This window comes from Diadema setosum, chromosome 16, assembly GCF_964275005.1.
Source record: "Diadema setosum chromosome 16, eeDiaSeto1, whole genome shotgun sequence".
Taxonomy (NCBI): Eukaryota; Metazoa; Echinodermata; class Echinoidea; order Diadematoida; family Diadematidae; genus Diadema; species Diadema setosum.
In genome coordinates, this window is record NC_092700.1 from 16,136,942 (window position 1) to 16,258,435 (window position 121,494).

At 38.6% G+C, this 121,494-nt stretch overlaps 5 protein-coding genes across 5 annotated transcripts; 2 read left to right on the forward strand and 3 right to left on the reverse strand.

Moving 5' to 3' along the window:
• Positions 1–5,254: 5,254 nt before the first annotated feature.
• Positions 5,255–6,196, reverse strand: LOC140239623 (galanin receptor 2a-like). The gene has a single exon (XM_072319454.1). The coding sequence runs from the start codon at positions 6,194–6,196 to the stop codon at positions 5,255–5,257; it is 942 nt and encodes a 313-aa protein (XP_072175555.1).
• Positions 6,197–21,009: 14,813 nt separating this feature from the next.
• Positions 21,010–69,438, reverse strand: LOC140239624 (uncharacterized). Its single transcript, XM_072319455.1, has 4 exons — positions 69,372–69,438; positions 23,144–25,677; positions 21,593–21,765; positions 21,010–21,205 (listed from the first exon to the last, which is right to left on the reverse strand). The coding sequence occupies exons 1-4, from the start codon at positions 69,436–69,438 to the stop codon at positions 21,010–21,012; spliced, it is 2,970 nt and encodes a 989-aa protein (XP_072175556.1).
• Positions 69,439–87,672: 18,234 nt separating this feature from the next.
• LOC140239998 (polyadenylate-binding protein 4-like) lies at positions 87,673–98,841 on the forward strand. Its single transcript, XM_072319806.1, has 12 exons — positions 87,673–88,228; positions 89,656–89,849; positions 90,715–90,833; positions 91,029–91,263; positions 91,652–91,768; positions 92,420–92,536; positions 93,116–93,325; positions 94,046–94,196; positions 94,794–94,943; positions 95,794–95,918; positions 96,370–96,600; positions 97,072–98,841. The coding sequence occupies exons 1-12, from the start codon at positions 88,036–88,038 to the stop codon at positions 97,144–97,146; spliced, it is 1,917 nt and encodes a 638-aa protein (XP_072175907.1). The 5' UTR covers positions 87,673–88,035; the 3' UTR covers positions 97,147–98,841.
• A 2,344-nt stretch (positions 98,842–101,185) lies between these two features.
• On the reverse strand, positions 101,186–109,272 carry LOC140239486 (33 kDa inner dynein arm light chain, axonemal). Its single transcript, XM_072319321.1, has 6 exons — positions 109,075–109,272; positions 107,091–107,239; positions 105,854–106,023; positions 105,163–105,341; positions 104,331–104,495; positions 101,186–103,135 (listed from the first exon to the last, which is right to left on the reverse strand). The coding sequence occupies exons 1-6, from the start codon at positions 109,153–109,155 to the stop codon at positions 103,097–103,099; spliced, it is 783 nt and encodes a 260-aa protein (XP_072175422.1). The 5' UTR covers positions 109,156–109,272; the 3' UTR covers positions 101,186–103,096.
• A 32-nt stretch (positions 109,273–109,304) lies between these two features.
• LOC140239487 (ER membrane protein complex subunit 2-like) lies at positions 109,305–118,971 on the forward strand. Its single transcript, XM_072319322.1, has 10 exons — positions 109,305–109,350; positions 111,123–111,236; positions 112,711–112,861; positions 113,346–113,403; positions 114,124–114,209; positions 114,925–114,984; positions 115,905–115,986; positions 116,993–117,103; positions 117,661–117,765; positions 118,603–118,971. The coding sequence occupies exons 1-10, from the start codon at positions 109,326–109,328 to the stop codon at positions 118,684–118,686; spliced, it is 876 nt and encodes a 291-aa protein (XP_072175423.1). The 5' UTR covers positions 109,305–109,325; the 3' UTR covers positions 118,687–118,971.
• The last annotated feature ends 2,523 nt before the right edge of the window (positions 118,972–121,494 follow it).

Consider the following 121,494-nt stretch of genomic DNA (forward strand, 5'->3'; position numbering starts at 1 on the left):
TTCAGGGTATCGGATCATGGTAACTTATGTTTTTCTCCTGCGTCTTATCGCTGAATATACCAACAGAAGAGCCAGCTGTAGCTTTGAAGAGATCTTTGATTGCCATTCGGAACTCACGATTTCGAATTGTGTAAATCACCGGGTTTACACATGAATTACAGAATGCAAGCACTATCAGGCAATTATCTAAGGTGCTGTAGAAAAAAGAAGTTGGGAGCACGTTCAGGTTGTAAGCCAGAAACGTCGTTTGCGCTGGAGCCCAGGAAACGATGAAAACTACTACCACAATGAAAAGCATCTGAAGAACTCGTTTCTTAGCAACGTGATGCCTTGATGAGAGCTTCGATGAATTTGTGGTCTTGTCCTCTGCTAGACGAAGACGACCCTGTCGATGGAGCACGATGGCTGTCATTGCCTGCGTTATCAACATCATTACAGTCGGTACGAGGAATTCTAAAGAGAAGATGATGAGTCCTTTAGCAGCCTGGATCGGGTGAGAAGGATATACTTGTGCACATTCCCAATTCTTCACCACAGATGTGGAAAATGTCAATACGTTGAGCAGCAGAGCAAAGAACCAAACTCCGGCGATTGCATACCTGACTCGGACCCGCGTGATCAAATGCTTAGATTGAAAGGGGTAAGCAATAGCCAGATAACGCTCAAGTGGTATCAGTGTCAGAGTGTATATGGAGGCGTCAATCGAGATCCATTTGAACGTAGTAGAGTAAACTGTTTTGCAGAAGAGTTCTCCCAACCAGGATTGAGGCACATGCAGGCAGTGTGGCAAGGGAATCATAAACATCGAGGTCGAGAAATCAGCAATGGCCAAGGCACCGATCAGGGTATCGGTAGGACGACACTTGTGTTGTCTTCCAAACACAACTAGAATGACGATTAGGTTTCCGACGACCCCAAGCGTTGCCGTGGTCAGCTGGAAAATGGTAACCCACGTCCATGGCATGAACATGCACAACCATGATGTCTTCCACAACTTTTCGTTTTTTGCTCTACCTTGGGTGTCCGAAGAGTTGTACGAGTGTGAAGGATGACCAGGAGCTGCCTTTGTATCGTTTCCCGGCCAGATTAACATCTCCATGTTGCTACATGGGTAATACTCACAGGGCTTGTCGATCAATTGAATTTGTGTGTATGTGTCGTTCAACTCGACTCTGCCTAACGTTTCAGTCCCTCTTTCATTCGACGCGGACTGATAATTCACTGTTGAAAATGTTACATGAGGAAATGACGTCGGCAAACTTTGCTCACTTTGCACAAAGGAGATGGCTGATAAGATCAGGTAGATCCATGACGAAATTCTTCTTGTATACATCGTGTCGTCTGAAAAGAGTAAAAATAATTGCTTTTATCCCCCTGATAAGCTTTTTTTCTATGGTTTTATTATCCCAAAATGATTTTAATGGCGAAAAATATCAATAAATTTGGTGCATTACCATTGGATGAAGTGAATTTTCAATGCTCTTAATTCCTAAATACAAAATGCATTGTGTACCCGTATGTGTGGGTTTTAATAGTTGTTGTTGGGTTTAGGTGTTTGTTTTTTTTTCTAAACATTTGCTACTTCTGGTGCCGTCTCCGAAAACAGCCACTCAATTAAAACCAGCAGCACAAAAATGACTTACATGTAATGTATAAAATGACAGAATTATGGTAAAAAAGAACAAAAATGTGCGAATTGCAGCTTGTTAGCAGTAGTGCGAAGGTCATCGCAACATTTTGAAGGGCTTATTTTTTAACTTGGTGCGAGACCAGCATCAGCATCGATTCTTTATGACAGTCTATACGTTTGATATGAAAATAATATTAAGCTAAACTTTACACTCACCGTGAGTGCATTCGTTAGTTTGAAAACGTGATGGTGATCCACGTATCGCTGGACTGGCAATGGTCGTCAGCTGTTCTGGAACAACATACGTGTGGGTATAATGTCAAGATTTTTATACCTCAAGTGACTCGGCAGATCGGGAATTGCGCACGCGCAGATAGAAACCAGTAAATGCAAAGTGATGCATCTAATGGCATGAAAGGAGTTATCCTTTGCATTTTTCCTTCATATTATCCAAGCAAACGCACAAATATTGTACAAGCAAATACTAACATTACAGTCATCCACACACAAATTACTTCAGGAGAAATAAAATTGCACGTATTGCGTATTGAATTATTTCTTTTTTAAATGGTGTACAGATGGAAACTTGGAAACTCGTAGTCGGCATGTCTTCAGATTGATACCTTAGAATTCCTCTATTCAAGAATAAGCCTTTGTTTCCTGGATGAACGTGAAATGAGAAGTTAATGTTTCATTTGTTAGATTGATGGTAATAAATCAATGTCAGGAAAAATCATCATTTCAACAGTGCTTAACGCTTGTGGTGATTTTAATCATCTCACAACTCAAACGAGACCTACTTAGGCTGATTTACCGTCTTTTATTCCTCTTTTAACGATCGATATTGTTAAACACGAAAAGTTTATTTCATGTTTCACTTTGTGAGATTTTCAAAGCAAGTGAATGCAGGTATGAAAATTATCTCTTTCCCTTTCTAATGTATCGTGTAATTTTGCGCATGATTAGTTATCGACTCTTTTTAAGGTGTCTGGCAGTGCATTCATCCTGAAAAGAGTTAAACAAAACAGTGGTTGAGTTGTTTGGATTTTTCTATTAAGGGACCCTGCGAACCCTGCGGTTTACCACCGCCATTAGATCAGTACATATTCCTATACAACGAATAGTCTTGCCGTGTGACACTTAAAGGGGATGGCTACTAACTGATCGGTGGGAATCAGTGGGAATGCTGGGGGATGATTGTTCCAATCCTTGTGGGCTTCATTTAAGAGTACATCTATTGTTGTGAGAAAATAGGCTTCGGATTGTTCTCATATTCAAGTAATGTGCAGTTCAATGTTTCCAGGTTAGCATGCCTGTACAGTGTCGGGGCGATCGTTAACGGCCCAGATTTCGAAACTGTGACACTGTACAGGCATGCTAACCTGGAAAACTTGAACTGCACATTACTTGAATATGAGACCAATCTGAAGCAAATAATTTTCACACAACAATAGATAGATAATGTACTCTTAAATGAATCTCACAAGGATTGGAACTATCATCCCTCAGCATTCCCTCTGATTCCCACTGATCAGTTACTAGCCATCCCCTTTAAAGTGGAAATTCACCCCAAAAATAATAAACTTCAAAAGAAAGAGAAAAATGTACCCTACAGAACGATACAAAAAATGACCAAAATCGGATAAGAAATAAGGAACATCTGACATTTTAAAATTTCACATTTTTTCGGAAAACGTTCCTTGACCAGTCGTTATGAATATTCAAATGAGCTAGTTAATGATGTCATACCCTCACATTTTTTCATGTATGTTACATGTGAAATTCGGAAAAATTATTTTTAGCTATTGAAAGTAAAAGCATGTTCTCATACCATTAACATTTAATTTTTTTTTTCTTTTTTGGAGGTTTTAAGGCAAGCTTTATATTTATACAGCGGAAATATGAAAATTTTGTCATTTTTTAATTTGAAATGTGTAAGAAATTGCGAGAGCATGACATCGTCAACTTGCTCATTTGAATATTCATAAGGACTGAATCAAGAAATATCTGAAAAAATGTAAAATTTCAAAATGTCTTATCTTCCTTATTTCTTATCCGATTTTTGTCATTTTTTATCGTTCTGTAGGAAATATGTTTCTCTTTCTTTTGAAGTTTATTTATTTTTTGTTGTGGATTTCCTCTTTAACTGCAGCAACTGACAGCATTGAATGAGATGAAACATGGATAGAAAATACTCAAAGTATCGGTACCCAAAAAATGGTCTTACAGCCACCATCGACCAGGAAAGTGCGGTTAAGCATTGTTTAACTTTCATTTAGTGACTAATTTCATAATCACATTCTGATTATGTGCTGATAAAGGTCACTGATAGCAAAACTTCTCTTTAAACTGGTTCGTTACAGAGGTATTTTACGAAGTGGATAAATGTTTACTCCTGTATGAAATGAACAAGTAAATGTTTTAAACCAAATGGACAAAGCCTTTCATGCAATACTTACATGTTTTCTTCACTGCTGTTTTCAACCTCACTTCTCATTAAAATATCAACCCTATTTTGAAAGTCTGTGGTTGAGAGATCACTGAAGACCATTGCTAACTGTGAACTGCTTATACACATAAGTCTTTGTCTCAAAGATCATTTTTACAAAATCTGGTAGCAGAAAACCAAGCCAAGCTTGGAAACCAAACACATTAAAGAGCCATATAGACAAATAATGAAAGGATGAATTCTTCCATTCGTAAATCTGTACATACACATTTAATGTTTCAATTTCGCTAAGAGATACTTACACTCAATTACAAAAAGCACTATCAAACATAGTTACTTTCCCCCAACTCTGGCAAAACATATTCAATCATTTGCTGATACGAAAAAAATAACAACTAAGATATAAACACGATGTTGACACAGAAATATGTAGACGTATGACTGGAGAACCTACGTGAGTGGGAAATTGTATCAAATGTCACATATTTGTTCCTTAACATCCGCGTCTTAGTTTTAAGAAGTCCAAAATCTTATATACGAATTTTGCTTCTTTATGTGATTTGTTACTGTCACAAATCTTATAATGATTTTTGAATTTGCTAGTATCTCGCCCATCAGCAGGGGCAGGGCTTTTAATATAAAAGATATCTTAAAACTGTTATTCTATATCGCCATCTATTGTACTTCTAAACTATGTTGGATACTATATCGTAATTATTATGTATGAGTTATAAGTATTTAAATGGAAATCCAATTGTTATCAAGGAGACAGTTTGATATATTGTATGTTTATAATAATAATATAGACAAAAATATGAAATAAATTGAAATTGAAATATGTGAACACTGTATAACTAAACCAACAAACGTAGCCTTAATTCTAGCTATTCTGTTAAATCTTATTAACAGAGATACAGTTGAAAACGTCAAGACTTGAGTTGGCAGCGTATTAGACAGTGTTCCCATCGTGAATTTGGTTTGTGAAAAAAAAAATACATTCGTTGGGAAATTCATGAAAATTTGAAATGAATCGGCGTTGTAATCAGTCCATTTCTAACTTGATAAAAATGGATAAATATATGCTTTCAGAGTGTTACAAAATGCTATTGTTGACAAAATAATCAAATTTGAATAGAAGAATTTAAAAAGAAAACGTATAAGGACGTTGATAGGCATTACACAACGTCCTTCTCTGAGGACACTTCAAATTTGCCCTGTATTCTTTCGCTAAATATAGAGGTTTTCCCAGTCGCTGACGACATCATAAAGAGATCTTTCACGGCTGTACGAAATGCAGGGTTTCTGACTGCATAAATGATCGGATTAGCGCATGAATTGCAGAAAGCAAGGACAGTGATGAAGTTGTACAGTGGACTGTAGAGATACGTTGTTGGGATCACACCAAGATTGTAGGCCAGGTAGGCGGTTTGGGACGATGACCAGCATACGATGAAAACGGCTACCACCACGAACAGCATCTTCAAGACACGTTTCTTTGCAACGAGATGCTTGGCTGACGGATTTGAGTGTTCCTCCTGGCGACTGCCTTCCCTCAGGTACAGGCGGGACTGGCGATGGAGAACCAAAGCTGTTTGCGCCTGACTTATTAACATAATGAGAGCGGGGAACAGAAACATGACTAAATACAGCATACACCCAACAAGGAGCTGTGTTCCGCGGGAAGAGAATATTTCTACGCATTTGAAATTCTCGACGCGACTGACGACGAGCAAAAATAAGTTTGCTATGAAAGTCGAAATCCAGATGGTGACGATTACTATGGTCACTCTCTTTCTTGTGACAAGTCGCTTGAAGCGAAGTGGGTAGGCGATGGCAAGGTATCGTTCAAGAGGTATCACTGTCAGGGTGAGTATGGACGCATCAATCGAGATCCATAAACACAGAGATGTTGACACCACCTTACAGTAGATCGTTCCCAGCAATGTTTGAGGAACCCTGAGAGGCACCGGCAGCGGGAGCATGAAGACTGACGTCAGGAAATCTGCAGCGGCCAGTGCTCCGATCAGGACATCGGTCGATCTGCTGTTCCTCCGCCTGGCGTGCAGGACGAGCACCACCATGAGATTTCCCACGATTCCAAGCAAAGCCGCAAACATTTTTAAAATGGTCACCCAGCTCCAGACGATAGGCTGCCATAACCAAGTCACCTGTGTTGATTGGTCGCTTTCGGACAGAACTGACGAACTTTCAGAGACGCTGAAAATCGAAAGACTGTCTTCTGCCTCAAGAATTGACGAATCACTCGTTATCAAAAAATCCCTTGTAATGACATTGTATTTGTCGAAAGCTTCGGTATCGTCTCTCTTTTCTGAAAGAGTAAATGATAACTCTGACATCCCCTCAGATTCGATATATTCACAGCTGACGTATCCATAAAGTGTGACGAATAGCAAATAAACGTAGACACGATGAATTTCCATGGCTGTCCTTTAGAATGAGGAGGTTAACAAAGTCAAATTTAATGATTGTAACATAAATACAAATATATGAATAGATATATTGTGCAATGGGTACAAATCATAAAACCTTTAAGCAGTGTTGTTGTTTTATCAGTTTGAGGTTGGGTTCCCTGATCAAAGTCAGGGAAATGATGAAGAGAATGTAGGTCTATAAATTGTCATTCAGAATACATCCGAAATATCTTAAAGCTCATTGATTATCCAATTGAAATTTTGTTTGCATATTGGGCTAGAGGGGAATAATGCAGATCACGTTACGTGCGACAGCTACAATTCATTATTGTTATCATTATCATTTGTCCATTTATCAATTTATTTTCTAGGGGGATGTACATCGTTGCATATGAATATTCTAAGTTAGCATAATCAAGTAGACTGAAGACTTTAATTTTTCTTGCTTATACTCCTGTCATGATAATATCACAATTTTATGCAACCCTAAGCAAAGCAAGCATAAATGACAAAAATGCAAACCATAAATAAAACTGATGAAAACAATACTCACCTCACTGAAGCGTTACAAGTGATGATGAAAGATTCGTAGACCGCGCAGAAATCACCTTAAACGACCTGATATGCACATGTATGCAAAATTTTGTAAGTAGTGGGATGCATGAAAATTGGTCGTCCTTTATATTTGTAGTTTTGAGGATTGATCGACGCATGCGCGTTGTCATGGGGATGAAGGTTTCCAGGCGTTGAGCCAGATAGTATATGGTTTAGTGAGCTTATAGATGCATCGCCAGTTACAGCAAATGATCTGCTTGCCCTTATTCGTAATTCATCTATACTGCGCTATTGATTATATGATTTTTTTTTTTTTTGGAAAATCATGACAATTCAGTACTCATTTCATTTCTTTGTGAGTAACCTTCCGTGCGTTTCAATTATGAATTGCATAACACAACTGCCAAAGTTGCAACCACTGAAATAAATGGATAAATTTTATTACAAAATTACCATATTATTTCATGATTTAAACCATTGATATCACTGATTTCAATGTCATTGAAGAATCAGTGATGCACATTATGTTTTGTTTCATCCATTATATTTACATTTGAAATAGAATTGAAGGCAATGGATGTAGAAGCAGTTTACATCGGGAATAGGGTTGATTTAATATGTATATATATATACACGATATTGTTAAGATAATGATATTCCTTTTATACCTAGGGCCATAAATCCTCATCAATGTGGTGGTGTGGGTATTGGGTATTCTATTAATCAACGAAATACTAAGAAATAGGAACAAAATGTCCAGATTCGAAGTTTATTTTATTCAAATCGGTTTTGAAATGGTTTAGATATCCAAAAACAAATTAAAACAAAGCAATCCTAATAAATGTTGGGTCCCACCTTTTATTAGGATTGCTTTGTTTTGGACATCTAATCCATTTCAAAACCAATTATTGTTAAATAAACTTTGAATTCCTTTTCCAATTCTCTACGCTTCATGTTATGTTGTCGCATATTTTATCATGGCATATTGTATGTTTTGGGTTGTTTTTGTTAGGGTGGGTTTTTTTTTCTTTTCTTTTTTTTTTGGGGGGGGGTCCTGCTATATTGTTATGGGATCCTAGTCTTGATCAGTCTCTAACTTATTCTCCCTTTATCTGAAACAAAGATATTTTTTCCTGTAATTCTTCACAACGGATTGTTGAACCAAATAATAAAAATTAAAAATATATAGTGTTAGAGAGGAGAAGGTTGTGGACAATGAAACTAAAGTTTCTGATTTTCATGACTGCCTTGTGAGCTGATGTTTATTCTCGAATTTAATTTCGCCAAGTCTCCTTTCGTTGTTGTTGCTTTTGCTTTGTTAGCCCAAGAAGACTGAATAATCAGAAAATCTCACCTGTTAGGAATAATCACCTTCTGCAAACAATTAAACTCGTACTCAAGATAAGAAAGTTATGACATTATTACTTTACACAAGCTTTCACAAATTAGAAATATTAGTCACAGTGAAAGAATACAAATTAAATGTGATTGTTATTGATATCATTTGTGAAACATAATGATAATATTTGTATTTCACCCTGTTGTACTGTATCGTGTACCTCGTTTTCAGATATTTATCCAGTTTATGTAAATTTGTTTTACATATCGCGTAATTGATGATTTCGTTTCCATTTGAAAAATGACACAAACCCAACTAGACAGTTGGAATGGTCGTACAGCTCCCAGCTGCCAAAACGCGCTTTCGCTTACAACCAAATCTTTGCGAAGTATCTTCTCTCGGCATGATTTTAAAAAGAAGTTTTATTCCGTGCATAAGTGTTCTCATCTTTTTACAGATCCACAATTATCACTCTGTAGCGGATGAGTTACAGTTTCAGGGTTGTTGGCTTTTTTCAAAGCTGATTTGTGGCCTATTTTATTATACTTTTGTGTACAGAAAGTGCAGGAGAAATTGAGGACCTCTCTACATAAGATCATAACTGATGCTACTGTTTTTGTATAGAAGTATGCTGTACCTCAAAGTTCCTTAACTTTCTTTTTATATTTAGAGTCATTCTAATAGCAATCAATGTAAGTATTCTGAACATTGGTGTAGCTTTTCTAATCATAATACTTTTGATGAAGGCAACGATTATGTCTGTAGTTGTATTGATTTTAAATTGTTGAATTAGAAGTGGTTGGTTACCGAAAGGTAGTACTTTGCAAACAAAAGTTGAACAAGACCAAGAAGGGCTGCGGCTCATTCAAAACAGTACAACCCATCGTAATTTGTTGGGCACCAACTATGCCAATTTCTAATCGAACAAAAACGATAACAATTGTGAGATACACTTAGACACGTGAAGTGAATCCGGAAGGGGAAGAAATAACTTTTCAATCTACAAAATACCTTGTAAATCTTTCAGATAGGTAGAAAGTAAGGGCAGCACAAATTGAAAAAAAAAATAATGGTTGACTAATGTGGAAACACTCATTCTGCGGTTTATTGTTTATCTATTTCAACCCATTTCAACATGCTGCATAACATATTAGATGATATGATAGCATAACAAGATCATCAAGTGAATGGTGCTTCACATAAAGGTCCTGTGCAATCCAAGCTAAAAAATTACATACTGATAGTATGAATATAACATCATATTTCATAAATATGATTTTATATACCACCATCACTTTCGTCTTCATTACACATTTTTTCTCATCATCACCCTGTTGTCATCACAATCTTAATTCACTTTATTTCTATTAGCATATATGTACTAGAATATAAAACATGATGCATTTAGATGTTCAGTACTATTTCCCCATTCTGGTCAATAAAATATGTATATTATGTAGGTAGGTTTCCTTTGCTGCCACGTGTTCAAGCATTTGCAGTCCTTCTTCTGCATGATTGCTCAGGTAATTATTTGGAAATTTAGAAATATGATATATATTTTGTTAATGGAATGAATTAACTAATTTATTTTCCTTCTCCGAATCATGTACTATCTTGTAATCTGTATACTGGTATTATATGTGATATTACTGAAAAAAAAAAACTTGATTTATGTACGAAATTATGTTGGAAGAAAAATAAATCAACAAATCAATGACATCTTTTTGTGTGTGTAAGTGTGTGTAAAAGGTATTGTATAGTATTGGTTGAGATGATGATTCAGGATTTAAGCTTTGTGCGAGACACTTAGAAACCACTCTATGAAATGTTAAAAGGTATACAACTCTAGGAGCATTTCAAAGTTTATCTGATAAAAATTGGTTTTGAAATGGCTGAAACATCCAAAAACAAAGAAAAACAAAGCGATCGAAATAATGCGTGCATGTGTCCCTCTTTTTATTGGTATCGCTTTGTTTTGAGATCTCAGCCTATTTCAAAATCTAATTTTTACCAATGAAATTTGAATTCCTCTTAGAATTATATGTTTTTTCATATTTCGTAGCAAGTTTCTCATCGTGCCAAAAAGCTGGAAACCTTAAGTCCCATCAAAACCGAAAATATATACTAGCTCTTTAAAATAAAAAAAAAAATAAAACAGCTGTATTTAGAATAGTTATCGAAATATATGGATGTATAACATAAAAAGTTATTCCAATTCAAAACTTGAAAACTCTTCCAGCAAGAACTCAAGTTTACATACTCTTGATAACATAAAGCAAAGGCATAAAGTGATGCATGCCAAAACAAAGGTATATAAGACATTTATACGAAAAATTCAAGAGGAAATAAGTAATACCTGATAGAAATGAGATTTTAAAAAAGAGCGTCTATATTTGAAAAAAAAAAAAAACAACGATTACCTGTTTTCTCGCATGAAAGGGGATTTCCCCATATGTCCTTACCGGAGATCAAATTTCTTTGGTCTTTGTTTGGTCTTTTAAGCTAACATTTCGTTCATCGTGCTGGGTTATGTTGTAATTGTAAGAGTGAGAAAACTCAAACATATTAATGAAGATTGAGAAATTCAATAGTAGTTATTGGAATAGTTGTAGCTTATAATGCAGAACTCTCATGCGGTAAAAGCATAAGAATGTATGAGGTTTGCATCTCTACCGGTCCGGCATCTCGCGTCACCTCTCTCTCTCTCTCTCTCTCCGCCTCTATCTGTCTCTGTCTCTCTCTTTCTCTCTCCCTCTTTGTCAGTATATAGGACCATCTCTTCTTATCTACCTTTCAGTCTCTCTCTCTCCCTCTCTCTCTATTTCTGTGTCTACATGTCTCTCCCTCTCTCCCGCTGTTAACTCTCAGTGTGTATACTTGAGCGGCGTGTTCTCCTCTCTGTGCTTTGATGTATTCGCGCATGTGCGAGAGAGAGAGAGGGAGAAAGACAGAGACCAATGACAGAGAGTATTGCAGTAAGTGTGTGCGTGTATGTGCGCACGCGCATGTTTGGTTTTTGTTTGGCAAAGTTTGCCTGGTGATTTTGCAACTTCACCGGGAAACATTTCAAATAAATATACTTATCTGAACATTACTCGGAATCCGTGTGCAAATATGCGCTAACAAAAATAAAAAATAGAAAAGAAAAGAAAAGGCACAAACATATATTCCATTAGTCTACTAATTGTTGGGGGGGAGAGGACTCCAGATAAAATGACTGAAACGCCAATTGTGGCGAGAGGAAGAGTATATGATATTCGCAAGCTGTCTTTTAACAAGTGCTCAAGGATTCCATTCAAAGTGGGATGACAAAAGACCAATCAATATCGTAGGTACATCAACGTCTGTACGCCGCCGTGGCTCTACTTCACTTCAAAGGAGAGCGATGAAACCGCATCAATAATCTAAAAGCCCCGGAAAAATGTCTTTGCCAAGTATTTTTTCCCTCTTCTCCTTTTTCTTTTCTTCTGTAGTATGATGACCTTACGGGATCCATTGAATGTATGGAATCCATATTTTCCTTTGGACTAATATCTTACAAAGTACTATGCATCTATTCATGCATTCCTGTACATGCCTACGTTTATTCGATTTAACAATACCTGTCGCCTCCGGCGATCAATGCATTTGCCATTAGACTTGGAAACTTCTTTTTTTTTATAATATAAGATAAAGTTCCCGATATCTATTGCATTCTTCAAAAAGATTTACCTGCGCAACAAAACAACAAGTATTTGAAATATCTGAAGGGCATACGTACAAATACATCTGACCAATGCCAGGTTGCAACCATTATTTTGCTACTTGAACTTGTAGGTTTCGTGTTTGGACAAATCCTCGCTAAAGAAGTATTACAGCTTGCAACCTTGAATCCTTGTGATTTTGACGTGTATTCAAGGATATATATATGTATATATATATATATATATATATATATATATATATATATATACACATATTACATATAATACTTAATATTATCATATTAAAACCTGTTAGCAGAGGTTGTTCGGGTAGCTGAAAAAGATTACCTTTATGAACTGGTGGGCAGCCATTAGCCATATTGATTGATGAAGTAGATGTACACATATATACAGATGTCTATTCGTGTGTATGCATATTGTATTCTTATACGGATGCGGATAAATGTTAATTTATAATTCTTCTACAAACTGAACGTACAAACTGAACGTACAAACTGAACGTACAAACTGAACGTACACGACAAGCATGGATATAAAAGACACAGTCATTATTACGTACACACAGGTCATCTCCACACAAACTCTTCACACTTTTGCATAACGCACTGCTGCACTATTTTCTTTCTTTTTCTCCATTCAGTGAGTGGTAAATCAAATATCCCCTTGATTTTTCGTACTGTAAAGACAGCTGTTTCTGAGTTCATTATCCTATTCAAGATTTTGCTTATTATGATGGTCTCCTGTATTTCTGTTACATTTAGAGTTGCTGAATTTGTCTTTTGAACGGCAGGTACATGTGTTTCTTAAATTTTGCATGTGGATAAAATAACACCCTCTTGTTTTCATATTGTATTGTCATGGAATAATGTCGTACAATTGAATTAATAACTAACCTATTGTTTGGGTGGTTTTTCTTTTTTACTGTTAGATTCATAGCATATGGCATTCAAAAACTTTGTTGAATTGTATTTGGATTATTATTTTTGGAGTATTATTTATGTATGAAAAAGAAGTGCAGAAATAAATAGATCAATTAACAGTTTCTGAAATAAAGCAGTAATGAATAATTTGAAACAAAGAAAAACTGGTAATTAAGGAATTTAGCAATTTTCGTCTTTGTTCTAGCTGGTACTGAAATGGCGTAAGTGACAGCTAGACACAGTTAAATAATCACCATTGAATGCAAATGTTTTGGCCTCCACAAGTAGGGATTTAAATTCTCTTTGAGAGAATTTTAGGTTACAGCATAAAGCAGGTATACCTGTGATGTATTGTTAGTTTTCTTGCTCTACTCATTGCGATAAAACTTATCTGCCATGTTATGTGCAGCCAAAGTTTAAGTACGGTAGAAAAGGTGTTACTTATAGTAACACCATTGCTTGCTAATTTCGCCAATCAGCGCATAGCCTTTAAATACGCGAATAAAAAGACTATTCTAATCACAGTCTCAACAGCAGTTGACCGTTGGAAGCAGAGCATATATTTGGGGTTATGCATTTCGTTTAATTCATTGACAAGGAATGATTCAATATGATGGAATAAAACACACAAACTTAAATTCAAAGAATTCAATCTGTTTACATGCTGAATCAGGTGATGTTGAAAATTATGACAGGAAAATCAATAATGACAATATCAGCCATTTGCTATCCTTTTCAGGATTGTGAATGTTGCGGAGCTGCGGTAACCTGAGCTGCGAAAATTCCATGACCCGACAATTTAATCTGCGCTCAATCGCTTGCATGGGTTATACAGAGATTTCTGCTTCTTCGCATCTGTGGTTGTTCATTTAAAAGGATGTAAGTTCCTCTTGTCGAACACAATTTGGCTTCTCTTAACTCTTATAAAGGCAACGTCTCTGTTTGCTTCAATCTCTTCTTGATAGGAAAGAAGATCAAAAGGTATTTAGACTCATATAATATCATTGCTGCAAAATATTTAACGATTGCTGAATTAAAAGACGATGTGATGTGAACCAAGTAAGCTTCAGATAATATCAACGATCCTCGATCAATTTCGTAGCAGTAGCAGTATAATGACCACCGCTGATGGTAGGTTTTCTCTCTCAGTCACCGACGATCGTCTTTTGAGTAATGCCGCTGACAAAATATACCATTCACTCTCGCTTCTAACGGAGAGCTGTCCGCCTTTACCGTGGCCGCTTACCCTATGTCTGTGATACAGGCACGTCGACTAGCTCACCTGCATTTTTGGTTTTGGTTTTGGTTTTGGTTTTGGTTTTGGTCTTGGTTTTGGTTTTGGTTTTCTCTTACTCTTTTTTGTTTGTTTGTTTTTTCTTGCATTTCATATTTCCCATAGAATTTCACATAGAAATCATTTTCGGTTGGTTTAAGTTGATAGTCAATTAGTCATGTTTTCAAAAAGTCGTATATCAACTCTACAGTATTTATGTAGACCAAAAAACAAACAAAAAATTATGTTCATGGCAATTTATTCAGAAATTCATTTCACATAATGTGTGCAGACTTACAGCGTTGGTAAGTGTAATGGTAATGCTCTTGTATTGATTTGATTTGATTTGATTTGATTTGATTTGATTTGATTTGATTTGATTTGATTTGATTTGATATGACTTGATTTCTTTTTCTTACAGAATATAACAGAAAGTCGTTTGAATTAAATTATTGAGTAATATTTGAAGAGTGAAAACACATGGAAACAGGTAAATGAACAACACTGATTTTCTTCATAGTACAAAATGAATAAATACGGGCAGGTGTCATTTACGTATTCAGAGAACAAAAAAGATTTCATGTATCTGGTGTTCAAAAAACAAATTGAGCAAATCTTATTAAAATAGAAGTGCAGGAGACCAATATCATAAGTAGAATCTTGCCAAGATTATGGTCTCAGAAATACGCATTTTACAATGATACATGTCATAGATAGTCCAGTCACCACCCACCGAGCAGATGCCGAATGGGGAAACAAAGGCGAAATGGTGCATAGTGCAAACGTGTTATCATTCAAGTTAGCGCATACACTGATGAAATCCAATATCAACTTTCCTTCTCTATTTCTCTATCTTTTTTCTCCGTCTTATTCCTTAAATATCTATTGATTGTTGAATTGTCTAACTATATATTCATTTATCTACCTATTCTTGCACCTATCTATCAATATGTTATCTATTTATATACCTATTCGATTGTCTATGTATCTCATCGCATTGGTCACCTATCTGTTCATTTATCTTTTCATCTATCTATATACCCAGCTATCTATCAATCTACCAAGCCATCTATCTATCTATTTACGTACTTATATATATACTAGTATATATATATATATATATATATATATATATATATATATATATATGAATATTTGCATTCACACCATTATAAGGAAAAGTTGTTACATATTTTGTTTTTCTGTTTGAACAATTACACTCGTCCAGATATGCGTAGTATTGTGTACCTATAGCATGTGAACATCCTTCAAAAGCCATACTTAAGATTTTAGTAGTAAGATCGTTGAATAGAGTAGGCCCTGTATACCACATCCACATAGAGGAATGGATTTTTATGTACGTCGTAAGATTACCTAACTGTTTGTGCATAATTCTCTTACTGTACATCGATACAGCTTATTCCATGTGCGCATGTGTAATTAAGATAGTTGGGGCGTGGCAGCCCACTGCGTCTTCCATACATTTTGCCCATACACAACACTGGTCACGCATGCGTACAAGTTGGATTAACATTGGAGATCAGAATGAATAATATTTGCACCAAGTAGTCACATCACCATTTTATGAATGCATGTGTGTGTGTCTGTCTGTCTGTGTGTCTGTGTCTGTGTGCAGGTGTTTTTATGTGATTTGTTGAATGCGATATTGTACTCAATGGCTTCGACCAAGGAGGTTCCTCTTGCTTTGACTTTGGATATGATCGCCTTGCAAAGTGTACTGAAAGCTTTGCTCGAAAATCCGCATAGGCGGTCTGTTGTTATCGATAGAGCCTTCTGAGACGACGTAAAGGGAGGGAGACAGTGCTCTCAGCTTGACGTCTGCGTGATTTAGTGCACAAAGACGGGAAAGCAACCAAGTATAGCAAAAGGAGAATGACACCCAAATATATATGTGCATTGAGTGAATGCAGAATTTCTGATAGAACCTATCAATGAAGTTTGAGAAAAATCGGACATTTCTTTGGCAAGCTAAGAATTTTCAAAGTTTCGTTTCAAAGTTGCTATTTCGTCATGCCACAATAGGGCAATGATGTAAAGAAGGTATCAATAGCATCTCACAAGTTCTACGCGTTATTTTCAGATACTAACAAAATTAATATCGAGGATAATTTTATTCTTCCTACATTCTGAAAGATGTAAGAGAAGTGCTCATTTATCATGCTATAAAATGCATGTAGAATGATTTTCTTAACACTGATTTGTTATACACTGTTATAACACTGATGTGTTATATCATTATCATTTTTGTTTGCATATAATCAATCCATATAAATATATCAATATACATGGATTCCATTCTCCTTTAACATTCGGCATAGTTGTATAAAGCTATTCAAGTTCCGGCAGAATTCATGTTGGGGGGGGGGGACTATTTAATATATCAAGTTGCGAGGCCATCCTCACATAAGATGCAGTCTTCAATGTCTTCTTGTGTAGTGGCCTGCGTATTCCACGGATGACCGACATGAAGGTAATGTTTTATAACACAGCTGCAGCTTTAGTACAAAAAACAAACAAAAAACAAACAAACAAACAAAACATGACTTCAGTAGACATTAACAAGAAAAAAAAAGTGATTGACATTTTCTAGTTTATTTCCAATATGAAGAAATATGATGAAATACTCAAGTGGACATTTGAACGTCTGAAGAATCCTCGTCAGGTTTCTTTGAAACGCAGCTGGCGTTTGCTGGTTTTCACAAAAGAGAACTTCGCTATGGCAGAAGGCTCGGAATGACTCATTCTTGATATGCATTAGTTGCCATGCAACAGCACAAGATTGGCAAGTGTACTTATTAACCTCACTTACGATGAGTCTTTGCATCACTATGGGAAATCTGAAAGGGTTTTTTTTTTCCTCAAAAGCAAGTGAGTATGTGCATCGCCGATAGGTGGCGCTATACATGTTGTCGAAAGAGTGAAGAATGCGTTGTGAATCTAAAACCGCAGTCATCACTTTACAGCAAGGTAAAACGCCTACATTCCATAGGACATGTTTTCTCTCCCTCCTACCCTTTCTTTATTTCTTTCTTTCTTTCTTTCTTTCTTTCTTTCTTTCTTTCTTTCTTTCTTTCTTTCTTCTTCTTTCTCTCCCTCCCCCTCTCCCTCTCTCTCCTAATAGTATCGCGCTATCATATCTTCTTCTTTTTTTTCAGCGTTAAAATTAGTACTAGGGTAACCTTTATTTTACAAACGAATGTTGCATCGTGCAGTCCTAATGTTGGTGTTCAGCTTTTGACTGTTATCTCATCATTAAGTTGTACTGATGTGCAGAGAAAGTACCGAGGAGAAAGAGAAAGTGCCGAAAGTACAGCCCATAAGACGCCTTCCAATCATGGCATGGTGGTGAATAAAATACCACTATGATACGAGAGATTATTGCCATATGGAGATGTAATTTGCTCTATTTCTACGACATGATATATAGCACCAGCACGTGTAAATGACTTGTGTGATGGGGTGAATGAATATCTTCGTCTGTCTAAAGTTGTTCAAAAGTTGTAAGGTAATGTGCACATGGGATAACTAGGTGCATGTTATATAAAAACAGTAAATATCATAGAAAACCGTATGATACTACACCGTACTTACACGACACTCATCATACACATTCTTGTACAAGTAAGCTTTTGTCAGTGTGAAGTTTAATATCATCCTTTGGTAATCAGCTTCATCGTTGTACATCAGTTGTTCTATACAAGCATTAGTCACGAGATTCCATTTTGACTAATCACAGAACAGTATTTATGTAGACCATTTGGTGTTAAGCCTACATGTATGTCAGCATTTGAGCTTCTCGAGTGACGTCATAATGCTGTTCGAATCTGACCTTCCAACTAGACTGAGATTACAGACGATTCAATAAATATTTAACAATTCTCAATTATATTACAACATTCTACAATGAAAAAGTACATCAACATATCATATTTACAGCAGTAAACGCTTTACCTTTCCATGCTTCCTGCTTAAAAACTATAAGATGCTTGGTCCTAAATGTTGGCATTGTTGCTGATCCTGTATCAAACCGAAGTGGCGAAATAACAAATTAAAGCTCTCGCTAAAGGCTTTAACAAAAATAAGTCTGTAAGTATCAGGGTTTACCCTTTACAATTTCCCTGTATTAGGTAGAAGTGTAATCATAAAATTAATAATTGCTGTGACGGCTTAGCAGTATATTATGTGAGAGTCAAGTTTGATTTTTGTTAGTTAAAAATTGAGAGTGAAAGCATGATTCTTACAAGTTTTGTTACTTGGTTGTGGTTGCTGTTGTTTGTGTGTGTGTGTGTGTGTGTGTGTGTGTGTGTGTGTGTGTGTGTGTTTTTTGGGGGGGAGGGGTTGTTCTTACTTATTTTAACATTATCATGCAGGAAGAGTGTACTTGACTAGATGGCAAATGAATTGGCATTGACATACGCATATTTACCCTTTTTCCCGGCAGGATATGGCAGCACCATTATGAGTTAAGACAACGTTACGACCAACAGCAATGTCTATAGGGATCGGACTACAACTTGAAATCAAGCATTATTTCTAATACAAACTGCAGCTAAGTAGGCGAACCAAAATCTTGTTTTCCACAATTATCATGTGCTACTTGTCCTTGGTTTAGATTGAAAATGAAACAGCCGCATATGTATCAAACAATCATCTGTATTGAAAATTAAACGACAGAATATGATGTGGCTCTAAACGCATTTAGACGAACATATATAAATCAAACTGTCTTCAGAGAGCAGCATTAAGGAACAATAATCCTCAATGATAGGCTAAACGATCAAAATTCCACTGCAACATAAAAAACGATATTCTGTAAAATTATGTTGTTTACTGTCATTGACGTTTTCATATTTTCCACAAAGTCATCGTTGCAGTCGCAAATTTGCGACAGATTCTTTCCCTATTGATGATTTCAATAGTAGTGAATACAAAGCGTATCAAACATACAGAATCTCAGATTGCTTTCTATGTTAATCTATAGCGATGGTAGCCTTCATTCTTGACATAACTGTCACATACACACATGCACACACAGACACAAGCACACATTGAGGCCTTCATTAACACACATAAACGTTTCAGCAGTGCTTGAGTGAGCCTAGAGCCGTGGTACAGATGTGGCTGCTGCTGTGTGGTATACCGAGGACAAAATAATGTATCACTTCCATTCAAGTCTCATCTGACAATGCCTGAGATTTATCAAAGAATTCCAACAACCGCCCCAAGAGAAAAAGTATATAAAAAAGGAGAAAAATAAGATTCGTATTCACTAACAACTTACATACGAAAGTTATACCTATGCAAGTGTATATCATTTAAAACAGAATTTACAGGTCTGATTTCATAGTCCAAATACTTAAATATCTTTCAAAGCTCTATTTATTAAGTTCTGATAATGATATACTCAGTAATCTGCACAATAATGTTTGTTCCTGTATAGGTATAATATCAGTACAAAAACCTACCTCTCGGAATTTCTGATCCAAATGATTATCGTGCAATATGAAAGTAACTTTTTGATTGTATGGAAACGTTATAATTATTGTCGTATTTATTTATCCAGAAAATTAATAGAGAACAAAGAAGTCCTGACAGTGACGTCACTTTCATGGACATGCATTGTCAGTATCTAGGAGCAAGCCAATATGATATACTCCAAATCAAGGTTCAGAGGTTTCTCAGTAACTGTTTCGAAACGATAGATTTTTCCTGCCGTACATGATCCCTAGAAGCCCTCTCTGACGTATTATAAACGCTTTACATGGCACTTACACAGAGAAATTACAGCATTCTGTTCTCATCCTTCAATTATGGTCTGTCTGGTCTGTCTGATCACGGTCTGAGCAGGGACGTGAGACGAAACTCCCTGGTCTGAGTAGCCAACTTTACGAACACGTTTAAATATTATGCATACAATCAGAGTAAGGGTTGTTCCTGACAACAACAACAACAAAGCTTTGTCGCATCGTGTCCAACGTCACAACTAATGGTGCAAACTTCATCCAAAGTATGTAACGCAGGCCTACTTGTATTCAGTGAAAACAGGTGAACTGACCTTTCGCTGGGTACCCTAGAAAATGTGCATAAATTAGTATTCATTAGTACACAAGCTTTATCATGACAATCAATCTGCACATTGCGCGACGTATTATGCATGCCTTCCTTCCTCCTTCATCTAGGTATCTAGCCCTTCTACATTTTTCGTTCGCAACATCGTAATTGTTATGAATGTAAAGGAAATATGGGACCAATAACATATTCGTTAAAGACACTCAAACTTCACTCACATTTCACAAACGTGCTAAATAGTCCGTCTTGATGATGTGCATCTGCAGAAAATCTTTTAAAATAATATCTTGCCGACTCAAACTCATTCATGACATTCGACGAACTCTAAATCAAAGCAATATGGCGATGATCCGACTCAATCGGATTTCTGCCGGTTTCGCATTGTCTCCGCGATTTCGGTCTGCAAATAGAAACTAAAATCTGACGTACTGATAGATGAAGTCTGCAAGTCCTCGTGAGAGAATTTTGCTGTTGACTTAATAACAACTGACGACCGCTGGCAAGTGCTGTGTGATGTTTTATTATTGCACGTATAGTCTTGAGCATCCTATTTTTTCAGGAGATGCGTTCATGGTACCATGCGAACAATCCGTTTTTATTCGTGGATTGGACATCACTCAAAGAGGTGTGATCGATAACCTCTTGTCCGGTGTATCGGCGTTGCCTTCGATCGTTTCGTCGTGACCTTTGCCCTCTTCGAGTGCCTCTTCCGCCTCGCATATATCTCCGCTCATGTCATCTCGGATGCATCTTTGTCCGCTTGAGTTGTTATTCATGGTTTTCAGTGTGATCTTAGAGCATCGCTCGCGACACCTGCGGGAGACAGTGAAAGACAAGGATTACGCTGTCGTATTCACCTGTAACCTACTTACAATAACATGGTTTACGAAAGGTTATATTTTCCCGCAGAAACGCTTATAAATCAAAACATGCTTTGAGAATACTTGTATAACCTGTGCGAGTTCAAGACATTTGGTTTACGCCTATTTTATCACCAACTGTAAAATATCAAGAGCATTGGCCAGTATTCCCTGCTTATTCGATTCGTATTTGGATTCCGTTTTGCTGAAAGTAAAGTTGCTCCTTGTGAAAGTGTGAGAGGTAATAAGAGCAATGGCCTCTTCTAATTACGTCGTTCATAAATTTTCATTTTTTTCTTCTACAAGTCAATTCGAGTTTCTCTTAACAAATCATTATTACCTGAAAACTTTTGATCTCCACAGCTTACACGTCCCTCGATTGCAGGTGAAAGCGGTCAGGATATAGACTCCCTGCAAGCTGTTTAAGAGGATGAAGACGTACCACAGCGCTGTGATGGCCGCCCATGCAGCAATGTAAGCAAACAACCAGGTAAAGCCTAGCAGTAGAGCGATCTGTGGAAAAGAATAGTAAGGACCGATTAAAACACGAACGACGTGTTAGTGTTCCATTGTCCTGTAAAGTTCCTATTAAACTCTATTTTGCAATTAGGCCACAGGACTCTGGCGAAGATGATAAAGAAAGGAGTGAAAAAGCCTTTACTAAGACATATGTTACGAAGCGTGTTAATCAAATCTAAACTCCTCAGAAAAGTCCTGCAATTCCAATTTGATGTATCACGTTTCTCTTAAAACTACATCATTTCATTCAAATGTGACATCATAAGAAAGCCTGATTAATTTTCTTTAAAACGACAACTCGCTTGTTTACATTATGCATTCCTGGAATGCACAGTACGACTGAGTATGAGGAAAGGTCAAATGTGAAATGTTGCAAAATAGAGCAAACGTGTTATGTCAAACAGTAGAATACCCATTTGCTTTGTCGTTTCAGGGAAGGAATGTGCTTGAAAAGAATACATTGTGAGATTATCATTAGATTCCAGGCCTCATCCATGAATCAAAAACTGCAGTAGTATCTGCAGATTAGAATTAAACATAAAGGTTGAACAACAGTCATCAAAAGTTTAGAAAATGGGAGTTTTTGTAAGTGCTCTCATTTCAGCATTGCTTATTCCAGTGGCCTTTTTTCATCAAAACTGTACATCATCAATAGCAGAATTGTTGCGACTTTTCACTTTTGATCTGTCGCCATACTGAGCTGTTTTGCACATTTCAAGAACACCCAGTCATAGCAAGTGAGGTGTCATTTTAAAGATAATTAATCAGGCTTTCTTATGATGTCATATTTAATGAAGATAATGCCGGGATAAGAGAAATATGATACATCAAACTTTAATTGCAGAATTTATTTTGAGGGGTTTATTAAAAGACTTGAAGAGAAAATTGCAACAATATAATCATAATTGTGGTCTGTGCTAATTTGGTAATTGTTCCTTTTGGGTAGACGTTCGTCAGCTACCTGGAGAGATACATTCGATCGGCTTCGTTAATGGTCTAGCGCCACCTACGATGAAGCCTTGGATCGTGCAATCCACCCATATTACTTTCCTCCCTTCCCCAACAATGCAGATGAGTGATGTACAGTTTCATAAGCAAAATAACATTCGAAAATCATTGCTGTCGCTATAAAATTTTAACAAGCTGTCTCTGCGTTCGGCAGCTTTAAATGTCACTTGCGTAAAAGCCATCGTAGGCAGAATATTGCCCGCTGAGTAAAAACCCGTGTCAAAGAATGTAAGCACCATACATGACCAAACGCATATTGCGTATAAACAGCAGACTTTGTGTAAAAAAAGACAAGAATCTTATCATTATTTCAGTTGACACCAAGAACACACACACACACACACACACACTCACTTATTGTTACCTTAAAAGACACCATGGTGTCTCTCCTGTTTTTCCTCCTTCTTCGCATGTCTCCCTCCAGCCCGCTGTCTGGCGCCCTCCGCGATAGAAAGCCGCTCACGATGTTCGTGAACATGGCGACATTGACCAGCAGTGTCGCTCCAACAGGGACACCGAACGCCAGCAGGTTTGCCAGACCGCCTGTGATCCAGCAACTTGTGTGAGTACCGTACTGGAAGTTGGCATTGCTTGCGAAGTCGACTATGACGCTGACGGCGACAACCACGAGAGGCGCTCCCCAGCCGTAGGCGCTGTAAAGGAGAAATGTTTTGGAGATGAAGGGGGGCTTCCTCATGGAGCTCGCTCGCGAGCCGAGACTCTTGGAGAGATGGAAAGCCAGGACGTTGGTCCAGGAGAAGGCACACAACCAGGAGTAATGGAGAATGATGGCGATCACCGTGCATGCGATATCGTTGTGCGTCTCGCCGACACCGAAGAGGAACAGTCCTTGACCGGTGAAGAGGGCTACGATGAGAGACATGACGGTCTTCCCAGGAAGGTTTCGCATAGAGGGGAAGACGAGGTACGTGACGAACGTGATCAACATGGCGATCAGAGACAGCCCGAGGCCAAAGCAACTCACGAGGATCTCGGCCGAGGAGAAGCTGAAGATTGGGATGCTGGCCTGGGAGACCGAGGCCGAGACATTGCCGAGGACGCCGTGACAGACTAGAACAGTCCCGTTAGCTGTGATCTCGTACTGATTGGCCTGAATGACGATTTCCGTAGGGAGATACTTCAGCTGATCCTTGCCGTTGGTCATTGGAAGGACCATGAAGTCACTGTAAGGCGCGGCATCCACAGCACAGGGCACGTGGTCCAGGGCTAATCGGTTGCACGCCATGACCCGTTGGTCAGACTCCAACTGATTGCCACTGATGGCAAACTTCGTAACGTAAATCAAATTCTGCAAGATTTTTGCCTGGTAGTTCACGTTGAGATTTGTCGTCACCATTGTCTGGTTTCCATTCGAATCGACAGAGCGACTGGAATTCATTGTGACGTCACGACATTTTCCAGCCCCTATGGCATCATGCTGCAGCGACATACATCCTTGTTGAAAATCTATGAACTTTGTATCGCAGGGCATACTTTGCGACTCTAAATGCGATGCAAAGACGTCTACGAGACTGGAGAGGGACGCACGTACGCTGGGATGACTACTGTTCTGTGTAGTGATCGAGAAGTTTGCTATTCTGTTCACACTGTCCATGATACACGTCCCGGTGAGTTCGCTCAGCCTGAGTAAGATGTTACTGTTTCCAGAGTCTACCACACAAGAGAGCCACCAATCAATCATATCCGAGCATTCGCTCGGTGTAAAGCCAAACTTGTTAACAATTTGGGCTTCAATACGCACATTTTTCTCCTCTTTCTGTGGCCCACACGACACCGGTATCGTTGAGGGTATCTTGATGCAATCTCCAAAAGGCGTTAAATAGCCTTTGGCGCAGTTGATAACACGACACTTCTCAAGAAAGATGTCAAAGATTTGATCTTGGCTTGAGCAAGGCGGAAACCCTACCGATCGTTCGCCTTCATGGTTGATGACGTAATAATGTCCTTTCGCAAAATCCGCAACTATACGCAGGGAGTAGAACCTTATGTCAGAGGGTAAATAGCTCACCGTGTTGCACCTGACTTGCACTCCCGGGTTACACTGCGCACAATACTTGTTCCTGTAGTAGATTCCGTTGGTGACAATGACCGACTGGTAACTATCGCACCACGTTCGAATTCGGTGATCAGGGAATGAGCTCGGGCAATCGGAAACGAGATCTGGGAAACACCTTCGGAGAGGTTTGGCGTCGGCTGGTTTGGTGACACTCACGTGACAGTGTTTAGCCGCCATATGAAGTCCTTCTGACAGTTTCCTGTATCGTGGCAATGCACCCCCAGGAGGTGGTTCCGTCCATACCTCCGTGCTATTAAACGATCCATTACAGTTGGTATACTCCACTGTCCAGGATGTCGTGTCTGAAAGTGGCACGCCGTTACATAGGGCGCAGAACATGTTCTTATAGGTTACTCCGTCACGATCGAAAACTGGCGTATTGAGTAGCGTCTCGTCCCTCTCCTGCTCGCAGAGCTTCCGATGGTTCGCGGAGATGTCTGACGTGCTCAGTTTAGGACAAGATGCTATCAGGAAATATCCATGTTTCATTATCTCAGTTCGTCCAGCACTGCCTACCAGCCACCGCCGGAGATCGCGGTAATTTTTCAAATACATACAACTATATGGCGCCCTCTGGGTTGAGTTCCTCCCAATTGGAGTCGACGTCCAGGGCTCGCCTGAGAATGGCACAGTAGCGCATTGAGATTGGTCCTTGCAACAGTCACGGAACTGATGACAGTCAGGGTCACAGTAACAGAGAGGAGGGCGTCTGTTACTCGAAGTGCTTCCGGGGCAGTGCCCAACACAAGTTTGCTCCGTAGTGCAAGTCTCGGTAAGGCTGCCAGAAAAACCTGAAAAGGAAGAGAATAGAGAGAAGTTATCTAGCAAATTAAGGTTATGCTAAAGTTGAAATTAAAGGACAAGTCCACCTTCATAGACATGTGGATTGAGTGAATGCACCAATATTATTAGAACACATCAGTGAGAGTTTGAGGAAAATCGGACAATCCGTTCAAAATATATGAATTTTTGAAGTTTTTTGTTACTGCTGGATTAGAAGACTACCACAGCTTGTGATGTCACATGTGTACAACGATATAAAGAAAATTCAACGCATTTTAACTTTTCTCGCATAATAAAAGAACACTTGACTTGCCTCTTTCAGAAGGCAGAGGGAATGATACTATCCTTAACATACGTCAGTGACTAGTCGAGGAAATGTGCACTTTTTTTTCAAAGAGTAAAATTTTGTAAAATTCTCTTTATATTTTCATATATCGTTCTACGCATGTGACAACACACACTGTAGTAGTCTTCTCATCCAGCAGTGACCGCGCAGAAACTTCAAAACTTCATAACTTTTAAACGGATTGTCCGATTTTCCCCAGACTTTCACTGCAGTATTCTATTAATATTGCAGCATTCACTCAGTCCACATGTATATGAAGGTGAACTTGTCACTTAAGTACGTTTCTATAAGACAACAGAACCGCCAAATACTTAACATCTTTCGCTTGTCAACCTGTATTTTGAAAGAAAACATCGACAAAAGAATGTTTCCATTCTCGAAATTAACTTTCTCCTCCCCTCCTTTATTAAAAGAGATAGGGGAGAGAGAAAAACACCAACCCACGACACCTGTCAATCCGACAAACTTTCATGGTATTACGCTTATCTCCCTTCTACATTAAAAAATATCTTTCTTCTTCTCTTTTATTCTTTGACATGCTAAAAAAAACTGACGTTTGTGTCTTGATTTTATCACTTATGAGTTACATCCAATATACAAATTAGTAGAAAATAATTTAAAATTGCAGCATGACAGTTTGATTTGAGATGTATTCTATTAATCTTACAATGATAACCTTTGGGGTATTATTGTTCTTGCAACATGCACACGCACGCGCACACACACACACACACACACACACACAAACAAACACAGGCAACAAACATGCCCACATAAGAATTCACGAACTACCGTCCATCAACTGTTCATAGTATATTTCATTCATTCATCCTATTAGCTGAAATACACTGGTGCGCGTTTGTAAGAAAAAAAAAGAATATGAATATATATATATATATATTATATAGATCAAGAACCTATGTTCAGAAGAAAAAATATGAATATATATGAATATATTATATATATATATATATATATATATATATATATATATAATATATACATATATATATATAGAGAGAGAGAGAGAGAGAGAGAGAGAGAGATCAAGACCTTATATTCGTTTTTCATCGCAAGAGTTGTGCATTGGTAGAGTGTGAATCCAATCGGCACTTCTGAATAAAAATTCATACATGTACAAGCCATTCTGCTTGCATAAAGAACATTTCTGCCTCAATGAACGTTTTCGCCTTTAATAGCGACCGTTGCAAAGTTCTGTAACAGATGGTTATTCGACTTTAAGATGACCAACGCCGCGCATGACAGGAAGATAATTAACGCAATTAGCAATCGATAACAAATACTATATCGGGGTGTTTTCCTAATCCCCACAACTGTACATTTCGCACTCCGAAAATGGCGCTTCCTGTAAATCACGCCTAGCTAAATCGAATCTATTCCCTCTTGCCAACATAATCATCCAACATAAACACGGGCAAAGCCGCGGGAAATTTATTGTCTGACTTGCAGTGAATGAGACGAGTCTCAAAATGAAAAGGTAGCCCACGGAAATGGGTCACGGGAAGGGTTAGCAGAGGCGTAGCAAAGGAGAAAAGGGGGGGGGGGGTATCTTTACATTTTAAAGAGCAAAGTCAGTGAAAGTTACGGAATTTTAACGGAGACCTCCGCATGATTTTCAGACTTGTGCATTTAAACATCTATGAATTGGTTGTACTGGGTACAGGGTTTTAGAATTTATAGTGCTTGGGATGAGGAATAAGAATGTTTTCAGAATTGATTACAAATCACCATGAACGAGGATGATAACAGCAGCTTCACGTACTCATGGAAGCCGAACAAAAGGAGAAAGTATGCATAATTTACTCCACAGGTTAGCTTGTTAAGAAAGTGATATTGTAGTGGGATTACATTGCTACGTTACTGGAATATCTGGGCCTCTATGACAGTATGTCATTATCCTTGCTCAGTGTACTATGTCTGAGAGTTTTCAGAATGGTTTGTCTGGTCAAGGACCACAGTAAGTTCCACAAATCTATGTATGGCACTATCCATGTACGTACTACATAATGTAAAATTAAAAATAAATCGTCTGGACGAATTTTTAAAACTCTTGGAGCCTTGCTTATGTCGAAGAGGCAAGAATGTGAAATTTCTGAACTTATAAAAACAGCTTTTCGTCATAAAAGAGGCGACGAGGGACGAATGAAACAACTGTTAAAGAATTAGCTGAATTAAATAAAGTAAACAACTGGGAAGATGATTATGAATGAACAGGGTATGAACTGAAGAATGAAAGGGAAAACTCTCAGTTTTCTCTCAACTTGTGTAAATGAATTAAGATTTTGATAGAATGAAAAAAAAAAAAACTTACAAAAAAAGAGGGCGAAAGTGGAAGACCGCTCACAATATTGCCCGTTTGAAACCGAAGGATAGGGAAGTTCCTCACACAATGTCGGGTGGAGAAACAGCGACTTATCACATCAACCACAAGCAAACGGTAAGTTATCATCACCGCTCTGAAAACCAGAGACTGGCAATTTGCTTCTGTTCTAGTGACCTACAGTATGAGCTAGTATGATGCTGCGTTGACCAGCACCCATCATGGACAACCGATGAAAGGACAATATCCATGAGAGCGGACCTGATGTTGCAAAGGCGCATGGGCATCTTGCTTCATCTCCTCCGCATCCCTATTTCACGGTGTATGAGATCGGATAATACAGCCATATCGCTAATTCTCCTTTAAGAGCAGCAATGTTCAGTCAGAGGAAATCGGAGGCAACAGCGTTATTGCTCAGATAGTGCTAGTTCGCCTACTTCGTAGACTCATCATTGCTCATGTCTTCACTATATATAATTATAGCGAGAATACAGAGACCAAAGCGTACCCCCAGCCAACGTAGTGTGGAAAAACACACTATACGCCCTTACGCAAAGTGAGGAATATCTATAGAGATTGGGGTTGGGGCGGAAAAACACAGACGTCAAAATAAGCAAAGTACACTACGCCCTCACAACTGTCACACGTAATAGTGTTTCAGACTGACATATAACACAACAGATGTATAGACAGGGTGACAGTGAGATGAAAAAAAAAAAAACCAAACAAACAAACATAATAAGAGAGTAGACCAGAGGTATAGAAAAGGGCTTTTTACACTTGTGTTTCTTAACCCCGGACTTTCTCGGACCCAGGACTATCGTTAGTCCCGTACCAATTTTTTCAGCTTTTTACACTTGCCAATTAGTCCCGTACTATCTCTTGTCCGGGGCTAAGGAGAAAACTGACCTTTTTACACTCGTATTTCTTAGCCCCGGACTTTCCAAACCATAATATTCATAATTACGCTGTGTACTGTACACGTACACGCACGCACCGGCAGCACTTGACTACCTCGTTTCTGATTGGTCAGTGAGGGTCGGACTTCGTCTCCGTCGCTTAGCCCAGAATTATTTTTTCGTTCTGTTTACACTCACTTGCTTGGCACCGCAATTGCGGTGCTAACCCCTGCTATTTTGCAGGGCCAGATAGTACCGTACTATCGGTGGGGCTAGCCCACTTTGGCAAAAACGAGTGTAAACAGAAAGTGGGCTAAGGATAGTCCCGTACCAACGGTGGGGCTAAGCCCCCCCCCCCCCCCCTTAGCCCCACCGTTGGTCCGGGGCTAAGCAAAATTTTACAAGTGTAAAAAGCCCTAAAGAGAACGAGAGAGATGGTATACCATGTAACGGAAAATATAGCAAACATACATCCTTAAATTTTCACGGGTATAGTATCATAGACTAACATATAGCCAAGATGGAGATGTAAATAGAGAGAGAAAGAGATGAATGGGGGGGGGGGGGAGAAGATTTCATTCAAGATAAGAGACACATGAGCCTAACTTGATGTTATACAGTTGATAGGGGCGAATTCTTGACCACGTACTGAATTAGAGGATGTCGGCTGAATTTGAACTGCCGATTAACGGTTTCCCTCTATTTCCGGATAAGAAATGTCCCAGAAATCATGCGGACAGATCTGGTGAGTGATTTGGGCTGGATTTCAGCTAGGGATGAAACAGCTTTTGTTGTCATTGTGGCTTTGACTGCATGTAGGAGTAATGAATAATTATTATGCTTTGTGCCTGAGCGTATGTGTGTACCACAAAATACACATTTTTATTCTTTTTAGACAAAGTTATTGTGCAAATTCCATCCACTTTGATCACATCTATGATCAGATCTTAAAACATATTACCAAAGTGGGTAAGAATAATGCTTGGAGGTATGAAACAAAAAACGCGATACACAGGTATGTGGGACTAACGCTTGTTCACATTCTTTCACGAAAACTGATGGTGTCCTTTCAAATTCATATAATCTATTATCTATCTGTATGAGGATTCAACCAAATAACATCAGACGGGATTAGAGATTGACCATCGGCATGAAAGAGCACCATTAAAGTGACGAGATAAAGAGAAAAAACTGGTGTGTGTGTTTTTTTTTCTCTCTCTCTCTGTTACATGCGTAAGTCTCAAACGGTTATTACTGAACACACTTTGAATTGCACCATAACTATATTAAGACCGCATGAATTGGTTTCTGCGCTTCTGTTTTTGTGTTAGTTGTTGTTTCTGATCGGGCTTATATGTTTCGTTAAGGGGAGTTGGTTTTCAATTTCACAAGGAATCGATAGGAGATGGAAAAAACTATTAAATAATGACGTATACAAACTAAAACTTAACGTTATCCTACCGGAGTCCGTCCTGCACTTCTTTTCACTTGAGTACAAGGCACTTCCTTCTCAGGGCTTTTTTGGCATCACTGGAAGTTCACATTTCATCAAGAAAAAGACATTTTTAGCAGGAGGAAGGACACCTTTTCATCGCTCCAAAGGGCACCTGGATCAGAGAGTCTGCGAGGGGAACGGGGGACGAGGAGCCGACGGATTCCGCACACTGCCATCAAGCCTGCTACCTTACTGATCTAAAGGATTACCATAGGGACTACACTGCATTTCCTCATAGATCTACCCGTAAGGCTGTGATGCAATGTTATGGGCTGAGGATGTCATCCCATTTACAGGTCGTGCTGTCAATCACCGCCCTCCGCCAGGGGATGGATCCATCACTGAACTCCGCGATCGTTCTCCGAACCGTCCTCTGACGTTCAAGATTCAAACAGCTTTGTTTGGCACTCATGTCAATCAGCGGTCATGTTCACAGAGAGAGGATTAAAGTAGAGATTCGCCTTGATGTGAGACTACTACAAGCCAGTCACTACAGACCCTGGAGGATGGCTCTAGGCTACAGACAGACATCACGAGCATCTAAAGCCACCTAACGAAGAGTAGTCACCATGGTAACGAACACAGATCCTTGTTTCAGATTGGGAAGGACAGAGTCGTCTACTGTGAAAGCATTACAATACTTCTGAAGTCTTTGATAGGCTCTTCTTCGCACATAACCTGTTTGCGGCACGGTCATAATCATTATATAATTTATTATGTTTATTTACATAAAGACATTTTAATGGCTGAGGGTTACGCAACACAATCAAGTTCATGCCGCCTGCAGTTACAGTTTCAGCGAAACAAACCACTGAATTAACATGGATAGGTTAACGACAGCGAGAGATTGAAGCGCACTTACTGGACAGCAGGCCAATTTATACACACAAGAAGAACTAAATAACTGAACTTGAAGTAAAAAGAACACTGCAGCTGATATAAGTGACGATTCTTTGAATTAATGTCATTGTACCTCTCAAATTAATATTGTCACTCTAATCACAATATAAGCAACAATACTGTATGATTTGTGTGGAAATTTAATAAATGAAATGAAATGAAATGAAATGAAATGAAATGAAATGAAATGAAATGAAATGAAATATGACCAGATTAACAAACAGCACATTCTCAGTTAAAGATGCCAGTCATCCATGATAAAATACCAATTTAAAAGCAACACATTTTACTGCTCGTCTGTGTTCTTCAAACTTGTCATCATGTCTTGCGCATCATTATCTCCTTTATTCGAGGCACCATCACTGCCCTTATCAACAGGGGCCACAGGAGTGGAGTGTACATCATCTTTGATAACAGGTGTCTGTCTTTCGCTAGAAAGTTACATCCGTCATCAGGGGTTGCATGATGGAAGAAGTACGGGGTCGTATCACATGCATTCAGTGCATGCTCTTCTCAAACTACATCCTTGCGGCCGTCGTATATGATTACATGCTTCGAGTAAGATTACTGAAAAACCATAGACATCTGCATCAAGCACTCAGTGTCATACACGCCAAATTCTGATTGGTCGATAGCCGAGAAACAATCGATTTTCTCAGCACAATGTCGAATATCACCGTGACAAGTCTACCGTATTGTTTCTTCGTTTCTGTTCTTTTTTTTTTTTTTTCGTTTTCTTCGTTGCATTCTCTGAGCTCTCGAAGGAAGGTTAGCCGTTGCAAGAACGCCAGACGAGTCTGCCGCTAAGCATTCAGCGGCGCGACAACTCCAGATTTGTCTCCCTCCCCCAAGGAAACAACAAATTAGCTGGGAGAGGGGGAAGAGGGAGGGGGAGGGGAATAGCTGTAAGAAAGGGTGTCGTCGGGTAAGCTAGTGGTCACAACACAGGAAAGTGGACACATATGTGCGAACAGTAATAATAGCAAGAAAAATCAAGAAAAAGACACAAATATTTTGCCCGCCACACTTTTCATCTTTCTTGGATTAGCAGAGTATAACAGCTGAAAAGATGAACGTCAGGGGCGGTTTCGATTTCTGCCCAAACGGCGTGGACATATTCTACACGGGGGAAGCAATTTGTTTGATTTGATGGAGGAGTTCTCTCGTAGCGAACTCCTTGATTCGATCAGATGGAGAACACGAAATAACACGCGTACTCTCACACTCCCACACATACACTCACTCACACAATCATCATGCCCCTTTATGTCCCAAACAAATTTATATCAAACGAAATACAGCGAGAAAGAAATACTTCTAGCTCTTCACCAATAATTTAGCAGGTATAGGTAAGCCTACTATAATGAAGTCATTCAAAGTGCAATCTATACATAATTATTTATAAAGATCATTAGTATGTAGAATGTATACAAGTAGGCCCTGCAGTTTTCAATTCTGCTTATTTGAACCTGGTATAGATAATGATCTGGCCTCCCATATGTCTGATGGATGAGAGCAAAACACAATAATGAGATACCCTGCTAGATGGATATTATAAAGATATTTTAAGTTATATACAGATATAACTAAATAATGGGTAATACACATAGAGACGTGGTGCCCAGCAGGATAAGATGTAATATGACATGATTGTGTCTGCTTAGATTTCAAATTTACCTCTGACTGTCTGACGAAGATTCTGCTAGGATCAAAAGCTCAGGCACCTCCAGGCCTACTCCAACATACATTAAGGTTAAGGTTGGGTTGAACATTTAGTGATATAATGTCCACTGAATGACAAAGTACAACTTGGTAGCTATATTCTAAAGTTTAAAAAAAAAAGAATGATACAATTAAAACGGAAACATGCTTTACCAGATGGTAAAGGACGTAATGATGATTTAAAATGAAATGTCTTGAGATATAGTCATGGTATGATGCGCCGTTAGCTCTGTGATCGTCTTCATCATATTAAAAGCCTACCTGAAGTCTGTGTCGACGTTTGAGCTTGTCAACCCCTTTTGACCACACCCTCTGCTTCCTATCCCGTCCGGGATATCCCAGCATTACAAAAATAGTCTTTCCCCACAGAAATTGATAGTAGTATTTTCATATTTACAGAAACTGAGTACATGCCACGAATACCAAAAGATTCATTACTAATCAACACGTCCCCCGAAAGTTAGCTACAATGAAAGTATGGGCCTCTGGTCCGAGGTAAACACAATGACGATCTTAAGCGTGCCTTTGACGCCATCTAATCTCACAGTCCGACAGGTGAGATATATCGATGTGTATTGTTGAGGTTCCCCACGATAATTCTCACTCTCTGCTTGGATAAAGTTGCTTTAAATGGATAGCAGTATCTTTGAATATCGTCACTTGCTCGTGACGATTAGCCAAGCTGTATACTTTACTAAGACGAAGAATTAATGAACGAATGCAATCTACAGATATGCATTCTTGTGGCTTAAAATGAGACTAGTTTTTTCGGGAAGCGACGTTGATTATGTACACACGTCTTTTAGGTTGGCGCCATACGCTCACTCTCTTTTGAATGCTGTACTCAACAGCAAAACTTTCATGCTTGCTGATTTGCTCGGGTAATCCACCTCATGTAACTGACACATGACTTTTAAAAGACCATTCACTTTCGAAGTTTAGGAAAATCTCTAAGACATGTTAAAAGACACATATAATCAAAATAGTCATATTGTTCTACCGCTATCATAATCTTTTGCTTAAGATTCCAAGGCTTTAACCACTTGGGCATGGTACTACCGTCCCGGGCTCACGAAGTAGGCCTACGGTTTTATTCACACAAAACGTGCTTCACTTCTTCCATCAGTATTAACTGACTTGGACCTAGAATATACTGCACGTACACGTATCTACTGTAGGGGAGTAAGTGCAGGCCTTACGTTTAGCTTTAATGTTTACTTTGGGATGTCTTCCTACATCAAACTATTTGATCGGACATGCCACATTACATTCAACCCTCATATGAACTGCTAATCATCGAGAGATTTACCGACCTACACTTAAAATGCGATTCTTTGAAGTTTCGTGACTAATTCTCGCTGAAGTCCAGGGAGATTGGAAGTCGGCTTACATTCATCATTGAGATCAGGAGGTCCCCCATCACGAGACTAAAAGCGAGGAAAGGAAATGACAAGAGCGCGCCAAATGTACACGAAATTATTTACGTGACTTTTTTTTTGCGGAGTAATAATTATGCATTTCTACACGAAATCATAAGGAATATTTAGCCTGCACACGCAGTGCAAGGTGAGTTAGAGCCAATTCCGAACGTGTTAGCATAATAGTTGGTTAAAGTTTTAAACTCGATCAAAAAGAAAAGCGATAACAGTGCTAACTCCGACAGCTATGCGAATATCAGTGTACCTCATCCAACTCTATTCATGCCCTCTTGGAACCTTGAAAAAAAAATATTTGCACCTTTTTCCCCAAAAAAGAAGAAGAAGAAAGAAAGAAACCATGCGAAATGGATCAAACTGGCAGGTATGACATGTATGAAGAGAAACAAACAAATGAGCAGCCGACAGCTCAAGGGAAAGGCAACATTTTTGTATGTAGTTTCCTGATGCCAACCATTACAACGTAAAAGATTTTGCGACAGTCGGTACGTTAATAGATTATAACTTTATAACTCTAATTGCCCCTTTCAATGGTATACATATGCCAACCAATGCAAATGTTGATGGCATGTTGGTAAAATTTAATTTCCATCAGTATGGGCTGGTAGGATACAGAAATAGATAACTTGACATTAACAATAACCTTTAGAACTTCTCCATGTCCAGGGCGATGTAAAAAGTGCGTTTTCATCTAAATGCACGTGAATGGCTTCTTTTGATTTACGATATGATACTCGATCGAATGAAAAGCTGCAAAGCTATAGGCCTAAACAAAAACAAAACAAAAAACGCAATAAGTGTTGGTATTCAAACATAGGAGTGAAATTTCGCTGCGACTTATTGAACACAGGATTATAATATGTAAGGAAATGGGAATATCCGTGGCTGTCTCCGCTGGGGTGAAGACACCAGCAACTTCCTGGATCCACAAATTAATAGCCGAATGGGGTACACAGATCTCACACAGCGTCACGTTAAACCATTTAAGATTATACCCTCGGCTTAAGGTTGCGAAGTTTTGCTAACTGAGATTTCATGACTTTACATCGCATCAACGTATAACAAGAAAACTACATTGAAAAGACTCATTGCAACTCTTTATTTCTCTGTACAATTATTATGCACTATTGAATCCACATTCCGTTTTTCAAAGCCAATGAAACAATTTTTTTTTTAAAGTACCATTTTTTTACGTTTCTTAATTTACGCTCACAGAAACAATTACATTGGTCACAATTAGAACCTACACATGCTAATCAATTATTCGATGGCGGAGAAATTTTCACTAGTCTGCTTATTCACTTTACTCTTTTCATTAAAATCAGCTTTTTTAGGCGTGACGCTTTTTTCCAACTTTGAACCCTGATTTTATAAGGTGATGCCCTCGCAGAATGTTGTATTGCCAAGACAAATGCGTATGACTTCAAAATCGATGTTATTACTTCACGATAACCGTGAGAGAAAAGAAGTATTAAGCAACATAGAGCGCTTAAATTAAATACAAAAGTTCCATCGCTCTGTTTTGGACTCGAAATTCTCTGTATTACTGCGTTGTGTTTCAAAAAAAAAAGTTTCACTTAAGTTTGACTTGGTTTGTGGGTGGCCATTCATGTATCTTTGTCTGGAAAAATCTTGCGTTGCATATTGTGGTGTCACTTGTATTTCAGAGGAATTTTTCCATATACATATGGGCACTGTGATGGTCATTCATAGATTAAGTGCGATTTAAGGCGTACTTATATTTAAAAGCCTCTTCGTGAAACAGCCAAAGGGTAACTGCAAAAAAAAAAAAAAAAAAAAAACAAAACAAAACAAAAAAAAACAGACGCTGGTGTGAGGATTGAGTGCAGCTTGAGCAATGTGCTAAAAGTAGGAAAACGCCGTTAAGCTATGAAAAATGGAAGGGCACGACCTGACGAAGCTTGCTCGAGGAGAGCGGGAGATGAGGGGGTCAATCCGACCAAATATCGGGGGATGATATTTCAGGATAATTGGATTATCGGGGTCACAGCAATAGCACTGTGTATCACGGACACTTTTGAAACACGGTTATATACTTGACACGGGCAAATTGCTGCAAGATAGCCAAATGCTCTCACTCTAGTACGGGAAGTTTTGTTCGCATCAGGACTTCTAAACACCCTTATTCCTCTTGATGTTGGCGAGGGTGATCGGCAAAGCCAAAAACAAGGAAATTGCATTTAGAAAAGGAAAAGACATACAAATATGTTTGTATGTATGTGTGTGTGTGCGTGTGCGTATTATATTCAAATATATATATAAATATAATTAAATAGATATATATTCATATAATTTCATGGCAATCTACTGAAGATACGCAAGCTTCAGAAAGACTGGTGACATTTGAGCTAATCATGAACAATATAGGCCTACATTGTTAATAGGAAATAATCTGACAGCTGGAAGTATATCAACACAATATTAAGTAGCGTCCCACATAATGATACAGGTGCACTTGTTCATAACATAGAGCATGGCGAGTTCATCAAACACCACCATCTAATATAGAGTCACGTTTTCATCAAAGTACCTTTCATGTCTGACTAGCAGATGTTGGGAATTGTATGCTGTGAAGCATACGACTTAACATCCATCTACAAGTGTATCTAGATACGGAAAGTGATATCAAATGTCGATATTTTTATGATGTCAATGATGACGGGTGACGTCACCGAGTGTGATCTCTTGGAGTTCTATAGGCTGGCCAACCACGGCGCTAAACAGTGGAAGTAAGAGGTTGTTGTTGCTGTTGTTGTTTTCAAGAGTATTAATGATCAGATTTCGTGATCCACGAGAGTGTTTGGACGTCGCAAGAATTCAAGATGACTTTACAGCGGGTCTCCGAAGCCTCAAAGCGTGACGCGCTAACTCGAGACATGGGTATTGAACAGACACCTGTAGAGGAAATATAAATATGTCGAGGACGATAAAGCGCTATACCTTCGCTGCCGCCATCATGAATTAGGCATGGGGCACCTGTTGGATGAAGAGGAATTACTTCACTTGACCATGGGGTCAGTTTGATACTCCAAATGGCTCACAGGGGTGGCAAAAAGCAACCTGACCTCTAACTGTCTCGGTAATAATGCACCAAATCAAATAACACATGAGGAAGAGGTACGTGCCTTCGCAATTTTCGTTGTCTTCAATCGTTCTATACCCGGGCCGTTCCCCGGCAAGTGAAAATATGGCGCAATTATGAACATTTAGAATTCGCCCTGGTAACGGCAAAGGACCGTTTCCCGTGTTATAAGCCACTTTCGCGATGAATTGGCATTTACTGTTATGTTTTGTTTTGCTTTTCTCTTATTCACATTGCGACAAAATTCTCTTGAGCTGGCCACAAACACGTGTCATTCCTCTAAAACCAGAATTTCATATTCCATTTCAAGCCTCTGAAAACCTCCTATAGGATATATGTTAAGTTTCTTGTATATAGGGAATACGCTGAGACGTGAGGGCTACAGTAGATTTTGTGATATATAACGCATTTGACCGATTTTCTAAACAAGCTTACTAATACATTTGAATAAAGATTAAAGTGTTTTGGTTTCTGTTTTTTTGTGTTTTTTTTTTTTTTGGGGGGGGGGCAGTCGTAGCCGGATGAAATTCAAAGGAAGAATTACGCGTAAGAAATATCATTAGAATCTGCAACAATTAATCGCCAAAGATATAAAATTGTGATTCGTTACAATGGTAACAAAATGGTAAAGATTTCCCAATCTTTTCTATCAAAAGCAGGCATCGTATTGCAGAATACAGATTTCTATGGGAGGCATTACTGTCTGCTTCACGCCATAGTGTTCTCATGCTAGTAATTACGCTGAAGTAGACATTTTCACTTACGCTAATTGAACGTGCGAACACGTGACACCTGACACGCCTGAAAATGTTTGAATTAAAGTTACACTAAATGTTCTGTTGTACGACGAATCGTTACTTTCACTGATTACGAGCAGCTAATTTAGTCTACCGCCAAGCGATACCAAGACCAAATAAGTCAGCGGAAATCTAAGTAATTACCTCGTATTAGCCAGTGGATGCCCTTCACGCATCTCATTCCCCTGTTACATCCGCTTTCTTCTCTCTATATATATCATAATCTCTCTTTCTTCTTTTTTCTTTTCTCTCTTGTCTGTCTGTCCACCTATACATCTATCTATCTCCCATCTTTCCCCCTCTCTTTCTCTCCCTGCGTCGACTTGCCTATCTATCTATCTATCTAGTATCTATCTATCTATCTATCTACCCATTCATCCATATGTCTGTCCATCTTTATATCAACATATTTTGTGTGCCTATCGATTTCTCCATTTATCTTATCTAAACATATCTATCCATCCACTTATTATCTAACTGTTATGTCTATCTGTCTATATACCAATCATTCAATATATGAACATTCTTGTCTATTAATCTATCAATATATCTGTCTGCCTATCTATCTATCTCTCCCTTCACATTCACCTTCTTTTCTCAATGGAATATACCTTCTCTTTCTCTCTCCCTCTCCCTGTCTATAATTCTTACCCCCACTCTGCCACTTGTCTACACTCTCTCCAAATCTCGAGTAAAATCCCACACAATTATAACTTCAAAAAGAACTACAATCATGATTTTGTTGTCCCCTAATTGTACTTTTCATCTTTCTTTTCGTTCTTTCGTGTCCGATTATTCACCTTGGTCGATCCTCAAAGGGTGTGCTGGTATTGTCCGATTGTGAGATATTGGAAGAAATATTAAAAAAAAGACAATTCTCTCCCTCTTTTTCTGTTCATAATATATCTAGCCATATATGTTATATACATACATATCTCTCTCCCTCTCGTTCTGTTCATTTATGTCTAGCCATATCATCATAATATATCATAAATTATATACATACATATCCTTATCTCCCTGTACCCTCATTTTTTTTTCTCTGTCGAGGAGAATCTGCTACGTGTCCCCCTTTTCCTATCACCATGTACCCATAATCTCTAATCACCTCACGTGCCCCCACTTCGTCACCTCTGCCAATGATCGCGTATTTCGTCTGCGATAATTTCACCTTCATTAACGTATGTTGCTACAAATTGCCAAACCCTGGCACGATACCTACAAGCTCCGTTCCAACCTAGTACCCCTCCCCTCCCCCCCCCCCCCCACACACAATTTTCCTGAGTCAATGCAGCCACCTACTAATTTGAGTGTCGATAATTACACCTCAGCCCTTGCTGAAACTTTGATTTGGGATTATGCAGGTGTTTCTGTGCAAAGTGGCTTCATGGTCGCATAACCAATTAAGGAGCTCGCTGTTGATTAGACTTTCGCTGAATATATCATGCAGGTATAATGTTCAGTGTAAAGCATGTGTATCAATGCATGGGTGCATACGCACATAAACGGAAATACTATACACACATGAACAAAACCGCCCATGAAAGCGAAAACTGAAATGTCAGAATTAGACAAATAAAGAAAAAATTGCTCCCACCATACATGCTATCGGTAACAGTGTAACTTTTGTAACACTTCTGGTGGGTCTTTGGGAATTTGTCGCTGTTGTTAAGGTTTTTCGCCAAACATAATAAATATAACTTCAAATTTTCACAGTTATATGTTCTTCTTGACACTTTTCGAAAGGCAGATCAAGTAAAATTACAGGAATTCTAAATCGTCAGAGGCAGATGAGATTATCCCTTTCTAGAAAATTGAAGATAAGTAACGTTTTGACTGAGGTTCAGAAATATCAGAAGAGGCCGTCAATCAGTCACGTGTCCAAGATGCCTGTGTGCGTACATATAATCTATACGGACTGTATGCACGCATCGGCCTATTCATCGTAGAGGATTGCCCATATGCTCGCATGTCATTAAGAATGATTGAAACATCGAATCACCAATAAAATCATTTTTTTTTTCTTTCTGTTCAGTCATAGCTTGAATACCACATTAAATTCAATATCAGTGTAAACTTTCTTTTCATTTTTTAAACAGAATATACAAAGTCATGAGTGAATTTGGACATGGATTTGAGTAATATACATGAAACAAAAATAACACTATATATAGTTATGTTCATGTGTATAATATCATGATCAAGTGAGGAAGAGACATAAACATATGCATGAATATTTCGATACATGTTTCGTATATAGGATGAATGTCATTTCCGTTATTCGGTAGTATTCATTTTCGGCATATCTAATGAGAAAACTGCTCGCGCTCATGTGTTTGTTCTTTTGCTCCTTAAAGGGGATGGCTAGTAACTAATCAGTGGGAATCAGTGGGAATACTGGGGGATGATTGTTCCTATTCTTGTGGGATTCATTTAAGAGTACATTATATATCTATTGTTGTGTGAAAATTATTTGCGTCAGAACGGTCTCATATTCAAGTAATGTGCAGTTTAATGCCCCGTCACTGTACAGGCATGCTAACCAGGAAACATTAAACTGCACATTACTTGAATATGAGAACATTCTGAACCAAATAATTTTCACACAACAATAGATATAATGTACTCTTAAATGAATCCCACAAGGATTGGAACAATCATCCCCAGCATTCCCACTGATTCCCACTGATCAGGTACTAGCCATCCCCTTTAAGTGTTCTTTCACGAGGTACAAGTTAAGAAAGAAACAAACACACACAAGCCTCAGTTTTTAAAACGCATGTCTTAGACCTCCGCAAAAATAATTGAACAAACGGTATTATATTCATCTCAATATATTTTGCTTACTATTTTACTTAATAGTTGGAGTACACTTTCCCTCGAGGGACATTAGAAGAGCAACTTGAATAATGAAATCCTGGGAAGCACTTTATCAGAATGTGTATCCCGCCCGCTGGCAGATATGAAGACATTGTTACTTTCATGAAACTAAGCGAGTAAGTGTCAAATTCGCATACGTCACTTAACAAGATTAACTTTGCGGTAGTGGCAAGTATCACAAATAGGAAAGGCAAAACCAGTCTCATTAATAACACTGTCCAAGTCTGAATGACCGAGCATCAACAAACAGCGCCATTACAAAGCTTTTTTTTTTCCTTCTTCATCTTCTTTGCAGATATTCCCTTACATGACAGTGATAACAATCCTGTCGGGTATCTTGCGGGCAATTGATTTCAAGTTGGTGACTCAATATTGGATGACTTTGGGCCAAAGTTAACAGAATACTCTGTGGTATCAATGGGAATAGATATCGAATGAATATTGTAATGTAATTGAGCTCTGAAGGAGTTGTTGTAAACAGATCAGAATGACAACTGGAAAAAAAGAAGAGGCAAAGTGTTCAGACAAGTTTAGTTAAAAAAAAAAACATACAGACTTGGCCTTTCCAAAATCTTGTTTCTCTTAGTTATTTTACTAATCTTTATTTGAGATAACTGTATACTTTTGTTATCTGAGTTTCGTTATCTCTTTTCTTTTGGTCATAACTTTGTCCAGACATAACCGTACATCCTAATTTCGTTCTATCAACAGACTTTTGTGAAACAGAATGTTTACGTTCATCACATTTTAAGATTTTTAAAGCAATATTCTAGAGGGCTTGATTGTTGTAACCTGCACCTTTTGGTCCCGCAAATACCTCTATCTTATTGAATACATCCCAATGTAATAATGGATTTGCTGAAAAGTGACATAACACATTCTTCACAGTTACTCCTCCACCGAATACTCACAATACCATTCAATGTGTCTAAGAGAACTACAATATGTAGTAGTAGTAGTAGTAGTAGTAGTAGTAGTAGTAGTAGTAGTAGTAGTAGTAATATAAGTAGTAGTAGTAGTAGTAGTAGTAATAGTATAGTAGTAGTAGTAGTAGTAGTAGTAGTAGTAGTAATAGTATAGTAGTAGAAGTAGTAGTAATGATAATAGTGATAATAAAAATAATGATAATAAATAACACTTATATAGCGCTTAATACTGACGTTTATAAGAGCATTAAGTACGGAAAAAATATAAAAATAATATACAGTGTTATGTACAATAATATAATAATAATAACAACCAAAATTAGGATTGAGTAAATAAATAAGAAATGGCGCCATTTTGTCTCAAAATTGTGAGTCACGGACTCAGACTCTTCAATTCCTGGTCACAAACCAAAATCACCATGATAAAAACAAGAATGCATAATCTAACACACCCAAAACGACTCTCTTCTGATGCAGTATACAATCCGGTCATGTACCTCTCTCTCAAAGAGATGACGTCATTTCAGCCAAACTTTCTCTAGCGACCATACCTCTATAGAAAAAAAAAATGCCCATGAAGAAAAATGTTTACTCCCCTGGATGGTCTTTACATACAGGTTTTACTATTATTATTGTCCCAATATCATTTTCAGGGAATCTCATTGTACATTTCGGCCAATTAGATGGTTTGTGGGTATTATTTTTAATTTCCAATCTGCTAATTCGTCGACTTTCTATGAAATGTCCGTTGTCAGCAACACAAAGCTATAATTGGTCATTCAGTCCAGAATTTGTCGGTATAATGACGTCCAATCACGTTTTAATAGAAAGTTAATGAAAAACGTGCGATGCAACCTGCAACGATCAGGAGAGGATGAATACAATTTATTAGGACATGCTTTATTATTATAGAATCAAACGTTGAAAGAATACATGAACCATGACTGATGGAAAGTAATCGCTTTCATAGCTTTCGTATCTCATTATGCATCCTTTGCTGACGTAAATGCCGAGAAGTCATCATCCAATTCAAGTGAATTGCTTTTGATAAATGTCTCCTCCTCCTATATACCCAAGATAGGATGAAATAAAATATGTATACTTATACTATAACCGTAATTGCCTGTTTCATTTGAGCACTCTTCTTTTATTAGTTTGATGTTTATTGGTGATTTTGTCACAACGATTTCATTTGTACAAGTGGAGAAATCAAACAAACAAACTGGAACCGAATTAGCTGATCATATGATTGATATTTACAGCCAATAAGCAATATGAACTTCCATTCTTCGAAGCAAGTGCCATTTGTTAAAGAAATGAAAACTTTCACAACAGGCATCTCGTCATACATAATACATGGAGTCTAAAGACCATAAAAGCGCTGCAGCATTTCGTATGATCGTCACTCTTTTGTGGCGGCCTATTGTGTTGATGTAACGCACTGTGGACTTTATGTATAATTGAGATATTTTTTTTTCAATAACTTTGATGATGACACTTCGCTACCACCGAAATGAAATTGTGCTGCAGAGAATAATAATGAACCTTTTTGTACACAACCGCTGTTTGTATACTTTAGTGGGAAGCGTAATTGCTGTCAAAATTTTTTTTAAAAGACGCTCAAACGCACACACACACAATTTTGCTGTGGAATTGATTTCAATGCATAATACTATAGTGCCATATACCAAAAGGTATATTAAATCTTGTTGCGGTTGGTGGCAATAAATTGAAGTACTTAAAAATCGGGACGCCATGCAAGGGAAAATATATGATATGATAATTCAGTATACTGGTTTATTTCAATAACGACTGCAGAGAGCCACTGGAACAGGAACGTGGAGAACGGATGTCGATGTGATCAAGATAGGTCATCAATCAACACAGGGTACATTCAACCATCATTTATTGTCAATACATAAACTTGCGAGAGTCACTACTGCAGTTCTCATCTAAATTGACGTTCTAGTAATCAAACATGAGTTATAATGCTCCCTAAGCATCATACTGACTAGCAGTTATATCCAGATACTTTGAATCATGGTTTCACTCGGTGAAATGCACCTTAACAGGAACTCCATTTTATCTTTAAGTATTATCTGTATTGTTGCTTCTTTAATGTTTGTTTTATATATGTTTATATGTTGGGGAAAAGAAAAGGTCTACCCAGACACCTGCACCTAAAAAGTAAATCGCAACACTGTGCAGGTTTCATAAATTACGCTGCAACACACATGTGTTTCAGCATTCTTTGATATTTCGCCCTACGATGCATTTCTGGACATCAAATAAAATTGATGTCCAGTTAATGTAGGCAATTTTCTACAGATAATCATAATGTTTTTCGCTTTGATGATCGTTCTTGGTGATCGGTTGGTTTGTTAAAAAACATATTTATGAAACAACATGAACAATGACAAAGATGATGGTGGAATGGCAAAGCAACCCCAAGAAATATTAACCCTGCACTGCAAAAAGTCCGGTGTTAAATATGAAACACCGAGCTGGTGTTAAATTTCCGGTGCTCATTCATGGTGTTAGATTAACACCTCCGGGTGTCATTTCAAAATTTAAAATTGTTTTTTGAATAGTTTCTTAGTTACTGCACTTCTTGTTAATTTAGAACTTCAACAAGACGATAAAGAATTTTCCGATAAAGTACTTGATTTTTGAAAAAATCTGTAAATAAACACCACAGTAACACCAGTCGGTGTGGTCCCCTATTGAAGCTGGACGGGTGTTATACCATTGAAATTAACACCACCAATATCAAATCAACACCATGCGGTGTCATTATTGAATTAACTCTAGCGCAGTGTCAAAATATCACCAGCCAGTGTCAAATTAACACCACGAAGTGCCATGTGAACACTTTTAACACCGTCACAATACATTTTCTACACATGTGGGTGTGGTCATCTAACACCCATGGTGTTAAATCTAACACCGATGTTTTTACAGTGTGTGATGACGAGTTTACTGACAACAATTTACTCGCAGAAATACCATTGCTGGGCCCTGTTTTATAAAGCTGTTCGTAAAGTTACAATCAACTTACGAGCGACTGGTGATCAGTTCTTGTGCTGAATTATTGAAATTCTGGTAAGTATAGCACATCAGAGCTGATCACCAGTCGCTCGTAAGTTGTTCGTAACTTTACGAACAGCTTTATGAAACAGGGCCCTGGGGTCATAGTTCAGATACATTGTACATGCATTGGTATGACAAAGAAGAATGAGCATAAGATGTTGCTGACAACGACAAAGATGGGCAGTACACGTGTGCATCCCTTTATTAGCAATGTGATTTCACCAGCTTGTTTAGTCCCACGCACTCTTTGCTGTGTCTCCCTCGTTAGGCCACTGATAGAGAGTCTCCATCCTCACACATCCCTCAACAGATGACGATATGTTTGGGGCAGGGAGGTGGGAAAAGAACCTCCCTAGTTGGAGCTATATATACGGGAGGCTACAATGGAATCAGGAGTCGTGCAAAAGTGGCTCATTGTTCTCGTTTCATAATCGTATAATTGCTTCTGCACAGTGAGTCACAGAGGAATTGTTTGATGGACTGTGCCAGAAGTGTTCCAAAGATAGCTCGTCGGACAGTCACAGAAAAATTACTGGGTTTAAAGGCCCTCATCAAGAACTGAATTCGGGCGCTCACGTTATGGTCACTACAGCTTTAGCTCGTGGCTGAGGGTTTAATCTCTGCAGTGAAATTGGAAGATACCTTCAGCATTATGAAATTACCAGAGTGTACGAAACATTCCGTTTTGTCATCGCAAAGGCTGGAGGCAATTCGACCTGTACAAGTTCGTAAAAATTGAAATTGCTCGCAAGGATAAATGCATTGTCATTTAAAAAAAAAAATGTTCTGTTTACCTTATTCTCTGTTATCAAAGGAAGTGAAATGTACATGCTTTGTCGAAAATGAAATAAAATTTGAAATTGAAATTGAAATTGACTTCGGCAACTTTTTTTCTTTATGCACAATACATCCATCCAGCATGTCCCATATCCATCTAACGACACTGACGAAACTCGATCAAGTCAATCGTGATTGACTCGATCAAGTCAATCGTGATTTGTGTATGTCAATAACTCGATAATCCATGAATAGAAGAAAAAATGTATTCAATTTGTTAACTTTCGTTACAACAATGAGAAAACCAAGCTTTGGAAGGCACCAAGTCGGAGCTAGTAATGCGTTCCAGATATTGTGATTTCACTACAATGACGTTCAAGATCTCCGAGACTGAAACGGTACCTCTAATACAACTGGCGGCACACCAAGTATACTAGTACTTGGTTCATCGCCAGGCATTGTTTGTTGAATGCTGACAGAAAAAAGTCATTGTGCTACTTCTGATGGGTGCTACTATATACTGATAACATGACGTTGTATCCAGGGGGGACTTCAGCCGATCCACCGTGACTCTATACAGAGTACTTTCTGTATACATGGCTTGGAAGTTATTACCTTGTTTTCAATTGAGTATGTACTCGTTTGATTTGATTAGTTGTCGATAGTTGGATAGATAGATAGATAGATAGATAGATAGATAGATAGATAGATAGATAGATAGATAGATAGATAAGCCAGTAGATAGATAGATAGATAGATAGACATAGATATGTAGATTGATAGATAAATAGATAGATAGACATAGATATGTATACGATAGATAGATAGATAAATAGATAGAAAGAGATAGTGAGATGGACAGACAGAGGGAAGTCGAAAAGGGGAAAAAGAATGAGAGACGAGGAATGAGAGAGAGAAGTAAAGTCGCATTCGATAGTGTGGTTGTAATCGACAAAAACATTTCCAACCGGAAGTTGGTCCAGCCGCTTTAAAGCATATCCGACTACATATTCCCTGGCTCGGCTCAGCTCATTTTTGGCTGGACGCTAACAAATAGGGCCCTAGTGATAATGAACAACTATTTCCGCCTTTCATAATTAGAACAAATTGGCATGCATTGTGACAACTGACATGCAAAAACTCTCGTATCGGTATTCGATCTCTTCATTTTTTGTCATTCAGTCATTTGTTATAATCAACCCGCGTGGTATTGAGCCAGCAAAACAAGCAAAAAATACACAACCCTTAAGTATTGAAAGCTCTTAGTTTTTTCCTAAAACTTTTACCAGCAATAGCAGACATCTCCATAATACCACACGCCTAATTGTGTACATTGATCTGATCCTGGAATGGATATAGAAAATGGGGAAACAGAACATAATAATTATTAGCAAGAAATTCCTAAACTTGCTCTCACATTCTTTGGACGGTTATGGCATATTCTGGGTTGTCCCTAGGTGTCTCTATTCATAGCAGAGAGAGAAATAGCTTGAAAAAAGAAAGTAAGAGAAGGATATTAATGAATTTGCAGTAAAAAGTTGTTAAACTTAAAGCTAAGGTGTCTCGCGGGAAAGGGCTGTAGTACTTTAACACGAACATATAATCAAGATTAAACTATTCAAGCTTAACCAGAACTTCCGATACACAGTCATGACAATTATTATGGCATTCTATCCATGGATGTTAGAGAGCAGTGAATACATTTTTGCTATATTTCCGTTTACCCATGCTGTGCTATGACATGGATATTGCTGCTCCCCGCACAAATGCAAACATCAAACGGAAAAGAGAAATTAAAACCGTAATACGACACGTTCGAAGAAGACAAAAGGCTGGAGATGTCGGCTGAGAACGACAGAAGGATAGACAGCGAGAGACAAGATTTTGACGCAGGAGAGACAGGGATGAAAGCGATGACGGAAAATCAAAAGTCAGACACATTTTGAGGATAGAAATCGGAAGGCTGGAAGGATAAAAGTTCACTGAATAATGAGCTCTACATGGGGAGGAAACAGTATAGGGAGATGAAAAGGAGAATTTGGACAGATGCAGTGTAAGCGAATGAGAAGCAAAAGCTTTGAAAAAGGGGAAAGACAATACGGAACAAGAGGGGCTTATGAAAGACCTGAAGGAACATAGTATTCGGACGGGGTGGGGGAAAGGGGAGGGGGACGGAGCGGAGCGGAAGGGAGGGGAGGGGAAGGGGGTAAGTCAGGAGGGAGGGGGGAGGCAAAATCTCGGTGTCGGCATGACTGCAATGTCATGGGGGCGGAAAGTGCGATGAAAGTTAGGATTGGGTCGGGGGAAGCCCTTCATCAACAGGACGGGCCGACCCGACACAGCGTGTCCGACACACCGCAGGCAGGCAGGCGGGTCGCAGCGCCAAAATAGAGACGTTTGACATTCACCATGGTTAAGATCTTGACGGGCATCCCGTAATCGTAGACGAGAATCCAAGCTTTCCAACTGGCATCAGGATATCTTGGACCCGTACTATCGACGTCAGATCGGCTGTATCATGCCCGGCTCACTTATCGCTGACTCTAAATAAAACCATCGCAAGAGTCACTGAAACAAAAGCCACCCGCAATGTTGAAACATTTGAAGCATTTAAAGGTGATTACGACCTTCCGAAACTCTTCAGGATTCTTGCTATGTCTTTTATAGAGATGGCTGTGGAAAACAACATGGTATCTTTCGAAGTTTTGGTCAAACTGATGTGTCAAGCTTTTACACTGATCAGCGCTAACATGTCCTCTGTTTTGCTAATCATATGAGATGACTATGATTGGATCTATCACTATAGATTCACGCATTCCAAAGAGATCTTTCACGCCTGAAAATAACAGGGGCGGGGGGGGGGGGGGGGATCGACAAAAAAAATAAACAAAATAACACCAAAACCCTCGATTCTGCGAGGTCAGCGTGTCTGAGTGTGTGCGTGTGGGTGGGGGGGGAGACCATGGGCCCTTGCCCACCCCCACACCCCCCCCCCCCCACACACACACACCGTCTAAAGAAAAAAAAAAATATATATAAGTACCATGGCCCTAAATATGGGCTGCTCTGCCTTACTTGGTCCTGACTTTAACGATTTCACCTTTTTGCTGATCTTGCAGTAGCAAACACGATTAGATAATCCGTTCATTGACGTTCGATTGCATATCAAAATCAGAGCAGGCGTGACGTAAACAATTTAGCTTTCGATAAAATCTCTTTTTAACCTCTGTGGTAACACCTGAAACTAATTTCCCGTTACCTGTAACTTTCATTCTTTTCATTTTTTTTTTCATAAAGGTAATGCGTTCAACGGACATGACATACTTCCATGTTTAACTTGGCATGTAGTATTATACACGGAAGGGTTAATGGTGATAGTCCATTATGTGGCAGATAGCATGGAAAGCACACGTCACGAACTTGACATTTTGCACGTTCACGATTTTCATTTTGTTATCGATCACAATCCCGATTCTGCGTTATCCGCGTGTGCTCTTTCAGATCACTAACACACAGGTCCCATAACCATTTCGACGCAGTGAAAATAGATGGCTTGAGAATATAAGAATGGAACATACAAGTACGTATGACAAACACACTATCAAATACCTAGATTGTAATAATGTCAAGATGATAATTTCAACAAAATTTCTCAAAGACTTGATAGATTGATGTGATTCTGACCCTCAGAGAGTAGAAAATGCCGTGCAATAGAGAGTGCAGACGTCAGCGCATTGAGTAAAGACGAAGGGCAGCAGACGCCTTCTTGCTGCTCCAGCTATGCATATCACACAAAATTATGAGCATGACGGGTAAATAGTCCACTCAAGGTCGCCTGAAGAGAAGTAGCTAAAGAAATATTTTTTTTTTTTAACTGCAGGGTAAAGTTCATATGATTGCTTTAATGGTAACTATAGGTATACGACGTATTTAATTACAACGCCCCGATGATTGATAGGTGGAGTAAATCTCGCCTCTTTCCACTTGTTTCTCATTCAGATTTCATTGTCTGTTCCTCTCCTTCTTGTTCTCTCCCTGCCCTCCCCCCCCCCCCCCGCTCCCCACTTCACTATTTAGCTATCGTTATAACAAATAGATTATAGTGACGACAATAGTAATGTAAAAAGTAAATTAGTAATTGCAGTAGTACAAACTATCATTGACATTAATGATGAATATAACACCAAAAAATAATAATAATTAAAAAATAACAATAAGGATAATAATGATTGTGATAGTGACAATCTATTACAATGATTTTATTGATATTACTGATAGTGTTATTGTTATTATCGTGATTATTAGCTAATCATCATCACTACATTTTCATGGCCAGGTTATCATTCTTCTAAAATAGTCATTCCTTGTGTGTTTAAACTGCTTTTCTAAGGCGCCCTATAATTAGCTTTGAGATTAGAGTGGCGTGTAGATATTATTGGAGCAAAGACGAATTACAGCAACCCCAGCTGTTGCCCAATATTACATCAAAGACTCTGAAGTCAGACACATCATTGCCGTTATGTATTGGACAGGCAAATGCAGCTAATGAATTAATGGTATCTATAACGCAGATATTGATGAAAATTAAGAAAAAAAAATAAGCAAACAAAAAATCTCCGCTCGCTTGATGTCGTTCCATCACAATTCGAAAGTCCAATAGACACGTGTTTCTGCAGGACTAATGGCTGTCACACAGTGAGAAGAGCATAGTGTCACAAAGAGAAAAGGACATGATTCAGATTCAAGGATTTTATGAATAATCTGGGATTAAGATCTAGAGACTCTCCTGGAGTCCTGGGTAATTGAATACGACAAGAAGAGTAAAAACTGTACAAATGGAGGTGTGTAGATTAAAACGAACCTTTAATGCAAAGGTGGGCATAGTGGGCACTACTAGCGGAAGATTCAGCGAGCCATAAAATAGACACTATCTTCAGTAGACAGTGTGTCGAGAGTGTGCAAACACACCGGAAGGTTGTTTGACTTCTTTCCCCTCCCTACCCCCCCCCCCCCCCAAGGCGGCAGAAAGTCACAAAATTCGCACTACATGCAAAACAGACTGTGAATCCGTAATGCATTTTGGTGTCTGCAGAATTGCCTGAAGCTATCGGGTCATACGAACGCCGTCGTGCCGGGGCGTGAAGAGCATAGAGTCACCAGACAGTCGGTGTCATTGAACTCCGTCATATCGCAGGCACGGGTGATGCTGCTAATGTGCTGGCGTTCCTGTGGTACAAGTCACCCTACCGCTGTAAGCCGCTGATCTAACATAAGCACAGTTAATTACATACTTCCCAACATTCTCAATTCAAGCACCATCCACTTAAACACTCCAAACGTATCTTCCCAGGTGCGACATGTGCGAAGTAAGAAGAGTGAGGGAGTCGCATTCAACACTTTACACTAGCACCACATTGCAGTGTGTAGGCAAAAAAAAAAAAAACAGTGATAAAAAGATGATGAAAGCAATTATCAAGGAAGGGACAGTGAATAAAGCTATTATTGACTTAGGAGATCCTGGGTTCGGACCCTGCCCTGCGGTATAATCTTCTTGGCGGTCTTCACGCTGGGGAAACTTTGGGCGGGAGTTGAGTGTAAACGAAGAGTCCGTCGGGTAACATCACATAATTATTATGAAGGAATTGCTTACGCGATTTGAGGGTTCATTTTTCCGCTCCTAACCTGCACTTAAAGGGATGAAATCCGTGATATACTAGGAGCTAAAAAAAAAAAAAAAAAAGATGGGTTGAATGCGATTTACCTGCTTTCAATAATTATATTTGTTTTTGTTAGGTGTTGTTGTTGGACGGTTGTTGTTGTTTTTTTTTTTGGGGGGGAGGGGTTTATTTTATTCGATGTATATGAAGAGTGATATCTTCTTCCCGCTTGTGCTGAGTTTTCCTATCCCACTCGAGGCACCTGCGTTCGGCATTATAGGTCCTACAGAAAGATGAAGTTTGTGAAGTGTATTAAAGGAAGGGGAGTATTGTACGTTTATTAATACACATATTATTTTTTTTTTCTTCTTGTCCAGTTGAGAATCGAACTTGGGCTCTTTTCTTGTCAGAAGTCGACGTGAAATCCATTGAACCATGTCTGACGTAACAAAGGTAAAACTGGATATTAACGGTCAATGCAGTTTTTGGATCGTGACGTGGTATATTACGGAAAAGTGTCAAACCCGTTGGGATGGGCAACACTTAGGGAGGTTAGGAGTCTTAGAACTGAATGAGGCCGGTCATCTAGCCTCGGTATACAAATCAGTTACGTTCTGCGTGAGACCTTTACCAATTCTACTACGATCGGTCCGGGGATGATCCGGTAGGGGGCTTGATTGCACCAAGCCAAGGGTGATAAGCGTCTGTCACTGGAAAGTGTTCTAATGGTGTGTTCACATAGTAAAGTGAGGGAACTCTAGCATCACACACACACACACACACATACACACACGCACATCACACACGCACGCACACGCACACACATACAAACTGAAAAATAGACAAACACACAGATACAAAGAGATAGAAGTTATCATGCACGCGCAACGAAAACAAATAAAGACAAACACATACACTTACACTCTGACACATCAACATGCACACCCACACATAGAGATACGAGATAAAGAAAAAGATATGCAAAGATCTACAAAGGATACCACAAATGGGATATGATAAGGATAATCTGACTGCTGGTAGTTGGTAGCGTCAAGGAATGACCACTTCGAAGTTTAATCAGTTACAATGGAGGAAGCAGAGGAAAACCGTTGTTTCTATTATCACAGACACCACTTTTCGGCACTTTCAACACTTTCATGAAGACAAGGATGATCACGTTGGTGATGACGACGATGAGGAGGAAAACGCAGAAATGAGTGTGGTTAAACAATGATTACAATGTTATGATGATGATGGTGATGATGATGATGATGATGGCAATAATGATACTGATGACAATAATGATGATGACGATGGTGACGACGACGATGATGATGATGATGATGATGATGATGATGATGATGATGATGATAATGATGATGAAGATGTTGATGATGGTGACAATAATGCCTACGATGATGGTAATGATGCTGATGATGACGTTGATAATGATGACAGCGCTGAGAATAACAAAAGACAAACATTACCATCACAATCATCAACACAATCACTTATACGTCTGATCGTTATTTAAATTGCTGACGGAGTTGGAGAAGAAGAAGAAATTATTATGATTATAGGTAGATTCCAGGGTAAGAATGGTCAAGAAAAAGGAAGATAGTATTAGTCAAAAACGACAGCGGGCAATAAGGAATAATTATGCAAGTACAATACAGTATATAGGATACTTGTAGCGGTATAGGTAAAGGGAAAGTAATAGACCCGTTTTGGCAACAGGAACGGCATGATGAAGCATTTGCCTTATCAGGGTACGAAAGGGGGAAGCAGGTGAGAATGGGAAATTACCTGGAAATAGGTCCCGCCGTCTGGACGCGCTCGAGTGACGTGGCTGAATGCATATATATATATATATATATATATATATATATATATATATATCCTTCAAAAACATCTTAATATCTTTTGATTTTTCACTTGGCAGCCACACAGACATTTTCAGATATGAAGTGGTTACATTACGTGGATGCATGCAATTGTATTTGTTTTGTGTTGTTTAATCTGTGTATCTTCTGTTGCATTCATTTCTTTAGATATTTTGTAGGCCTTCATAATATTATCATCATTTTTATACTTATTTACTTACTTGTATTATTGATTATTTATTTACTTATCTAATTAGTCAGGTCTTGAATGACATTTATGTGCGATGTTCTGATGCTTATGCTCGTTTATTCATCTTTGTTATCTCTGCACGATATTATTCCTGATATGTACGAAAATTCCACACACTGAGGAAACAAGATACAGCTGTCGATGAAAGTGTACCACTCGCGAAACAATTGTGAAATAATTTGTTCGCCACGACACGTGCTCTAGTTTCGAGCAGCATTCATTGGCGAGAAGCCCTACGGGTGAAAATTGGCATGTCGGAAATTGGCGATCGTGTCAGCGTGTGAGCGTAAAGTGACGCTCCTTCGGGCCCCCGCCATTAATCGTTGCCATGGAAACCGATATGAATCTTGTCTTGGTACAAGAATGTTTGACGGTCGACACAGATGGTGAGAAGGAGCAGCCGGCATGTAGGAGATTCTCGAGAAGAATTTGTCTCTCTGATAGATCTTGATAATGACAATTAATTGATATTAATATCCAGTTAGACAGCTTGTACATCAACCTAACTATGTTGACTACTAACTGTAAACAGGCTTAACATCTAAAGCAGACAGTTTTTACTCATATATCTTCATAATATACATCCATTATTGTCGCAACTGTCGTGCGCTGTTTGAACCGATTAAGGATCACGGTATACAATATGCAAGTGAGCTCAAGAAAACAAACACCAAAGCAAAATGTTTAAAACCAAATAGTTTAAAAGCCATGCAATTTCACGGTTTGGAGTGCGTCCATGCGTTTACCCGCTAGAGAAATCTAAAGCGTCCTTTCTACGTCTCACCTTCGTAATCAGCCATTAATTAGGGTCGCATGTAACACTGTCTGGGGAAATTATGGTCCAAACTGTCGTAATTACTATTTAGTCTACATTCAAGACTCTTCTTCGGAAGCAAAACCGAAACTCCATAATATGAAATTTAACGGAGAAAACCTGAATGTGTCCGCATTACCATGGCCAACAAAAATAGGTAAAATTTCGCTTTTTATCAGAATCTCTTGGCGTATATGTTTGTACGCATGTATCTAGGCATCTATCTATCTATCTATATGTCTGTCTATCTTTTAATTCTTGTTTATCTCAGTCAAAATAAGTAAAGCTGATCAAGTAATATTCATTGACAGGACGAAGATTGCATTCTTGCTGTAGATTGTCTAGAGATACAAGACTAAGTCTGAACATGTCTTTTCTTACAGTAATTCATTAAATCAGTCAATCGAGTAGCGGTAGTATTTCAAGAAGGTCGCAATATTGACTTTCGTGTCCTTAAACAGCGAGGACATTGTTACGCTCAAAGCCCACTGAATTCCATGAGACGTGATTAAAATCAATTCTGGAAAGTAAGGGCAAAAATCCTTCATATTCTCGCCATATTTTCCACTCCTCCTCAGAAGGCGTTATAACGGTATGTCCCTCAGTTATGATTATCATCACCTTTTTCTGGTTACAGGAAGCACGTTTCAGTCTTTTGCAAGATTTCGTGCTCTAATTTACTTTCTTAGTGCTGATATCATATCTTACTTAGATAATGCAAGCTTTCGCCACTGACATTAAAGCATGCAAGAAACAGCAATTGGGTCACCATTAGGTGGAAAATCGTTTCATTCACTTCATTTGTTACCTATCATTTGTTGATTCATTGTTAAATAATCAATTCATTGATATACAAGTTTCAATAATATTACTAATTTAGCATGTTTACAGGTCAAATGCTCAAATTTCACCTAAGACTTCATTTAGACATGATTTGATTTGTTTTAAAAGATTCGTAACACAGATGCAGCAAGTTTCACGCATACAAAATTATAATTCAGAAATATAACGTGTCATGCAGTGATCGCTGTCACAGTAGAAAATGGACACTTTTCTAATACATGGACTAAAAATTAGGTGTTGAAAACTTAGTAAGCGTAATGGAATATCTTCGTGGCAGGACACCGTCATAACACGACCATGAATAAGCAAACCAAATGAAAACCTTGGGTCTGGGCAAAGTCGCATGTAACTTTTGAGTTGCGACTGACTGAAACTTGGATCAATGTGATGTGCAATAAAACGTAAATTTGCGTTTCATTTTAAGAGGGTGGTTGCTAGACGCAACTTTTAGCGCACCTCACAGGTAGCCAAGATATCTGCAAATGTTGTGAGCTACAATGACTACTGTAACCATAGCAACGCCTGACTTACTCACAGCTGATTGGTTGCTGTTAAGCTGTTGCCATGGTAACAGAAACTATATATTGTTCCTGGTTTAGACTGTCGCTGGAAGACTCTGCATGCGTTGCTCAGTTGGAGTACAACTGCATAATGTTTTTAGCCAAGCAAACATCGGTTTTTGACGCTTTCTGTTCGGAAATGCTGACATTATTATTTTGCAATCTTTAATGAGGAGGTAGCAACTTCTCATTGAGGGTGGCGAGTGACGACTTGCTAGTCCTCCGTCCTCTGAGAAAGTCACCCCCTCGTGCTCTCTGAAATCACTGCAGACACATTGAATGAATCATTCGTTTCGTCTCTACAGATAACATCGCTTCAACATATCCCCACAAATGTGAAGATTTGTCAGTAAAAGGTTACGATGCTGAAACAAATAGGATTCACATCACGTAGACAGGACAACTCAGCGGATTTCAAAATTGATTATCAATTGATTGTACATTTCCGCTGTTTGTCACGTCTTGTCGAAAAATTGTTAGGGATATGAGTACACAAAAACAAGACGATGTTCCGGAAAGTCGATAAATCTTTGTTTCCATGTGACGGGCGCGCTTTTTGTTTTTACCAGTGGAAATCCTCATTTTCCAGTTTTTTGTCACTCTCAGATTTCAAAGGGCAATTTTGTTTCATGTTCAAGATCATTGAAGTACCAGAAATGCAGTAAAACAAACATAACATAACTAACAGCTTCTCTCATCTATTTCTCCGCTGATAACAAGGTTTTTAAAAAGCTACTTTTGTCAATATTTCAACTACTGTGATCCCTCTGTCCAAAAGTTACAGTGAGTCTTTACTACCCTAGAATGGTTGCAGCCGACTGATGTAATCTTGTCTTGTTGAATTCGTTTCCAGAGAAAAAAATTAGCGGAGATTTGTGTGCAGGTCAAGGCATGATTTTTCTTTTATTTTATTCATACGTCATGACGCCATCATGTTATCAAATTTAAAAACAATCCAATTTATATCTCTACTTCGAGAAAGTTAAAAAGTGTAAAAGTGAAGCGCGGGCAGAGATCTCGTGCAATCAGCTTGCTCTTTCACAACCAGGTAGGGACTGATGTTATCACTTAACACCTGTCGATGTCTAAATCACACCAATGATGTCGGGCCCTTATATATATATCAGAGCCCTTATTACAAGGGTTCTGGGTTGTGTCCTACACCTGGTATACACACTTGTAATCTGAAAGCACAAGAGTTTTAAAGGCACGACTGGACAAACGACTACTCATTGTGACTACATATACACAGAGTGAAATGGAAGCAAGTTGGATAATTGACGAACATCTGCCATTGCATAGAGGGAGGTGAAAATAAAGTAAGCGATCGAGAACGTTTCAATGTCTTAACAACAACCTAGAACAGCTTTAATTTACGAATAGATTTTTTTTCACGTCTGTCATCTTTGATCAAAAAGTGAATTGACTCTGTGAAATAACTCCGTGACCATTGTACAGCATTCGAACCTTTCTGAGTGACGAGCTGCATATTGACGTCGAAAATTTTAGAGCCAATTTGCTACAACAATTTTGAATGCACTCTCTCTTTCATCCGCTTTTAATATCTTTAGATTACGTTCAAACAAAATAACGTCCGATTTATAAAAGGAAACAAAATTGAATAGTAGCATCCATGTATTGCGAAAACTGTCCTGATAAACATTTCTATCTGATCAGAAATACTATACACCAGAGGTTCAATAATAGAGAAATATATGTTACACAAGACTACGTGATATCATGCAAACCCTGAAGACTATCTGACTATATGAGACGTTATGATTTTAAAGGAGACCACCGGATGATTTTCAGACTTTAACGTTTGAACAACTATTAATTAGCTATACCAAGAACAGAGTTTCAGAATTTATAGTGATTGGGTTGAAGAATAAGAATGTTTTTAAAATTCAACAAATTGCAATGAACAAGGATGATGACATGGCAACATCGTCAAAAGTATGCAGAGTTATTGATAGCCTCAAGGAAGCAGAACAGAAGAAAATGGCATGCATACATTCTTCACAGGTGAACTTGATAAGCAAGTGGTATTGTAATGAAAGTACACTTTTACATTTCTGAAATATGTGAGGCTCCTATGTCATCAACACTGTTCACTGTAGTTTGTTTAAGATTTTTCAGAGTACTGTTTCTCTGCTCAAGGACCACAATAAATTCCACAAATGTATACATGGAGCTGTCGATTTATGTACTACATGATGTGAAATTATGAAAATCGTCTGGAATGCACCTTTAAAGACGGAGAAAAGGAGGACGGTGCGTGGGGCAGATGTGATTCCGTTGCAATGATCTCATCGCACGTAACCGTGATTCAACGGAGTCAAATAACCTGAGGACGTTAGAACCCGAAGTGTTGACTCTTTCATGTCTCAGTTACAAAAATGTTGTTCTTTGAGCCAGTGAGAATATTTTTTTTAAATACAGCATACCCCGTTTGCCAAGAATATGACAGTCGTCTGTCGTATAACTTCATCTGTCTGTGAAACTTGCGCACCCCAAACTGCGGCTGAAACTGGGCATTATTGTGTTATGTATCCAATAATCCATTCAGGCTTGGAGGAATTTTGCTGAAGACTTAAACATCTTTTCATCATTAAATTGGCACCTTTGAATTTTCACTGGGTATACTACGACGCTGAAGACTAAGATCAGATAGAATTGAATTCGCATGTAATATCAAAGTTTGCTGAAATCGAGAGAGAAACAGGAAAATTATTCTTCTGCATAATAGGCGTATTTGTTGCCAATTTAAGAATCAAATGTGAATTTTACAATAAACCAGCTCGTAGTTCAACTTTGCGCATGAGTAGAAAAAGGTCGTTTGAGGTAACAGGCATGTTGGGTTTTAAATCTACCGAGATCAGCATCTGTGATATAGTGGTTATTCATGTAATCCGTGTAAATTGTGCTTAATTACCAGCGCGTCCAGCGCGTCCAACTGACAGCAAGCCTGGTATTTAGCAATATTGATTAGTGTTTCAATGCAAAACAACGAGATAGCTGCTTCCCCAAGTGTAAACTGACGGAAAATTCTAGTCCGGTACAGGCAGGTTTATTTGTTGTTTGAACATGAATTCCATATATTGTTACGTCGGGCAAGTTGTCCGATATCACTCTGACGACGAGTGAACCAACTGAGAGAAAAAAAAAAAAAGAAAGGGCATGGGTCCAAATGTGCACAAGAATACGATTTGGCTTATTAAATTCATTAAACCGACGAAAACAGGCAAAACGAAAACAAAAAGGGGCTCAAATGATGAATGAGAATGTCTTATTGTACCTCATGAAACGTTACGAACAGCGTAAGTTATGATAGAAAGATACGGGTGCACGTCACGAGTTCGACACCCACGAATCATGCAGCCCAAAAGTTATACAACCCATCAGTCATACAGCCCACGAATTCGACACTAAGCAAACAAGGCCCACGAAACCAGCACATTAAGCCCAGAGATGTAACGTCGAACTCGTGGACATTTTTTGTCTAGTGTCGAACTCAGTGGTTGTATGACTCGTGGGCTGTATGATTCATGGACCTTTTTTTTTTTCGATGAGGAATTCGTGGGCCATATGACTCGTGGGATTACCCAGAAAAATATATAGTACCAAACCACGGAAATGTGATTTCTTGAACTTCATGCGTTAACTCTCCCGGAATCACTAATCAATTATTAATTGCATTTGAACAAAAATAAAAGAAAGGATTACAAGATTTTGTGTACAAATTATGGCAAGCGGAGAGGAGATGGTATAATTAACTCACTCATATCACATGATTGATAATACTGACTGTTCAAACACTATACTTTGTGAAAAGTTCACAATTTTACAACTTTCTTAATGTTTCTCCGATCTTGATCAAATTTCCACTGTAATTGTGCTTACGCAATTTCACTTTTCTTATCAGAATAACCTTTAAGTAGTCCGGAATTTCCCTTTAATCTCAGAGAGTCCCTGACTTGATCGAGGCAACCATCAATGGTTGGAGTCATCGCTTACGAGGGGCTTTTTTTTTTTTACACAGTGATTAATAGATTGTGTGGACTTGGCTCATCATTACGTGAGCCTTCGTCTGATGTAAATTATGAGTGAACGAGACTAACAAAGGGATTAAAGGCCTGGAATAGGAGGCACATTGTCATTGCGGAGACCTAGGACAATAAGACAAATAGCAATGTAATGATATGGATCCTTGGCACTACAAACGATTGGCTGAGAGCTACCACGTGATCTGTGTTTATCTTTTTCCCCTAAAAGCCAATTTATTTTTTATACCGGGCGTTAGCACACTAATGACCGGTATATACCACTCTTTTGCGCTCAGATGCATTGCTTGTGATTATGAATGCATGCGTGTAAGTTATCTTGGAGCTAGCGTTGGCCTATAGGTATCTCCTACAAAAATGCTAACACGGAATGTAAAAATACCGCGACCATTTTATTAAACAAATAATGTACATTACTTAGTCTGGAGTTTGTGACAACTATCATTCTTGCCAGCTGTCAAAAGTTACAAGTACTAAAGATGATACTGTCCAATATCAACTGAATGCAAAGCATTTGATTTATACGATAAGAAATTGATGAACACAAAAATAAACCAAAAAAAAAAAGAAATAAGGAAAACTGTGGTATCATTCAATCGACTGCCCCGTCACGGGCACAGGAAAATTAGTGCCTGTTTGACAGTGCTAAACGTTCGCCGTATTAAAGTTAGCCTGTTTTACTATAGAATGTCGAGACACGTGGTTCTATTGGTATATCCTTTGACCTTTATGTAATGACATATTTCTCGGGTGCAACCAATTGAAGAAGAAAAGGACGCAGCTGGAAAAAAAATGACAAAACTGAAACAGGCGGATTGTCGGAAACGATGTACACGGTGACAGGCGCTCATGCAACAACTGTTGAGCTATTAATAGGGACCTCTTACTGTCATCCACACAATTATTCTATGCAGTTCTTTGATACATAACACATGGGTGTATATACACGTATATAGCATGGTTCAGTCATCCGCAGGTCGTCAGATTACGCCCATGTGTGTTGCGCGCCCGCAAGAACATGAAGAACTAGCGAGGAAAGGTCTCTCAGCACCAACATTAAAGTTGTGCGCGTAAAGGGCAGGTATTCAGTTTTTTTTTCAACACCCAAGATAGATATGTGTCACGAAACTTGGTTTGACAAGTGTGTTTGAATAGCAGGTGCATCTTCAGTCATAATGTCGAAATACTTTACAGGATTGATAAACAACCCTGTCTTTAACCCATCGACTAAAAGAAACCACACGTTAGTGGTTTGGTGCTGGTAATATTCATCTTCAATGGTTCATAACTATAAAGAAGAATAAAAAGGATAGAAATCTTATACATTGTCTGAGCTTTATTGTGTTCATATATCACTGTTTGCTTTGGTGGCAAAATCTTTAAAAACCCTCTAAATCGGTAAAATTATAGCCCGCCCTTAATTCGGTAAACCATTTCAAAAAAAAATCAACAAGCAGATGCATATACAGATACTATGTACATTCATTAACGTCTGTCGAATTACGCTCAGAGTGTAAATTTGTCCCCTTTGTTAGGTTCTGTTAAATTCACAGTGAACATATTTCTCCCCGTACGGTCGTAAATAACAACGCTTCTTTCCTTTGTTTTGATCCTTTTGTCAATGCAAAATGTTCTAATATTTGCACGTTTCTTTAACACACAAAGCGGATATAAATTCAATCATATCAAATAAACCACTATGTTTCAGCTGCAAAATGTTCCTATCTGTTGTCATTGTTTCCACCAAAATTGTTCTGTCAAATACGAGAGGAGAAACAAAAGAACTGAAGGTCTTTTCAAAGATGTATTCACATTCGCAGTAACGCCTTTAAATGTGTCTCTACCGTATACGCACACACGCGCTAGAAAAGCATGTCTTCTAAACCGGAAGTTGTTTTGCCCCTTTTTTGATATGGGGAACCATTCCCTCAAGGTTTGCGCTGTGAACAAGAGACGTTTTGAGGTTTCTTTCTGTCATCTTCACTGGAGGGTCGGGATAACAATGTTCTGTCTCTTCTTTGGTTGTCATGGAGACGGATGGGAATAACAACGTGCTGGTGCATGTGTTTTTATACTTTAGTTAGTCATAATAATGTTTGGGTTTTTTGTGGTTTTTTTTTTTTTCTTATCGCTGTGGCACCAAAAGGTGCGGACTGCTCAACGAATAAACCAGTGAGTGCTATCTAATCTTATCTTTATTCATTCATTCATTCATTCATTTATTTGGCAAAATATAAAACAATATACAACTTACAGGTCATTACAAAGAAACAAATACATGCCAGGACTCCTATAAGAAGCAATTATTATTGTGTGCTTGTGGCTGGAGCCCTCAAACCAAAAAAGATGAAATACATACAATCAACTAACACTTTCTGTGACATGGACCAATTATACATATCATATCCAAAACCTGGAAATAAACCTTTGATCATGGGTGACGATTTCTTGAATGTCAGACTCCGCAAGAGACTGTCAATTCTACCAGTGAAGCTCCTTGATTTTACGCGATATCCCCAAAATTATGATGACTGCATGTAGTCTGGAATGAAAGACTTCACAAAGCGACCCTCACCTAACACATTTGTATTACCTCAAGACAATAATTGCTATCTCTCAGACTGCCAAGTGTCTTGCTGGAGAGTCTTTTGAGATTGTGTTTCTGTCCGTTTCCGGAAGGGGCTCCCTCCGCCCTAGCTATCTTCCCTTCTCCCCCTCCCCTAGAAGCTACAATCCCCGGTGAGGCATGCCGTCGGCTGTCACGACCACAGGTGTCTCGCCGCACTCAACAACTGCTCAGGATATTGAGAATACAACCTTAATATGTGTACTGAAAGCTGCATGACATTATTCTCATCATAATAACTCTGTCAAAATGAGTGAATCAAAAGACAGAGAACGGGAATATTTTTGAATACAAGGCCCTGCAAGAGAAGCACCCGCCGACTAGGACTTGATTGATCATACTATCTTAGAGGATGAACTTACAAAATATTCAAAAACAGATTAAAGAAATGAATAAGTGTTTCCTTAAAAAGTTTCAGCTTATCGTTCCTCTCATTATATTATATAGTGCTTTGGTGGGGACGCTTGTGGTTATATAGCTGTTCCGCATTGCTTTTGGACTGCTAGGAATCCCGCAAACACAAAAACAAAATTACATACGTGTTTGTGAAGTATCTTCAAATACTCTTGAAGATGTGAAATTCTGATTGATTTTTTGAATCTAAACAATTTCAAATTCAAATTCATTCTGTGACTATTTGCTTTATCTTTCTTTTGTTCTTTCTTTTCAACGGTGTTTCCTCCTGTTGTTATTGTTGTTGTTGCTATTTTGATTTTTTAAGCTCATTCAGTTGTGAATATTTACGCCCTTTTTACGCATTCCATTTATGATTGATACTGTAGTCTCCTCTGAGTCCACTAGAGCCTAGTGTGTCAGCCAACTGGACGGCTAAATTTTGTAATAATGAAAAGAGCAGACAGCCTTCATAAAATCTCGGTAAGGAAATTATGGAATAACATCGAGCGAGTGTGGGAGAGGCCGGTTAGATATAGGAGAGGCCGGCATATTTATGAGAGGCTTGACGAAGGTTTGTATGCCTTAAAAAGACGACATAGTGCGAAGAACCTACGCTGTCTCATTAGATTATGAAGGCTTGCATCGCCCGACAAATGACCCAAGCGATATTACGAGGTCCCTCGTTTTCAACTGACCCTATGGATTTTGAGAGTACAATGACTTATTGTATCAATGGGCCTCAGCGCTCATCTTCGTCCAAAAAGCTGCTATGTCAGATTTGGTATGTCACGTCGGGGCGTACTGGGAGGCCTGTTTCCTGTTCAGTGTCGGCGTGATCTGTTTTCCCCATGCAGTGCCACATGGCGTTACAAAGTTAACATGCTCCTCTAAACACACCAAACACCCTTTACCCAGCACTTGCTGGCTTAAGAGTAATGTATATTATTGTCTACGTCTATGTCTGTCAAGAGAGAAAGAAGAAGCGAAAGTAGACCAACAAATAACATAAGGAATATATATATATATATATATATATATATATATATATAGGCCTATTTCATTCATTCATATATTATTTTCATTTCCAAACAATATACATAATCATAAATATACGCCTGTATTTTATCAAAATTTCAAAGTTATACGCTCCCTTTTATCTTTACCCTTATATCTCACACATGTAATATATACATGCTTGTGTATAGGCCTATATATATATATATATATATATATATATATATATATATATAGTGTGTGTGTGTGTGTTTGTGTGTGTGTGTGCGTGTAATACACACACACACACACACACACACACACACATATATATATATATATATATATATATATATATATATATATATATATGTGTGTGTGTGTGTGTGTGTATGAAGAGTTTGTTTGCAAAAACCGATGTCCATTTTTGAAGATTTTGAAGTAAGGTCTCTGTCATAAAGTACAAAATATTAACTCTTAAATGATATATTGGTCACTACATATACTGTAAAGGTACATTTTTGAAGATATGGTCAAAAGAAGCAAAATTTTTCCTATTATTCTCCTTATTTTTCTTGACCTTTAATCGCAAATATCTCCATTTGGCAAATATGGACATATCGGTTTTTGCAAACAAACTCTTCATATATATATATATATATATACATGTATTTATGATACACACACTACATGACATGATATGAATGTATTACATAAATATACATATGCATAATAGAGTATACACACGATCGCAGGAGGAGTTCATTCGGATCGAATAAATTATACATATTTCATCAGAAACGATTCCTCTCCCGATCATTGACACTGTTAGTAAATGATGATATACACAAAAGTCATGATTTTCTTTTATCTAACCCTCCGCATCAGCTGCAAAAGAATTACGTACATCCGAGTCAGAGAGAGAAGAAAGTAATTTGCGACTCTCATCGTTCGTACGATAGCCTTGATTGTAAAGCCCATGTTTTCCCTTTTGTGATCGTGATGAATTATGCCAGGAAAATCCCATCGTTAATAATTCTGAACTTATCTCTTCAGAGTCATCTCACAAGCTGTGGAGAATCCATCAGGTCATCGCAACACTCACAAATTATGGAAAGTGATATCTGATAGTATACAAAACAGGGCAACGACAACGGTTTACGATTGTATCGTCTGTACATGAAGGTCATCGCGTAGTCGTTGCCCCCCCCCCCCCTTCTACATACACGAATTCCCAAGTAATCTCTCAATTTTGTACAGCATTGCAACCAAATCTTTGAAACCATCGCAAAGAGGCGAAAGACTGTGATCCGATTCATCTTTCTTCAAGCTCTGTCACTAATGCAATTAAGATATATTGTTTATGCCATTTTACGACGACTTTCTCTGATCGACATAGTGATGGGTGCCGTTTGGGCTGAGATATGCGAATATGATAAATATTAAAGTGAGACCCCATGCATAACTTGTTCCATTAGACTAATGTTAACGGACTGAAATTTACACACGGAACAGAGAAAGTTTAACAAAATCAGACAAAGTGGTGTGATTAGAGTAGAAACTTATTGTGCTTTCATGTAACTATATTTCACCTAGTCATATTTGCGAACTAGATGACGTCACCATCACTTCACAACTTTCATCAAATGTAATGTTTGTACATTGAAAAGAGATAAAATTCACCCCCATGGTCACTGATAAAGAAACTATGCTTCCCCTTACAAAACCGTCCATGATAAAATATATTAATCAGTGGTGCTGTAGAATGTTTTGGCGGGAGGAGACAATATACTTTTCATTTATGAATTTATTGCACACACACACACACACACACACACACACACACACACACAAATAGTCTAGCGAAGATTTGTGCGCAAGCTAGAGCAAAATTTGGGAACTTATGACATAATATAACTTATCAAATTTGTTCTGTTCTGTTTGATTGATTCTTACACATTTTCAAAGTCATGTGCATATATGGGGTGGATTTTCCCTTTAATGACATACTTTCACCTGCGTGCATTTCGAACGATCTTAAAAAGAAAATGCATTAGTTCAATTACTTTGCATTCTTAAACATCTAACTTGTACATCTATCAAATGACATACTGTGCAAACTGTGCAAAATCATATCATATAATGATTCTTATCTGTTCTGTCAACAGCATTCTCATCACTAGTTACATCTGCGAAGTACACCTTCATGAGTACGGGTGCTGTTTATTGATAAAGGCTGCTGATACGATCACCGTTCTCAGACGAGGTGGGAACTGTTTGCAGATGAAATTAATTTTCAAGATTTATTCTCAAGGTCGCATCAGGGGCGAATTCCTTTCTCCCACTCATAACACGTCATCACCTCCACTGCCATTCTGTGCGGTGTGTAACGGCGATTAAAACACGGAGATCAACTAGTTAATTTTTGCGAATCAGGTAACGCGCGTGTGACATCCGTCAAAAATTACGGCGCGAAACTCAATTTAACAAGGCATGAATGACGACTTGACAAGTTACTGCGCATGCTCAATAGGTCTGGCTGGTAAGGCGGATGAAGAGGCTCACGTTACCATGGAGACATTCAAGTCTTTAACCTGCTCGATGTCACGCCTCAAAATCACTGCATTCAAACGTGAAAGTTGATTTTGACGAGTGGAAAATCAATGAAATATTGGACATGAAATTGAATAAACATGGAATTTGGGAGTTTCATAATTATGTTAAGCAGATAGCTCAGGGTGTGCGCGACACCCTGAGCTATCTGCCAATTCCCTCGTACTCTGAGAGCCCAAACAGGGAATTGCAAAAAGAGGAAGAAGTAAGGCCACTTTAATCAGTGTACTGAAGAAGGACGCAGGCCTTGATAGTATTAATGAACTGAGGACAGCCATGTAGATAGACATGTTTGGAGGTGCAACTTCGTTTATGGAACCTGAGTTGGCATGGACTGAAGCTAATATGCCCTCGAATTAGTCGTAGTAGTGTACATTTAGAGGAGAAAAAAAAATCTAGGTGATTTCACATGTTTGTAGGAATAACATGCAAATTAGATGGTGCATAATGACGTCATGCTTCACATTCTTTATCTGAACTTCATATCCCTAACTATTTATCTATGTGCTTTAGTGATGGCTTATCTGTGATGATTTCAAAGGAATGGATAGCTGTCAATTATCGACTATACAAGTAATTCTCTAATGATATTATTGTGCAGGACACAATCATAACAGTGGGAGAGTTGTGAGGTGATTACATCATCCATATTTACATAAAATTCTGTATTTGTGGCCAATAGCTTTCATGGAAAACATGTAAAGAAAATGTGAAAAAGAAATCCACAATGCTTTCACTATGTCGTTACCTAGTTTAATGAACTTCTGCCTTTATCATGATGATTGCTCTAATAATCAAACAAATTTCAAAATGGAGCGGCATTTCACATTCAAATCAAGACTGAGATGTCGAATGTCGAAACTCAATAATCTTGAAGAGAAGTCGACCCATATTATCAGTTTGGCAAGTCGAAAACCTGTTCAAGTTTCCGAGTGTCTTGTAAAACTTTATTAAATCCTGAGAGCGCCACGCGTAGACCGAGAAAATAATTATTGCGTGTGGTCTTTCTTGTCAGGGATTGGAAAGTACATTGAACATACAGTACAGAGATTATTCGTGCGACATGAAATGTAATCTTATTATAAATTATATACATATATATATATATATATATATATATATACTCTTTCCTTAAAGGGATGGTACAGTATTGGTGGAGATGAGAATTGGGCTTTTAACTTTTTGCGAGATACCAAGAAAACACTTCTGGTATAGTACAGAGCATACCATTTTAAGAGGAATTCAAATTTTATTTGATGAAAATCGGGTTTGGAATGACTGAAACATCCAAAAACAAAGTAAAACAAAGAGATCGTAATAAAGTGTGGGTCCCACAATTTATTAGAATTGCTCTTTTTTGGATATCTCACCCATTTCAAAAACAATTTTCATCAAATAAACGTTGAATTCCTCTTAGAATTGCATGCTCTTTCATATTTCATGAGAGGTTTCTCATTATCTCACCAAAAATGTTAGAAACCTGAAATTAGGTCTCAACCAAAATTATACGATCCTTTTAATGTATAAACCCTGATCTAAACTTCCGAAGAAGAATGACACTTTCTATGTAGGAGGAAAAAAAAAATGAAGCAATTGTTTCAACATACAAAGCTTGTCATATGGCTTCGTTCCAGATGTTGTACACATGGTCACATATCCTTGATTTTCACTATAGGGGGCATGTTACTCGTCAAATGATGATTTACTCATTGAAAAAAAAACCCTCAATTAACCTTGCAAGAATATTGTATACACGACCCTTTTTTCTTGCAAGAATATTGTATACACGACCTTTTTTCTCCCCACCCCTGTTTCACTCACATACACACACCCACACACATACAGATACATACCTGCAAGGACTGTTTTTGCATCATCCATTATTTGTATCACGACGGGTTATATTCCGTAAAATTAAGAGGAACTTTATTGATCTCTCTCTACTCTACTCTCCGCGAAGAAATGAAATTCTTTCCGTATTGGGAATATTGTCATCTCAATAGATGGGCTTGATGTAGTTGTCTCTTCATTTCATTTCATTTCATTTCATTTCGTTTAACGAAAAAAGAAACTCACAGACTACATTTACAACCTTTACAACAGTTTCAACAAGTTTCTTTTTAGAAACTACATAATAATGCTTATCTGACCGTATGCACTATCATTACGAAAAGTTTGATGATTGCAACTGATTGACAATTTGCCGTACATCGACATAAATATAGTGCAAAGTTTGATGGTATAATTTGCAGTCGAAAATTCGTCAACTATATATTTGGGTTGTTTTTTTTTTTTAAGTGCTGGTGGAGTCTTACACTCACCTCTCATACCCGTCGCCCCTGCGCGAACGGCAGACAGCAGCACTGCCAACGCGGTCAGTTTCTCCATGATGCTGCACTTCCGGCGACGCCAAAGTTTTCAGCAAACCTTAGAAGCCATCCAAAAATAAATGCAACAGTTTATAATGCCGCACGCAAATCACAAACAGAAGTTGCCGGTCTAAGCTGTCTCTTTCAAACAGAAGACTGCACTCTGAGAATTCCTCGTTCTTCAACCATTTACCGGAACTTTGAAACCACAGGGAAGATATCAACAGTAGATAGACACTTGTAGTGAAGAGGTTTTCCCTGGAGAGCGATTCGTCATCCGCGTCAGGTCATCTTGCGAGGTATGCATCCGTTCACTGGGGAGGTGTTTTGATAGCCATCGAGTATCAGCTATTCAGAGAATCTTACGACAAATCGCACATCAGAGACAGGTGCTGTATATTACATCCACAGGGCAGGGAATCTTCTGCATATTCACGACGCACTAGCACCCGAGATTGAACTATTTGGACGCTAACACGCAGCAGACGACAGAACGAAGAGGCGCGACTCGCGATAATTTTCACAACGCCAGCTCAGTTTGCTAGACTGTCTGTGCCTCCTGCCTCCAGTTAGTATGTTTACTTCCTGTGCGAGTCGAGTATTAACCGTGCACTTTGCGAAAGTGGACACACACCATGAGGCGTAAGTGTGTCGCCAGGGTACACTGCAATCGAATAGCGGGACGAATTTGCTCGCTCATTGGCTGGCTGAGGAATATTTTGTCACGTGATGCATCTCGCAAGAAAATGCAGAACGACTGTGCTTCTCGCAAGGGCTCCGCACTTTTGCAAAGTTTACACACACACCCTTCCCCCCTCCCCAACCCCCTCCCCCCTCAAAAAAAAAAAGAAGAATAAATGACATAATACGTTTCTCTCTAAAAAGAGAAAAATTACTTTTGTTCAAAGCGATTGTAATTTAGTCTTTTCGTATTTCCGGGAAACCAGGACTTGAACCCTCCGACATAACGGATATTGCGGCTGACTGGGAGAACTATGCCGTTCGCAGAAACATTTACTCCAATGCAACTCAGCCATTATGGCTCGAAACAGACGAGAAACCACTTTATTCGTTTCCTTGACAACATCTCGACACGCCCGATTGGGTATATCGGAAATATTACATCGGATAATTTGACAGCTTATGCCTATTTGATGATATCTGAGAATGAGTCATCGAATAATATTGAATTCATGTCATTTCATGAGAACATCGACCCGACAGTCTGTCGTCAGCTAAATTGATGCAAATTACCAACTTTTTTTCGCTCATTTAGTACCATCTTCTCCTTTAGTCCTTTCTTCGTCTCTCCCACCAACACAATCTTCTCTCCTCCTCCACCACCTCCTCTGACCTCCTCTTCTTCCTCCTCCTCCTCTTCCTCGTTTCTATTCTTCTCCTTTGTGTCGTCATTTTGTTTTCTTCACCCCATTTTCTTCTTTTAACCTGTCTATTCTCCTCATCCTACTTTTTTTTTCTCGTTTTGTACCCCCCCCCCCTTCAAATTTTGCTTTCGCCTATTATAGCTTCATGATGAGTGTGCCGCGTCTAAATCTGTTCTCAAAGTATAACAATACAATTGGACTTTTCCGTCCTTTTGCGATGACCTTTACAGCTATTATCATAGTGTGAATCCAGAGGAACGGTATGGAACTGAAGACTGACATTTAGTTTAGGCTGTATAAGGTAAACAGGAAAGTTACGTCATTTTGAATTGCGACTGTTCCCATTGTAAACTCGCCTTGGTCACGTGACAGTAATGAAATCAATGAAATATTCCATATTCCTTTTTATTTCTCTTCTTCATAACTCCACTCAAGACAATCGCAAGAGTGCGTTTCCTTCCACATCCAGGACAACAAGTGGACATTGAGGCTTTCGTACAAATAGGAAACAAATCATATTCTGGTTTTATTTCTTTGTTTGTTTGTCGTTGTTGTTTACATGTATTAAAAGAGTGTTACGACTATTTTCATGTTATCCTGGTTTTGCTACAAACATGCATTAATCAGTCGTTTTGATTTCACTGATGTATTATTGAAAACAATATTCCTTTTGATGTGACTGAAACGTCTTTTTATGGCAGAGACTGTTGGAATTAAATACGGACTCCCTCTCCCTCCCTCCCTCTCTCTCTCTCTCTCTCTCTCTCTCTCTCTCTCCCTCTCTATCTATCTATCTTCGTTTTTATCTCTTCCCCCCCCCTTCTCCTCCCACCCCCTTCCTCTTTTTTTTTCTATATCTCTTTCTCTATTTCTCAAATTTAACGTCGATCCAAGGTACTAAGATATCCGTGGAGATTTCAGCGAAGAGTGATGCAATGTTGCAGAATGACTGCCGACTCGTGAGATTAGTTTCACAGCACGCTAGATTCTCGCATGGCTTCCCACATACAGTATAAGGACAACTACCCCACTCCGGCTAAACTCTTGTATTGAAGCTGTTCTGTTTATCAATCTTCAAAAGAAGAAACTGGTATTAGTGCAATGGAGCAGACGGACCAAAAATGTAAGACATTGCAGATGTGTTATTTAAAAATCGGACTGTGATGGATTACAAAGTATCACTGCATGTTTATGGTAATAGCTCTGAAATTATGAGTACTTTCCGAGACGAAATTGAATATAATTATGGTGATCTCGAAGCCCGTAAGATGCTTGAAGGGATGCACGCGAATCATAGTCCACGAGTCATACTTTAACCCACGAGTCGTACAGCTAACGAGTCATACAACCCACAAGCTCGACACTAGCAAATCAGGCATATGAGCTCAACACTATAAGCAAACAAGACCTATAAGTCCGACAATACGCAAAAAAATGCCCACGAGTCCTATATCAGGAAAACCCGGCCCATCACGATTGCTTTGCTTTGCTTTGCTTTGCTTTGCTTTGCTTTGCTTTGCTTTGCTTTGCTTTGCTTTGCTTTGCTTTGCTTTGCTTTGCTTTGCTTTGCTTTGCTTTGCTTTGCTTTGCTTTGCTTTGCTTTGCTTTGCTTTGCTTTGCTTTGCTTTGCTTTGCTTTGCTTTGCTTTGCTTTGCTTTGCTTTGCTTTGCTTTGCTTTGCTTTGCTTTGCTTTGCTTTGCTTTGCTTTGCTTTGCTTTGCTTTGCTTTGCTTTGCTTTGCTTTGCCTTGCTTTGCCTTGCTTTGCTTTGCTTTGCCTTGCTTTGCTTTGCTTTGCTTTGCCTTGCTTTGCTTTGCGTCGGACTCATGGCCCAGGCCTTTTGCCTGCATGCATGTCGAGCTCGTGGGCTGTATGACTCATAGACTTTTTCTTTAATGTCGAGCGTGATTGACCGGCTATGACTCGTGGGTGTTGAGCTCGTGTGATGACCCCATCTGAAGTCATGGCCAACTTTCAGAATGACACTCCGTCCTTTAAGCAATTTTATTTACTAGCGAAATACCGGAAAATCAAACATATGGCTATATATATATATATATATATATATATATATATATATATATATATATATATATATATATATCTATAGAGAGAGAGAGAGAGAGAGAGAGAGATAATAATCCGAAACTTTTAATATTTTCAGTACCTCTGTTCTAGAAACAGTGCATAATGTTTGCCATAGTTATCAAATACATGGAAAAAAAATGAGGTGATGATATCGGCCCTTAAATTCACCTTCAAACAAGTACTGGAAGTCTTTGTATTTTTTTTTTACAAATGTAGAATGAAGAGAAACAAAAATTGTTATGGAAAATTGTCATTATTTTGTGCGAGAAGGGACAGAAATGACTCTATAGTGCTTTAATGCTGTATCGTACTGAGAAATTGCAATGCTTTTGTTCTTTGCAAAATTTTCCGTGCCCCTACAAATTAGGACATTACAAGATATTCCTTGAAAGGCTCGTATAGGAACCATCATGATGGCTTGTGAATTGACAGTGTTCAGTGACTCATCGTGCAACTACTACCTTTTGAATTGAATTGATCAAAATAAAAAATAAAAAACACTCTCTTATTCTTTGATTTTGATACAATGTACTTTCTGTCGAGTCTAATTCCCATAACGCCACCTATTATGCGCTGCGTGTACTGTTATCTCTATACATCGTTATTGGTCGTTCTCCTGTTTCTCAAAAGGCAGGGAAACGACAAAGCTTATTAGCTCTGCCGTCACATTTCAGGGCATTTCTCTTCGAAGGTTACAAATTTACTTCCAGGAAACCATGATCACACGTCTGATTTGATTTGAAATTTTGCAAATTACATTTATCTAACCTTGCTTTATCGCAAGCAGGAGTGCATAGACCCTACCTTTCCGACGAACGGCTCGTCTGTACGTCGAAAGAACTTTAATAACTCAGATGTTTGTTATGATGCAATTGGCAGTGCGCTACTGTGACTTTCACATCCGGAATACCCATCACTGTCAATGCCAAAGTCATACAAAAAGCAGGTGTTCGAACTACGCGTGACGACATGCATTGTGGTCGAAGAGCAGCGAGGAATATAGCGACGAGGTTTCTCAGTATCATCACGCGAAAAGTTAAATGTCATCAGTCTGCAGTGTTCGCCGTCGAGCGGGTTTCTGACTTGATTTCTGCGAAGATTATATCACATTCTTGTTGTCAGCCTTCCATGAAGCAAATAACCCGCATCACTGATGAAGCGCTTCTTTCCTCATCTTTCCCTAGCTCCCTCGCATTCTCTTTCTCTCGATCTTTTTTCTTTTTTTGACATTTACCATTTCTCAGGAGAAAGTTTTGAAAAGTGCACGTCTGCCCACCTTTCATTAAAATTTAATTACATCTTAATTGCACTCCTTGTCAAGCTGTCATTAATATCAAAACATTGGCATTAAACAAAATGATGATTTTTTTTTTTCAACATCGGGTTTCGAAATGAGGAAGCTCTTGAATTTCAAAGTTGCACCTGTTTTCATCTTTTCATATAAAATGGTTGCAAACACATTTACAAATAAGTTAAGTTGCTGATTTCATCATGCCACAACTGTGCATTTGACGCATTTTGTCGATGATTTAGGTACTTCACATCCTCTCCCACCCCCCCCCCCCCATCAACCAAATATATTGCGGAAATGTCAAAATGAAAGACAGCTGTCTATGTTTTAAATTAAAAACATATTTCCTCAATTAGTTACTCCTATGAAGTATTGTTTTATTCATTATATGAGAATTTACGCTTACACTATAATAGTCAAGTGGCATTTTGTACAGACACATATATACCTGCTTATAATTTATTCCAAGAAAAACACTTATTTCTCTCTCCTTTTCAATGATTTAATGATTCAATGATTCACTCTTTATTTTCTTGATTGCTCCCACCTCCCTACTTACATCCAGCTCAAAATGTTTATCAAACGCCAGATGGGGGCTGGTGCATAAGAGCAAATCATGCAAACAATGAAGCAACTATACACGGCCGTCGCCAAGTTTTTAAAAGTGGGAGGGGCATGCAGTTGATATTCTGGTACCACTTCCTGGTTTCATCAGCGAAGGTTTCATCCGCTGACCAAAGAGAGAGGGAGAGAAGAAGAAGAAGGAGAAGAAGAAAAAGAAAAGCTTTTAAAAACCGCATTCAATTTTTTTTTCACGTAAGGGGGAGGGGGGCAAAGTGGTTACACACCCTTTGTATTCCCATGTATTGTGCCCAAAAAAAAGTAGGGGCCCCAACGCCCTCCCCCCCCCCCACCCTCCCCTCCCCCCTTCCGCCAGCCCCGAATAGTGCCTACACTCTTCACTGCTCTTATATCCGAAAAAAAGGACAAAAGGGAATTTAGAGAGTACCCATCCTCCCCCCCCCCCCCACGCCATCATTAGAGATGGTAACTCACGCTAACTTCACAACACTCAAACTATTATTACGGCGGGCGGGGGGGGGGGGGGTACGTAATACCCAGCGTATCAGCATCAGAATTGTGATTTTGTGAATGACTGGGCGCAAAAATAAAAAACTGAAATTTTGGCGTAAATGAAATCTTCGCTAATTTTACGAGGATCCAAGATTCGTCAAACTAAGATGCATTCAAAGGTCCTTGTCTATACTTTGCATTGAATGCCACTGGCAATAGACGCAAAAATTTAATGCAGCGAATATTTCTGATTTTGCAATATTGGCAATGTTATATTGCTGGTGGGAGCGTAATGAAGAGAACTCAAGGCTATGTCATTTGCGTTGAGGGTAAAAACGCCCTTTTAGTTTCAGGAAGTTATGACAATAACAATATTTCTACTATATTTATACTATATTTCGATACTATTTTGCCATTTCACTTCGTATTTTTGTATTTCAAAATACAAGTGTGAAAGTGCAGAAGTTATGTCCCTAACATTAGAGTTGTGTGCAATTGAGCAACAGCGCCATCTCACGTTAAACTTCGTTAAGGTTTCATTGGGTTTTTTTTTATCATTAAGGTTTTTACGTGGGATTAATTTCGGTATATACAATATATTTCTTAAAAATTCGTATGTCAATTAAGAGCAACATAAATACCAACAAAGATTTGGAACAGCTGATGAAAAAGAGCCCGAATGGTAATTTGGTCATGATTAGATAACTGATGTTTAATAAAATGACGGCCGTCTCCAAGTCGAGGGCTACGTCTACCTCACTGTTATACAGAGGATGTTTCTTTTTTTTTTTAAATCCAAAGAGATATGTGGATTGAGTGAAATGTGTGATTAGAAGAACACATCAGTGAAAGTTTGAGCAAAGTCGGACAATCGATGCAGAAGTTATGACTTTTTAAAGTTTTGGTGTTGGAACCACTAGATAAGGAGACTACTTGAGTTTATGACATCATGTGTGGACAACAATATAAAGATAATATAAAGAAAATTCAACATGCTTTCACTTTTCTAGCGTAATGAAGGAGCACCTGACTAACCGCTTTCAGAAAGCAGTCGGATGGAATCATTGCTACCCTTAATATAGCTAATATTCCAATATCAAGTTGATGGAATGTGTAATTAATTTTCATGAAAAATGATTTTTTTTTATTTTCTTTAAATTTTCTTTATATTGTTGTCCACACATGATGTCATGATCTATAGTAGCCTCCTTATCAAGAGGTTACAGCACTAAAACTTTAAAGAATTAAACTTTCACTGATGTGTTTTTCTAATGTTGCTGCTTTCACTCAATCCACATTTCTCTTTGGGTTTTGGTAGTGGCGTCTCTAGGGAAAACGGCGCCCGGGGCAAGCACGAAAATTGCGCCCCTAATTTCTGAAAAAGTGTTCAACCCCACCACCATCCCGGTAGGGACTTTAAACAAAGTCCACATGATGCTTTTTCAAGCACTTAAAAGGGATCTTTTGAGGGTGATTTAAATGTAATGAATTTTAAACTTTTGTATTTCAGCTTACAAAACATGGAATTCTTGTCATTTTTTGCTTACCAAATACAATTCTAATCAAGATATAGTGACAGCCTTATAGATAAAGATTTATACCAAAAAAAAAAAAATGAGGACTTTAAAAAATACTCTAAATTAGTGTGCGCGAGTGAGCTGAAATTTGTATTATGTCCTCGTCATCATCACGTATTGTTTTTATCTTTTTGTATATAAATTCTGGCGAGCGAGCGCAGCGAGCGAGCCGAAAATTTTTGTATTTCAGCTTACAAAACATGGAATTCTTGTCATTTTTGGCTTATCAAATCTCACAATTATAGTGACGACCTTATAGATAACGATTTATACCAACAAACTGAGGACTTGAAAAAATACTCTAAATTAGTACGAGCGAGTGAGCCGAAATTTGTATATTTCTGCGTCATCATTACGTTTTTTTCTTATCTTTTTTGATTTTTTTTTTTTGCGCCTCCCTCCCCCGTATGTTCGAAACCGTTGGCGTCCTCTTTTGATCCAATCGGCGATCGCTTCAGAACGAATGAAATTGCAGTCGCTGCTCCGTGTAACATTTTTCCTGCTAAATATAAAATGACATGAGTGAACACAATAGACATTATCATTTTGTCCTCGTCATCGTCACGTTTTGTTCTTATCTTCTTCTCTTTTTTTTTATACAAATTTTGGCGAGCGAGCGCAGCGAGCTAGCCGAAAATGTTTGTATTTCAGCTTATAAATCATGAAACTCTTGTCATTTTTTGCTTATTAAATCTTACAATTCTAATCAAGATATAGTGACGGCCTTATAGATAACGATTTATACCAACAAAATGAGGACTTGAAAAAAATATTCTAAATGAGTACGAGCGAGTGAGCCGAAATTTGTATATTTCCGCGTCATCATTACGTTTTGTTGTAATCTTGTTTGATTCGGGGTTTTTTGCGCCCCCCCCCCCCCCGTATGTTCGAAACCATTGGCGCCTTCTTTTGATCCAATTGGCGATCGCTTCAGAACGAAATTGCAGCCGCTGCTCCGTGAAACATTTTGCCTGCTAAAGATAAAATGACATGTGTGAACACAATAGACACTGTCATTTTGTCACCATCACGTTTTGTTCTTACCTTCCTTTTTATATAAATTTTGGCGAGCGAGCGCAGCGAGCGAGCCGAAAATTTTTGTATTTGAGCTCACAGAACATGGAATTTTTGTGTGAAAACAATAAACATTGTCATTTTGTCCGCGTCATCATCATGTTTTGTTTTTATCTTGATTTGGTTTTCTGCCCCCCCCCCCCCACCATTCTCCCTCCCCCCCCCCCCCCCCCTTTTCCAGGCGAGTTTTTTTTTTCCTTCTTCTTCTCCTTTTCTTTTCTTTTTTTTTTCTTCTTCTTCTTCGTTTTTTTATTTTTTCTTCTTCTTCTTCGTTTTTTTTTTCGTTTTTTTTGCGCCCCCAAGGAGTGGCGCCCGGGGCACGTGCCCCTTGTCCCCCCCCCCCCTAGATACGCCACTGGGTTTTGGTTTCCTTTAAAGGGATGGTATAGTTACTGTTTTGGTTTGAGATGGGGATTCCGTCAGATTCTAACTGTTAGCAAGATAACTGGAAACCATTTGTGAAATATTAAAGAGCATACATTTCCAAGAAAGAAAATGTGGGCAATGTTATAATAACAACAATGAGAATTTGATTTAAAAAAACAATAGAAAGAGAATGCTTTAAGTTATTGGAGTTTTAATGATTTTTTTTCTGCACACATTTCTCGAACAGTTAATGTACACTTTCTGACGTCTTTTAAGAGAAGTTTCAGAGAAATTTAGAGTCATACTTAAAGTTAATTAAGTGAATGGGATACTAAAAATACAAGGTTTGTATATTGTTGTTGTTTTTTTAGGGGGTATATTGAGTAGGAACCTAATACACTGTAGCAATCATTTGTATATTTTGCCCTTAAATAATAAAATACCAATTTGTAAATATTACACGTTCAAGGATGTCAAGCTTTCAAGCTCTGCTTTATTTTTCTGTCAACCCCCTGTCACCTCCATCAACCATAATAATATGATAATTATGATGACACTTTTTATGTCTCGTTCCTCGTGTCTTCGATTCTCCTTCCTTTTTTTTTTTTTTTTTTTTTAGTTGATCTTGTCTCGCCTTGCTTCATTCTCGCTTCTTGCTCCGCATACGAAAGGGGCATCTCCATACATTGAAAACGGAGTTATGTCCCCTATTATACATCAACAGCTGTACAGAATATAAACCAAAAATGACAAAATCGTACTTGAAATAATCCATTCCCCTGCCGCTGTCCATCGTCGTCGGAAGCATAGAAGAACACTATCACGGACCGGAGTGTTCATAAATTTTGAAACAGTAAAATCAGCTGTACATAAGTGGAGGAGGCGGACCATAATGCTTTTTCCATTACGAATGAAAATTTTAACCTACATTATTTTGTACATCATAATGTATTGCGAAATAGTGCCGCAGCAGCAGTTTATCCGGTGCGAACTTCTACCGTGTCCGGTGACTTCTACATGACTCAACCATCCGCTTCACCGCCTACCTCGTGGATCAATGACGACATGCATGAATGAACGCAGGACCATACTTCTCAAGCCCGGTCGCGTGCAATCCGACAAATTTATGATTCGGCCCCAAACAATTCGCCTCAATTAGTATTATAGTCCTCGGCCAACGGGCGCTGCAGTTTCGACCGTCAGCGTCAACATTTTCGCTTTTCATGTTCATTGAAGATATGACATATTATATTCGGATGTATTACTGTATCCGCCATCAAGAAGCCATTACGTATTGTATTGTATTGTATTGTATTTTACATCAGAATACCACCAAAGAGAAAATTATATGATTAATATTTTGTGAGTAAATAGTTCGTAATTTTATAAGTGAGACAGGATCTGAGCTCACTATTGCACAGGACCCCACACTGGACGAAAAAGACAAGAAAACAACAAGAAAAAAACACCAACCCCATGGTCGGCGGGAACGGGGGGGGGGAGGAGGGGTGGGGGGAAAGGTGGCTCGCCCGCCCCCCCCCCACTCTTTTTGCGCCATACAAAGGAATGCATAAGGTATCACCACTTTCAGTCCCCCCCCCCCCCACACACACACACTTTTTTGTACCCCGGAAGTGCGTAAGTGGCAATGGAAAGAAATAGATAGAAACGTTGAAGTGTGAGCGCGGTAAGGTTACTTTTTTTCGCTGAAAACGTTTTTCTTTTTTTTTTCCTTTTTTTTTTTTTGCTTGTTAGCTCATGAAACCAGGAAGTGCCCCCCCCCCCCCTCCCCACTTTTGAAAACGCTCCGCCGGCCTGAATCCTGTGTGTATAGTGAGAGGTGACACATGTACAATCAAAATTGCAACAATAGTCAGCAAGAACTTTGATTCTGTTGTAAGTGTGTGTGTGTGTGTGTGTGTGTGTGTGTGTGTGACGGAGGAATGACTCGCAGACGTTGCAGTAATGAAACGTCTGCGAGTCATTTCTCCGTCACACATATACCCAAAGATAATGCAGCACCCACAACGTACGAGGCCAAACCCGCTTCACCTTTTATATAGTTATAGCCCCTGGATACATCTCTGAATTATAGTTTCCAAGAATTCACCCCGTGTTCTGCGATCATCCCGCTCAATCCATCTCCAACTTAGCCAACTTTTGCTTTGTTCAAGCATTTCTCGTGGCAATGTGTTCCAAAGTTTTGGTCCTAAGTATAAAGAAATCGAAAATTGTCCCTCTGTGGTTCTAAATTTTGGTAAGTACAACATTCTCTTTTCATTTGTTCTTGTCCTATAAGTATGATGCACAATTTGGCAATGTCATACACTCGAGGTGCGGAATAGTTCCATTGCAGAGGTCGTACATAAATGTATAAAAGAACTAAGAACTCATATGTAACCTAACAACATCTAGAAGTTTGAATCGTTGGAACAATGGTTCTGAATGTGTTCATAACGATGAAAATGTTATTTTACTCTCAGAGCCATTTTTGAGAAATATACAATATAAGTGAGATTTATAAGTACTGCCCCATACCTCGATACCGCGTGGCTGTATACAATATTTATACAAAAGCACAAGAATGCGCTGCGGAACATATACTGTCTTAATGTATACAATACACCTACTTTCCTTCGAACACATTTATTTACCAATACTATTGAATGTGAGGTTTCCAAGTCAGATGACGATCAATCTGAGTTCCGATGAAGGATGCAACACCCACCTCATCAATGCCTGTGTCAGATAGTTTTATTGCACCCCTCATCGCAACTAACTGGCGTTTTCCTCTTATTACCATATAATATGTTTCTTTAAATTGATTGTATTTTTTTTTTTTGGCATTACACCATGGTTGAACTTTATGCAAGTTTTCATTTACTTCATTCACATCAATTTCTTTTGGCGAGCAGCATATAATTTAAGTATGAAAAATATTTGAATCGTCAGCAAACAATCTGAATTTAAAGAAAGAGGAAGAGCGTGGCAAATCATGTATAAATATCAAAAAGAGTGTAGGCCCCAAAACTGACCCTTGCGGGACTCCACAAGTTATAGTCTTCGGTGTCGAGACCATTCCTTTATAAGATAGCAGCTGAGATCTGGAGACTGTTGGACAGATAATCAGCAAACCATTGAAGTGGAATTCCACGAATACCATAATGAGCCAGTTTACATAAAAGAATATCATGATTTATCGTATCAAAAGCCTTTTTAAAATCAATAAAAATACCAAGTGTTATTTTTCCTTCATCAAGTGATGTCATTAGTGTATTTACAAGATTAATTAAAGACAATTTCGTACTGTATCTCTTACGAAAGCCATACTGGTGTTTCTAAAATATCATTGGACTCAAAAAAAAAAATCAAAGAGGTCTATCATTTACAATTTTCTCTAAAACCTTTCCAATTATTGGCAGAACCGAGATAGGTCGGTAATTTCCGGGGTCCGATTTCAGTCCTTTTGTATAATATACAATATTTTATATATATTATATAATATAATATATTATATTGGTGTCCTGAGGATAAATTCCAGGTTCTAGGGCAAATTAAAAATGTAAAGCAATGGCTTACAAACAAAACTTGCTGCATCCTTTAGTAATCTTACTGATAAATTATCATATCCATGTGATTTCTTAGAGTCTATAATGCGAATGAATTATCTAGCACTTCTTTCTCTGTAACTGGCCTGCAAAATAACGATTTATTATTCTTTTGCCCCAGGAATTCTTTTAGATTAATTTGTGTTTCAGGAATCTTACTGGCCAACTTTGGTCCTACAGTAACAAAATAGTATTAAGTATGCTAATTTTAGTATCTGATTATTGTTAAAGTATATTAAGTAATGTAAATCACGAAGTGTGGATTTTTGTAGTTATGTTGAATAATGTAAAGCAACGTTTACACTTTGGCGAGTTGGAGTCGCGAGTCGTGCGCGAGCTGTGCGAGCTTCAACTCGCGTTAACTCGCACAAACTCGCGCGAAATGTATTTTTTCCCCTGGAATTTGCATGAGTGATATAAGACTCAACGCCGAGTTCACTACGCTCGCTGTACGAGTGAACCGAGCTCGAAACGAGACATACCGAGCTTAGTATGAGTTGCAGTGACCTTTATACGACTTAAAGCGAGCTTTAAACGAGTTGTCAAGATTTTATTACGAGTAATAAGAGTTTTATACGATCGAGGGGCGGGAAATGCACATTTTGGCGCTCAAAGATGATTGCCAGAAGCATTTTCGCTCTGCTTGAAGAAGAAGAGACCCTGATCTTCTGCACGATTGGTGCGACCCTGTTGTCAAGGAGGCGCCGCAGAAAAAGAGATGCTCAAGAGAGGACCAAAATGCTTCAAAGGAGGTTTTGGACAAGACCCTGGTTGTTGAGGAGGCCTTAGTACGGACACTATGAGACGCTGATGGCGGAGTTAGCTGGTGAAGACCTGGACGGTCTTGCGGGGGTTATGACAAGGCGAAAGAAGACCTTCGTAGATCTCTGACCTCATCTGCTCGCTGGAGGAGCTATAACATAATAAAAGGATACCAGTCACTTCAATACTCATAAGGGTACATCGTTTATATTTCACCATGTTACACAAAACTAGTAAGTTATTGAGCAGTTAACCAGGAATTATACGGTATCACGAAATTATCTCGAGAGTACTGAAACAAAAACAAAAAATTACAGTTAACCAAAATGTTCTGCACACGTAATAAAACATATTTTGAGATCTTGAGATTAATGACAGTAATGTAACACTTTACTGTTCCTTTTCTTTGATACAGAACAATGTTCATTATCATAATGTTTAATCACCTATTAATGTATCCCAGAAAAACCCCAAGAACTGAATAATTTTAGTAATAATTCTGTGCGTTATTTTAATTCATGTTAGTGTATGGGACAATGCCTGATCAAAATTTTTGTTCACTGCAACACTTAGGCCCGAATTCACGAAGGTGGTACAAATGAAACCATGGTTTAAACCATGGACAAAAACCATGGAGCACCAAGTGTCGCATGGAATATTTCGTTACGAAATTGGTCATTTCATCGACAAAATGACCGTTTCGTTAACGAAATTATCATTTCGTGGACGAAATGTTCATTTAGTAATAAAATGTTGTCATTTCGTTACAAAATAATCATTTCATCGATGAAATGACTAATTTCGTAACGAAATATTCCATGCGACACTTGACGCTCCATGGTTTTTGTCCATGGTTTAAACCATGGTTTCATTGTACCACCTTCGTGAATTCGGGCCTTAGTGTTCAAAGCTTGTTTTGATATCGAGTGTTAAAATGTACTTGCGAATCTTTATTCCTTAACATCTGCCATATTAATTCAAACAAAATTATGTAGGTGAATATATACAAAACTACAATATCAGCGAAATTGAGAACAGTTTGAAATCCACATGCTAAAAGTAAGTAACTCCTTTATAACATTGAGATTAAATATTTCCAATTACTCGGATACAACTGGTTGACGAAAATGTAAATTTAAAGAAATGCCTATCGTGAAAGCATGCATATAATTTTACTTTGACGGAGTTAACTCAAACAATAAGGTTTCTGTGTGGTCAGTCGCAATTTACGTGTTTAATCTCTTGTTTTGATGTTAGAGGTAATACATGTATTTAACATTATGTTCAGTTAAAAATGAGCTGCATGTCAAAGTGCTTTCAGAATATATTATGTTTGGATGTAAAAGTTACATTAAACATAATTATGCTTTACAGTAAGCATTCTGTCCTTCCAGAGTGAAAACCTAAAACTTCACCTCATGGACAACTGTACTGGAATTATTATTCTAGCAGATGATAATTACAATTTTCATTAAAAAGAATCTGGGCTGCATGTCCTGACATGTTTTCAGAATATAATGTTGGGATGTAAAAGTTAACCTTTGAAAAAATTATGCTTCACAGGAATCATTTAGTGCTTCAAAAGGTGAAAACCTAACACTTCACCCCACTGTTCTGGAATTATTACTGTAGCAGATAATAATGAAAAAGATTATAAACATATTGGTAGTGAATGTGTGTCGTTCGTTATTTCATATTCTTGGTTGTTTTAATCAATCTGAACATAATTAGACAGGCCATGTAGCTCATTTTAAGAATATTTTTAAAAATCGACCAACCACAATGTTGCAGTGGCCTTAATGGATATACGTGTTGAGTATCCTTTTCACCGGTTTTATATCATGGCGTTATCATGATAAACACACGAACTGAGTTTTACCCTCTAACAATATGGTGGATTAGTCATTTTTGTTATTCGTACATGTACTTGTATTAAAAAATAAATGTTCATAAAATACATGTATTACTCGATCCGTACTCTCTTTTCTTTACAACAATTCACACATTCACCTTTTCCAACAGTTCTCTGTCCTTGGCTTCTTCAGAGGCCACCTTGGGGGTTGTACACCTCCCTTTCATTTTGCCCTTGCCCTTGCCAACAATTGATAAGTTGGTGTAAGAGGAACCAGCTTCATGCTCTGCTGGGGTCATCAGCTTCTTGAGTGGTCTGGTCATTCTCACTGCTGTCATCATGCCCATCAGTCTCAGTATCCTGGTCGGGGGAGAGTATTTAATTCGTCTTCTCTTGGTTGGGATGCTACTTGTCCTTTAGAGGTCTGCAAAAAATAAGTAAATCACTCGATCAACATCTTTTACAAGAAAGACACACGATGGCAATTTCTATATTTTGTTTAAATGTAGCTTATTACAGATCTTAATAAAATCAAATGCATATTTACCCTTCCCAATGTTCTCCCTTTCATCCTCACAATATGTCCCTCTAGGACGCGGAATGTATTGAGAATCCACTGATCTCTCTCACTGTAAGGTGTGTCTCTGGTCCCCTTTCCAGACTTTGGGTTCGTCAGACGGCTGTACTGTGTCCTCATCGACTTGAGGAAATTGTTCAGCTGTTCAACTGAAAAAAAAAAATCGAACACTGGGAATTTAGATCACATAAATTAATGGAAAGAAACAAATAACTTTATTAAATTCTTGTTTCTCATACAGTAAAGTATATAGCTAGCTAACGGGATAAACGAAATGTGGGGGTCAAAATTTTCAGGACTAAATATTATGCATGTCATGTTGTCAGTTGTTTACAGGATTTTCGATAATTATGGCAATCATAATCATAGTAATAATCATGGTAATGAATTCAACAAAATATATTTAGCGAAACTCTGTTTTGCCGCCAGACCCCCCCCCCCCTAAATAATAGATATTAATATTCATCTTCACTTACCGGAGCACACCGGATTGTACTCCTTGGCCTTCTCTTCGATTAGCGTTGTCTTCTTTGCAGTATCCTTGTATGACTTTAGTCGCCTGTTATACAGACAATCGTGGTCTCTGTACCACTCTGCTTATTCTACTTCTTGCTCTTCAGTGAATGTGTATGCAGTGAGGTGTTTTTCGTCTCTTCGGGGTGCACTTCTTAGGGGTGGACTTCTTGTTTGGGGTGGACTTCTTTGTTCTTTTTTTTTTCCCGTCTTCCCTGGCGTGCCAGACGGAGAACATGCGAGTGGAGAAAAATGGGTTCATTTTCCTCCCCAACCAGTTCGACAGGCGAGGCCTGATGCTCAGTAGTTTGAGCTTGGACCTGGTCTAGTTTGGTGTCTCAGTTGTTCTTCTACCTGTCTCTGCTCGTCATTGATCTCCTCTTCCGTCTCCATTCTCTCTTCCTGCACTTCTTCTACTTCTACCCTTGTTTGAATGACATTATTCTTTCGGTGTTTAACTACCTGAATGGCCACAACTCTTGGATCTCTTGGGTGAGGGCATATTCCTCTCCTATTTTTGCTAGTTGTAATAATACAGTGACAATGGCCGTTTTAAAAGTACGTGTACATGGGTGGGTCGATTAAAATGTGCTCTCATTTTAAAATATATATGGAAAAATATAGAACACTGGATATTTATTATTCAGCTGGCATGTCAATGTGCATTTGCAACGCAATCTGACTAAACTCATACGAAACTCGCTGTAACTCGGGGTGCTCGATCTGAACTCGCGCTAATCTCGCGGGCACCTCTCCTTCACTCGTAATACGATCGCAGTGCTCGTATCTCGCTCTAGTAAACTCGGAATGCACTCGCGTATACTCAAATATGGCGAGTTATTACGAGCTATTACGAGTTTATCTCGAGCTTCTTTCGAGTTATTGCGAGTACCGCGAGTATATAACGAGTCTAGCTGAGTTCAGCACGAGTTACAGCGAGTTAGCAAAAATTTTGAACATGTTCAAAAATTTTGGGACTGCTCACGACTTCAAGGAGAGTTGTCCCGAGCTTGAACGAGCTCCGCCGAGCCATGCCGAGTTGTCGCGAGTTATCCCGAGTTACATGGTGAGCTTCACGCGAGTTATCGCGAGTGCCTCATTTTGGCAACTCGCCTTAACTCGCCATAGCTCGCCATGTCAACTCGCCAAAGTGTAAACGCTGCTTAAGATTACGTTTTGGTATGGTTATGATTCAACATGTAAGGCGCATAGAAACTGTGTATTAAGCGCGATATAAATGTTAATTATAGTTGAATTGTGATGAAATCAAGCTGGATGGTGGCTCATTGCACTGTGAACATGATGCAGTATACCCTCAAGTCTAACATAGTATAATACCTCCCTGCTGCCATTGCATTTTGCGTCAGGGGTCTTTGTTGGAAGTATACCACAGTACCTGACGTCATTGATGTGGTTACCATGTAGTTGCCATTCCTATGGTGTCAGGGGTAACAATCCATTGTTTCTTGAAAAGTCTCCTTTTATACCTGATGGAAGTAGATTTTATAGGCCTTGTGTTCCTACTTGTATAGAGGCCTACAGTGTAACATAAAAAAAAATAAATGTGTATGGAAGTGGGTTTAAAGGGACATTCCATCGCGGACATGCCTAGTTCCTAACACCTTTGCGGACCAAGGGGATAATACCAAGGATGTACTTGTACAGTAGTGTGATTTAGGTTATGATATTTCTAATGGCTATTCAACATCGGACAGCAGAAGTATACTAGTACTTAGGCAAGTTGTATACATCGGAGGTACAACTATACAGCCTTGGGGCGAATTTTATTGTGATCGAGTCATGAACCCTGAACCCGCCCATACGCGAATTCTTACGTTGTTTTTAAGTTTCCTGCATCATTATCAAGTTTAGATACGTTTCTACTTGTAACTTCGAAGGAAAATACAAATTCATAGCTTTAAAGTTGGGAAATTCGTCGATGGTAGGAGTTTGTTACTTGTATGTAAGGGACTACATTTCTTCCTCTTGCGCGGATCGATATTTTTCAATGGCATTTAAAGATGTTCGACTGTACTGTCCGTTCGAATTACGCCGCCGCCGCATGGCAAATCCTCTTCGTCTACACAAGTAGAGCGATCAGGAGCAAGAAAGCTGTCGTCGTACAGTTTTTGCATTTTTTGCGTTCAAAAATTAAAAAAAAAACAAAAAAATCTCAAAATTCAAAAATAAAATAAAAATTGTCATTTTTAGTGTACTTCTGTGATAGATTTCATATCCTCTTGCCGAAAATTCGCGTTCTTCCACTGCTCGATTCGTCAGAGAATTCGCCATATTGTTCGTCTAGCTCTGTTCGCAATCCGTGTGACGTACTACCGTCCCGACTGTGTGCGTGAGTTCTTCGCCGATCTGGTTCTGATACGCCCTACGATCAGCATATTTTACGTTCTCTCTTTTATTTCCTCACACGCCTTTATAGTCTAGTTAGTGAAAATGCAGCAACCAGGCCAAAATTACCCAATGAACTCCCTCTATGTTGGGGATCTTCATGCTGATGTGACTGAAGCCTTGCTTTTCGAGAAATTCTCCACAGCAGGACCAATCTTGTCTATTCGCGTCTGTCGAGACATGATCACACGCCGTTCACTAGGATATGCCTACGTGAATTTCCAACAGCCGGCAGATGGTGAGTCACTGCTTTGTAACGACGAACGTGTCGTATGCGAGTCTAAGTTACTAGCTGTCTGCGTCTTCCATGATGATGTCGAACTGCAGGCAGCCCCAATAGTCGGTTATATCCAAGATTAGAGTAGGCCTATGGCATATTTATAGCACAGACCTATGCAGACTACAGAGCGAGTTTGACAAATCTTTTCCAATTGTGTCTGGTAAACCCCACCCCACCCCCCCCCCAAAAAAAAGGGAAAAACCATGGGCATATTGAAGGTCACTTCTATCATTACATTAGCTTTACAAAAGGCGGAATCTTTAAAATTTAATGTTAAATCATGATTTGATGTTAGTGGGTGGTTAGGGAGTATGATCACGATGATAGATTGCCCTTTCGCGCAATTGAACAACCCTGGTCTGACTGATCTGCTGTGCTGTGTTGAGTGTGGGACTGACAATCGACAATCACTGACATGAATGTGAACCAAACTTAAAATGCTTCCCCCCCCCCCCCCCCCCCCCGTATTCGGTCACTTGTCACTTGTCACCAGCCAGTAAGTTCAACTGTCACAACACGTGCACACGCAAGTCACATCAATTCACATGCGGATTGAGCCCACTTTTAAGAGTGCGGGTCACCGAAAAAGCACTAAAACTTGAGAAATTTGCCATTCTCCCGCGGGATTTTTTGCTTATCGCAAGCTTGGAGTGTGATGGTGTCCTAAAAAATGCAAAAGAAAAACAAAATTTCTGTACGTGCAGATAGTAGTGTCTCAATGTACAAGGGTTGAATGCAAGTGCTGATTCCCCAGTATTCGGTCACCATCAGGCACCGCAACGTCACCGATGCAAATTGGCGCCAACAAGGTAGCGCGCAGCGCATTTTTCAGCTGCTTTGAACACGCATTGACCTTGAACGTGCATATCGCGTGACCGAATACTGGTCGCGGTGACCGTATTCTGGGGAATTTTCAAGGTGATGTATTTTGGAATTTTGTGAAATTCTGTGTGATATTTAACAAAATTGAAATTGAGATTAAAGAAATTTGATATATTTCACATATATTGCTGTAGATATGATGTATATGTATGTATTATTTTAGTTTGAAATAGGGCCTATATTGCAAAAAATCTTAAGTGACCGAAAACTGGGGGTGTTACCCTACTACTAAATAGACATCCTCTGATTATAGACATCTTGAAATACCACAAATCAAACAATATGCCCCACCGCCTCGCTTCCCAAAACACACACACACACACACAAGAACACTGTGTTTTAACGTTAGTGGAAAAGATTGTTGCACAGCAGTCAGTTAATTAGTGCTGGGAGGTAAAAATCATTTTTCTAATGTGATTTTTTTTTTTTGTAGGAAAACTTACTATTAAGTCATTGCTGTTCATGTTTCTTATGAGATACAATGTGACAAATTTTCTCCTCAGCTGAGCGTGCTTTGGACACAATGAACTTTGACACACTGAAAGGGCGACCTATTCGCATCATGTGGTCTCAGCGTGATCCCTCACTCAGGAAATCAGGAGTTGGAAATGTGTTTATCAAGAACCTGGACAAGTCCATTGACAACAAGGCTATGTACGACACATTCTCCGCCTTTGGTCACATATTGTCCTGTAAGGTGAGTTAATATCGATAGCTTGTTAGCAGCAAAAATGTATTTTAACAGACCCCCATGCTCACTGACACTTGAGCCAGTAATGTTCACAAAATAACACAATTTTTTCTTCACTGTATAAGTTCCAAGTGAACAGTAAAGTACATATGCAGTTACAAATTTCCGTATTTCTTTTCTGCGAATATTTTAATTCATTGTTTTTTATCAGAATGCTGTGCCATGTATATTCAGCTCATGAGTGTTGATAGATGGTATGTGCACTGTAACTTTAAGACTGTACTTTCATGAAAACATTCACATTGTGATATCTTTGAATTTCTCATGTATTGTCCCCACCATGGTAAAACAACAACAAACAAACCAGTGAACGAAATAAAGATATTCTCTGCTCACAGTGTGCCTAAGTATTTCCTTTACTTAGCTTAAAGGGATTGAATTGGGCTTTTAACTTTCTGCGAGATACCAAGAAAACGCTTATGAAATAGTACAGAGCATACCATTTTAAGAGGAATTCAAAGTTTATTTGATGAAAATCGGGTTTGGAATAACTGAAACCTCAAAAAACAAAGTAATAAAGTGTGGGTCCCACACTTTATTAGAATTGCTCTGTTTTGGATATCGGCTATTTCAAAATCAATTTTCATCAAATGTTGAATTCCTCATTGAATTACATGCTATTTCATATTTGATAAGAGGTTTCTTATTATCTCACCAAAAAAATGTTAGAAACCTGACATTAGGTCTCAACCAAAACTATACGATTCCTTTAACCTCGAGCTGTTGAAACATGATTGCAATGGACAGCAAGTTCCAAAGCATATTGTATGATCATGTCAAATTTGTTTTGTGTGTACTTCTCTTGTTACAGGTCGTCACTGACGAGAATGGAACAAACAAAGGCTATGGATTTGTGCATTTTGAGACCCAGGAGGCAGCAAACAAAGCCATTGAGAAAGTTAATGGCATGTTGCTGAACGGAAAAAAAGTGTGAGTATTTCACAAGTCCAACTCGGACAGATATGTTAGAAAGATGTCTCAACAGTCATACTGTAGTTTAAAGGTTTTTAATGCATGCCACATTCAGTTTCTTCTGGAATTATCAATGAGATAATGCCATGTGTTTCATGCGAAGTCTCCCTTGCAAGGTCACCTGCACTTTTTTGTCTCTGTTGCCGGCTACAGATACGTAGGTTACTTCATCCCCCGCAAGGAGCGTCTGATGCAGATGGGGGATCAGCAGAAAAAGTTCACCAATGTCTTCCTGAAGAACCTGGCAGATGACGTCGACGACCAGAAGTTGATGGAGTTTGGCTCTCAGTACGGCAAGATCCTCTCGGCCAAGATCATGCATGACGAGTTTGGCAAGACCAAGGGTTTCGGATTCATCAGCTTTGAGAACCACGAGGCTGCCCAGGAGGTAAGACGATGAATGTGCAGGTACGTTCAGTACTTGCTGATTGTAGGTACCCTCATTTTCGAAGCTTTTATCGTGGTTGAATGAACTCACTAAACAAATGAAATTTGAAAGCACATGCAATGTTGAAATTTGAGCTGTCTGTATGCTGCTGTGGTACTTGTTACATACTGGGACCTGATTAATCGTCTGTTATTTGTTTAGGAGCTACCATGCCTTGTTTCTTTGTGCTGGATTGTTTTCCGTATTTGGTGTCTACTGCAGTATTTATAGATGCCACATTCAGCCGAGTTTTGCCTGAGTTAGCCCAATGAAGCATGTAGGATTGTAGCATTACTGTCCATCAAATGATTAATGAGACATTCTTCTTCCCTTCTTTTCCTCTTTGTAGTGCGTGAAACAGGTGAATGGTATGGAGATCAATGGAAGGATTCTGTATGCTGGACGAGCTCAGAAGAAGGCAGAAAGAGCAGCAGAATTGAAGGCCAGATTTGAGGCACTGAAACAGGTATGTTGACACCGTTTTAGAGGGTAGGGCAAGTTGGGGGCCACTTTATTTGAGTCCGTGGAAAGGCCTTCCCTGTGTTGACGTGATGACTGAGGAATTGCCGTCTGAAAAAAATATTTGATGGTTCAATCCAACACTGATCAACCTTTCAACATGAAGGCCTAGGTATATGTCTAAGTCACCTTTTTCTTTGTGCAGGTAATTGTCATCCTATGTGCATTTAAATGTCATATATGATCACAGTCAAGAATGGACCCCCCGCCCCCCATTAAGAAATAGGTAAGCAATATAAAAGCAGTTTGCAGAGTTACATTCTAGGCAGGTTGTCTCAACAGAGCTGGTGTTATGGTGTGAACATTCTTGTGTGATCCCACTTAAATGCAATTTAAAGTAGCATCATGCTAGTGGGGTATTGTTGCGCCAGTCTAAGGTACTGTTTTAAGAGTTGTAACCAGCTATTGCCACCGCGCGGTGTTCAGTCTTCAACCCTCATCAGTTCTATTCCGAGGTACATGCAGATATTATCAGTAGTTTGTCCCCAAATCGACAGTAGGAATGCAATATGGAGAGGGAAAATTGAGAAACATTCTGGTGAACAATAGCTAACCATTTCGTCTAACATTGTGGTTCATTCTCGTCGTTTTCCAACAGGAGCGAAGCACAAGATATCAGGGCGTCAACCTGTACATCAAGAACCTCGATGACGAGATCGACGACGAGAAGCTCCGAAAAGAGTTCAGTCGGTTTGGCACCATCACCAGTGCCAAGGTGAGTCCAAGTGGGAGATGGATGTATTGTAAGGCTGCTGTGAGGAAATCAAGAGCATAACTTGCTCATTCCTTGCGGTACTTTGAGCTCAGTGACAACAGCGGAGAAAATGTCACCCTATCTGCATTTTATGTATTGAAAATTGTGTTAACACAAAGTTTTAGTTATCCACATATCTTTGTACTTGTGAGTTAAAACTCGCACCATGGGCCTTGTGATATTCTCTCAGAGTTCAAAGTGGTGCTCATTCTGCACATGTGTGCTTTGTGAATATAGAAGTACAAGTTTTCATGGAATATTGAAAGTGGTTATTTGTAGACAAGAGGTGGGATTTATTAGGGAAATACCCTGTTTGAACTCGGGGGGAAAAGCAAAGAGCAGAAACCAAGGAAGCAACCGGCGATTGAGGTCTAAGGGATAATCTGTGATTTTTGTGCTGATATAACCTGTTTTAGGTAAACTAAAATATGCCAGAGGTAGTAGGCTTGATGATTCTGTAGTGTAGGAAAGTAGCAAACACAGAAGCTATGCAAACCTCGGGCAGAAATTTGACACAACATTTCTCTGCTTCCCTACTAGGTCATGAGCGACGACAAAGCCAACTCCAAGGGCTTCGGCTTCGTTTGTTTCTCCTCGCCAGAGGAAGCCACCAAGGCCGTCACGGAGATGAACGGACGCATCCTTGTCGCCAAGCCCCTGTATGTCGCCCTCGCCCAACGAAAGGAGGAGCGCCGTGCCCAGCTTGCCTCTCAGTACATGCAGCGTGTTGCGCCCCAAGTTAGAGTTGGGGTATGTAGCCATAAGAGGCAAATTTTGGGCAAGAATCCGGGATGTAGGAGGGCCGTTCAAAAGACAATGGACAATGTTGATGTCAATGTTTCTCATTTAGTGAATTTATTCTGAAGTATGGTGATGGTGTCACTTGTGTTTGAATAAAAGTAGAACACACTGAAGTCATCTACACTGTAGCTGTTTTACATGTAGATCCCAAATGATGAAACCTCCAGCGAGATGTTTGTTGTGTGAGGTATTTTTCAGTTACTCTGACCATGAATACTGAAAACACTCACAAAAAAAAAAGAACACACAACACAGTTATGCTCTATATGTACTGAGCAGAACCATGTTGCAAGACAATGTTTATAAACAACTTTTAAAGTTGCTTGGTTGTTATGCTCTCCTTCCCAGTTGCAATCCTGTTTTTTATCTTTCTTTCTTTTTTTAATTCCCTGAATATTACAAGTAAGCCTTTGCAGTGATAGGAGAAGACACAAGATTTCTGTCACAATCTACCATTGTTTTGTTGTGTTCGTGAGATATGTACTTCATGTGAGAAAATATGTGAGAGTAGTCTCTTGGTGTGTAAAGAAAATGCAGAGAATGCGATCTTGGGCTTTCTACAAAGCTGAACCACAAAGACTTGAGCTGGTACAACCTCAAACCATTCTACTATTGTAGAAAACGAATGCAGATTAAATGTGCCATATTCTCTTCTGTCTGTGCCTCAAGGCGGGTCAGCAAGTGAACCCAGTCTACCCCATGGCTGCTTACCACTATGCAACCATGCCCCAGGCCCAGAGGAACATGTTCCCAGCAGCCGGCCAGCTGGCCCAGGTTAGACACCCAAGGTGGGGTCAGCAGCCTCAGCAGACCAGAACAAGTGAGTAAAGTGGCTTCTCTCTTCACTGTTGGAAGTCTGTAGTTTTCATCACGAGCCCTTCCCATGGAAGCAGGTGCAAAGCATTGTAGCTGTACACAGAGTATCATCAAGGCTGCAGTTTTTGTGTCAAAGATTTTATTCTAATGATATGAAGTTTGATGAGAATGCCAATGAGCGACCAAAGGTGTAATTTGCATTTCCTGTATATGACATGCCCTTTTGTACATCATATTTTGCCACTATTTTCAGTATATGAATTTTCACATCCCTGTATCCAGTGAAGCTTATGAATCTTGCTTCTATAAATGTTAATTGCATAGACATTTCAATTCTCTAAAAATAATTGCAAAATCTTGGACAAGAAGTTTCTCAAAACTTAGCAAATTGCCAAAAGATTGTTAAAAAGTGCTTGATTTAAAGAATGAACAATCTTGAACAAGAAGTCTCCCCCAATATTCAGTAAATTGCAGAATGATTGTAAAAAAAAAAAAAAAAAAATGATTGATGCATAGAATGAAAATGTCCATCCCATTCTAGCCTCTATGAGCCTTGATATCTATCAAGAAGGTAATCCAAGTGATGATTTGATTTTCACAGCCGGACAGGCCAGCTTCCAGGCAATGCCAGGTGCAGCACGTGGTCAGTTCGGTGCACCACGCTCAGCGACAGCCACAGCCCAAGTGCGCCAACCCATGCCAGCTGCTCGTCTCCCTGTTCAGACCGCACCCGCTGGACAGCGTGTTGGAGGTATTGTCAATGTTTCATCAAATTCACAGTTTGAAGTATATTATGTGCTTACCATGAGTACGCTCAATCCCCTTGATGTTGACATCAGTAGTACAGTGGACTCCCGTTTTGACGAAGTCCTTGGGACTGGCAGTCTTCTTTTGTTATATCGAAATTTAGTTATAGCCGAACAAGTACAAAAAAACAAAAACAAAGACAGAGCCCATAATGTTGCAACCTTGCAACTGGAATTTCGTTATAACCTCGTTCATTATAAGGGGACTGCACTGTATATGAGAACCATTTGAATCGGTGAACTGGCTATACTGGAGATATGATCCAGTATCGGTAGCCCTATGTTCATATGGTCCATTGAATTTTGCCTGACACAATATAATTAACGCATTCATAGCCATGGGGGAGGGGGGTGATATATTCTTTGGACTCGCCAATTTTTTAACTGGTGAGAGTTTGACTTTGGCAAAGTTGACTGCACTTGAATTGATCCCGCTGAAGTGACATGTGTTGATGTGATGACCAAGGAATTGCCGTCTGAATATATTTTGATGGTTCAATCCAACACTGATCAGCACATGAAAGTGGCTTTTGTCGCCTTCCCTCATTCACTCCAGTTCACTTCCTCAGCAGTTAAGGCAAGTCATTTATCCCACCATCTAGTCTTTACAAAAACACATCCTACATTAAGTTTGGTCCAAGAATGACTGTGCCATCATATTCCAATGCCATAGCTGTCCACGCCCGAAAATGCTGAAGCAAACAAGCAGTGTACTTCATCGTGGATAAACTCTTTTCTCCGCTTGGTGGTTGCTAAAAGTTGCTCTAAAGGTAATGACTCTTTTGTATTCCACAGCCATGGCTGCACCCACCCAGCAACAGATGCGCCTTGGGGGTAACGCCCAGCTGACTGCAGTCAGTGCGAAGCAGTACACCAAGTACCCTGTGGCCCGGGCAGCCATGCCAGGACAAATGCCAGCAGTGAGTATCTTTTGTGAGATTAGGAATGGATGCAGTGTGACTTGATACCAATCAAGTTGTTGCGTATGCCTCGGCAATAATTGAATTTGATACTGAAACATCAAATCATAAAATAAAGTAACACTCTAAAATTAGGAATGATGCTGTTTTCTTCAAATGCACCGTTAACTTTTCGCTGTAGATTTGTGTGTTTTCTCCCCTTTCTATTTGTGGAGAGGTAATGATCTAAATTGAATTCTTGTACCCTTTTATTATCTTTTATTGTGCAGGATATTAGAGTGTGCTGAAGTGTAGTAAGTCAGTATTCTCCACTGATGTCTTGTAAATAGAGGTTTCAAAAAGACCTAGTTAAATCAGCTGTGCTGTTACCATGCCCCTTTGAAAATGAGTTTGCGGCCCTTGAAACTTGACCTGAAAATGACAAAGAATATGCTCCTTTTCCCCTCTACAGGAGACTCAGCCAGTGCAGGCCCTCCACGTCCCTGGTCAGGAGCCGCTGACCCCTCAGATGTTGGCCTCAGCCCCTCCCCAGGAGCAAAAGCAGATGTTGGGAGAGCGTCTGTTCTCCATCATTGCAGAGACGCACAAGGAGCTTGCCGGCAAGATCACTGGCATGCTGCTGGAAATCGACAACACCGAGCTGCTCCACATGTTGGAGTCGCGCGAGTCCCTTGAGAAAAAGGTATGTGGCAGTCATCGGGCTCCACTTTGCTACATTGCAAACCTTTGTCGATGGGAGATTCTTACTTAGGCATGATGAAAGGCTGAGTTGTAGGAGCAGCTGTGATTTGTCCCTAATTATTTTGTAGCACACAGTAGCGCTCTAAATTACATATATGTCAGTCTGGATTGGACAGGCTTGAAAGTCTATAATATGTATGCATTCACATGCTGGAAATAGAATACCATTTAATTAATGACACACACACACACACACACCACACAAGATGATTAAGGTATTTTACTTTTGTTTACAATTTACAAAGGGTTACCAGGCACTTCACGTGAGTTGACTGATGAATAAAGTGAGACATCCATAGTTTTGTGTTAGAATAAAATTGTGGAAGCAGGACTATTTGGTGGAGAGAGCATTGGTGAGTCACTGACACACTATCTTTCTTTCCTTCTCTCTCTCGCTCTTGTTCTCTCACAGGTTGAAGAGGCAGTGCAGGTACTCATGAACCACCAGAAGGAAGGAGCCAAGGCCAATGTGGTGGCAGCCCAGTAATCACCTCACACCCTTCACCCCAGCACCATAAAAGTACCCCGACCCCACCCTCCAGTAGTTTCCTGCCGTCAGTAGTCTTTATTCCTCGCTCAGTCTGAAATAGCAATCACAGTTAACAAGGCAGAGGTACCTAGATGGCCAGTGCAAATCCCTGGCTGTTTGCTGCCAAAAAGATGTACCCAATTTTCCCCCGCTAGGTCATATTTGGAATCGCCAAACCCAATATTTATAGCTTGAGAAGGAATTCTTAGCATTTAACAAGAGGCCATAGAGCAAGTCATTAAATGTGATGACTTACTGCTTGTTTTGGTGCCCTCCCATAAGTTTGGTTGCACACAGAATTACCTACCCAATTTGAGTACTTGTCCATTTAAAGGTGATTAATGGCACTGATGGTGATTAACCAGCAATTTGGTTATTTAAAGTAAAACCATATTTTCATATAAAAATGAAAAGAAAAAAAAAGCAAAAGTTATTGTGCCTCAGACAGGTGCAAAGTTTCACAAAAATTGCAAAAAAGAAAAAAAAAGAATGAAAAAACACGGGTCTAGCTAAATTAAAAAGAAACAAAAAACCAATGGACTTAGTACTTGTCTATGAATGAAAAAGAACGCATAAGATGTTGCTCCTAACTTTAAATGTGTAAAAAATGTTAGAAAAAAATAAAAAAAAATCGAAAAACACTGAAAATTTTACATGGAGAGGGGATAGTATGTAACTTATGTATTGAAGTATTTCATGTTGTTTGCATGAAAGTGAGAGACAAAAAAAAAGAAAATCTTTAAAAAAAAATGCAAAACTGACTTTAAAAAAAAAATTTGCTTCAAATATGACTGATGAATTTTGTCGTGTGGTGTATACTTTTGTTTTTGAAAGGTTTGTTTTATTCACATTTTTTATTATCTTTATGACAAAACAAATTACATACGTTGCATATATCAGTAGATGTAGATTGATGAAGCAAGCAATTTCGTCCTGTATTTCTTTCTTCAGTTACCTTTTGGTTTGGTTAAAGGCAAAGTTTTCTAATGCATTTGCATCAATTGCATGTGGTACAGAATGTATAAAAGTGCCTTTCTTACATGTTTTTTTCCCCCTCTGATTTTCTTGCTTTCATGTACTTTATAAAATGTGAATCTTGCATGTTCGCATATTGCTTTATTCTTTATTTTCCTTTTCATCTGATAATTTGTACTATATTTCAAACCTTGACTGTACTTTAACCCTCGCGCATAACATCATTAATCGAAGTTATGATGTAGGCCAAAAGATACACCACAGCAGACATCTATATCAACAGTCATATAGCCAACAACAAAACAAAAAAAAAAATCAAAAGTTGAAAAAAAAAATCATTGAAACACCTTCTGGGTTTCATTTTTATGGCAATTACTACTGCAGGTGTAGGTACAATTTGGTTAGGGAGAAAATCTTCAAGAACGTCACCTGATATTTGTGGAAGACAATGAATTTTGCTTTGTTTTACTGTGCATGAGTTCATTTCAGTTGTCTTCATATGCAGACGACTGCAATCTCACACTGTACAAGCCTCATGATTTTTGAGTTCAAATGCATGCCAAGGCGCCTGCTGAACAATTCTTGGTGATTTGCTCTAGACCGAGATTGTACCTTTCAGGCCAGTTGTGTGTTTCATAAAAAATTTCAAAAATAAAACCTTTGGTTCTGACTCTAAAACATTAAATGTCTTGTGTGATTGATTGTCTTACAGTTTATTTGTTGGAGGACTTGAATGGAAGTGCATTCTGTGGTCAATAATTATGCAGTTAACAGAAAATGTATATGTATATCTTAATAGTATACTTTGTGTAAGTTAACATTCACATGACTGCAGAAAAAATGTTGACTTACATGACAGGTCAAATGAAAATGTTGGCTTACGCACGTTACATGGGCCTACATGGAATTGGCGGTACATCATATTTAGTCACTTCAGTTGATGAGCTTGTATGATTGTAGAATGATGTGATTTTGACTGCTGATGTTGAGAACGCTTGGAGTTGAATGATATTTAAACTTTCTCTGTATTCTGTGATAGGGACCTTTAGTACATGTAGTACTGTATAGAAAGGCACACTGCAGTAACAAGTTTCATCACTAAACACATGTACATGTACATTGTGTTGACTGCCTGACACATGATCAGTTACGTCGACATCTTTTTTAAACTGCCTTGGTCACACCAATGTGTTAAACCAATACATTTCCATTTTGATGGGTAAATGTAAGCGAGAAGACGTGATCAGACAATAGGGAGCTTTAGATTTTTGCGATGGGGACGTTCAGAGGAAAAACACCTATTCTAAGCATGAGCAAAAGTGCGCATCAAGTATCGCTCTATTTTCAGCTTGCATCATCTTTTCTTCACTACGCATTCTGGGCTATTTTTACATCCACTCAGTTCATGATGTAGAGAGCAACTTCATGCTCCGATCAAATGGGGGCGCCATTTTCTTTTTTATACGTTGCGTCCCAGCTAATCTAAAGCTTCTTTTCAGCACGACACGGGGAAGAGGAGAATGTCCAGCTCAAGCATCGTCGCGAGCGTCCGTGCTGCAAATCTAAAGCTCCTTATTGTGTTGAAGGGGAATTCCATCCTGATATAATACCATTATGCTGCTTTGTATAAGAACAGAAAATCAGAGTAGATCAGCACAAATATTGGGAAAACAGACCCACGTAAAGAGTTGTGAAGTTTTGAGAGTAAGACAAATTGACAACTATGTTTTGACGTAGATGTTGAGCAGCTCTTTACTGTTTTCTCTAATATTTTGGCATGGACGGGACTTACCTGCTGAGGAGGACATGCAAAAATATGTATTACTCTTATGATGTATACCAATAACAGATCCGAAGAAAATTTTCTTAGAGAAATACACTGTATGAACAATTGTGATTTGTAAAAATGGAATGAAAAGCTGCTAAATATCTTTGTCACACAGAATTGCCAATTTCACTGATGTACTTTTCCGATTCATGTTTTCATACAAAGCAACATAATATCAGGATGGCATTCCACTTTGATTTAATTGGATCCAAAGTGTCATTGCCAAAGCTACACTGCATTTCCCTGCTTCTAGTGGAATTTGATCGGAGTTTTCATGGTGTTTGAACATGCTCAAAAATTTGTTTCTCCACAATCAAATTGGCGTCGGTATGGTAGCAAAGGTAATTTGAAGTACATTGTAATTGCTAAAGGATGGATTAAAGATAACTACAGTTTTTTATGTGGCAGATCTATTGAGAAAGTATCAACATTCTATTTCATGCATGTTTGTAACACTGAAATGTATATGGTGTACCAAAAGTGCATTGTAGAGTAGAAACACGTACGTATATAAAGCATGCATTTCAAAAATTGAGAAGCAAACCAACACAGAAACAAATTTGAAAGAAAGATACAACCTAAGAACAGCATTCCAATCTGAACACACGTATCAAATCACTTCCCAACTACAAGTTCTTTCCCAGTCTCAATCACATCTAGTTACAAATTGCCGCTATCACTGCTTAAATACTGGTACAGTAAACTGTATGTATACCAGTGGAGACAAGGGACAGAAGTTTTTGTTTTGTTTTGTTCTGTTTTAATTATTTTCCCCCTACCCCAGCTTCAACAGGCATTGAAACAGTCACAAACAGCCAGCCATGAAAATGACCATGATACATGGTCAAAGAGGGTCACTCAACATACACACAACATGCCAGGGCTCAACATAGGGAGTGGCCCGGGGCTACTAAAACTTTGTTGCGCCATCAAATTTCAAAAAAGGCTATCTTTTGGTGTCCTGATCGGGCACTGAAGATTCCAAATGGGTTACTTTTCTGTTTATTTCGGGGCCCTACCTTTCTTTTTCGCGCTACCAAATTTTCTAACATCACAATGTGGGCATTAATTCAAACCTGCAGTGAACCCCATTGCTGATGACCAAGCACATAAGTTGCAGTGAAACTGAACTATATTTACGAAGGACGTGATTCAAGTTAAGAGACAGAAATTCAGACATAGTTAAATGTGATGTGAAGGTGAAAGAATATATGAATTTATTCTGTACAGAAATACATTGTACATACATAGCTCCAGGGGCGGCGTGTGAATTACCAAGGTGAACAATCTCATTGAAGACATGGAATGCATAGTGATAGAGAGGCAAAGTGGAATATGAATTAGGATGGTGCTTTTTACACAATGTACGTTCATATTGCGCGGCACTTGTTCTCGTACAGAACCAGTGATGGAACTGTATTTCTATATTTTTGACTACCCTACAGAACCTGAAGATTTAACTATGCTGAAAGATTTTTGAAGGCCACACAGTAAAAGTTTCAGGCAGTTATAAGAATTTCCATCACTCAAAACTGTGCCACTGCTTGGCACAACAAATATTGTGCATACAGTGGAGTGCACAATGTGTACTTCAGTTTAATGGAAACTGAAACATCTGCGTTAATTTTTGTCAACTGTTCAACACAGAACTGAATTCACTGCTATAGTGACTCCTTTTTTGAACTTCACTCAATCACAAATGCAATAAATACACTTTCTTTCAGATGTTTGTACAAAAGTGAAATTTTATACAAGAATAAGGCATAAGACCTTTAAATGTAATTCTAATTTCAACAATTTGCATAAGTTCTCTCACATTTCATCTAGACACATACACAAGTAGAAAATGTACAAATGCACAACAGAGTAAAATATCTTACTCCTCAATTATATTGACCCCATGTACCATGTACTGATCCTGTTAACTACTTTTAGGACGGAATAAACAATGACATGTCCAAAAGCATCATACCAACAGCCTGTTTCAGATTAGTGACTATAGACTGCAAGTTTACAGAAAATACTTTCTTGCCAGTGAGCCAACAACAGCATTAATCTCACAAGACACTAAACCTCTGAGCAACAGGATGGCCCACTGGAGAACGCATGATGCAGTAAGCTTGAGTGTCTCAAACATCAAGGACAGTACTCCCGCAAGCACGGAATACCCGAAGAATGATGAAAAACACTATGACCTCGATCGACTTTACCCTGCTATCAGCTCTATGTATACACAATCGAATCCTGGAAATTAAATATCATTTTGTGTGTGTGTGTGTGTGTGTGTTATGTGTACACATATATTTGTATATATTGTTATACATTTTATATATATATCTGAGGCCACTGTAGATGGAAAAGCTGCATTCTTATAATGCGTGGAAGGATCAAAATATAGGTTTTTCTTTTTTACCACAATGTTTCCAACAAATTGTTTTCACCAGCTTGAGGAACGTGCAATGGAGAAACAATGCACTGTACACAAATAACTATTCACAACCAATAAATTACTCTCCATGCTTAATAGATAATTGTCATTGTCATGCATTAGAATTTCTTCTTTCTTGTAGACAAGATCATGAGAGAGAAAAAAAATGTATCCTTTGAAGTCAAGCTTATAAAACTAGCACAACTGTCGAGATACAGTCCCTTCTCGCAATGCCATCTGGATAGCAGACATCAGAAAAGATGAAATTAGGCTCTGACTGACATAGAACACATGAAGATATTGTACATTACCATTTGGAAAAGATAACTCACACATAAATGGTGGATTATCAGCAGTCTAAACCTGTCATTCAAACAGATATGTATCTGTTCGAAAGCCCAAACGGCTGATCTCCTGCAGTTATCACATGTCATGTTACGATAACACGAATCAAGGTGAATTTAGGTGAGGCTAGGCATTTATTGCTTGAACGCATCATTATTCTGACAGGTTCTTGTGATCTTCCACTGATCTGAATAACAGTTCGTAATCATGTTATTACCAATAACTAGGAAATATATACAAGGCAACATTTTCCAACCAATGAGTTCAAATGACTCTAGAACAATTCTTGAAGTGCCGCAAGATCTCCTGTTGCTCCGCTGCGGCTTCACTTCCTACTTCTTGTTGGGGGCAATTATTCCTTCCAGTTGAGTCTGTAAAGAGAAGGGAGAGAATATAATGAAGTCTTTGCAAAATCTTTAAACTTTCCTCACAAAACAGTGAGACATCTAAGGAAAGGTGATGCCGCAGGCATATAGACACTGGTTGCACCAGCTGGGATATTCTTTACTATCTGACAATGTTTGCACTCTTTGTTCAGAGGCCTTGATATCTCAGTATAACTTTACCATGCATAGATAATTTTACTGCAAGACGAAACAGTGTCTTCAGAGAACTTGCATCATAGCAAGTATAATTGAGAGGAACATGAAATAAGGGGCAAAGTGTCCACTGCAAACTTCTAGAGTATGTGCTGAATATCTAGTACTGAACAGTAATCGAGATTTGTGTCATACAGGTATACACTTTTGGAAATCTAACAGCATACACAATGATGGCAATAAATGATCAGTTTGAATTTTCCCCAACTGAAAACAAATGAGAACAACTTAAGTGAAATAACCATTATCTACTGAAAGACATTCATTTTGGCTCACCAGTGGGGTTGATAATCAAAGACAACATTCAAGATGATTATGATATCACTCTTGAACTTTCACAATAACCACTGGCACTTTCTAATAACTTTCACACATGAGCACAAATTTTGGCCAATCTGTTAACATTTCATTTTGGGTTTTCTTAAAGGTGCATAGTCCCGGTAGTGTAGAGGGCGCTGTTGATGATACTGCCAATCACCGTTAGCATTGATACAAAGATTACCGAAGTTGAGCTGTCATCAAGAGTAAAGTGCGTAGGTGTTGCTAAGTAACGTTGCCTTCGTTGTCTTCTCTGCGCATCGCGCAGTCTGTAGTAATGCCAGGGTGCTTGCATATGTGCTTGTTATTATGACATCAGAAAAGAAGTTTGCTAAAGCTGTCATCCCCCTCAGCCGAATCATGAGCAGAACTGTGATCGGACCACTGACTACAGTGAACTGGACTTCTTAGGACTCGGGGAAGTGGGCCACAGCGTAAGCGCTAAATAGGAGTCGATAGCGTAGGTCTCTACAGGAAACTTGCGCCGTGCGCCCGTGTACGCATTTGACTAAACCACCGGGACCATGCACCTTTAAGACAGTGTTCCCTCTTCAGATAATTCTCCTTTTATATGGTATATGAGCTTTGATTTGGATTAATAGATGGTGGGGGGGGGGGGGATGAATGAGGGACGGTGGTCCTTGCCTACCTTAAGCTGCTGGTTGGTCCTCTTCAGGAACTGGATCTCCTCAGCATGCTTCTTCTCCTCCACCTGTCTCCTCTCAGCCTCCCTCTTCTCGATGGCCTCACACTTAGCCTTGAGCTCGTTCACCTGGCGTTCCAGCTCTCTCTTCTCCTGTTCCAACTCTGTGATCTGATTGGGGAGGGGGTGGGGGAGGAGAGAAGAGATAGCATCAGGGAATGGTGAAGAAATCAGGCAGGCAAGGGATGCAGAAAATGGCCCAAAGCTTGACAAAATTCCCTTGCATTTCAGAACTTTGAAGAAGATATGTAAATTCAACATTACAATTGAAAACCATGTAAGTCTTTGCTCTGTTTTCAATCATTTATTGAGTTGTATGTAAACCGACCAGTACTGTTGTAGTCTGAAGAGTAGCATTTCAAGACTAAGATGAGATTATTGGCCACCTTACTAGTGGTGTTGGCTGTTTCCTCTATATTCACTACCATCAGAAAGTGTAACCTAATATAAACTATTGCTTAATTCATCCTTCTGGCCTACAATTCTACTGCAGCATATTCATTTGCAATGATTTTTCACACTTACTAATTAAGCGTAGCCATTTTAAAATAACAAACGCCTTCACATTAGATATCAAGACCAGCTTCTATAATTCAAATCCAAGCACACATCTCAACCTCAGGACTTCAAAGCCTCCCCAATCCTCCCCACCCCCCCCCCAAAAAAAAAGAAGAAAAATCAACAACAAAACAGATAAAACGACAGCTAGAAGAAAGCAGAATGCACTTGAAACATAAACCTTATTATACAATAGAAGCGGCAAGATCCTTCAACTCACCTTCTTCTCCATGTCCGACTTGCCCTGCTCAGCTTGTAGAGCCTTGCGCATGCCAAAGGCCACGCTGCTCTCGTACAAGGTCTGGTAAGCGGCAATGGTCATCCTGATTTCGTCCCTGACCCTCAGCAGGAGCAGGCCACGCTCTGCGCACTCGATAGTCACCTGGCGGATGAGTTCGTCTGGAGGGGACAAACAGAGTGCAGTGTGAAACACAAGGATGTGTGTATATTACAATGATTCTCTCTTTACTCCAGTGTGCTGCGCACAAACAAGTTCTTGGCATAGTGTACAGTTTATCAAAGGACTATACATCCTACAGAAAGAGTAATCTTTTGTGCTTACCGTCTTAACTGAACAATCCAGGATTCAAAGTTTAAGTCCAGATGTCATTATCTCCACTTGCACTGCTTGTCAGAATTGAAAGATGCTTAAGTTGTGATCTGTACACTGTGCAATATCTTGTAGAGAACATCCATACGAACTGTGCTATCTCACTGCAAATGCACTAATCCATTTTTCTCTACTGGTTCGACCTGTCTGTCGGACCAGTAGGTACCCAGTTTTTCTATTTTTACTAGTCCATTCCAGAAAAGAAGTTACTGGTCCCAACAGTGGTTTTTATCGGTCTGGACCGTCGGACAAGTGCTAGTGTACAGCGCTGGCTATCTAGAGAGGACCCAACTTGACTCACCGAAGCACTGGGAGTAGAGCTCTCTCCGGACCGGACAGATTCCGGTCTCTCGGGCCTGCCTCTGCTGCAGCCTCATGTCCAGCTGCTCTTGGAGATTGACCACATCCAGACGTGTGGCTGGTGTACTGGACACCTGCTGGACCCACAACTGACCAGACTCTGTCCATTCTCTGAAAAAAAAAGAAGAAATCATTCATATTTGAGACAATGTGAGCGAAATCAACTAGCAACTCAGAGAAGTTAAAAGTTGATGATGAATGCACAAGTGGTAAATTGAGGCAGACAACACAGCTCCTCAAAGACATATCAGTTTTGATCACACATATTTCTCTAGGATCCCTTGTAAATTTGATTAGGTCTGGTTCTAAACCATTTGTTAAAACATTCTCAGGAGAACCATAGAAAAAAAAGGGCTTAAGCATACATAATTCTTTTGTATCCTCATTTTAGGAAAAACATACTAACTTTATACCAATACACCTAAAAAAAAAAGAAAAAGATAAACTCCACAATCCATGAACTCTATGGAAGTCATAAGTATACACACAATTTTCACTCCCTTTTGTTTTCAAGTTCCTAAATACCGGTAGATATTAATGACTTTACAAAATGCAACCCACTGGAAAAGGAATATCCCTGCAACCTTTGTAGCAATATACCATTTATGTTCATAGGTTGCAAGTAGTGTTTGCATAATGTGGCACTGGTATTCATACATACAGCGCATTCCCATTGCCTGTATAACAAACACCGTTATAACGAAACTCTTGTTACAACAAAGTAAAAATTCAGGTCCCAAAAGTATTACCTTATATCTTTATATACTTTATTGTCTGCTATAACAAAATTTCAAAATAACAAAAGAAAATTGCCGGACCCTAAGACTTTGTTATGAGAGTCGCCTGTAGCATATTGTACACCAAATTTTTAACAGCATACATGTGCATCATCTTTCATAGATGTACAGACCACCAGGAATTCAGTGCATCAATGTACTTAAAAGTTCTTGCCTTCATTATTTTGAATGGTAATTGAGGCAAAGTCATCAAGAAAACTGCCATGACACAATCATTGCTGTTGAATAGAAAGATTGATTTCATTAACCAGGTTTATGAGATCAAAAACTCAAACACGATATGTTCTGTGTTGGTATTGCCCTTTCGGGGGGGGGGGGGGACAGGATATTTGCTAATACTACATTTAGTTATCAGTCTATCTTCACGAATGGCTGACATACCTTGGTGGTAAGATGGAGTTGAGGATTTCATCAGTCTGCTGTGCCTTTTGTGACTCAACGGGAGGAAGCTTGCTGCCTCCCTTGGGTGGGGGATTTGGAACAGGGCCGGTGTTGGTTGGCTGTTGTGGCGATGTCTTCAACGCTCTAGCCTGGAGAAAGGGTGACATCACAATAAAACACTGTTCATGAACATCATGAATCTATTGAAGAGTATGGCTGAACAGGCACAAATTTCTAAAATAGCGTGGGAGTGCTTGCAAGTGAAGGAGAATCATCTAACATAAAATACAGAACTGTGCAATTTACTCCTAAAATTTGGCATTTAATACTAATATTGATTCATTGCAATGCACACTAATAAACCGATACTTTCACAGAGACAAAGAAGATAAGGTGGTTACAGGTAGTGTTCTCTCATTTTACATCCGACATTCCATGACCATTTTCTTCAGAAGAAGAAGGAAAAGGAGAAGAAAAACAAAAGAAAAACTAGCACTTAGCAGCAATGTCTGCCAACTAATAATATAAGACTAATAATGTAATATCTACACTATGGAAGGAGCGCAAATTGGCAAATTATCAAGCATTAAGGCATACATGACCATAAAGATAATAGAAGAAGAAGAAGAAGAAGAAGAAGACCATTTTCTGCAGTACCCGTGGTTGCCATGATCATGAAAGACTGTTGTTTTAAGTAGAAATACTGTCAAATACATGTATTGGCAATTGTGCTCCTTCCATTGTAAATGTTAGTTTTAGATTATCTAGTTGGCAGACATTGCTGCTAAGTGATAAGTATTCCTTGTTGTACACGACGACCGGGCCTGGCGATTGTATGTGATGGACACAGATGCAGACATGGGTCTATGTTCAATGTATTTAAAAAGACTATGACTAGGAGTAACCCAGAGTGAGAGTTGAAATTATAGATTTGCGAGGAACGAGTCCTTTTGAGCAACAACATGGAAGTCAATGTCGATATCTTTAGAACCTATAGAGACCCATGTTCTTACTTTATCTAATGAGTACAAATTTTAGATGCCCTGCTAAATATCAGCCTATTAAATACTCAGTTGTTAGCTATTATTCAATTGAAACTTGTCACCCCATAGGCTATACTAACATTACGTCTACCGTTTACTGTAGTGTAGCCTTCCAAATACAAAGTTACAAACTAACATCATATGATCTATCAAGCCATCTACTATCATTAGATCCTACTAAAAATTAAGCAAAAATTGGTGCTAATGTACCACTACTACCAGGTACTTTCGTATCCAATCGTTGCAGATATTGCGATTGACCGAGAGATCGGTCTGTATCTTGTCGGGGATATGTTCCGCAGAGACTGCGTCTGGCTTCATGGAATCCCCTTTTAAAGGCTTTACTATATGGAGGAGAGCCGTATTCATAGCAACAACAAAAAAAAAAATTATAGAAAAACTCCTCCGGACAGACAGATTTTTCTGCCTATCTCTATTCAAATAGAGGTTCTATCGCGAATTCCACAAAACCAAATTGCACCAAAATCATTGCTAATGTTAGACATCACTTAGATCTAATTGCTTGTTTCCTATTGATCACTTACATCTACTAGAACCGCCTCTACACTAAACACTGGTACAGTGGTAGGTATCCTACCTTGAGCCTCTCTAACTTAAGTAACGTTAGTTATCAGGAAGCTACTACGGTGTGCGTATTGAAATTAAAAGCAAATGGCAAAGAGTTACAACAAACACCTGCAAAGACACAATGTACAATGATGTACGGTGCAACTTCTGGACACAAACTAAGTTTAACTCAGTTCTCCATATATCACTTGCTATTCATTGACGAGACAGTTACCGAATAAAGGCAAGATGCGGCTCTGCAGACTGCAAGAATTGAAATTGTGCATGGCCCACGGACCATTGTGTGCATGTGGTAGGACTGTGTGTGGGCATTCATCTCAAATCACTCGGTCTCGACAAACAAACGTACTTACCCTAGGTGTTTTCTTCTCTGTATTTCGACTGACGAGGACGGGGTTGTCATATTTTAAAAGTGATGCATTTGGTGGAATCATCTTGTGTTTCAGTAAATCGGCTGAATGCCAAAAATATGTAAAAATTTGATTTATTTCAAGAAGTCAGTACCACACTCCACAGAACTCGTCACAGTTGTTGTCACGGGAAACCCTTGGAAACTTACCCAAGGGGCACCGCGAGATCTTCCCATCATGCATTGTATTCCAAGATGGCGTCCTCCATGAGCTGGCAAGGTAAGTGCGACTCTCTACTACAAAGTGATTAAAACCTTTGAATAAATCCGGTCCTGGCATATTGTGTATGATTCTTGTGCAATATTTGTACCCGTAAGTTCATATATTTTGCGATTGTACACCTTCCGTACTAAATAATCAACAGATGTTGCAGCTATATTCATTTGAATCACACGCTCTTTGAAGTAATCAGACGACGTGACGTGAACAGCGGTCGCAGTCGTTCAGATCCTCATGGCATGCATGCAATACACTAGGTCGTCTTGTACAGCCCTGTACCAGTCGCTCGCTCGCGCTCGCTGTATGTATGCCTACATGACAGAAGTCGCGGCGTCTGGCTGGCCGGAATGGTCGAGTAGGCATGCATGCATGCGGGCAGAATAACTGCGTAGGTAGGCCTATGCTAGTGCGTGGGGGTCTAGCTAGGCAGTGGAGTTGGCAGTGTGTGTGTGGAAATAGGCGGTGGACTCTCTTGCCAGTTTTGAAGATGGTGAAGGAGTGTGATTGAAAGTGGGGCAATTCATAAAATGAGTTCAATGCTGCCAGCCCATGGGCATGGCCCATGCATGCACATTAGACAGTTACAGTGAGTTAGACATGGCATGATGTATATTGTATAGATTTTAGTAATTTAATGGGTCTACGTGCTATACTGCAGTGCTACTCTCATCGACCACCTTGTGTGACCTATTTTTAATTTACATCGACCACTCTTGCGCAATGGCTTTCTCACATATTAAAATAAAACATTGCACGTGGGATGGTGTGCAATACGATAATATCGATATACGCTCGAACATTCGAACTTGAATGCAAATCGAGAGAAATTAGGGGATAGGGCCCACACAGGTAAACAACCTCAGGAATATAGGAGGAAAAAAAATTGAAGAAAATCATCAATTAATTGACAGCAAGACACGTCTAGACTCTACACGTAATTATTGTTAACACGTAATTGACGTATTTGCCCATTCACTGGATTTACATGCTTTTCTATGGGAATGGGTCGATTAAAATGATGAGCTTGCGCTGGTGTGCAGTAAAAAATGTCACTTGTGTTTGTTGCTGATTCCGCGCGTACAGTACAAGTCAACAATCTGAGCCTGGGATATGAATCTGTGGTATTTTCTGCCTCAAGTGGAATGAAATTAAGTAAGGTGAAACTGAGATATATTTTGTAAGATACAACTTACAAGGTATTTATGAGTCAAGAGGGGCCTGTGCCTGAGCTTTCAATCCTAGCAGAATCTTTGTCAGAGGCAAAATGTCAAACAGGCAGGGACAATGATCACATAGAATATAATGACTACATTCAACAAGAACAGTCAGGGAAGGGCCAGGGACACAGAACAAAGAAAACAAAAGGGGAGGGTTGGAGGTCATGGGCTAGGACTGAGCCCAACAGGTTGATCCCCCTCCCTCTCCCTTTAATCCCCCTCCCTCCACCTGTTGGGCTCCTTGCCCATTACCTCCAAGCCTCCTCCTTTGTTTTCTTTGTTCTGTGTTTGTTCAGCTGAATTCATGAAATTCCCGATGCACTTTGCATATAATAATTTTGACCAGCCCGAGCACGAAGTGTTCTGTGTTGAATGAGCTTTGATGTTAATGCCCTCGAATGGTAGACCAATTCTGAAGTTTCCTTTACTGTTTTTCTATTTTTATTTTTTTTTGTGTGTGTGTGTGTGTATCGTCTGCTCCAGTGGAGAAAGGAAGAAAAATCTGTTTCTCTGTCTCTTATTTAGACTACTTGAATATTTTGCACATTTCTGTAGATGCAAAAGACAAACTAAAGAAGTGGCGTGAAGAGAATACAAGGAACAGCATAGAGACGGTGGAACTGGGCCAGTATCTTCTCCAGAACTATCGCAGGAAACTGGGTGATGAAGGTAAAGAAGAAGCAGTTGTAACTTCTTGTGTAATCTTCCTACTACGCATCTGAACTACCTGTGGCAGGCCGCCCTTCTTGAAATTTGCTTTGGATCACGTGCTGTGCAATTACTTATATCTATATGTGTGTTTGACTGTGTATGCACATCCACATCATAACATGTATGTTTGTTTTTGTTTTTGTTTTTGCTTTGTTTGTTTTTTGTTGTTGGGTTTTGTTTTGTTTTGTTTTTGTTTTTTGATGGGTGGCTATGCTGTGGATGTGGGTGTGTGATAAGTGAGTGTATTTCTTTTCCTCATACTTATCATTTTATCTTTCTTACTGTACATGTTCCCTCTCCTATAGTATAATTTGATATGTGATGACAGAAATTTACTGCTTCCTTCCATAAGAAGAGGTAGACATTGCTAGAAACATAAGCACTAAAGATAAAACAATTAAACACAGACAAAAAAACAGTTATGATTTACATACGATACTGACATAAAATTTTACTCATTCAAGTACTTCAGCACAGCCAAAACTTATCCACTGAGGAGGACACACAATGTATTACTCCAATTGTATGCCAAGAACAGGTCTGAAAGGGAAATTTTGTGGGAGGCGAATGAAATTTGGAAGAATTTTTTAGTACAAAATGAATGGAGAGCTGCTCAATGCCTATATAACAGAGTGACTAATTTGTCATTCATTTATATTTCCTAATCTTTTTTTTATGTGTCTATTTCCCCCCCCCCCCCCCAAAAAAAAAAAAAAAAAAATTCATCAATCTACTTCTCAGATATTTCTGTTTTCATTCAGAGCAACATAATATTAGGATTTAATTTTCCTAGAAAGAAGGAAGGAAATTGAAGAGATACATTTTCTCTCTTGTCTTGTGGCACATATTTATATGTGGTGTTGTACTGATTTCTGGTTTAATTCATCCTCTCTTTAAGTCAGTCGGAGCTAACTGTTTTTGTTGCATGCCTTCTGAATCTCCTGTGGTTCCTTTTTCCGAATCTTGACTCACTATTCAATGTACAGATCATCTCATAATATGAATTACTATATGCCATCTATTCAGCAATTTTTCTAATTTTTCGCAAATCTGGACTTGGCTACAATTTCACCAGAGGTTAAATATTTACAATAGTACAGTACAGTAATGAAAGCAAAAATGTATTCGTGCACATTCCATTCATGTCACAGTCAGAGTTGATAAATGTGCTTGTTGTCATCCAGCATGTGAAATTTACAAAAATAAAAGGCTCACGAAATATATGGTGTATACAGTGTAGTTAGTTTTATTTATGATTTTCCACCATGTCATTGTAATGGTTCTTTAAACTAGATCTATATTTATACACTTGTAGTCACATTTACGCACATGGTAATTCTTTTTCAAGGAATAGTATAAACAGTCTTTGTTATGATTCACCAGTGATGTAGGTGTACTTGCAATATCCCTGCTTTCTTGTTTCTTTCAACAGTATGGACAATATATGAGCAAGTATGCATAGCAGCGTTAGACTGTGGAAATCAAGCTCTAGCCACAGAAATCATAGACACAGTGCAACAGAACTTTCCAAGCAGCATTCGTGCTCAGAGGTTAGAGGGCCTGCAGTTGGAGAGTACAGGACAGTAAGTACATCTCTTTTCACTACTGAATGTGCAGATAGCAGCTAGATATTCAAGTAGCACATGGAGTGGTTTGCTAGCAAAACTGAGACAGTATGTCTGTGTAATGTAAACATCAAACATTTCGCAGTGTGGGGATTAGCAAGCTCAGCAGGTCGATGATGGAAACTATGTGTGAGAATTTTGAAGATACCAAATTTTGTACAAATGTACTCTCATCTGGAAAAAAAAATTGTAAAGTTCACTGAAAGTGGCCTAGTTTGAGAAAAATTAATCACACAAAAGTTTCCACATTTACAGTGTTACACATTGAGCATGTACATTTGTATGAAGCATTGTGATGCTAGTATGTGTGTGTGCTTTGTTTTCTATGTTCATATACGTGACCAGTGAGTCTATTCATTTTTCCCCCTTTCTTTTAATCTGAAATTAATGCTGAGAAACTGATGTATCACTTTTCACATCAAATTCAATTTATTTTCCTCAGATACGCTGATGCCAAAGATCATTATGACTCTTTGCTTGAAGATGACCCATCCAACGCAGTAAGTGCATTTCTTTACACACAGGAATCATACATTCACACTACCTACCCACCCAAATTATGTACATAGAATAGATCCAAATGAATAGGAAGAGCTAAAAACAGATACAAATTCATGAAATTCTTCCGTCGAGATGCTTTCTCGATGCAGGGCAATTTGTCAATCAGTTGCAATAAAAACAGACTGCATTTGATTTCGTTAGCATATTATGATTGTAGTATAAGGGAATGTTCGTTAGTAAAGAAGAAGTACTGTCTTAAAATGGAACTTTGTACTTGTTATCAATTTGGATAAGCATATCTTTATTCATATTAATGGTGTATATAGTTAATATCTATTACGTACTGATCTATAGTCATCTATGCTGAAAAATATTTCACATTTCTTTCTACTGTTAAAAAAAAGAATACTAAATAGTCTCCCCAAATAGATATGACATGCAAAGCATTTAACAAGTATATTTTTCTCTCATTTTATGTATGAATAACCAGAGTATAATATTTGAGTTGAGGAGGTATAGTGTGTTTGATGACCCATCCATTAATTTGTAATGCTGCTTTTTATACGATTCGTGAGAAGTAGTAAATATGTAGGTGCTTTGCTGAAGTGAAGTGAAGGGAAGTGAGCTGCTCAATCATAACCCAGATAATGATTCATTCATAATTATCTGATGCAAAGACAAAATTCCCTTTTAATGTGATGTTTGCTCTCTTATTACAGATGGTTCGGAAGAGGCTTGTGACGATACTGAAAGCTCAGAACAGGATAGGGGAAGCGATCAAGGAATTAAACAACTATCTATCAAAGTAAGTTTTCTCTTGGGCCTTTAGAAGTCTTATCAACAAATTTAACATAGACTGTTAAAAAGACATGTATCTTAACCATGCATTTTCTATTAAAAGCAGGAAGGTTTGATGAGGTTGAATACTAGCTGTGTACCATGAGGTCATTAAATATATTTGTATATGTTAGCATGATTTGCTGATGTTTCTACTTTCTACAAAGTATAGATCATGGTGAAGATGACAGAAGTAACGTTGACTGTAGTATAGTGCATAAGGTTGCAGACTCTTTGGTAGGGATCTTGGGTTCAAATCCCCTCAAAAGAGCATTCTTCTGTTGACCAGATGCTTTACCAAATTTGTTCCCCTTGTTGACCAAAGTGTGTAGATGTGTGGCTCACAATGCTGGGGAAATACTTTTGGATGGCCATGGCACCACCCTCCCCCCACGTGAGAGCTGGGCCCCATTTCATAAAACTTAGATATCAATAACAAGTTATGATAGTTGTTATGAGCTACTGATATCCTTGCATCTGATTGGCTGAGAGCAAATTTGTCATAGAAATGCGGCAGTTGTTACTGATAACAAGTTTTATGAAACAGGGCCCTGATGTGACAATGAAGAGGCTACCCTGGATTCATGAACCATGCCAAGTAGTTCCCCACCTCATCCCTTTATATGTGCCAACTTTGTACCCCATAGAATATGCTCATTTATATATTGTCTTGTATTCCTCAGCTTTATGAGTGACCACGAGGCATGGATGGAGCTTGCTGACCTTTATATCCAAGAACAGAAGTAAGCACACTGATAAAACTATGGTGGACATTTCAAGTAATAGGTTGCTAGTAATGTTTGATGTAAAATTTTGACTGACATTAATAGAGAATGCCTGCATCAATAGCTGATATACATTAAAAAGGGGCTTGAACAAATTCTGGTTATGATGACCACTATTACCAGTACTGTGATCCCTTATCTTTGTGGTAGTAAAAAGATATGATATGACATTTTGTCTAAAATTAATTCTATAAAGGTATGTGTACAAAATACAAATGAAATATTGTAGCAATAGAGATAAATAGATACAGTATTTGAACGGTGATGACTTTTCAATCTGTGAAGATGTTCGATTTGGTTTTTGTCACTACAATTGTATCAAGAAGTGAATAGTTGTATATATGCCAGGGTAATCAAGACTCCATAGGCTGCAAGTGTATAAGATAAATGCAAAGAATAATTTCTGACTTTGAAATAGACTCTGTACTGAGCATTTGTGTTTACTCCCACAATTAGCTCTTTATCACACTCCTCTGATGTCATAATATACGAATCATACTTTTGCAGTGTACAATCAATCAGCTAAAAGTGCGTGCTCAACTGCTTCCTTATGCACATGAACCCTTTGCCCTTCTCTGAAATGGTTGCCATTATTGCACAATATTCAAGTCTTAATAGCTTAGACCACCTGCATTGACATTCATGGTGTTATATAAAACAAATAAGTGAATGTCCTCTTCTCATTCAATTTAGCAAGATTACGCACTTGATGAAAGATTTTGGTGGAATCTTGTACCATCACACTTGTGACCATTTACACTATTTGTATGTTGTTGCACAGTAAAAACATAACTCCACTGTATAGCAAAGATATGCATCTGTTGTCAGCAGCTCTGAATCTTCTGACATAGTATCCTGATTGTCACGTCTTATTCCAGCTACAACAAGGCCTGCTTTTGCTACGAGGAGTTAATAATGTCAAATCCACACAACCACTTGTATCATCAGAAATATGCAGAGGTATGTGTTAGTAGGGTTGAACTTCAATGGGGAGAATGATATAATACCAAGCATGCTTCAAAATCTTACTTGTTACTTGTTGAAATAATCCCAAAACTGCAGCTCCGTTGAAGCTATACCGGAATGAACAATCCTTGTTGTGTGTCAACAAGGGTGCAGAGGTGCCATAATCGTAACCCACATATGTTGTATGTACAATAAGAGTGGTTGAACCCGCGCAAGTAAAAATAAGGTTGGCTCCTTACAGAGCATTGGAACCAGAAGAAGGCTGCATTGTGTTGATATGTTGGAGTGCAGCCTCTCTGAATTCTGTTGGGTTGGTGAGTTGAACAGCTGCGCCTGGCAAGCTGTTCCACAGTCTTGTTGCTCTTGGGAATAGTGAAAACTTGTAGGAGTCAATCTTACTGCATCTCGACGGAAGAATTTCATGAATTTGAATGAGTCAATCTTAATACTGCTAGTACCAATATGATCATTTCTTTTCTCCTTGAAAGCCAAATAAATGCTTGTTTTATGACTTGGTAAAATTAACATGTAAATTACCCCTGCATTTAACACTATGATTTATTCTCTTTTTCTCATTTTCAAGAGTGATGAATGAAAACATCTATTATTACATTTAATTTCTGTAGCATTTTAAAGATAGAACTGGTCTGGTTATTTTTTTTTTTTCACGAACTGTTCCTTTCAATATAACAAAATTTGAAAGCAGCGACACAATTTTAGTAATGACCATCCATTGCACTCTTCAATCCATTGGAAAATTTCTGTTACTGTACCAGCGCTTTCAGAAACATTGTTTCAATTTGATATGTATTGACATAAGTTATTAGTGCTATATGTACACAGTGTTCTTGAATATATGAATCAGGGAAGCATACCCATGACTATCAAAAGTTTGATAAAGACTTTCCTAATCATGTGACCAAGATTCATGATATTGGGTGGGAATATATGATTCAGAAGTGCACTTCTTTAACTTTTTTTTTTCATTTTCTCTTTACAGATACAGTACACCCAGGGAGGGACAGAATGCATGGAGACTGCACGGAAATATTTTGCTCACGCACTCAAGCTGAACAGCAACAACATGCGGGCACTCTACGGCATGTTCATGGTAATGTTTCTCTTGTTTCAACAATTTTGACAAGTGTATTGTTGAGTGTTGCCGACAGTAATATCCTTTCAAAGTGCAACCTTCTGATTTATTTACTTCTGTTGTTAAATGCCAACAAATTTATTGTAAAAACAGTAATTTTCATATGCGTGATTTTCCGTGCTCAGCCGGATAAGATGAATTATGCTTATTATTCATTCCAGAGAATCAAAATATCAATTACTATTACATATAACAAGCAAAAAAAAAAAAGAAAAATGCTCTTTTATTTCTGCACTAGTTTCATGTTTAGAAAATTTCCACTCTGCCAAATTTCCACTTTTGCAGTAGGCCTACATTGTACTACACAAGATGAATAGTACAGATGCATGGAAGCCCTGTTATAATTGAGTTGCCATCACCAATCGTACCTTGTTGTGAATGTACTACAAATTGTAAAAAGTTACAACCTATTAAATACAGTAATGGAAAATCAGGACAAAAACCAGTGTTTATGCACAATAGTTAACAGACAGTGAACATAAAGCATATCAAACCTCTTTTTCATTAAACCCTAGGCTGCCACAAGTCTTGCTTCATCACCCAAAGCATCTGGAAAGATCAAGAAGGATAACATGAAGTATGCAGCATGGGCGGCTCAACAGATTGCCTACAAGTACAAGGTTTGTAATGTCATGCTGCACAATTGCATGTATATTATTGTACAGTTTCACAACTATGTCTCATTGAATTAGTTGCGTTGCTGTTTGCATTGTTGTTATACTGTACGTACATACATGTACATGTATGAACACTACTCTTGTAGTATATTGCCCATAGTTTAGTGGAAAGGGGGAAAAAATGACTATTCCCTTGCATTACAACCCCCCAAAATGTATACATTTTATTCTGAGAGCTCATTTTGGACACAAGGAATTATTTCAATGAATATTTTTCAGACATCCATGTTACTTCGGGAGTTCTTTCATGAAACTGCATAAAAATTTATGATGTGCTGACTCTGCATGGCTATATGTCCATGTTGTTATTTCTTTCAGCTGCTTTCTCTCTATCTGTCCATCTAATCTGATTCCCATCTCTCATCTCACTCTCTTTTACAAGTAAAAATTTGGGCCTTAGTGTTACCCACCTTATGTACTGTATTTTTATTGTTTATTTGTTTGGTTATAACGAAATTTTGATATAACGAAAGAAAACTGCGGGTCCCGAGGACTTCATTATAACGGGAGTCCACTGTCTTTGTCCCCGTAGTGACTACACCTCGTATATCAATTGGCATATATCAAAAAACCTCAATTTTTGAAGAACAAGAATACTGATCTGATATCAACATTGATGTTACTGTATTTTGTGAAAATGTTGCAAGAATAGAAAAGTTTTTCACTCTCCTGAAAATGTAATTGTTTAGATACAAGGTGTCGTCACCCCAGTGACAATTCTCTGTAAATCTGTCTATGCAAGGGTGGATCTGATTATTTCTCACTTTCTTGTCTCTCCAGCTTTCCCAGGGTAAAGACACAGATGGCAAGATGCAGCACTTGGAGAAGATGCTGGACTGTTTACAAATCACCGCATCACCATAGCAACGCCACCGTGCTTGATGGCAGCTGTTGTCAGTATCTTGTGGATCACGTTATGTAAAGAATGGACAGTCATAGGGTCTGAGTACCTCCCATGCCCACTCGTGAGGATACAGACTGTGTCTCCATCACTGTGTTTTCGGCACTAAATATGTACAGTTTATGTACACCGGCTAGAGAAGAGATGTGTATGAAAGTTCCAGGCCAGTGCAACAGAGTTTATGAAATAAATCTTCATTTGTATGACAGCAAACAGATGTGTCGTTCCAGCCAAGATACTCGCTGCATTGTACCCAACACCAGTATTCAAAGAATTTTAATTTCAGGTGCACTACCTTAGATTAAACTGATTTTGCACTTGAATTCTTTGTAATTCTGTTTAGCAGTTGTGATATCTGTAACTTTGTGAAATGATACACTGATTAAAACAGGCAGAGCCAGGCAGTAGAAATTTAATTTCTTTTTGATGGAAGAAGTAGACATGTTTTGTGTAAGAAACCATGTCAGCATAACATTATATGCTTGCTTTCACTTTGTTGACATGTCGATTACGCTAAAAAACACAATGTGCAAACATACTGTATAGTTTAAGGCACTCACCCAAATACACATCAACACACAAGGATACCAGTAGTCTCTTGTTTTGTGTGCATTCCAGAAGCAAATTTCTAGTGCTGTATATTTCATTATAAATCAGTTTTAGAATTAATTGGCAATATATTGTTGTAGTTTTCCTGTCTCTGTGTGTAAATGAAAATACAGTGTTTGCAGTTAAATGCTGTACATTTTTATCAATTCAATCCCTTACCACACCCACCCCATCCTACTGAAATCACCTGCCTGATTATGGTAGACCTATGCTGTGTCAACACAGGATGTTGCCTGTGTTATGTACCTTCATCTCCCCCCCCCCCCCAGCTCTTTACCCCAGGATATGGGATCTTACCTCTAAAATGTACAGTGTAGTTTAAAATCTACCAATGTGCTCACTTCTTAGAAGGGAAGAATTGAATTTGCATGATTTAGATTAAAAATAGTTATCTTGATGAAATGCAGAATGAACAATGTGTACAATGTTTGAGGTCCTTTTTCACCCAGGTTTCATTTATTATAGAGCTGAATATTATCATATAATATTTCAGCTTTTTGTAGTACTGTATCAGTGTTTGGCATTGCAGGCTACAAAAAGGAAAGACAGTAAAAGACAGATTCATCATGAGGAAAAAAAAAACAAAACAGTAGGCCTAATGTTTTACATCTGTGAGAAATACATATGTATCATTACAAGTGTATAAATGCCAAAAAAAAAAAAAAAAAGGTTGTGTATGGTGTAAATATTTTGTGTTATTGTGTGTTGAGGTACTTCTTGGCTAAGGATAGGAAAGCTACAATTTGTAGACCAATTCAACCTGGGAGCAAAATCCATCATTACTGCGGTGTCCTACGTGTATGCACACATAATTATGCGAGTGCATAATACAGGGGACTCTCGTTAAATAATGAAGTCCTCAGGACCGGCAGTTTTCTTTCGTTATACAGTACATTGTACGTGTACAATGTACAATCTATCAAAATTTCATTATATCTGAACAGTAGAGTACATAATATTATAGATACACGTGTATACACACAATAATTTGGGGAACTGAAACTGACTACACAGTACATTGTCTAAGTGTACTGTATTTCATCTGGGTAGTCTGATGCAGCATGAAACTCACAGTACATATTATACTGTACAATGTGTTTTTCATATTTCATGGTTCTGTAGGCTCTACATGTGCAGTATTTAAACTATCAGCTGGCCAATGGCAAGTCTACTCCAGAATGGCTGTTTTCTTAATTCTGGATCAGTGTTACCAGACAATATTTTTACAGATCACCCCAATCCTGCTTTAGCCAATATATGCTGATTAAAAACAAACAAAAAACAAACAAACAAAAACAAAAGCACACAAATGTATGCGTGTTGGACTTTATAGTCATGATTTATCAAAATCAACTGCATGTACAATTTATTCTGATAAGTGATCCTGTCATGATTTGTGATAATGTGGTTTCATTGAATTAAACCATCTAGCACATTCATTCTGTACCATACATTGTAACTTATCATTGGAATAATGTGATAGACACCTTGCCACATCTTTCTCTGGTGCTTGTCTCACATTTTACTGTACGTGCTCTTTTCTGCCTGTACACAAATGTTTTTACTCTTAAGAGAATTATTGTGCCAAACCTTATTTGTGCTTGAAAAAGTCTTGTATCAGGGTACAATCAGTTTATATACCAATTTAGTGTAGAACATGCATCTGTATCAAGTCTCAATTTTACAAAGCAATCAAGCAACATCACCTGTAGAAACAAATGTGATGTTGTCCTTTCCTTAGTCAAGTTCCTCCCCCACCCCCTCGAATTTGTATGTTGACAAGGTGTGATACCCGCTGAACACATATTAATCATTACAAAGTACATGCAAGCATATTTTGTAGACATTTATCCCAAGGCCTGTCTGTATCAGTGTATGGCATAGACTAATGTTTGGGTAATAGCACACTGTACATGTGTTTACTGTCCAAGAAATTTTACATGTCCAGTACAGTACATGTGTTATTGCTAAATAAAGAGTGGGTCTGAAATCTACATTAATGTGAAATACAGTGTACACTTTAAATCATGTTCTTTTCCAAGTCAATCCCTGCAAATCTGGGGGCTGTATATTTATCAATTTGTGCAGGAGACAAATCAAATTATTTTAAGAATGCAGAATTAAAAATCACATCTGTGTAACTCTGCACAGGTTCATCGATC

Excerpts from the sequence above, each read along its gene's own strand:
- LOC140239487 (XM_072319322.1), top strand. The coding sequence starts at position 109,326 with ATGGCGTCCTCCATGAGCTGGCAAG. Across the intron at positions 117,104-117,660 it reads CACTCTACGGCATGTTCATG|GCTGCCACAAGTCTTGCTTC; the intron begins GTAATGTTTCTC and ends ATTAAACCCTAG. Across the intron at positions 117,766-118,602 it reads AGATTGCCTACAAGTACAAG|CTTTCCCAGGGTAAAGACAC; the intron begins GTTTGTAATGTC and ends TTGTCTCTCCAG.
- LOC140239624 (XM_072319455.1), bottom strand. The coding sequence starts at position 69,438 with ATGGAGAAACTGACCGCGTTGGCAGTGCTGCTGTCTGCCGTTCGCGCA. Across the intron at positions 25,678-69,371 it reads AGGGGCGACGGGTATGAGAG|ATAACTTCTCTCTATTCTCT; the intron begins GTGAGTGTAAGA and ends TTAATTTGCTAG. Across the intron at positions 21,766-23,143 it reads ACACCATGGTGTCTTTTAAG|ATCGCTCTACTGCTAGGCTT; the intron begins GTAACAATAAGT and ends TCTTTTCCACAG.
- LOC140239998 (XM_072319806.1), top strand. The coding sequence starts at position 88,036 with ATGCAGCAACCAGGCCAAAATTACCCAATGAACTCCCTCTATGTTGGG. Across the intron at positions 89,850-90,714 it reads GTCACATATTGTCCTGTAAG|GTCGTCACTGACGAGAATGG; the intron begins GTGAGTTAATAT and ends CTCTTGTTACAG. Across the intron at positions 95,919-96,369 it reads TGCCAGGACAAATGCCAGCA|GAGACTCAGCCAGTGCAGGC; the intron begins GTGAGTATCTTT and ends TCCCCTCTACAG.
- LOC140239486 (XM_072319321.1), bottom strand. The coding sequence starts at position 109,155 with ATGATTCCACCAAATGCATCACTTTTAAAATATGACAACCCCGTCCTC. Across the intron at positions 107,240-109,074 it reads CAGAGAAGAAAACACCTAGG|GCTAGAGCGTTGAAGACATC; the intron begins GTAAGTACGTTT and ends CCCTTTCTCCAG. Across the intron at positions 106,024-107,090 it reads AACTCCATCTTACCACCAAG|AGAATGGACAGAGTCTGGTC; the intron begins GTATGTCAGCCA and ends TTTTTTTTTCAG.
- LOC140239623 (XM_072319454.1), bottom strand. The coding sequence starts at position 6,196 with ATGTTTGCGGCTTTGCTTGGAATCGTGGGAAATCTCATGGTGGTGCTC.